General features: G+C 40.9%; 2 protein-coding genes and 1 long non-coding RNA gene across 5 annotated transcripts; 2 read left to right on the top strand and 1 right to left on the bottom strand.

The window, feature by feature from the left end:
* Positions 1–30154: 30154 nt before the first annotated feature.
* MME (membrane metalloendopeptidase) lies at positions 30155–111700 on the top strand. Of its 3 annotated transcripts, none has more exons than XM_020781934.3 (23): positions 30155–30280; positions 47676–47845; positions 51415–51450; positions 60067–60228; positions 61198–61278; positions 65450–65545; positions 65654–65772; positions 67677–67742; positions 70798–70932; positions 72996–73097; positions 77251–77387; positions 77504–77597; positions 80925–81053; positions 85749–85847; positions 87862–87942; positions 93108–93211; positions 94312–94370; positions 99941–100060; positions 101242–101375; positions 102468–102533; positions 105471–105566; positions 105977–106053; positions 109928–111700. In XM_020781934.3, exons 2-23 carry the CDS (start codon positions 47686–47688, stop codon positions 110025–110027), a joined length of 2253 nt encoding a protein of 750 aa, XP_020637593.3. In that variant the 5' UTR covers positions 30155–30280; positions 47676–47685; the 3' UTR covers positions 110028–111700. The 3 variants fall into 3 exon arrangements, with proteins under 3 accessions (XP_020637593.3, XP_020637594.3, XP_020637591.3); XM_020781935.3 differs by lacking the exon at positions 30155–30280 and adding an exon at positions 30466–30564; XM_020781932.3 differs by lacking the exon at positions 30155–30280 and adding an exon at positions 47354–47477.
* Positions 111701–120443: 8743 nt separating this feature from the next.
* On the bottom strand, positions 120444–134333 carry STRIT1 (small transmembrane regulator of ion transport 1). The gene is made up of 3 exons (XM_072993240.2): positions 133791–134333; positions 120665–120765; positions 120444–120569 (listed from the first exon to the last, which is right to left on the bottom strand). The coding sequence occupies exons 1-2, from the start codon at positions 133801–133803 to the stop codon at positions 120671–120673; spliced, it is 108 nt and encodes a 35-aa protein (XP_072849341.1). The 5' UTR covers positions 133804–134333; the 3' UTR covers positions 120444–120569; positions 120665–120670.
* LOC140705525 (uncharacterized) lies at positions 127699–136927 on the top strand. The gene is made up of 3 exons (XR_012084920.2): positions 127699–132902; positions 133174–133227; positions 134236–136927. It is a non-coding gene; the product is annotated as an uncharacterized LOC140705525 (long non-coding RNA).
* Positions 136928–144179: the final 7252 nt, after the last annotated feature.

Here is a 144179-nt window from a genome sequence, read left to right as displayed (position 1 = left end):
GGTGGGTCGCCATGGCAGCAGAACTGGAAGTTGCAGTGGTGGAACCAGAAGTTGTGGCAGAAGGGGGAATCCTGGGAACAGAGGTGCCTTGAGTCCCCACTCCAGATCCTGGCCTGCCCCCTGTTGAAGGGCCAGTACCACGGCTGCAGCCACATCCTGAGGTTTGGCTGCGGGGGGGGGAATAGTGATCTGGCAACTTATGGCTCACATGCCTGCAGAAAGGGCCCTGTGTGCCAGCTGTGGCCCACATGCCATAGGTTTGCCATCGCTGTCCTAGAGTATTCTCTACATTAAAAAAACTCTGAAAAGTGTTGCCATGTCAGAATTGACTTGACGGCACATCATGATGATGATGATGATGATGATGATGATGATGATGATGATGATGATGATGATGATCAAACTACAAGGAATAGTCAGTACCTCAGAAGAAAGAATCATGATTCAGCATAAATCTGACATAGGAAATACCTGGACCAAAACTAGCAAAACTTACAGCAGCAAAAAAAAAAAAAAGGTAAAGTACTATATTTAGGCAGGAAAATTCAGATACACACATTTAGGATTGGTGCAACTGGCTTGACAGTGGTTCATGTGAATTGGATCAGGTCTAGAAATGGGGACAATTTAAAAAAGATGGTGATTCATTTTGATCCGTTATTCATCAAAGTTAACAGATCAACAGATACAAACATACAAATACTCTTTGATGGATCGATGGATCAATCTGTCGATTCATCTGCATTTTAAATGGCTATAACAATGGCCCCCAATGACCTAGAGACAACAAATTTGCAGGAAAGCTTCCACAGATGATTTCCTACAACTTCTGACAGTTTGGTGAACATTGGATCATGGGCCCCAGAGTTATATAGTCACAAAGAGGACCCCACAGGAAAGCTCCCCCCAGGTACTTAGAGAATCCAGAACCACAATGGCACTTCCTATTTCTTTCCCCAACACGCCTGCCAACTTTGGTGAAGATTGGATATCAGAACTCCAAGTTATTCACCCACAAATGTGGTCCCTCCAGGAGAGTTTACCACAAGGCATAGAAGCCCATGGCATTGAGGGAGTTATATTTAGCCCCTGCAGAATGAGAGGTCCCTTTGGCAGAGGTATGCATGAGGCATCGAGTTTGTCTTCAGCTCAGCACAACATTACATTTACCAGTGAAGTAGAATTTGGCCTCAGGAGGAATGGAGGCAAGGAGGTATTTGGCAGCACAGCAGGTTTTGGGCGCCATCGGGCACTGAGGGAAAAGGCAGCTGGAAAACAGACTCTTTTGGCTGCATTGGCCACTGTGGTAGTTGGCAGCAGCAAAGTACCATCTCTTGCCCATCAGGGCACTGAGGCAAAAGGCAGCAGAACAGACTCTGGCCTTCTTCAGCAACATCAGATTTGCCCACAAAGGAAAGGTTTTTGCCCCCGGGAAGCAACTGAGGTTGCTTGCAACTTCCAACAGCACCAACAGATGAACAGGGTTGGTGCTACTAACAGCAGTTAATCCATGGGGCCGCAGGGTTGTCGGAAACAAATCAGTTCTGCCATCTGAAGCCAGGCAATGGGCCGACAAAGATGCTTGTTTAGAACTAGAAAGCTGAGGATTGCTTGCAGCTTGGCTGCTCAGACCACCTGGATATGATAAAGATAGCCCTCGGAGGTTCGGGGGGCTTAAACAGGCTGCCCCCCTTGGCACGGGTTGAAAACCAGACAAGCTCTGCCCTCTGAAGCCGGGTAAAGAGGCGATGGGGCCACGCCTGGGCAGACTTTCGGTGGGGCAGAGCAGACAGACCTTTTAATTGTAGCCCAAATGGAAGGAGCTGCAGGATTAGGAAATTGTTCAAATGACCAGCAATGTCATTGACTTTTTGCCCCATCAGGCACTGAGGAAGTTTGCAGCTGGAAAGCAGACTTTTTGCCCCCATCGGGGCACTGAGGCGAAAGGCAGCTGCAGGAGACTCTGGTCTTCTTCTTCTGCAACATCACATTTGCCTACAAAGTTATTTAAGTTTGTCCCCAGGAGGCATCTAAGGTTGTCAAAGCAGCAGCAACAGCAGGAGAATAGGGTCTGACTGCCAGGTGCTACTAATGGCGGTTAATCAGGGTGGCCACTGGGCTTCTCGAGAAGAAGATCAGCAGTTCAAATCCATGCAATGGGGTGACCTGAGCTCTTGTCCCTTGTTCCTGCTTCTGCCTACCTACTGAGTTAAACTGCTGCTGAGCCACTAGACTTGTTGATCGGAAGGCCTGCCAACCTACTCGGGCAGTAACTCAAGTGGACTTTGGACCATCGTGTTGGCATGAGACGGCCAGACAGGCATTGTGTGGGGCAAAGCCCAGCCCTCTTGGCATGGGGAAGCCTAGACAGGCTTGGGGGGGCAGAGAAAAGAAAGAGGAAGAGGCAAAAGAAAGGAAGCAGACTCTTGTCTTCTTCGGCACAAAGGCAGTTCAGTTTGCCTCCAGGAGGCAACTGAGGTTGCACAACTGCAACAACAATAACAGATGAATAGGGTCCAGGGTGCTACTAATGTAATGGCGGTTAATCCACAGGGCTGCTGGTGAGCTGAGCTCCTGTAGTTTTTTCCAAGTTCTGCCTACCTACCTACTAAGGCTGTAGAATAGCTAGGAAGCTGGAATGAACAATCTACCAGTTTTGGATGGACCTGAGACAGGACCTCTCTGGCACAGGGGACACCCGGACAGGCTTGGGGGGGGAGAGCTTAAGACAGGCCTGGTTGGTGCTTGGATGCCCAGACAGGCTTGAAAGCAGACTCTTGCCTTCTTTGGGAACATCACATTTGCCTGCATAAAGTTTGCCCCCAGGAGGCAACTGAGGTTGCACAACAACAGCAACAACAGATGAATAGGGTGGTGCTACCAACGTAACAGTGGTTAATCCATGGGGCTGCTGGGCTTCTCAAGCGGAAGATCAAATCCATGCAATGGGGTGACCTGAGCTCCCGTAGTTTGTTCCAGTTCTGCCTACCTGAGGCAGTAGGAAGCTGGAATGAACAACCAGGAATTAGGAATGAAGCCCAAGCCCTTTGAATAAGCAGGCAAGCAGACAAGAAAGAACTTAGCCTAATGAGTCAACTTCACCCAACAGTCAAGATTAGGAAGGCCCGTGGCCCGATTCTTGGCACAGAATCAGCAGCAGGCAAGCCCAAGGCAGCTGGAGAGGGATGCAGGATTTGGGGCCAACATGGTCCAAGGAGGCTGGAATTGATGCCCGGTGAGGTGGGGGGGACACCCGCTCAGGTTGCACATAGCAGCAACATAGACTGTGGCACTGCCGGTTAAACCGCTTAGCCACTGGGCTTGTCCATCAGAAGATCAGCACTGCAGTTTCAATCCATGTGACAGGGTGAGCTATGTCCCTTTGCTTTTCACCCAGCTTCTGCCAGCCTTCTGGGGCAGTAGAGAAGGCTAGGAGGCTGAAATGAACAGGCATGAATAATTGGAATGAAGCCTGAGGAGGCTGGAATCATGAAATATGCATAAATATGCATTTCTGAGATTTTTCAGCAGATACTGATCCTGGAGATAGGGAGGGACATGTGACACACAGCACATCTCAGGAGGAGGGAACACATTGGTCAGGCTTGGGTGGGGCTGAACCTGGCCCTCTTGGCACGGGGACGCCCGAGGAGGGTAGGACGCTGAAGTCAGCAAGCAGAATTTGAGAATCAAGCCTGAGGAATTTGGAATGAGCACGCAGGACTTTTGGAAGTGGAAGGAGCTGCAAGACTCAGAAAGTTGTCATGTGGCGAGCAACATAGACTTTTGGACCCATCGGACACTGAGGAAGTTGGAAGCAAGGTAGATAGTGATGCTGCGGGTTAAACTGCAGTGCTGAGCCGCTGAGCTGTTAGAGGTGCTGCTGCTGTTGTTGCCCATCTTGGTACGGGGGACACCCAGACAGGCTTGGGTGGGCAGAGCCCCATTCTCGGGGAATCAGTAGCACCAACAGGAGAAAAGGGTCCAAGCCTAAATGCTACTAACGGCAGTTAATCCACAGGGCTGTGGGACTGTCAGAATCAGATCAGCTCTGCAATTGGAAGCCATGTGATGGGGCGATCGGGTGATGCCCAGACAGGCTTTGGGTGGGTCTGAAACAGGCCTAGGAGACTCGCCTCTCACTCACCACCAACGTCTAGCTAGTCTTGCTGACAACCTTCAAACAAACAAAGATGCTCGTTTAGAACTAGAAAGCAACTTGGCTGTTGAGACTGCCCAGATATGATAAAGATAGCCCTCGGAGGTTTTGGCGGGCTGAGACAGTCTGGCCCTCTTGGCATGTTCGGGATGCCAGGACCGACTTTGGGTGTGCCAACTGCCAAGAGGCCTGGCTGGCCCTCTTGCCATGTTCGGGGATGGGGACAGGCTTTGCGTGTGCCAAGAGAGAGTTGTCTGACCCTCTTTTCACGTTCAGGGGTGCCGGGACAGGCTCTGGGTGTGTCAAGAGAGGCTTTAGGCTTAGATGCCAAGAGGGCCCACCCAAATGTTGTCTGCACATCACCCCATCACCATATCGCCTGGCTTCAGATTGCAGAGCTGATCTGGTTTAACCCATGCCAGGCAGGGAGGGAGGCTGAAGTGGAAGAAACTTGGCCCACCAGAACTACATAACCCAGCAGGTAGTCAGGGAGGCAGAAGGTGGAACAAACTTGGAAACAGGAGCAGGCAGTTCTACAAAAATTGGCCAGCTGGGCCAACATGACTCAGCAGGCAGCAGTTATCCTGGTGAAGCACCTGGAAAGAGCAGCAGGCAAGAGTTCTACAAAAATTGGCCCACTGGGCTGACATGATCTGGCAGGCAGGCAGGCAGTTGGAATTTGGCCTAAGGAGGCGACTCAAATCGGCAGCTGGACTTCTGACTGAGGGGCAGGTTTACAGGCAGGCAAGAAAGTAGGCAGGTCTTCTTTTTTTTCAGGAGGACCTGGAAGGTGGGCAGGTGGGCAGGCGGGTAGGCAGAGAGGTGGTCACAGGCAGGCAGGCAGTGTGTTAAAGGTGAGACTGTCATTGGAACCCTACCTCTTTGGGTTTGGTGAGGGAAAGCCCAACAAGCGTTTTGCCCCCAATGCCCTGCAGACCTCAGTGGAGAGCTCAGGGGGATGACTCCTCGAGGTCTGCAATGCGTGCTGCCAAGCCCCCCTTGATCTGAGGATCACACAGGCAGGCCATGCAGCAAGCTCTGTCGCTGTAGACAGGATGGAGTCGCTTCTGCATGCCTGCCTGCAACCTTTTCACCAAAGCCCTGGTCCATGGAAGGAGGGAGGATCCTGGTGCCACAGCAGTCTCAAGGGACTGAATCAGGGGGATGACCTGCCCCAGGCTTGTCATATAACCACACAAGATGTCCATGGTTTCCAGGAAAGGCTTAAGCACCTCCACCATCTGGGATAGGGCCAGCCAATCCATGGAACTGATGCCCACCTCTTTCTCCCCGGGCAGAATGGGCATGGAGGACATGATGTCCTCCAAAACAGCCTTCTGCTCCACCAGGCGGGACACCATGGTGTAGGTGGAGTGCCACCTGGTGGGCAGGTCTGTCAGGAGATCGTGGGTCTCCTGACCCAACTCCTCCTGCCTCTCACACAGCTAGCGGGCAGCATTCAGGCTGCAGGAGAAGTGGCCCACCAGTTAGCGGCATTGCTCCAGGAATGCCTGCATCTCCCGGGTACCTGCGTCCCACTTGGGCTTGACATGGCTGCCCAGACCAAGGGCATTGCACACCACAAGGTGTAATTTGTGCGCCGTGCATACAATACCATGTTCAATGCCACCAACATTTTCCACCCAGCATCTGTGACCATGTGGCCGCAGGTCGCCTCCCCCTCTGGCGTCCACTCCTGCAGCGCACTCATCGGTGTTGTTCCTCTCCATTGCCTGAGCTTCCATGTGCTGCGCCTGCAGCAGAACAGACCTGTAGCCTGGGGACAGGTCAAGGCCTTTCCCTGCGGCCCTGTCGCCGATGACCTGCCACCACTTGAGTCGTCTGGCTGCCACCAGTGGGCTGTGAGTGAGAGGTAGCTGTGCTGACCTCCACTACACAGCTCCACTGTGAAGTGCACCTTGTGCCCCTGTAGCTGTGAAAAATGGTCATGGACCACCTCTCTCACAGACTCATAGAGCAAGGGCAGCACTCTAGAACTGAGAGTTCTCCGTGAGGGGAAGTCGTACCAGGGGGCAAAAAAATGCAGTAACTGGCAGAAGGTTTGGGATTCCACAATGGACAGTGGAAGTCCGAGCAGGGCTATTGTCTCCGCAACGAGGTGAGTGGCCACTTGCTGGGCCTCACGGTGGACCCAACAGATGCCACTTTGTGGAGTGTGGCCTGCCTCATGCTCCTGGCCCCAGAAACCCCTGTGCCTGCCCTTTTGAAAGGAAACGCCTCCTCCTGCCTCTCTTCTGCCTCCCCTGGAGCTGCTCTTTTCCCTTTCCCAGATAGCGCAGACGAAGTGCCTTCCCTGGACAGAAGCTTTGGGTGGTGCCTCTCCAGATGTTGGTGGAGGACAGTGGAGGACAGATACCTGGGATCTGACCCCCTCCGGGCCACCCTAAGGCAGGTATTGCAATATGCCAGCAGTGGGTCATCACTGAGCGCCGTGAAATGACCCCACATGGCCCCTCTGCCATGTTTGCCCAAATGAGGATCCACTGCCTGCCCCTGACTGCTGGCCTGGGAAGAACTCTGCATCCCAGGGGTGCTGCTGGTCTGGGAGGAGGGAACAGATGACTCTGGGGACAGGGATGGGATGGGGGCTGTGAAGCCTGCCCTGCCCTTACTGGTTCCAAATCGGACTGGGGATCTTCGGAAACCAGTAACTCCTCAGATTCCTCTAGGAAGAGGATTGGCACCTCTGGAAGCTTTGGTTCCATGCCTTCCTGCAAGGCCACCAGAGGGGGGACTGTGGCACTGGTTATCATAGACGTGGTGGGTGCTGCTACCTAGCCTGCGTAGCTTCACAGCCTTTCTACTGCCTGCCTAACAAACCAACTAAACAAATAAAGCAATGGAGATTGAGGAAGGAAACTAATAGAGGGTCAATAGAGTGTGTATAAATTTTATTAGAATGATGGCGGTAAAATTCTTTTACGAAAATGTGACCTGCCTGCCTAAACAAAGCCGCCCCTCAGTATAATGTAATTAGGAAAATTCCCCCCCCCCCGACCCACTGTGGCAAAGAAGCCAAAAAAGTCCAAAAAGAAAAGCCCTGCCACCTAAGTCTCAGTCACACACACAAAGGAATGAAGGATCCAGCCACCCACCAAATTCCCTGAGAGACAGATGCACCTCCACACACACACACACACACACACACACACACACACACACACACACACACACACACACACACACACACACACAACCCCTTCCGGAGAAGTATCCTAAACTACATGAAATCCCTCCCCAAATTCCCAGTAAATTTGATGATGATTGATGATGAAAAAGAATAATAGTCTTTGTTTTGCTGCCACAAAAGCGAAACCACAAGAGCACCAGCAATCCAGCAAGCAGCAACTGTTCTCACTCCGGAGAGCATGAACAGAAGTGGGGAACATCTGGATGGGAAAAGCTTATATGAAGCATTTGTAAAAGCAGATACACCTTTCAGCAGCTCTATTGACTGCCAGACATGCCAATCCGGGATCTCTGTCCTGATTGGCCAGAGCATCAAATTGGCGCCAGCAAGCTCAGAGAGGCCCCCAAAAGGGATAAAGAATATAGACGAATATGAACAGATTGAGGAAATATTCATCAAGCCATATTCATCCTGATTTAAAATTTTACAAATACGAATCAACAAATATATGACGAATCAGCTATATTCATCAGAAAAACTGATCCATTTTTCTGTTTGTCCCCATCTCTAATCAGGTCTCACTAGACATAAACCATCTGTTTGATACTGCAGCAGAAAAAAAAATGAAAACCTAAAGCAATTCTAGGCTGCATTAATAAAAGCATAATGTCTAGATCAAGGGAAGTAATAATACCTCTCTATTCTGCTTTGGTCAGAACTCACCTGGAATGCTGTGCTGTATTTTGGGCATGATGGTTTAAGAAGTATACCAACAAGATGGAATGTATCCATAGAAGAGCAACAAGGATGATAAAGAGTCTACAAACCGAGTCCTACGGACAATAGTAGATAGAGTGTAGTATGTTTAGCCTGCAGCAAAGCCTGAGGGGTGAGATAATAGCAGTTTTCAGATACTTGAGGGGCATACTTCTTTTCTGCTATTCTGGATGGTAGGACCTAAACTAATAGATTCATATTATGAGGGGAAAGTTTTTGATTAAGCAATAGGAAAATCTTCCATATAGCAGCAGCTTTTCATCAGTGCAATAGATGTCTCAGAAGATGGTTGAATCTTCTTCACTGGATCTTTTTATGGCAGAGTCTAGACGTCTGTTAGTCAAGGATGCTTCAGCTGTCAATTTCCTGCTTGAAGACACTTGAGATTCTTTCTAGATCAACAATTCTATGATTCATGTCAATAACATGATTTTGGTACCCCATAGGGGAACACATAAGAAGCCTCCCTGAAGAGTTGAGGACTGCTAACACATTTGGGTGTTCCCTGTGCAGTGACAGCACCCTGTCACTAATCTTTTCACTCCACAAACACTCTTGTATTGCTTCTGACATGAACAAAGAAAAAGCAGATACACCATATTAAAATCCAAAACAAATGTTTCTTTGGCTGTTGGGGGCAAAAGAGGGGATAAAGTAATATAGAAGCCAAGTCAACCATGGCATAATAAAGAAGGGACAAGGTATTCTTCCCATGCCAAACATAATAAAATACTGGTATCAGGAACATCTGTAACTCTACATTGTCACAGAGCACGTAAGCACTGACAACTGGTTAATATAAAACTAGAGAGATCTGGGGAGACAAACCATACTTTCACGGCATCATAAAAGATAACATAACAAGAGAGAAAAAGATTGAATTCATTGCATGCAAACAAATGGCAGTAAAATGGAGTCCTCGCAAAATATGTGAGGTGAATTCAAACATAAGACAAAAAGAGAAACAAATACAGGGCATTGATGGAGGTTTATTGCATTTTTCTGAACATTTCAGCAATGTCGCTGTAATTCTATAATGTTGCAAAAGTAGAGGTTGCAAAAGTATGCCAACAAATCATGTAGTAGAAACAAAAATGACCAACAAATGTGAGCAGCTTCTCCAGTTGTGGGGCACAAGTCAACCAAAGCATTATTCTCATGCCAAATGCAGGTGCTTTCAGATATAAACCACTTATTGTGTTGAAAATAAAGCTGCTGACTAGTCTTCTGAAGAAGTGTATGGAAAAGTGGATTGTGATCCACAGAAGCTCACAAAATCTGTTAGTCTTTAAAGTGCCACATCATTTTGTCCTTATTTTCTTCCCCACTTTATTTTACCAACAAGCTGAGACAGATTAACAGAACCGCTTATTTGGTAATCTGTTTCCCTCAAACTGTGCACACAGCATTTCATCAGAAGACACTGATTCATTATGTGCACCACACCAGAAGTTCTTTTGGGAAAGCAGGACTCATTTAGTGTGGATTCATCCTTACCACAAATGCCACAGATATTTTTGGTTCTCCTGTCATAGGAACATGACTTGTAATGAGGTACCCCTGGCTGGTGGACTAATCATTGGTCTGACGCACTGATACAGACACAAGTCACAGGACATTAGAGATCTGTCAGCAGTTCTGGAAAAGGAGCACTGCTCCAACCTCTTGACAGAGTGCTCAGCTCTGAAACCACCAATAATCACTAATACGGGGAGACCCTGCATTTGAAGAACTGTTTGGTGTTGGGTATCAGTAGAACCAATGAGAGATAGGAATTGCTAAGTAGGACCCACATCCCTTCTCTGTGAGGAACAGCAGAATTCCTTTTCAGGGGAAAACGGATGGATTTGCTGCATTCATTGAGCTCCTACCAAGATGATTTGCCCTGAAGATTCATTGTATACTTGCCAGGACTCCACATCTGTCCCATATCTGCTCCAGAGTTAGATGTCTCTTTTGACAGACCAGGTTCCATGATGTACTGGTAAGTGAATGCACCATCATGCCTCTTTCTGAGATTGTTACAGCGAAGATATTAGGCTGTGTGCAAATTAGGCGGCATTTGTTACAGACACCCGAGGATAACAGATCACAAATCAAATACCACTTCTGACATTACGCATGTCAGGTATACATCTAAGGTTATTTAATTGTGTTTCTGAAAGTGTAACAAGTGAATGTAATCAATATAAAAGCACAAATCTGTGGCTTTATGACAATGTATTAAACCCCCCACACTGAATTTCAGGAATTCCAGTTATCTTAAAAGGTCTGCTTCTCTGATGGTCCTTTTCTCAAAGGTGGGAATAATTGTCCTGTCACAGTGATGGAGAAAGCTCTTGTAAGTTCTGTTGGTAATTCGTTTTCACAACCGGTACATAAGAATGTCCTTGAGTTTTCTTATTTCTCACTGGGAAGTGGCAACAGTTTCATTTACACTTGGATGGAGTAGGATGTCAAGAATGTTCCATTTCTTTCTGATGCATTTCAGACTTGCTAAAGAACTTCCCAAACAATGGAAATTGTTGCAATCTTTCGGGCAATGTAGCCACAACATCTGAGCATGTCACTCTTTCAGTTAAGCCCCAAGAGCTGTAATCAGTGTTTCCTAGGGCTTAAAACTACAGAGAAAATTGGCATTGCTGTTAGAATCAAGCCTGACGTCAAAAATGTTGTTGTCCAAAACAAAATGGATGTTTTTTCTTCTTCTCCATAACTCACTACAGACATACTGAACACAGGTCTCTCCCTTCCTTCATCCCAATTTCATTCTCCTCCTCCTCCTCCTCCTCCTCTCTCTCTCTCTGAAATATCTAAATTGCATGCCATTTCTCATATGTGCATCACATAATAAATCTTCTGCATGCAACTCAGAAATGTTTAGTTTCTCATGCTTTATTTTGAACCACATGGTCTAATGATATCATGAAAGCAGTAGATTGCAATTTAAAGATCTTTCTGTCCATGAATGCTGCAGGATCTGGGCAGCTCCTTAATGAACAGATGGCTGGCACCACCAGCAGCTACATTTCTGGAAGGCCTGAGCTTGGGGACAAAGGGAAAACAGGATCTTAGGAATCAGCCATATTAATCCAATAGGAGATTGTCAACATCTATGAATGGTATCAACCATCTATTATCAGCTGTAATTAAGAGTGTGTCTACTATGTAGAGTTACAGCAATTTAATAGCACTTTACTGTCAGTGCTCCATCCTCTGGAATAATCAAAACTGTAGCTTGGTGAGGACCTTGACATTCTCTGCCAGTGAGTTCAAGTGGAGTCTCCTGAATTAAAACACAAGTGTGTGCTGGTTCATATTGTGAAGCCCTTCACCAAACTCTACAATTACTCTATTTACATAGGGAGTGGTAGTCCAGAAGAGTTGATTTCCAAGCTCTTACTCTTGCATTTTATGGTCTTTTACTTGTCTCCCATTATACTACACACACACACACACACACACACACACACACACACACACACACACACACACACACACACACACACACAACACACACAAACACACACACACACACACATCACCAAAGAAAAACAATTAATTGTTTTTACTCAACTCCTGGTACAATTATGAATTTGTGAGTGTTTAAGGTGCCACTTGGCCTCTGAGTTCTTAATGCTACATTTGTGCAGCCCATAATTGTACTATGGTTGAAGTAAAGCTCTTGATGTCTTAACCTTTTCACTCTGCTGACATAATGAATGTCTGGACAGTTCATAATTTCTTGAGTTAATTAAGTGGACATCAGCTGTAAACCTAAAGATTATTTTTAGATTTGTTTGTTTAGTATTTGTATACTTATTGTTTTTAGCTTTAAATATTATTTTTTAATGATGTAAGTCACCTTGGATCCTTTTTGAGGAGAAATGTGGGGCATGTATGAATGAATGAATGAATGAATGAATGAATGAATGAATGAATGAATAAATAAATAAATAAATAAATAAATAAATAAATAAATAAATAAATAAATAAATAAATGGTTTCATATTAATAAAAATAAAAATTGCATGGATACATGAAAATATATGACAAGTTCTGACAACCTCCATACCTCACCATACTATGTGTCTCCTTGCTTATTTCTCTGGCCATATGAAATTCCGATTTAATTGAATGCAACAGAGCTGATTGAAATGCTCTTCTCTCCATGTTGGCTCTTCTAGCTTCCCAATGCATTGTGGCATGCCAGGAGGCAGAGGGAGATATTTCCCCTTAAACTGGATAAAGATACCTGCATGATGTGTAACTAATACTTAGTGGTTGCTTCATGAGCACTTTTCAGATATTAGAAAATTGCAAGCATACAGGAGGACAGAGATAGATCCCTGAAGCTCTGCTCCTACAACCACCTCATGATTATAAGCAATGTCTAAAGAGCAAACCTTTCTGTACAACTGGAAACCTGGCTATTCAGGGTTCATAATTTTGTGGGGCTCCCTGTATCTTATCAACTCAATAGAGTTACATTTCTGCTGAAGACAGACTTTCCTCACAATGAGAAGGAGCTCATGGAGGAAGAACAACAACATCTGTCTTCCTTTCTCTAGTTATTCATAATATGCCTATAGCTGAAAGGTCCCATGCTTTCTTTTCGAATATGGGGTCAGATCTACCATTAGACAAAGTGACGCAGTTGCCTCAGGAAGCAGATAACCAAGAGGCCAAAGAAAGTAGAGGAGGGAATTGTATACCATGTGGCCTATCCTGAACCCCATAAGCCAGCCTGTTGCCCTCAGAAATGGTGAAGGACATTGAACCTCATTAGTGTCAAAAATCATTCACTACCAAACCCAGTTGGCTTTTGTACATAGGGGAGGATGTAACATCTTGTTTATTACCTCAAGGGAGAAGCTGTCTTGGGCCAGCTGTGGCATGTATATATTTACATATAATTGGAAATTATTTTGATAGGTTTTGAAATAATTTGTGCACAATTAGCAGCCATTTTAAAAGAAGAAAAATAGGGGAAATTTCTTGTTCTCTGTCGTTCTTTAGGTGTTACTCTGTGACTCTCTAGGTCTTGCTCTGTGGCTCCCTGGGTCTTGAAATCTGTGCCAAGATTTCCCCTTCATTCAGTGGGATTTCCTGATGTTCCATGAAAACAAAATCTTGGTCATGGTTGCATTTTAATTCCTTTTTTCCCCTTTTTTTGGTAAGCCACCAAGAGCTGTGGTGTTTTACCAACTGTGGCCAAAAAAAAAAATCCACACCAGTGATGGGATACTAGAAGTAAGACCTTCACTCCATAGTAACAGAACAAGGGTAGAATAATAACAACCACGGACTAGCACAAATCGAATGGCAGTCATATACTTTGGAGAACTTTAACACACATTTAGGAAACAAGCAAACTTTGCCATATTTTCCAAATAGTAAGCTAGTTCGCTTTCATTTGCTTTCACCAAAAGTCATATTAATATCCAGACCTTTATGAATTCCAGGACTTGTCCAACTCTATTTTCCATTACTACAATATACAATTTAAAATTTGCTGCATTGTGAGCTATTATACATTATGAGACAGACAGACAGACAGACAGACAGACAGACAGACAGATAGATAGATAGATAGATAGATAGATAGATAGATATAGATAGATAAAACTTTATTATGATCAAAGACCAGCCACAAATAAAACATCAAAATCTATAAATATACAGTATACAAAAATATTGGGATCAAACGCAAATACTTGGTTCTGAGGTGAACAATAACAACATCAAAACCTCCCCTAAAGCAATTCCAGAATTTCTTGTGTATTTGTTGGTATTTTCTATCAGTACAATGGTACAATATACCATTATATTGCAGTGCAGCACTCAGAGGTGATTGTAAGCTTTGAACAAAATGTGATAGGGTAAAACGTAGAAGGGTTCACTTATTTGTACATTCACCTTTATCTAAATTAATCTTCATTTTTTAAAATTTTTAAAAAATCAGGCTATGATTAAATAAAATATTTCTGAGTTTCACATAAAATGTTTTGAATATTACTCACCATAAATGTATAAATAATCACAGCCCCATGATTCATCTTCTTCTTTGCACTCTTTGTGTCATCAATGTGAATTCACATTTGTGTAATTGCAATACACAACAGGATAAGTGCCTGCCCCAAGGGGCTAACTATCTAAAATGTGCTATAGGGAAACTGATAGAAGAAGGTACAAGGCATTTATCTTTAACCCTACTTTCAAGTCTGTTTCTAGACTTAATTCAAATATGTCTTTGACTTCTAAATTCTCTAAAGATTTTGGGAAGTTACCTGGAGAAATACCTCTTTCTACACATAACTATGAGATAATCATTGGACTCCCTAATTTGCTCCACATGAAGTCCAGTGGATAGCTGCTGGGGACAAGGTCATGTTGATGGTATCTCACTGGAAGCTGAATTCTCTCCTCAGAGACACCCATATTATTTGTAGCCTTTTTGGTGCTCACCGCTTCATCATAAACACAAGACGATGTCCTCCTGCAGCTGATTTTGAATTATTGCAAAGTCCCACAAAGATTTATAAGGATATTTGTAAGATCTGGTCCTATTTTGACAATTCAGGACTTCTAAAAAATGAGTCATCTCTAATAGGCTCAGCCATAAATTAGATCAAAACTATTTGCCAGATTATTCAGTCACATACATATATACGTATTCTGAAAATCCTTTGCTTACATTGTTGCAAGTGAACAAAATATTCTTCAGCAGCCCTTCCTTATCTGGCCGGGCTGCTGTTCATGGAACCTGTGCAAACAAATTCAGCTCAGTGGGCTTACCACGCCAATGCTATCCTTTGTATTGAACATATAACGGTCTACAGGACTTCCAGGTGAGGTGGGGATGGATCAGGACCTACTAACATCCCCATGTTGCCATCACCCTTTGAGTCCTATGTGCTTTCAGACTGAATCCCTGAATATTGCTTAAGTGTAGATATACACAGAATACACAGTTGCACCCCCATTGCAATTATCAAGTGACTATTGAACAGATGGGTCTTCTAAGATGACCACAGATGCTCATGCCCACTTGGGCCTCACTAATATGAATACTTGTACCTGGTCAATGGCATGGTGAGCTGGTTATATTCCAAGCTGACTTCACATAAAGAACAGGCAGTATCAACAAAATACTGTATATTTTGTATGACAGCCCTTGACCCCTGTAGGCTTCTAAATACCCCAGTATAGACAAAAATGGCACACTGACTTGGAGACAGCATCTATCTGTTTAGAGACAGAATGGAAGCAGAACACAAATACGTGAGTGCATGTGCACGTACGCACACACGCACGCATGCGCACACACACATACACACACACACACACATCATTTTTGTTACTTGTTAACAGTGTCTAATACATGACCTGAGAGAATGACACAATGAGAGAATGTTCTGTTACTTTGGAGTGTAATGGCACTTGATTATTCTGCTCTTTGCAGGTTACTTCCATGCAATGCATTCAGTATTAATAAAAATTATATAAATGAAGGTGAGGTATGAGAGGAAAGTTTGAGAGAATGGTCGGGTCATGGCCAGGTCAAAGGATCAGGTTTTCAGCACAGAGGTAGCAACTTGGCTTTGCCCTCCCAACCCCTAAATAAAGACACGAGACAAATAATATGGGTTAAATATGGGCCACACTTTATTGATTCAAATTCAAATTTGCCATCCTTTGGCAAAAGGGGCCTGCTGTAGTGCAGAAACAGGTCAATCGCAGAGGTATCCAAATACCCCTTGATGAACAAATGGGCGAGTCCATAGCCCTAGTTTCCAGCAGTCAGCCACTAATAAACACCCCCAGACCTCAAGCCATCTTCAGTTAATGACTGTTGGTCCAGAAGTGGCCCAGCACATCATCCCCCCCACAGGCAATGTAATCACACGATCTGCAGTGCCGGGAGGTCAGATGCACTGTTGGCTTACCTGATACTACATTGGGACACACTGGAAAATACCTGTTGTTTCCACACTACCCACCAGTGTGACTGAAATTTCCACCAAACATCCTTTTCCAGTGTGGGATAGGCAAAAAAAAATCCCCGTATCCAAGGGCCAATCAGGATGAACGTCAAAAATTCCTATCCAGCCCCATGAAATGCAACCAGAAAAACTCACACTAGAAATAGGGCAGGTGGATGGGTGCTCGAAAAAGAAGAGGGCAGTGTGCGGGGGGAAACCCCTTAAATAATCTGGTGTTCCCTCCCTCCTCCTTGTAGATCTCATGAGGCCAGCTAGTCTCACGTCATCCAGGATATCCAGTTAGTTGATTTAACTTGGCACAGCTAATTGTAGCTAATTAATGAGGTTCCACAATGCATTTTAGTTGTCCAATCAGGTGCATGCCTAGGCACACAACTGAGGCATTGCCCCAGCATATTATCAATTAGTTGTAGAAAGGTAAACACCAATCTGTATTTATGTTCTAATTGCATTTTCTTAAAAAAACTGAATAAATGATGAGTTTCTAAGTAGCACTGGGGTAGGGGAAGAAAACAGAGTATCAAAAAATCCAGACAAATTCTAGATATTTTTAAAAAGTGGAAAATTAAGACTTGTAGAATATATAGTGTCAAAGGAATGTGCTACCATTTAAAAACTAGCATTCCAGAAAGAGAACTTGTGGTGCAAATAGCTCTTTAAAAACGAGTGCTTCTTTGCTTCTGGAATTTCTCTGTAAATTTCAGTGGTTTAGAATCAAAAGGAAATGTGAAACTATTGGTAATTTTCCTGAAACATACAGTGGACCCTCGACTTACAGATGGCTCCACTTACAGACTTTTCGAGTTACAGACTTCTCTGGCCACAAAATTTACGTTCGACTTGCAGCCGGAGAATCGACCTACAGACTGGGGGGAAAAAACACAAAATGGAACAAAAACAGCAAGTTACAGATTAATCAGTTTTCAATGCATTGTAGGTCAATGGAGCCCTGATCTACAGTCTTTTCGACCTGCAGCCACTGTTCCACTATGGATTAATTCCGTAAGTTGAGGGTCCACTGTAATCTAGTTCAAAGTCCAACTAGAGGCTACATTATTTCTAGGTGTAGCCCTTGTGTATTTGGTTTTTTAAAAATTCAGTCTGTGTGCCCTCTTCCAGCTGGATCATGGAGGTTGCATGCGAAAACTTTGCCTCTGTTGTGGTCATCAGTGGGTTCCCTCTCAATGCTAACTATTTGCAATGATAGGGAAACTCCCATTTGAGTAGCAAGTGGTGAATGATGGCCAAAGTTCATTCAATGATGAACTTTGGCCATCCATATCTTTTATTTTCTCAATTTGTGTTCAGACAAAACAAGACTAAACCCGGTTAGTTATGCCATTTTGGGTGACCATGGGATGCAACAAAGACCCTCTGATCACCCTAGGGCGGATTAGCACAACTACGGATAATTCATTTTCCATCTGGCATTCACTGAGCTAAAAAAAAATGGTAAAAAAGAGTCAGCAATTGAAACTAATAAAAGAGGAAACGGAAACTATATACAGTATTATTAAACATAGTCACAGGCATCAAAGAAGGGAAGTAACAGCTGTGCCCACCAATAAGACCCAAGATCTTCCATGGAAAAACCAAACAATAAAGCACAAGACAGAACTTTGACTTAGGTCACTGTGTGATATTCACTGTGTATTGCTCAACCAGTATTTTACAGAGTTTTAATGGAGTTCTGCAACTGTGTAGACTGACCTTTGCATTCTGAAACATTCTTCCCCCCCCCTTTTGTTATCAGCTTCATCTCCCAAAGTTTACTTTCTATATTGTTAGAATTGAGTGTGTATGCAATTGTGAAGGGATGCTTGTTGTGTAGGCTTTGAGTGGATAAATCACAACACATAGGGGACAATATCTTCTCATATAAGCCTTTTCAACATTTAAAATAATCAGAGGAAGTCCTCCTATCGGTCGAGTGCAGGCATGGCAGTTGGGAACACAAGAAAGGTCCTTCTCTGTGGCTGCTCCCAGGTTATAAAATGCTCTCCCTCTGGAGATCAGGCCGGTCATCTCCCTTTTAGCCTTCTGTCTACAGCTGAAGACCCTTCTCTTCAGGCAGGCTTTTAACAGACATGATTGAATCTCTGAATGCTTTCTTAGAGGCAGATAGTTTTTAATGTGAATTTCGTTGTATGGGTATGCTGTGTATATACTTACAATGACAATAAATTATTATTATTATTATTATTATTATTATTATTATTATTATTATTATTATTATTATTATTATTATTATTATTATTATTATTATTATTATTATTATTATTATTAATGTTCACTTGCTTTTAATTATTCAAATATATTTTAATTAGCATATAGTTTATTTTAAAAAAAATGTTAACTAAATATGTTTTAAAATATTCCATTTTATATTGTGAGCTGCCTTGGGTCCCCTTTTTGGAAGAAAGGTGGCATATAAATAAAACAAATAAATATATAAAAACTTAGGGCATTAGGGTATGTCTCCCTCTCCAGTCAGTCTTTAGTCATCTTGTTTCTCAGTTGTTGCTGCAGGGACGACAATTAACTGCCACAGAGTCCACTGAAAGCCAAGCTTCTATATTGCAGACTCCTTTGGAGGTGACTGCATCCCTGTATCAAAGGCCATAGCCATCTGTGTTTCCCCATTTGCAGGAGAAAGTCTGTATCTTTGTGCATGGCTGGAGTTTTTTTAAATGGAGATCCTGTAATGCACAAATAATGATGCAGTCATAGATAAAGAGTAGGTTAAATCAGTGGTTCTTAACGTGGGCGATAATGCCCCCCAGGGGGCGATTTCATTTTCCAGGGGGGCAGTAGAAGGAAAAGGGGTGGCGTGGGGGCGCTGGAGCAGAAGGGGGCGGTAGGGGGCGCTGGAGCAAGCCAAACCTGTGAAGATGGCTGCAGCCTTTTTACAGTGTGCATGAATATATATTTTCCTCCAATCTTAATTTAGTTTCGGAGTTTTTCTCTTGAAATTTTTAGTTCCTGCATTGCGGTTTGTTTTTATGCCCTTTTTATACTGTATTTCTTTTTGCATCTTAAAATTCGCTTGCAACTAAATTATTAAATGTTACTTTTTGGAGGCATTTCATTTTCTTGGAATTGAATTTTGTTTTCAGGGGTCATTGGATTTAAGTGTCTTAAATAAATAAATAAATAAATAAATAAATAAATAAATAAATAAATAAATAAATAAATAAATAAATAAATAAATAAATAAATAAATAACATCACCATGGGGAGGGGGGCGATGATAACTTCCTCAATGGCTCAAGGGGGCGTTTCTTTCAAAAAGGTTAAGAACCACTGGGTTAAATGTCTGTTTAAGGCTACAGACTAGTCCAAAACTCAGTGGCCTTTATTGGAGCACTGATTGGGTCAGGGGACTTCTGCACATGCCTACACGAAACCAAAACACAGAACTGTGTAAAGCAATGCAAAAAATTAGAAAATCAGAAATTAGCCAATGATGAACAACACTATGAGCATCCGTTCTAAACCTTGAATCTGTCCAGCAGTATCTGCTTAATCATAGTCAACCAAGGGGGAGTGAATTGTGTAAATATCATATAAAGCTCAGGTCAAATGACTTGTTTTATCTAACGGGACAAGTCAGATAAATATTTGTTTCTCTAACTCAGTAGCTGTTTACCATTAAGCAGAGGGAGGCAATTGCCTTGAGTAGCAGATACTGGGTGAGGAGCAATCCTGAACATTTACTTCTCTTAAAGAAGACCTGAAGGAGACTATACAGCCTGTCCAGGTATGATGGAAGATACATTTTCAAAGTTTCTATTGCCAATCAGCTTCTGTACCTGAAATGAAAAGGGTACATATTCGATTTGTTTCAGACAGCAAACAATTTAGGACAGCTCTGCTGAGATTGATCAGCATTAGCTTTCTGGGACATTAGACAGGGCCCAATTCAGATGGTTGAGTTCGGTGCTGAGAAATTAAGCTTCACAGTTCCGATCTGCATGGTCTACCAGTGTTTTGATTATGTCTCTTTTTGTTGTGAGTGGTGGTTGGAGTTTTTGTGTAGGTACCAGTCTGTGTGGGTGGGTTCTCTGTAGACCTTGTGTCCCAGTAGGAGGTCAGTTTTGTGTATGACCATGACATCTAAGAAAGGGAGTTGGCCCTCTATTTCTTTTTCCATGGGTGAATTGTATATTTGGGTGGTTGCCCTACAGGCAAATTGTTATTCCAAGAATGAAATCAAAGGAGCCACCAAACCAAGAAAACAACACCAAACTGAAGAGGAAAAACAGCCACCCACAAATAAAATATTTCTGCCATAAATCAAAGGGGTCATGGACCGCATGGGGAAACTTTTGAAAAAACACAACCTACAAGCAGTATTCAGGCCCAACACAAAAATACAACAAATATTATGGTCAGCAAAAGACAAAATGGACCCCCTTACCACTGCATGAGTATACCAGATACCTTGCAGTTATGGCCAGGTATATATTGGAACCACAAAACGGAGCATTCACACCAGAATCAAAGAACATGAGAGATACTGCAGACTAAAACAACTGGAAAAATCAGCAGTAACTGAACATGCCCTAAAACAAGGAGGACATGAAATTCTATTTCAAAATACTGAACTACTGGACAACACTAGCAATCATTATGTTAGACTGCACAGAGAAGCCATTGAAATTCACAAACAACAGCAGAGATTCAACATAAAAGAAAAAAATTAAAATTCAACAAAGCATGGCACCCAGCACTGAAAAATACAGCCTACAAAAGGTCAACGAATTCTACCCAGCCACAAGGACCAGTGATCACTGCACCCAGCTAACAACACCCATCAATCACAGTGACAGATCATCTCTCCCCCTTATCACAACAATACACCCACAACAAGAACACACTGATCACCACAATCACCTAATCTCCTGAAAAGGACAAAAGCTGTTCCCACAACTATACATACTCAACTATCCAACAAATTGCAACAGAGCACAGAGTTCTGACTCCTGTCCTCCAAAGATCATGCCCACAGAGACTGATGAAACATTACAAAGAAAAACCTTAAGGACACGGCCAAACAGCCTGGAAAACCCACAACAACCAATGTCCTCAAAGTTCAATCATTTGCCATGCAGTTTCTTGATAAGGCAAAATATGACTGTGGCAGATGTTGCCCCATTAAATCTACTAATTTTTGCCATTTGAGTGCTTTTTACCCCACTCAATGTAATATGCTGAAACAAGCAAATGCACAAACATCCCATGCTGGTTTTGGTGAACATCATTCTCCAGGATGTCTGGCTCAAGGTCAGCAACCACACTATCCGGGTTGTCCGGGACATCCGGATCTTTCTGGTATAATTCCTCTGTGTATTCTTCCCACCTCTTCTTGATGTCTTCTGCTTTTGTTGGGTCCCTACCATTTTTGTCCTTTATGATGTCCATCTGTATTTCTAATAAGTGATTTTTATCTGTTCCTTATTTTTAAAAATGTAATCCATTTTTACCATATTTATTGTGTGATTTACCATACCGATAAAACAAACAAACAAAAAAATAACCAATGATGGATGATAAAATATAGAGAAGGGGATGAAATCCATTTAACAAACAATTAGCAATCCCCTTTTTTTTGGCAATGCCAAGAAATAAACCCATTCTGGATTAAAATATTGAAGTAAAAATCCTGTTACAAAATGCCATGCGCAAATGTACAGGGAATTGTCACATCTGTCTGTCAGCTGTACATATCAATTCTGCAAGCAAATCATGAGCAGGTATATGACAGTTGGCACAAGGTCTGCTACCAGTTGTATGATTGCTCTTGTGCAACCTGGTAGCATATTAGGATTCTGGTCCAAGAGTTTGAATGTTCTGTGAAAATGAAAAAAGGAGGGATTTGTGAACATTGCTTCAATTCAGTTGAAATAATTTGTCTTGCAAATCACAATTGATTTTCTGTGAGCAGAATTATAGCCCATCCAATTTGATTTTTATATGAATACAGTATTTCAAACCATTGTATATATGTATTTATATGTGTCTGAATAGTGAAAAGAAAAATGGCTTTGACCTAGGATGGATAGTGAAACTCTATTTTATCAATTACTGCCCAACCTCCAGTGTGCAGGCAAAACTTCCACCAGTTTTCTTCTTTCCCTCCCTGCATGTCAGGAGCTGGGCAATTTATTCAACAAAAATGTTTGTTGAAGGAGAAAGGTACACCAGGTAAGTAGCTTTGCTGCAGCAGTGAGTAGAGTACCTGATTCCTGCCTTTGTGTCACATTTGCTATTTTGTGTCACATTTACCATGCTTACCTGTGTCTGGAACACAGATGTGCATAGTAGGTAGGTAGGTAGGTAGGTAGGTAGGTAGGTAGGTAGGTAGGTAGGTAGGTAGGTAGGTAGGTAGGTAGGTAGGTAGGTAGGTAGGTAGGTAGGTAGGTAGGTAGGTAGGTAGGTAGGAAGGAAGGAAGGAAGGAAGGAAGGAAGGAAGGAAGGAAGGAAGGAAGGAAGGAAGGAAGGAAGGAAGGAAGGAAGGAAACTGATGCAAAAATAGAATCTAGCAGCATGCATTTTAAAAAAGAATAAAGAAGAAAACTAGGGAGACGGAGAGAACTTAAGCCCTTGTTGTAATGCTACTGTGACCTTATTCACTCGAACTGCACACTATGTCACAAATTTCACACATATAGACACTCCTATTGGATTGAGATTTGCACCTGCCTAAAAACAAACAATTATCCAATGCATATTCACAGTGAATTACAGCAATGCAAATGGCAATTTATCTGTACTCTCTCTAATGTGCTTCCCCTGCAAAATAGTTACCAGTCATATGGAGCCTCGTGTAGCAGTGGTTAAACTGCAGTACTTCAGCCAAAACTCTCACAACAACCAGGGTTGAATCCCAGATTGCTGGTTCAAAGTTCACTCAGCCTTCCATCTTTCTGAGATTGATACATTGAGTACTCATCTTGCGGAGCGGAGGAATGTGTAGCCTGCATAATTAAATTGTAAAACACCCAGAGTACTTTAAGTGCTGTGGGGCAGTATATATGCAGCATGCTTTGCTTTTTTAAAAATGGGAAATTTTCTCCCAGGGGTTCCATGACAGAGGCTTCCAGGAGAGCTTGGGCTTTTCATTAGTACTTGAACTTTCAGTCTTCTTTTTAAAATATGCCAAAGCATTATTTGGTACTTCAGAGAGCTCTGGTTCAATTTGAGTTTCTCCTTTGAATCCATGCTTTTCTTGGGTCAATGCAGAAACATACAAATATCTCCTTTTCATTTCAATTCCAAATAATTTCTGAATCTGAAGCACATCCATAGGGAAAGGGGGAAAATCCTGTGTCTACAAATAGTATAGAACAGTCTTTTGATCATTCTGTACAGGGACAGCATTCCATGGCTAGAGGATTATACACTGAACACAGTCTTCCCACTTACAAACCTCATTTTCTCCAAAATATGATTTCTATTTTTAGAGATTATGGCACATTAAACAACTAGACTGAAGTAGGATATATGAGAGAATGGTATGGCGGTTCTCCACCTTTAGCCCTTCAAATGTTCTGAACCAACTGCCAGAGTCCTTTAACATTTGCCATAGTAGTTGGGCCTTCTGGAAACTGAAGTCCTAAACACTTTATAGGCTGACGACTGAGAACTGCTGATGTCACAGACATACGCCATGGCAAAGCATTAGACAAAATGAAGCAGCTGCCTCAGAGGATATAGTATGTCAATGGGGCACAGGGCAGCGGCAAGTGCTGGAGGACAGAGCTATGTATGCCACACAGTGTGCCTTACAATGTGCAAGATACCATGTTGGCTTCAGGTGTGTTGCCCTCATCACTGAAATAAGATACAGCTGCCAACCCACTCTGTATTTGAATGGGAAGGGTGCACCATCATGTCAGTCTGCAGATGACCTTAAATATGTACACACATGAACTGGTCAAATACAACAAAATAGAGAATAGAATGACATTTTAACTGTATGTTTGTTTGTGTATGTATTGAGAAGGAGTTGAGAGCTAGCACATTAGGAAGCAAGTTGAACACAACCTTTCTCCCTGATGTCTTTGTTTTCTGCTTGCACAGAATTTTTACATGCATCCAGTAACAACATCTCTTACCTGCGCTTTGGTGCAGAGCTGACTTTTGCTGCAAAGCTTACATCTCTTACCTGCCGTACTATCACAATATTCTAACCTCTTGTTCTGCTGCAAATGTAGAGTAAGTCTGATTTAAATGATACAAGGTGCAAGAAAGAGATTTGTAACAATCCAAGTTGTATCTTGCAACAGCAGCTTCAGTTTTCCTTAAATGAAAGAATCCTCCTTGCGACAGAAAAAAAAAGGTCAACAAAAACCCTCTGGGCCAAATGTTGGTGCCTGTAGATTACATCCTATATGTATAGTTTTCAACCAAGAAGAGAGGAGTGGTGTGAAGGATGTGATGTTAATGGTACAATAATATCCCATAGACAGTTCAGGTATGAGACTTCAGAGTTGAGGTTGTTCCTTTTTTTCTGGCAAATGGAAAGGATGAAAGTGCACCTTTTCCACTTATGAATTTGGGTATCATTACAAATACAAGAATCCTGAAAATGCAAGTGGGGGAAGCTTCCTGCACCTGTACCTCTGTGCTATTAGCTTCAGACATACATCATCTCCCTGTATTTAAGTTCTATTTTAAAGCAGGATCCTTTATAAATGGAAAACTTTCATGCCCTTGTAAAGACCAAAATGGCCTGCTTTCTGCCCATTAGAGTTTTGTGACGTAGTATAATTACGAAAGCTGAGTGTAATAATGGGGGAAAGCGCTGATGATTTTAAAGTAGCATTAGAAAGGATATTATAATGAGCTTGTTAAACAGATGGGTTGCTCTAATCATTGAAGTGGCAGAATTTGCAAGAACCATGTAGGGAAAAAAAGGTGGAACCTAGAACTCCTAGGACTTGATTAACTTTGTCACTTCTTTATTTTTGAGGCACTATCATTGTTATGGGACTTTGTGTAAAGTTTGATTGGTAAAAAATGAAATATATGTGTTCATTTTCTTAATGAAAAATGTTTTCATCTTTCTTTGTTGCTGCCCACCACATGAAAACATTTTGTCACTTTTTACTCTGGCTGTTGTAAGCAACTTTGTGTCAATGTTTTTTCACCTAATCACCATCTCTCCATCTTCATTCCGCTTATATCTGTTCTCGATTATTTTCTCATCGTAGCAGACAGGGCCACCTCAAGATATTTTACTGCCTGGTTCACATCTTAGACGAAAAGCATGGTACGCAGCATAAGAAGCTTTTGTGTGCAAAGCTAACAATGTGCAGTGGTCCTTTGACTGAGTATGGAGGTCAATCAGGTGCTTTGGAATGGGTCCTAATTTGAGGCAGGGCAATGAATGCCCCATCTGATTGGATTTTCTCTCCAGATCAGGATTGGTTTGTAAATTTGCTTTGCTTTGCTCTGAAATGGAACTTGGCAATTCCACTTCAAACTGGACCTCATTCAAATATTGACTTATTTATTTTTGTTTCTTCAAAATACTTTTACCTCAACTTTCTGCTTTTTTTAAAAAAAAGACCTAAGGTGTCTTATTTCATTAAAAACACAATATTAAAAGCTAAAAACAGTAAATTCTCCAAATACTAAAGAAGAATTAATAACATTACACTAAAATTTTAAGTAAAAACATTACAAAAACAAATTTAGAAGCACCAAAGTATAAACTATCCTGTTTATTGTCTCCTAGTCAGTCAGTCACTAAGGAAAAGCCTGCCTGAAGAGAAAGGTCTTCGCCTGAATCAGGCTGATTCAGTTAGTAATTCAGTCTTGGGCCAAATCCGGTGCACAGCCCTACACGAAGCCAGCCAACATATTTTGGCATATAACACAGAGAAATTCACAAACATTTCTTCTCCTTCCTGACAATAAGAGAATAATGGCAAAATACCAAAAGCCTAACAATTCGCTACCCTTTCCTGACACCCCAGATGCTATGCCTGCGAGCATCTGATGCCTCAGGGGATCATTCTGCTCAATTGTATAGTTGGGTGTAGTGATAGGAATGTCCCCTGGGATGACACTTTTAAGGAAACAAATATTTGCATTTTCTACATAAATTAGCATTACCTTTCATTGTATGCATTTCCATCTTGCACCAATGCTGGGCTCATATTTTATTCCATTGCAGTTATGCATATGCTGTCTCTCTCTCTCTCTCTCTCTCACACACACACACACAGAGAGAGAGAGAGAGAGAGAGAGAGAGAGCAGCATAATAACCTATACATTAGGTTCAAAATTACTGCAATTCTATGCACTGCTATCTGGAGGTCAGCTCCATCAATCTCAATGGTGCCGATTTTTTTTACTGCATGGGTCCACTGATAAAATGCAAGACACTTTAACAAAAATGTTCAGCCATCTAAAATATAACCTAAAATATAACCTTTAGCTTTAAATTAGAAATACAATCAATCAATCAATCAATACCAATGAACAAACTCTGTTCAAATGGCTAGTTCAAGGAGGGTCCCTTATCCTGGCTCCTGGTGAAATGACACCACACTCCTGCTCTGAGCTGTGTTCCCCCATGTTCCCTCTTCCCAACGCTACTACACTTTCATCAGAACATCAGAACATTTTTTTACTATAGCTCTTGGAACCAACATTTTGGATGTTGATCTCCAACCATGCTAACGGGGGATTCCAAGAGTCAGCATCATCATCTACTTTAAATCCTACAGCACAATCCTGAAACATTTTGTAAAGAGAAGGAGATTAATGTGATGCCCCACAGGAAAAGGTTTGAGATCAGGAGGTTACATTTCCAGAGAGATCTGTGGATGTGTGGTTCTTTCCACTAACCCTGATACATCCACATGGGACCACTCAGGATGGGTGTGCATTGTCTGTTCTGTGCCATTGCTTTTAAATGCCACAATTTAAAAGCAAGAAGGTGCTTTTAGTGGGTCCTCTCTCTGAGTAGATTCATCAGGGTTTTTTTTTTCCAATTGCGGGCACCACTCTTGCTTAGAGTGGACACACACATTACTGAAAAAAAGGAAATGGGTTATCGGAAAAGAGAACAGAAAATGTGTGTGTGCTAATTCACAGGTAAGCAAAGTGAGCAATAATGGCTTGATTTAAATACCAATATAATGCATCTGTCCATCATAACTGAGAGGCAATTGTGTGCTCGCTAAGCCTCTAATCCAAGATGTGCCATATGTACTGTGTATCTCAGAAGACAGGTAGGTGTAAACAAAATAAACAATGGATACAACTGTAGCATCATCTTCTAGTTAAACTGCTGGATAGCTCAGTGGCTTAGGTCTCTGGCTGCGAAGTCAGAATTTGGAAGTTCAATTCCCCACAGTGCCTCCTTGACAAGGGCTGAGCTCAGTGATCCACCGGGTCCCTTCCAACTCTGCAATTCTAAGATTATTTTTATTATTACTATCCCTGAGCAAAGAATAACCCTGGCCAGTTTCAGCAGACACTTTGTTTATCTCTGTATGTTAACACAATTAAAGGGAGAAAAGGGGAGGGGAAATCAAAAGAAAAAAATATCATAGCATGTTAAAGACTAACAGATTTGTTTCCTTCTGAACTTTTATAGATCAAACCCCCCCTCCTTGCTCAGCCCCCAGTGTATACCTTTGTGTACCTCTACCTGTGTAACTCTCTCTCAAACAAGATGTAAAAAGGTCATTTTGTACCTGAATGAGCAGTGGATTTATTATGGCAAAAGATTTCATGAACAGAACTCTGTGTCTTTTAAGGTCACAAACTACAAGAAGCCTGGACTGTAGAATGATAGATCTAGACCAACGGTTCCTAACCTTGGGTATTCCCAACCCATCTTCGCCACCAGCTGTGTTGGCAGGGATTCTGGGAGTTGCAGTCCAAGAACACCTAGGTAACCCAAGGTTGGGAATCAGTGGTCTAGACTAATGTAGAATCAGATCTAGAATGAACGTTCAACTATGTTGGAAAATATTTTCTGATTTGCTCCAGAAATGGCATCAGTGAATTTGAAGCAGTTTTCAATGATCACATGATGTAAAGTTAACTGCAAATCAGCTCGCCCTTTTTTGTCTTTTAATCCAGACTTTTCCCCCTGTCACTGGGGTCTTCTAATTTTTTTTCCTCAGCTTAAATATTCAAACAATGTTTTACTTGTGTGATTGTTCCTATAGAAGGATGAAGGGGGATGACTTAGGGTGGTTTTTCTGACGATGTTGTAAGTTGGGGCATGATGTTTTAGGACAGTGGAAACACCCACCCCTGCAATCTTTCTCCCTGGTCACATAGTCTAGTACTAGATCACAACTCCAACAGATTACAATATTTTGTACAAACATACTATGCAAGCATACAATGTATGTATGTTTCTATGTATATGAAGAACTTTGGAAAACCTTTTCCCTATCACTATGCAACCCCCCGAGGCTTGACAGCAGACCATAAAAGGAAAGTTGGGGATCAGCAAGAGGATGATATCAAAGGAAGAAAAGCTGTGGGTGCAGGTTTAATTGCACTGGATTGAAGGGCCAGTGGACACTGGCAATGAAACAACCCAGGGTCTTTGTGTTGTCACCTAAACCGAATGCAGACACAAAGGAGACTGTGAATCAAGCAGATACAAAGCCAAATTGCTCTCGCTCTCCCCTGTGTTATCCACATGGTGTGGATGTCATGTGGATGCAAGGATCACACCAAAGGGCGTACCAGACCTCTATGTGACCTTAAGTGACCCTTTTTATCCCGATTCAACCTGCTCTAGTTTAGCAGTCACACCAAAACATCTGTCTCTGCCTGACCTACCTGAGGGGGTTTGTTGGGAGGATAAAGTCAGAACAAGAAAAGCCATAGGTGCCAGTTAAAAGTTCTCTAACTAGACTGACCTTGTGTGAAATATCTTTGGTGCGGTTTACCCAACCCAGCAAAAATCCTTCTCTCTCTCCCTTTCTCACCTGTTTGAGTTAAAATACCTGCCCACAACTCTTTCAAAGAAAATGAGTACATTGAGTAAGCTCAATAATTCAGCTCTTCTTTTGCAGATGCTGTTCCACACAGTTAGTATCGTTGGGTGGCTGGAAGTAGTTCGGCAGAGGATGTCTGCACTTGAGTCGTTTCACGAAGGCAAAAGCGACATGAACTACCACCACCCCCCTTCACAATGAGACCTCTGAGATGAAGGTAGCTCTCCGCCAGCGGGTTTGCCTGCGAGAGCTCCTCTCGGTTCTGAAACCCAAAGCGTCCTGTGTGAGGGCGTTCAGACCAACCGATGTTATCACATAGTCTGGGCTTCCGTGGATACACAGCCCCACCTTTTCAAAATACAGCTCCTGAGAGGCCCAGTGTCCCAGTCTCCTCAGTGTCCCCCCCCCCCCCCCGTATACCAGTTCGGGATTCTAGGACACGAGACGAAGCTGAAGAGATTTCACCTCCATAGCAAGATCTAAGAGGGAGCGTCACTTTTCCCGCGTCTTCACCGGGGACTGGCTGCCTAACCTCTGGAGCGGAGGAGAGGGGGCCTGCCAAACCCGCCCCCTCCCCATTGGGTTCCCAGTTGTGTGTGTGTGTGCGTGTGTGTGTAGGGGGGGTGGAGAGAGATGAGGAGGAGTTCATCTTCTCTTCCCCCCCCCCCGCGCCGCCCTCATATCTATCCAAGCGCCTTTTCGAAGCCAGCCAGGACAGAAAGGGAGAGACCTTAGAAGTCCCCGGGAGGAGCGGAGAAGTAGCCCCTCCACGCGTGGCGGCGGGAACCCTGGATCGCCACCAAGGAGGCCCCCCGCGTCGCGGCTCTCGGAAGGGAAGCCCCTTCCCCTTTTCTGCCTCCTGATCGGTGGCCGCCACAGGAAGCGAGCGCCCTGCTAGGCTCGGATGCCAGGGCGATGATGCCTCGGCTTTTGGCAAGAGCCGCCGCCTAAGCCCAGGAGGGAACCCGCCAGCCCGTCAGCCCAGAGATCCCTGCCGTCCGTTCCCTCCCTCCCTCCCTCCCCCTCTCCCTCTTTCGCCCCTCTTTGCCATCCTCTCTCCTCGACCTGAGCGCCGCCCGCCCGGTGACTTCTCCGCTCCCGGGACTCCCAAGGCAGCCTTCCCCCCCCCCCGCCGCCGCCTTCTTTCATTGGCTGGTGATGTTTCTATTTACATCTGCGCCGCACTTCTCCCAGGAACAGCTTGGTAAGTCGCGAGTCGGAGTGGGTGTCTCTGGGTGTCGAGGTGGCCGGAGCGCAGAAGCCGGATCCGGACTTGGGAAGGAGAGCAAGAAAGGAAGAAGGAGAAGGATCGGGGCGAGGGGGAGGGGAGGGGGGGCGCCGATGTGAATAGCAGGACGACCCGAAGGAGGAGAGGGAGGGAGGGCAAGAGAAGATCTGGACTGGGATCCCTTCGAGCCAAACTTGGTTGCCTTAATCATCCCTTTGCAATGCCAAGAATGGACGAGAGCACCTCTGAGCACCTATAAAGTGCGTCTTGATTTCTCTTTTTCCCCCGTCTGCTCATAGGCACCCTCTATACACTGGATCGTTGCCATCAGTTGGCCCTCCCTCCTTTGCGATTTGTGGGATCATCCTTTCAAAGTGAAAAATCGGTACCTTTGCATCTGTCTTGGGGAGGAAGGGCGAACTAGGGAAAAAAAGCGAAGAAAAAGCTTTGCTGCCTTAAACTCCTGTAACATCTCAAAGCGCCCTGCTTCTGCTGTGTTTTCTAACTCTTTAGTAGGTGCCCGCGTATAGGTCTGCCTGTGTGTCTACACGCCTTGAGGCTACAACTTTTGTCAGTGGTGCTCATAGGCTGATGTTAGGCGGTTGAAGCACACCTTCTGTTGTAAAGTTTGTTTCATGTGGTCTGCAATGTATAGAGTTTTTAAGTTCCAATGGGAAACTGAAAGCAGAAGCTTTCTTATTTTAGAAAAAGCTGAAAGTTCATTGGTACTTTTCTCATTTTTCTTAACTAGACCTTTAAGAAATTAATCACAGGGTGCATGTATTAAACTTAGACCCGTGTGTTAGGAATCTCAGATGGAGTACTCAGATGGATCACAAAGATCATCACTTTACATATCATTTTACTTCTGCACACATCAAGTTCTGGTGGTTCATTGTTCTATAGCTGTAAATCAGGGAAGAATTCTGGAAGACGACAATTACTCTGTGAGTCCCAAAGAGGATGGATAAGTTGTGGAGCACTTTTTTCCCATGCAGTAACTAGTCTGAAAGCAGATATGCAAGATCACTTGTTCCAGCTCTTTAAAGCAGGCTTTTGTGCTTATATTCAGTTTGATTACAGAATGATAAAAGGTTAGAACATAGCCATATACAGGGATGCACTATTTAATCAAAGCCTATGTGTATGTGGAACGTCTAATATGTGTTTCTGTTAAACAGAGCAGAAAGAAGGGCTGGGAATTTTTTGATTAGAAATCAAAATGCCTTATGTGCCTGACATAAGTAAATCTCTGAATGATTGGCTTCTAAAATTATTTATCATATAAGCACTTCTTCAATAAGCAACAGAGACTTTTTCTTACTATTTATTCTAAACATTAAGTTTAACTATGATTGTGGGATGTTTAATAGCAAATTTGTATAAAGAATGGAAACATTAATATTTTTTAAAAAATCCTACATGAATCTGACACTACTTGGGGTTTTTTGTTTGTTTGTTTGTTTGTTTGTTTCACATCTTTTCCCAATGGCCTTGAGGTATAATAGCTTAGTGTACTTTTTCAGCTCTTTTAGAACTAAATACCTACCATTTTGCACCCCATTGCTTGGTGCAAAGGCTTGTTGCATGTCTTTCACAGCAAAAATTCTTCCTGTTCATTAGGATTAAGAAGCACTTAAACCAATTAAGCTGTAACCAATTACTATGGTTCAAGCAAATGTGTAATTTATTTAACTACACAGCAGTTTACCAAAGGAAAATTGGAATAGGCTACTGGAGCTCTTGCAGTATCCAATAAACCATTTTGTCCATTTGATAGTGTGTGTTGAGAATATTTTCCTATCTGTATTACACTTAGAGATGCTTTCAGGCAAGGCTTTTATGATGCAGCCACTCTGCCACATTCGTGGAATATTACTGTGGCAGTGTCCAGATAATATCTTATTCCCTTTACAGCCTTCAGTGTTTTCTTATTGCTTCTTCCATTGCTTTTTGTCCAAATGCAGACAGGTAAAATTGCTGCACAATCTCTTGGTTGGAACGTCTCAGTGCTGTTTCTCTAAAAGCATCTCTAAATGGTTAGGTTTTGCCCTGATAAGACACCCACCATGTTTCAAATGGCCACAATAGACTTGCACTGTGGAAACCATGAAGACATATGTCTACCCCATTTCCTCCTAAATCTTGAAATTTTCAAGACGTTTCATGTTAGATAAAATGTATGAATTACATGGATATGAAAAAGGGATGACTTCAACTTAAACAGTAATGACTGTCTATTAGAAGTCTAAGGTCTTTACACCAGCTCTAGAGAGTCAGGAGAAAAAAAAATTGCAGCCCAGACATAGGGAGACCTGCAGTGAACCCATCATCTGCTTTCATTAATAACATATTCAGGTTTGTTCTGTAGGGAAATCCATGGAGTTGTAGGCATATGAAATTGCTTTTGTTTCTTTGCAAGGTTTGCCCCATGACTTTATATGAAAGGAGGGTAGCTCTTTAGCTAGAACATCACTGATCTGTCAAATAAATCAGTTTTATTTAGGAATTACACAGACTAAGAAGCTGAACAAAAATGACCTCTTTTTTGATCTTAAAAGAGAAAGCAAAATATGTCTTCCATGAATATACTACAGACTAGCCCCCTCTGCTAAGGTGTCATAGTTCACAGGCCTCATCTTAGAGCTTGTTATTTTTCAGACAGTGTTTGCACCTTAGACACAAGAAGTGCTTTGATGAATTTAAACTGGAAAGTGAGAACTCACCCTTGGATGCTATAACTTCCTCTTTGTCAAATCAATTAACAGACACAAATGGGAATCCGCATTTGCTACAGTTTCAGCTCTTCCCCATAGCCATACTCTTTCTCCAGTTGTTAAAGTCAACTATTAAAATGTAAGACAGTACCTTACAATTACACTTTTGGTGAAATGGGCTTGCATGTCAATCTTTTGTCAATTTCACCATGGAGTCACTCTTTCCCTGCCAAAGCCTTATCTCTGTAATGAAACTGACATGCCGAACCACTCAAGATGACACTGTGGGATACTTCTTATGTCTTTCAGTGTATGCCAAAGAGCAGCTGGAAGTGTGTTTGCATTTACAAAGTGAAAAATGTCTAAGTGCACATCTCAGATACACTTTAGTTCAAAAAGCTATTCAGGCAGATGGGATGTTCGTAGAACAATGTACCATAGTTTAAATTTACAAAGGTGAACTATCTTATTTAATTTTGGTTGCAGTTTCCTTTGCTCTTTTCACATACCATGGCCTTAAAAGGATCATCTACAAGGTCTAACTTAAAGCTATCCTAGACAGTATCTCAGAGAATTTCCCAATCAACATGGTTCCATTAGTTGGGAAATACTGGGAGCTTTCGTCCAAAAGAGTATTTCCATGTTCTGGAAGATTCTGTTCCTTTCATTAACATAGGCAAATTGCACACTAAATAAGATGTTTATTTCTGTCAACCAGACATGATTCTCGGACATGATGGATTTGAGCAGTGATTCCCAACCTGGGGTACATGTACCCCCAGGTGCACAAACTAGGCCATTTAAGGGTACACCCTCCAAATAATAATGGGGAAAGGCACATGCTTCAACACTGTAAGATAAGACACAAGTCAAAAGTTGTGAAATTAATTGTATGTTATGATGAGTGGTGCAGAGGGTTTTCTTTATTACAGTGGAGTCTCTACTTAAGAACTTAATCCGTATTGGAAGGTGGTTCTCAAGTTGAAAAGTTCTTATGTTGAATCTGCATTTCCCATAGGAATGCATTGAAAACCATTTAATCCGTATCTGCTCTTTAATCCGTATCTACAGTGGAACCTCTACTTAAGAACTTAATCCGTTTTGGAATGGTGTTCTTAAGTTGAAACGTTCTTAAGTTGAAGCAAAATTTCCCATAGGAATGGACTGAAAACTAATTAATCCGTTCTGGCTGTTTTTTTGTTTTGTTTTGTTTTGTTTTGTTATGTAGAGGTGCGTTCGTACATTGAAGCATTCGTTCCCATAGGAACTAATGCAAAGCTGGTTAATACGTACTCTACCACTAGGGGGAGAATTTTTTTTTAACCTAAGATGACCTTAAAAAAGAGCAGGAAAGGTTTTTTTTTCCTGTTCTTATCTTGGATTTCTGTTCTCAAGTAGAAGCAAAATTTAGCAAATGAAGCTGTTCTTAACTTGGATTGTTCTTAAGTAGAGACGTTCTTAAGTAGAGCCCCCCACTGTATTTAACCTTAAGGAAAGCACATTCCCTCACTTTTGTTATTTTGGCAAACACTCCACTACAGCGCGCATGGTCGGCAGTTTGCCCCTCACAAGCTCAGCATTCACTCTCCTCTGCCTCACAAAAATTCAAGTGCTTTTGTACCAGTACCAGTGTATATATAGCAGGCACCTCAGTCAGTCCTGGAAGTTGTGTTCCATGAGTGACTTCTTCCAAGTCTTTTCCTACGTCTCTTCTCCTTGTCGTTGATTTAAGCTGAAGCAATGTTTAATTTATATGCTATTTATTTACAGCTGCAACATAAGCCTTTGAAATAACAGCAATCGTATTAATTACAAACATTTTGCTAACACGAAAGATACAATATATGGAAAAGAGGCTGCCAAGTGAAAAAAAAAAGGCTGGAAACCTCTAGATTAGATCATGAAAATGAGATGAGAATGGCCACATTGCCAATCTGAGATCTATGGCCCCAAAAAGTAATTTTTCCTCACATTTGATACTATCAGAGCTTTCAAAAAGAACATTTAGTATATATTTCACCTAGCATAAATCAGATTTCAACACCAAGGAATGAAAACCCCCAAGTAAATGTGTTTATTCCTATTGCCGTGATCAGGGTTCATTATAAGTCAAACTAATTACATTTCTCTGTTTTGTCTGTGCTTCATGGGGGCAGCTGGGGGAGGAACACAGAAGCATTAGGAGAAGTAAAATGGAACCTGAGCTTGTACATTCTTTAATTGTTCCAAAGCCATTATGGCATTTGCAATTAACACCTCAAGGGAGCTTGATAATAAAGGCTTCATTGGTTTTGTTAAAAACCTATAGGTAAGAGATATCAGTGGGGTGCCTTTAAATATTAGAAATATAGTAGCAGCATAAATACCAGGACTGACTCTCCTAGAGAGGGAGAGGGAACTGTACTGAGGAAACTGTACTGGTTTCACAAAGCACATTTGCATGTCAAAGCAACTAACAAGTGGTGTGACAATAGATTGCAATGGAGGAAGCATTAATGTACTTAATGAATTAAGATACTGAACCATTTGCTAATTTTGACTTTATGTATTTACAGAGTTGGGGGTTGTTTAATCTATTTGAGCCAACTTTTTGTTTGCCTGCTGGTTTTCTTGAATGGGCATTTTTACAGTACCTTACCAGGTGTACTCAGAATTAAGTACAGCTAGGTTCAGGGAGGGCTTACTCCTAAATATAAGCATGCACAACACTGTAGCTCCTAAGCATGTGCATGGTTTATGTCTGCATGCTCAAGTGTAGGATTGTACTGTAAATGTACTGCAACTTTTAGCCATATACCAATATCCTTTTAACTGGTGGATAAATCAAGCAAAGTTGCATGTTTTGTGCACAAGAGTGGATTTTTAAGTGAGGGAAATTCTGCTTCATTGGTTACAGATGGAAGAGCTCTATTATCTACCTTTTAGTCTCCATGGTTTGTTCTAATGGAGAAAAAGAATATGGAGAAAATGAAAATGACACCATTTTCATTTAGCAATGAGTGGGAGCTAGTCATTCTTGGTTTAACTGCAGTTGCAAATTTATTTGAGGTTGATTCATTAGGAAAAAAAAATCTTAAAATGCCTGGAATTTAGGGAGGGCTTTTTCGGTGTTTAACATAGCCTTGCAGTGGTTGCATCCCATGAACACAAAGTTTCTATCCTATAGATCTGCCCAATTGTGAGCTCATCTTCAGAGGCCCACCTGATGGTACCATCTGTTGCATATGTACAGCTGCTGACAACCAGGACAACAAGCCTATTCTGTGATGGTATCAACCCTCTGGAATATCTCCTGCTGCCCTTAGATAAAGCATACACTGGCTGAAATCTAGTAGAAAGTTGTAGTAGGCACATCACAATTCACTTTATTCATCTCAGTTTTTGCTGACATGTGACATCTGCCATTCATTCACTCATTTGTTTGTTTGTTCACTTGTTTGTTGGTTTGTTTCTTCGTTCATTCATTCGTTCATTCATATGTTTGTTTGTTTACTATCTTCCCATTTTCCCAATATAGGGACCCAAAGCAGTTTACAAAATATTGAAATATTGAAAGAACGGATGTGTTTAAAAACCACATGGCCAAAATCCTGTCAATTGCATCCATCAGTATAAACCTCACCAGGAAATTAAAGCTACATAAGAAGTCAGCGTAAGCATTTGCTGTTGCACATCAAGTGTGTGACTTGGTGTATGACATCAAGTGCATACACCAGCCTCTGGACTTTAGGCAGTTCACTATTGGAGAAGACTGGATGATTTGGGGAAGAGATCAGGACTTAGATAAGATAATTTTTTGAACCAAAAGTCCCATAATCTCCCATTCCGGTGGGGGATTATGCTGGTGGGGATATTCTGGATGTTGTCATCCAAAAACTTAACTTCTCTAAGCTTTGGTCCCAAAAATGTTATGTTACTGTCATTTAAATGTCTGTGTTTGGATTTGTCTGTATTGATAAATGGGTGTGAAGTCCCAATGCAATGAAACGTTTCCTGAAAACATGATTCTAAATCACCTTATATTTATGTCTCAGAAGATACCAGTCACACTTTGAGGAATGCAGCCTTAATTTAGGGAGTCATAGGAACAATTTTGACACAAACTTATTATTAGGACTCTGTCTGATGTTAGAGTTGGAAGGCAGTGGAAGTCTGTTAGACTTTGCTCTTTTCTCATCAGGTTGAGGGGAAAAGCTAAGGCCAGAGTGCATCAGAGGTGAAGGCACATCTTCATAAGGAGGAGCAGCACTTGTTTAAGCCCATAAACAAGTCAGACATGGAATCTTGATTGGGGACAAGCAGAAATATATAATTCATTCTCTATTGTTGCTGTGAAAATGTTTGCTTGCTACACTTGTTAACTTCCCTATTGTTCTCTCTCCAGTATGTGCAGTCAAGCATGGTCATAAGTGGTTGGAGAAGGTGATGCTCGACTATGGCTCAGAGCCAGAGATTTCGGGAGTAGGAGCGGCCTGGCTGGAAACTTCTAGATACCGTATTTATGGAAAGTTCTTTCCCTATATATGTGTATTAGTTCTCCAGATCTTGAAACATTTGCTTGGGGATCAAGGCAATCAGAAGCAGCATTAGAGTAGAACTAGCAACATTTTGATACCCAGTGGTACAAGTGAGGTCAATAGACAGGTCTCAGATACTCTACCATCATGCTTTCAGGGGAATGACTGCATGGTTCAGATTAGATTTGATTTTTCTCTTCTTTCTTTTTAATGAATTTATTTTAAACTAATTTATTTTTATTAAATTATTTTATTTTATTTGACTACCTTCATGTACTGGAAGTGATTTCACACGCTTTGGCAGTTCCTGTATATATTTATGTATTAATTATTTAGAATAATAGAATAATGAAGTTGGAGGTAGCTTATAAATCCATCAAGTCCAACCCCCTATTCAATGAAGGAATCCAAATCAAAAGATATCTGTCAGGCGGTTGTCTAAATTTCTCTTGAATGCCTCCGGTGTTGGAGCACTTATTTATTTATTTGTTTGTTTGTTTATTTATGTAATATCCCGCCTATCTGGTCGGATTGGGATCACTCTAGGCGGCACTCTCCACCTCTTGAGGTAATTGACATTATTGTCGTACTGCTCTAACAGTTAGGAAGTTTTTCCTGATATTCTGACAAAATCTGGCTTCCTGTAATTTGACCCCATCTTATATAGTGCATTTTCTCTAAAGAACATGAGGCAGCATACCTGGATCTCTTTTTCCTCCCCTTATCTTCAGAACAACTCCTCTTGGAGATAGGTCAGGCTCTGAGAGAGTGACTGGTTCAGGGTCATTCACTGCCTTTTATGGATCCAATGGAGACTAATGTAGACCTCCCAAGTCCTGTTTCCAGCACACTAAATGCTACACCACAATGACATGGATATAGAGATATGAAGTGTGTGTATTTGGGTCTATGTGTATAGGTTCTATGCAAAAGTTCTCATAACACAGGGAAGCTAAGGGATGTGAGGTGTTTCTCCAATTACCCAATACTAACAGCTAAACAGGGTGTTCTACTTTGTTTATATGTATTTGAAGCAGCCCTTAAGTTGACACAGTTTATCAACCAAAACCTGAGTTTAGAAAAACAATATTCCATGAAGCTGAAATGCCATAGGAATCGATTTATTTATTTATTTATTTATTTTATATCCCACCTATCTGGTTGGCTGAGGACCACTCTAGGCGGCTAGAGTGTATCAGAAATTTGCTGTTTTTTAGTAGTCAGGAACTGGAAATGATACTGTTACAGAATTTGAATCCAAATTATGAGCCTTAATTAAAGAGTCCAAAGGCCATTAAGGAGGCCAAATGTTTTCACACATATGTTCATTAAAAACCAGTGTACAGTATTGGAACAAAACTCCAAGTCTTAATATTGTCACAGATTGTTATAGTTAATCAGTGCATATGCAATCATCATCATCTTAGAACTGCAGAGCTGGAGAGGTCCCTATGGATCATCAAGTCCAGCCCCTGTTAAGGAGGCACTGTGGGGAATTGAACTCCCAGCCGTACCTAAACCACTGAGCTATCCAGCAGTTCATATGTAAAGTGAAAACAAACTAAAATGTTACAATTCAGTCTAAGGTGGACTTTTGTATAAAATGAATGAAGGTGTTTTGAGAAACTTTAGGCAGGGCCAGATTTAGAAGAGGGCAAGTTGGACACTCACCCTGGGTCTCTCAATGAAAGCACTACCAAGCATAAGTTAATAACTCAGTGTAATAAATCTAATCTTCTCCTCACATTCCTTATGGAAATGTATCTAACTAGGAGCAAGCAGGCATCATTTTGTATGCAAGGTGAGTTTCTGTTTGTCCAGTGGGTTAATTGGTCCAATTTAGGAGTAAGAGAAATTTCTTCCAATGCAGATGGAGGGCAAACAGTGCAATTGACATTGAAGATGTGAAGCCATAACCACAACTCTAATCGTTGTCCTCATTCTCAATGTATTAACATTCTCCTTAGTTTCAAAAAGTACTGTACAATGAACAGAATGGAAGATTGTTGTTTTAATTCTAGTGTATGAGGGTTTAAAAAGCCACAATCTGATTCATTGATTGAGGGTGGGAAGCTGCATTGAAGGCACTCCTAACTGAAGGCATAATCAGTTCTACTGTGTTCAGTAAAGAGTGGATCATTGTATGGGGCTCGGAATACTTCTTTTCTATCACTTCCAGGTGACATTGATTTGATTCAGTAAAGTGACGTGGTCAAGCAATAACAATGAACTCACATGTGCTGAACTTTTTGTTTTTATCACTTGTGGGTGCCTCTACAGAAGTGCAGGAGAATCAGAGCTGACATCTGATAGACCTGGATAGACACATACACACAACAACAACATTATTCAGTTAGGAAGCTGGCTTCTAACCCGTCAGACAGCTAAACCTAACAAGCAGGGTCAAATTACAAGAAAAGAAATTTTTGACTGAGCATTGAGGGGACATTCGTAAATATATACATTACTTGGTAGTAAGGCAACCTGTATTGTAAGGTGGTCAATACTCCTTCTTAGAGGGCCTTTTTTGAAAAGCAGAGGGATGCTGGAGAAGTGGATTTTCTATCCTGGACCAGATTACTTTCAACTGTGCAATTCTAGGACTGCATGAATGGCAGAAGTTCACCACTCATTCACACAGAAGCCTTTGCCAGTGCTAAATGGAGATGGCTGGGGTTGAAATTGGGGCATTTGGCAGTCAAAGTGTGTGCTGTCACTGTCCATGGACTGAATACATAGAAGGCCTGGGTAATGCAGAGGAGGAATGCATGTAGAATGGGTTACACCCATCACCGCCCAGAGAGAGACCAGGGTGAGCAACCTTGGTGGCACTAGGTCACAGTTGAGAGCCCTCTGACCCTCTTCTTTCATTCTCCTTTCCTTTTCTGGTAAGAGCAAACTTTTGAAACTTTTTTCCCTCTCAGTTCTTGGACTCTCTTCCTTTTTTATCCTCTTCTATTCACTCTAAATCCATCATTAGCTCTGTGATTTCTTACATTATACTGCCTTAAAAAAAAAAGCCTCTCTTTCCTCCTCCTGATCATGGGTCTGGTAAGGGAAGAGGGACAACCTGCAAAGCCAAAGAAATTGAAAACATTAGAACTTGCCCTGCTTGCCGTTTAGTGCCTAAGTATCTGCAATTACACCTGGGTTGGTGCCATTAAAAAGAGGTCTTCAGAAAGAGCCTGTGCACCTGATCACCCAATATCTACAAGCAAGACTTGGTTAGTGCCATCAATGGAACAAGCATCTTTTTAGCCTGGTATTACTAGAAAGTTTCATTGCTTTGGTCCCAGTATATTATTCTAGCACCCTGAATCAAACTAACCGGTTTTGCAAATAATTCAGTTTGTTCATTAACTGTACAAACTAAGTGATAGGTTGGTCTTTTTCCATTCCAAACCAATCCCCTGTAGTCCAACTTAGTAGCAAAACCAAAACAAAGAAACAAAAAACAAACAAACAAAACATGGAGCTTTCCATGCAAGCTGTCTCATGTGATTTGTGTCTGATTGCTTAAGGCAGGAATGGGCAACTGGGCCGTCTATATGTTTTAGGACTAACTTCCATCAGCCCCAGTCAGCAAGTTCAATGTTTTATGGAAATTGTAGTCTAAAAATATTTGGATGATTCTGATCATGTGATTGTAAAGTTTGAAATGGAGCCACTGTGGTGGATTAGTGTGGGGCTATGCAAGAATAGTGAAGGCACAGTAGATGCAATGCATACACTAGTTCTACAGTATATATGAATGAAATAAATGAAGAGGATACAATATTTTCCCTTAAAAGTTTTTAGAAGCTGGTTAGTATAGGAAGCAGAAAATCTTGTGGCCGTCACATTGCTGCTTCTGCTCACAGAGAACAAAAGCAAAACTGATTAACAGAAATGTTTCCTAACTGGTCAATGTATTCTGCATTGTTTCCTAATTGGAAACAGAATGTGCACATATAAATAATAAGCCATTTTATTTCCAGACACGGGTTCACCTTAGAGACACCAGTGTTTTCTCCCGAATGGATCTTAGAGCTGTTATAAGAAAAAGGAAATAGAAAGAAATAAATTTGAGCATAACAACTTCTGAGCTATAGGTATATATGTATCTATATAGGGTGGGGATAGGACTAGGACCAAGTGTGCAGGTGGAGCTAAGTAGAATCTTTGCTGCCCAACCACATATACATATTAATATACTAGATTTCTCTGTTGTTTTCCATGGACTCTTCCAACTGGAGCACAGGAAAGACATTTGAGCAGTAGTGGTGGAACAGTAGCATCAACATGAATCAGGAAATTCCATTTCCAGTCATTTGAATTATGACTTCACTCTTTCCCTATCTCTGTGAATATCACAACTTCTTAACATAGTTACAGTTCAAGGATACAACCGGCAGGGGTGGAGTGTGTCATTTGTCCTATATTTCCGAGGGCATAAGAGTATAAGGAGAGCTGTGCTGGATCAATCCACAAGCCAGTCTAGTCCTAACCAGATGCCCTAGGAAGCCCACAAGCAAGACATTAGCACAATAGTACTCCCTATTGCTGTTGTTCCCAGTGACTTATATTCAACACTATAGTAATACAGAATATACTATGTAGGTATGGCTGTAAATGTCATAGTACCTATTATGACTATTAGTCAATAGATAGGTTCCCCCCCCCATGAGTTTGTTCACTCTCTCTGTAAAGCTATCTAAACGAATGGCTATAAACTAGGGACAATGTATGGGGCACTTCTTATCCAATAGTGGCTCTTGGCTCAATGAGAGAATATCTCATTGTGAAATTTTGGGGTAAGCTCCTCTTTGACTTGAATCATAAGTCACTCCTGCTATTACCACTTCTTGTGGTAGCCTATTCTGCAGTTTGCTGTGTTATGTGAACATGTGAGAGGTAGTGCGACATAGTGGATAGAGTGTCAGATTAGGATTCCAGAGAGTTGGGTCCTTGAATACCTTTTGTACCCCAGAAATGATTAGAATGATCGTAAGTCAGAAGCAGTTTGACAGTGCATGGAAAATCATGGAAGTGTGTTTGTTCTTAACCTGATTCTCCTACCATTTAGCATCATGGCATGATCACATGTTCTGATATTATCTGCCTATCTGCTTTTAACACACACCATGCAGAATTTGATGCACTCAGCCCTCATGATGGCATGTACTCCCCTTTTTCCTAAATCAAAATGTCTGAATATTATAGTCTTTACTCTTATAGAAACTGCCTCAGCACCCAGTCCATTTGGTTGCCCCTTTCTGCACTCTCCAGATCTATAGCTGCCTTTCTGAAGTGACCAGGACGCTACACAATATTCCAGTTATGGTTGCATCATGGATTTGTATATCGTTGTTATCCTTAGCAGCGGCTCCTGGCCCCCAAGAAAGCAGCATTCACTTACTTGGATCCAGGTCGAGGTGTGTTCAACTGGGTTGAGAAAAACAGATTTATTTGCCCTTCCTTTCCCATAGCTGCCCCTTGAAGCCCTCTGAATAGCTGCACAGCAGGTCACAAAACCCCACCGTATGGTGCAAGCAGTAGGGCTTGAGAGGAGAATGAAGATGGGAAATGTCTGAAAAATTGGGAAGTCACCTAGGAGGAGATCAGACAATTAATGGCCCCAAAAAGTCCCACCCCTTTGGAGCAAGAGATCAGGTGCCATCAAGTCAGTTCTGATTTACAGCAACCCTTTCCATGGTTTTCCAGGTAGAGAATACTCAGAAGTGGTTTCCCATTCCCTTTTTCTTGGGGGTGCCCTGGGACTACGCAGCTTGCCTGAGGTTGCACAGGCTGGCTCCACTCGAAGGAGGCTCAGGGGAGTATGGAACTCCCAACCTCTGGTTTTGCAACCTAAACCAATGAGCTGTCCAGCCAGCTATTCAGCCCCGTTACAGATGGAGGAGCCAATAAAGAGATGGAGACACAAAAATGTATTTTAATTAGGACCACGGTTATTTAAACAGGACTGTGGGGGGAAGAATATGCAGGAGTTTAGCATCTAACTTTGGAATGTCAGCCGGCATTAAATCTCGCAGCCCTCCTGATCTGGTTCCATTATAACCTTATATCTGGCCATCACCAATGTGTATGGGAGCCCTTTCTCTCACTTCTACCCATTGTCTCACAGCTCTGAGTAGATGATAAAGATAGGTTCTATCCTGCCCCTGGGTCTAAGGGCTGTAAACTGCAAGACTCAGAAGCCGCCATTCCCCATAAAGTTGCCTATGGCTGCTTACCAACCCTCTCTCTTGACAGAATGCCAGTCCAGACTTGCCGATGGAGGCCAAATGTGTCCCAATTAACCTCAACCCAAAGTTAAAAACATCAGATGGTTAACCCAAATGCCCAAATTTACCAAGGAAATACAAACTGAGTTGCAGACTAACCAAGTATAACTAAAATTGACCTCAACTGTTAAACAGGAAAGCACAACCTATTCATTCCACCTAATTCAATGCGAAGTAGGCAAAAACCCAAACAAAAATCCATGCTATACAGTGAAAGGAAGGGGGGGCTCATCCTTGACATAGGAGTGACCAGCTAAGCCCATATTAAATGCAGAAGTGTGGGCCAGAGTTCCAAAAAAAGACAGAGGTAAGGCATGGAGGACCCACCTTTATCTTCTAGTATGCAAACTACACAGCATTGACAACTCATCTTGTCCTCTGCATTTTTTATCTTGGCTCTGGTGCAGAAGTCTGGAGCAAAACCATCCTTCTAGTCCCACCCTTTTGGAGCAAGAGATCTACTGCCTTTAAAGATCTATTGCCATGCAAAACAAGGGCCTATTCACATCTTTACCTTTGTTGTTCCTCTTAACAGAGATGCCCAGAAGTGGACACAATACTCCACATCACTTTCCTATATTGTTACCACATCTGCAGATGATCATCTTGAGTAGAGGATTACCCAGAGGGGACCTTTTAAGGAAGAATGTGTTCTGCCCAGAGTCCATGTGTTCATCATCCCCTGAGCGACTCTTTCTCTGAGAGGAAAAAAAAATATGGATGTCCCCCAATGTTGCAGGAGGAGAGTGATTTTATTTTGACAGTTATACTTCTCTCTCACCTCTTGTCTCATGAGCTTATCCTCACAACAATTCTGTGAGGTAGGATGAGCTCATGAGACAGTGGCTGCCCTAAAATCTCACAGTGAACTTCGTGGTTCATTGGGAATTTGAATCTGGATCTTGCAAGTCTGAATCCAACACTGTCAATGCTATATTAAAAGGTAAAGGTTCCCCTTGACAATTTTTGTCCAGTCGTGTTCGACTCTAGGGGGCGGTGCTCATCCCCGTTTCCAAGCCATAGAGCCAGCATTTTGTCCGAAGACGATCTTCCGTGGTCAAATGGCCAGTGCAACTTAGACACGGAACGCTGTTACCTTCCCACCGAGGTGCTCCCTATTTATCTACTTGCATTTGCATGCTTTCGAACTGCTAGGTTGGCGGGAGCTGGGACAAAGCGACGGGATTCGATCTTATGACTGCTGGTCTTCTGACTCTGCAGCACAGGTTTCTGCGGTTTAGCCCGCAGCGCCACCACGTCCCTCCAATGCTATATTATAATGGAGCAAATACACAACAATCCTATTCTTCACCACAGAGGAGGGGAAAGTTACTTTTTGATACTACAGCTCACAGGCCCCCATGGTCAGTGCTCAGTCAGAGGATGTCCAGAGATTTTTTTTAAAAAAATTGTTTCCACCACTATCTTTTTCACTCACTAATTAGTTCACCAGACAAAAGACGTCAGCCTTTTCATTACAGGATAATGAATATCCAACTAAGTGCAGAGTGACTGCAGAGGCATTTGTCTTGCTGTTTGTTCACTGTGGGGATGCAAATACTGGCATGAACCTCCCCACCTCCAGAGCATTCTTACCCATACCTTTCTGGGTCCCTGTCAGGAGCAACTGCTTTTCAGGTGCATGTAGAATAGCTCTGTTTTAGTTTATTTCCAGCACATGCCATTGCTGGGATTGAACCAAAGCAGAGCTTGAGGCTTTCAATTTCCCGATATCATTAAGTGGATTGAGAAGACAGCTTAGCCACGTCACAATATTGGCAAATGAAAAGCTTCCTCTGCTTCTCCATGGATGGACAGAGCAAGGAAGCAAATAGGGATGTTTGAGTTGTATATGCCATGTGGATGCAAAGATTATACTTAATGGCACTGCCAACCTCTACACAACCTTAACTGACCCTATTTAGATCAATTCAGCCCAGTCTAATTGAGCCGTCTAGACAAGCCCTGAGATGAGCACAAGCTGGAATATTTGCTTTTTCTGTTCTTCCAAGGTTGGGTAGCTGTCCAACATGGATTTCCACCTGAAGTAGATCGAGCTGAGAGAGTGATCGGCCCAAAGTTACTCAGTCAATTTCATGCCTCAGTGGCACTACAACCTAGATTGCCCAAGTCCCAGTCTAATATTATAATCAATATCCCACACTTTGTTTTAAAATGTTATTCCTGTGCCATCAATTCAGCTCCAACTCATGTCACCTCCATGAACAGGTGCTCTCCAAAATGTGCTGCCCTCAGCCACCCTGCTCAGCTTTTGTAGACTCGAGCCCATGGTTTCTTTTAAGGAGTTAATCCATTTCATATTTGTTCTTCCTCTTTTCCTGCTGCCTTCTATTTTTCCCAACATTATTGTCTTCTACTGTCTTCTCATGATGTATCAGAGGTAGGACAGTCTCAGTTTCAACATTTTTGCCTCCAGAGAAAGTTCAGATTTTATTTGTTCTAGGAGCCACTTGTCTGTTTTGTGGAGTTTGTTTTGGCAGTTCAAGGTACTGTATCCACAAAGCACTCCTCCAGCGCCACATTTCAAACAAATCTTTTTTTTTTCCTGTCAGCTTTCTTAGCTGTCTAGCTTTCTCACCCATACACGTTGATTGGGGAAAATACAAGATTGTTAATAGAGGTGAAAGGATTCATCTGTCTCATATCTTCCACACTTTCCTTGTAACCCACTGTCCACTGAAGACTGCAGCTTCATTTCTTAAAAGTAAAACTTGGAGAGAAATAAAATGCACAGCTATACAGAGAGGAGTGTTGGAGAGGGGCTATTCTTTCTCAAGAAAAATATAGTTAATTGTTGTTTTTATGTGCTGTCAAGTTGCCCTTGATTTACGACAACCCCATGAATGAGCAATCTCCAAACAGCCGTGCCAAGCTCTTGCAAAGTCAAGCCTGTGGCTTCCTTAAGGGAATCAATCCATCTCATATTTGGTCTTCCTCTTTTCCCTCTGCCTTCAAACTTTCCCAGCATTATTGCTTCAACAAAATTAATATACAAACTAAATAAAGCTAATTTCAATGTTTTTGACATAGTGTTTGTTGAGGTGAGGTCTCCCTTTTTTATATATCTATACTTTTTTCACAGGGGTTTTAAGCTGTTCCATTATAGAGTAATTGATACACTTCTGAGCAGCTCTGCAGTTAGTAAAATACTGTATGAATAGCAGCATTTCACCCCCTCCTACCCAGAGTCAGATCGATGATCCGTGTAGGTTAATAATCTATTGTCTTCATCAATTTCTAACAGTACCTTGGTTTGTAACTCTTAGCCCAGTAATCAGCAAAATTTAGGTTTTTGGGATTTATTGGAGATTTCAGCTATCTTACATACGTACTACTGTAATCTTAAACTGAAGGCTCTAATCATTAGTTGCTGGAGTGGTGTGAAAAATGCCAAACAGGCAGAAATAAAACATAATAATAATAAAACTTTTGACCGTTGGAAAAGGATCAAAGACTGAAAGGTTAAGTTAATTTTTATTCAAACAGTTTGGGCCACATTTCACTTGCTCGCAAACCCTTGTACCACAGGAGTGCTATTAAAATAGATATGTTAGCAATAAAAGCAAGTTGTTGGTATGTTTTCCTTCCCTTTTCAGCTGCACTGGGCCTAAAGAACAACACTGTGCTGCAGAGTGTAAGTGACAAAATAGTATGTGGATTTACTATCACGACCAACAGTTTTATGCATTTAAAAAAAAAAATAACATCAAAACCACCAATATTTCCTCTTCCTCATTCTGGGGGGTGAGGGAACTAGCTAGGTAGGAGGAACTTAAGAATTTCCATTCTTTTAGAATTTCAACAGCTGTGCTTTGTTTCTTATTCTTTCCAGACTCTAGGTTATGGGCAAGTCAGAAAGTCAGATGGATATAACTGAGATGAACTCTCCAAAACAAAAGAAAAAACTGCGATGGAGTGCGCTGGAAATTGGGCTTACTGTTGTCGTCATTCTACTTGCCATTGTGGCCATCACCATGATCACTCTATACGCAACCTACGATGGTAAGCTGGAGATTGAAAACTCCCCTTTTGATCTCAAAAGTGTTTTTTTTTGTAATTTTTATTTTTTATAAGGGATAACAGAAAGGAGAAGGGAATTGGGATTGATGAGGAAGAGGGGAGACAATAACATACTTTCATCCATTCTGTACCTATTGCCATATCAAGATTTTAAATTATTCTATTTACTCTTTTCTGCCTTCTAGATTCAGTTCTCCTTTCAATATGTACTGTTCACAAGCTGCCTGTTGATTCTGTCCACTTGTTAAATAGATCCCATCTTTCTGTTGCCTTTTGCAAGGGATAGTCCTTCATAACTTCTGATAAAATGTCCATTTCGGCTATTTCCCGTATCTTTTCAATAAGATCTTCTTGTTTCGGTACCGTTGATCTTTTCCAATTTTTAGCATCTCAAAAGTTATTTTAGAAACTCGATGGCCAAGGGAAGGGGAAAAACAGGATTGCATGAAATATAATCCCGGAGAACGGGAGTTGATTACAATAGTGTGGGAAAATCTTTTAGAATTTGAACCAGGACTTGGGGGGGGGGAGTTACTTTTTAGATACCAACATGGCTTTTTTTTTTCAATGCTGCTTGGGGGCATTCTGGGAACTGTAGTCTAAAGAAGTAACTTCTCCAGATGTTGAACTTCTCAGTTGGATCATTGCTGAAATATTAGTCACGAAATCAATGTGTGTCTCTTTTGCTGTAGTCAAACTTTAATTCAATAGAAAAAGCCATGCCAGGTTTCTCTGCTTGCTGATTGATAAGAGTTCTGTTTGGGAATGGCTTCTCTAAAATTAGATGATTAGGTTTCCATGATCCGGTAAAAACTTGAAAACAAACAAGCCAGAGAATTTTACTGACTTCTAACAATGTTCCATTTTCGAGGATGCAGCCCTTATCTGCGTTTTGGTACCCTCCTTATGAGATACTGTAATACTTTAATGTATTCATTCAGGAACGGAGCAGGTTGAACATAAATTGAGCTGGTTACCTACAAAAGCAAACTGGACTGTCCCTCATCAAAACTTTAGGAAGAGCCATCTGTGCTCTGAATGGTACATTCCAGAGGTTGCTTTCCTCTTTGCCTCTCACTCCTTACTATCTCCCTCAGTGACTTTTTACATGCTTTTGCTGTTTTCCACTGACACCTAATCCCCCTTCCCTCTCCCCCGCTGAAGAAGGGAAATAATTATCTTCTCCAATTATCCCTCTGCTCTTTGTGGCCACTTTTTTTTTACAGTTCCCCTTTACACTAGATATGTCTGGCAACATTACTATTGACTATTAAGGAAAATCTGCAGTCATTCTCTCTTCCTTTAACCCTTCCTTGTCCGAAATTCCCCAGGCTAACAGCTCCCCCCTCCCCCCAAAAATTTGCTTTCCACTCTATCTTCCCCTTGCTTTTAAAGAGCAACAGTTTCTCCTCTGAAAATTGTCTCTTAAATTAACAGGTTAAAATGATAGTAAGACTTGCATAATTAGTAAAAAAAAAAAAATCAAAGCACTGTCATCTGGTCATTTCCCCTTCCTATCTCACAACTATACACACAAATTTCTTTCTCCAATGTCTATTCACTTCTTACTTCCTAAGAAATAAGGCAAAATTACATTAGCATCAGAATTCTTTCACATTTCCTTCTACCTGCCTAAGTGCTGACAGACATTAGATGGCTCTGCCATCATAAAAATCTATAATTTCCCTTACTTTTGTAAATTCCTAATAGTATGAATTACACTGACATAGTTAAGGGGAAGGAAGTTGCTAGGAGATGTTCACCTAAAACATTTTCAGATCCCTTTTCCCATAAATTCCTTCTGCTGTTACAGAGTAGCAATTAAATGTTTCCCTTTGTGATCCCAAAACAGCCACCCACAAAATCTTAACAGCTACAGACTCTTGCCAAAAGACATTTTCCTACTTTTTCTAAACATCCTTGACCCACTTCTGTATTTTTGGAACAAATCTCCCAAATGAGTAAACAAATCAGAAAAAATTAAGAAACATTTCCAAGAGCACACACACACACACACACACACACACACACACGCACACACACACACACACACACACACACAACCACAACCACAACCACAACCACAGGCATGGAATGTCTACACACAACAAAATAATAAGCATTTCCCACTGAGTTTCTCCTTATTTTAAAATACGTGATAAACCATATCTGGGATCACGTCTTCTGCTACACACAAGATCTCCAGTTAAAATTCCCCAAACACCAAGTGAACCTTGATCCCAACTGTCAATAGAAAATTATAGAAGGATTTTCTTCTGCTTTTCTGGAATGGTTTCCTCACCAAACCCAGTTTATTCCCTGATCTGAACTGCATATCTATGCTCAGCCACTACTCTTTATCTTGGGATAGAATTCTTCAGCTCTAGCTGGACTTCGCCTACTCATATTGGCAGCAAGAAATCCAGTTCTTTGTTCGTGTTCCTAGTTATGTAAATAATATGTGGCCCAATCTATGGCAGATAATAGTCATAGTATCTTATGGCAGGCATAGCTCATAGGTTTATGCCTTACTGCCACTGACTGGCTTTACCTCTGGGGTGAATCAGTTTCAAGGAAATGAGTCCCCCCCCCCCACTAAGGCAGCATTGGGAAACTTCCAGAGATCTGGGACTGCACATGCTGTCCCTGAACCTTACAGGAACAGTCTTAGAACCATCACATCCCAAAACATTGCTTACAAGAATGGATATGGGGCTACTATGAACAGCCCTTTGAGTACCTTAATAGCCAGTGTAAATATATATATAAAGGATATGCTCTTCCAAGCACACAAATATATATAAAGGATATGCTCTTCCAAGCACACAAAAAGGACTGTTTTTGAGCCACTCAAATTTTTTTTTGAATTTTTGGGTATGTGTGTGGCAAATGTAAACCCTAGGGATTCCAAGAGTCTACATTTGGGCCCTGGAGGGCTACTGCATATTGCTAATCCCTGCACTAAGACCTTCGTGGGGCAGCCATGAGACAATTATGGAATATGCCAGCTGGGGGTTCTGGAAGCTAGAGTCCAGACAAGTAATGTCTCCAATAGCAACCTCTGATGAGGTTTAAGCTCCATAATTGCCTTCCATTCCTTTCCCCCATTAACTAGTATACAGAGGCATATAGCCTCTTACGATGGAGGTAATAGCAAGAAACCATGACTAGTATCTGTTGCTAACCTTATCCTCCATGAATTTGCCTCATCTTGTTTTAAAGCCACTGAAGGTTAGAAGCCACCAGTGCTGCTTAGGGTAGCAAAATTCACAGTTTGACTAGATACTGTTTAGTCAAACACTTCCTTCTCTGTGTCTTGAACATTTCCTACAATTGAGCTTCATTGGATGATTAATTTTCTTTACCACTCTCTCCATTTTATGCACAATTGTTACCTTTAGTGTCAGTGAGGCTGAGATTTTTAAGCATGAAGATAGAAATCTAATTATCTAAAAAATAATTAACAATATAAATATGTTACACAATTCCTTTCTTTTTGTTCTCTCTTTCTCTCATTCACTCGCTCTCTTTTTCTTCCCCCACACTTTTAGATGGCGTTTGTAAGTCTTCCGATTGTATAACATCAGGTAAGATTTTCACTGCTTTCCAGTTTACTTTAATTTATTAATGTCTGTTTCTCAGTGTAATATGTCTCAAATACACACAGACATCCACAAAGAGGCTTTTGTGCTTAAGTTATTTGGATAGCATTCCTTCCCATCTCCCAATTTCCTTCCATCCAGCCACACTATAACAGCTAACTGGTAAGAAATTGGAGACAACCAGTTATGGGCAATTCAGGGGCAAGCTTATAAATCAGGAACTGGGATATTTCCAACCAAGACAAAATTCTGTAGGGATATTCTTTTAGTAAATCTTAAAAAACCAATGGAGATCAATCTCTCATTTGTTTAGTTCATCATCTTAGAAGGGGACAGATTATTGGATGGCGCACAACCTTAAGGTTGTTCTCTGCACATACAGAGTCCTGAAATGGAATATGAATAGGCTCCTTAGAAACAGCCTGGCTCTATCCATACAGGATCTCTATAAAATATTGGTTGTTTACAGGAAGTGGTACTGAGGCCAATATAGGCATTAGAAATACAGTGAAAAATAAACCTTCCATTCCATTCCAGATTTGTAGTAATGGAATGGACCATTATACTTTTCCTAACATAGTTTTCATATAATATTTGGTTTAATTGTTACAGTGGGCCTGGATAGCTATGATACTCCAGATGTTTCTGGTCTACAATTAGAGTTTCCAGGTGTCAGGTTTTGGACCTGAGACTCTTGTTTTTGTGGTTCATTCTCAGGGTCTCTTGTTTTAGCCCAGAAATCTCAAGGAATGGGATGTCACTGACCTGGCAACCAGAACTAGTGTGCAAGTCCATGCTGATACACTGTAGGCCGGGTAGAAATATGCCGGTAGCCTCCAGTCTGTAAATATTTCCTAAATAGACTTTAGGAGGCAGATCACTGGTAACACTGATTAATTGTTCTTTAAGCTCTAGATGTTCTCTCTGTCACACACCATTTTGCTATTGATGTTGATATGTCTCCTCCATGACATCATAAGGGCATTCCTCTATGACATCACAAGAGTCTAAATCTTCTCAGGAAACATGATGTTGATGACAGATTCCCAGTCACATGGACAGCCTCTGTGCACAGCAGAGCTTCTTCTCATCAGAATGTCACTCTATGCAATGAATGATAATGGAGAACTAGCATACCCACTTCCTAAGCTGTTGATTTTCCACTGCCTTTCTAACACCTGGGGTGAAACAGCCACAGTGACCAAAATCCTACTGTCATTAGGCTGGCAAAAGGGAAATGGGGTAATCTGCTTGGATTCCACATTGCAAGCTAGTTGAAGGCTTGGTGCACAATCGGAAATCCAAGCAGGGACTTGTTAATTAGCAGCAATTTGCCACCATGAGTTATGCCACTTCCTTTTCTCTGGCATAACTAAGCAGCAGGATTTTGGACAATCATTCTGCATTGTGCCAGAACATCCTGACTACACCAAGCAAGATGACAGTACTATATAAAATTAACATTTGAGCATCTGGCTTCAATGTTCTTTTGTCGTCCTGAAATAGAGGTGAACTAATATTGTTTCCAGATAGGTTTCAGTTAGGGTGGCACATACAAGAATGTGCCCCTGATATAATCATCTATTTATGTAATTCATTAACATGCTTAGGAAAACCAGTTTCAAAACTTCTTCTCTCATTCCTACCACCATGTTTATTATTATTTAAAACAATTGTTATCAATTTGATTTATATCCTGCACTTCCTTTGAGGCATCCAGGGAAATTATGAATATAATATAATTTGTCTTCTATCTTTTTCTGGTAAACTTTCCCCAAAAAAGGTAAAGGTAAAGGTTCCCCTAGACAATTTTTGTCCAGTCGTGTTCGACTCTAGGGGGCGGTGCTCATCCCAGTTTTCAAGCCATAGAGCCAGCGTTTTTGTCCGAAGACAATCTTCCGTGGTCACATGGCCAGTGCGACTTAGACACGGAACGCTGTTACCTTCCCACCGAGGTGGTCCCTATTTATCTACTTGCATTTGCATGCTTTCGAACCGCTAGGTTGGCGGGAGCTGGGACAAGCGACAGGAGCTCACTCTGTCACGTGGATTCGATCTTACGACTGCTTGGTCTTCTGACCCCGCAGCACAGGCTTCTGCGGTTTAGCCCACAGCACCACCACGTCCCTGTTAAACTTTCCCAAACCAGGGCACAAAATGTAAAATCACAAACTCAATAAATCAGTAGTAAGAGTAATCATAAAAACAGTCCAGTTGTAAATCAGGACAATCATTAGCTCTGTATGGATGGTCTGGTTTACAACTGGATTGTGACTGCACTTATTATTGATTTATTGAATGCACGCACACTTTTGAATAAGACCCGTGAAACACCGTGGGATTTTTTAGAGTAGACATGAATGGCCTGGATTATAGAGGAAACAGGTTGAATGAGAATAACAGTGTGGCTTAGAACAACTGGAGCAGGAGAAGGTTGAGACATGAATTATAAGGTGCCTTTTGAAAGGAGGATGAAAAATGGCAACCCAAAGAAGAGACAGAATTGGTCCCCTTGATTCCATGAAATTTTACTTTATGTAATACAAAGGGGGAAGGATTGAATTGGATGACATGTACAACAAGATCAGGGTTTTTGTTGGTTTTTTAGCCAAAAAACCTTCCCAAACCTATTATTTGCACAATAAAGATATGTTTCAAGAGGAACGAAAGAGGAGAAATACACACTTCCCCCTTCAAGCTCTCCAGAACTGCACCCTGCTGGCAGATCTCTGGCCTTACATATTCATAGCACAGCAAGAGAAGACTGGGAATGCTGAGAAGAGAAGAACATCTGTATATTTTCTCATTTTCCCCAATCCTAAAACTCATCCCATAAAAGAAGATTCCTCTTCCTGACTGCTTGGAATCCTAAACAAATGTATATATTTTTGAGGAGAAGGGATAAACTATAGAGCTGTATTGTAGATCCCATTTGTTGGCTTCCTAAAGCTAAAAGCTAATTTAGGGTGGTTGTCCTAAAAATGCTTGCCAGGAAATAACAGTGAAAGCCAGAATGTGGCCCAGGGTTAGACTCTACCATTAAGCAGAATGCAGCAGTTGCCACAGTGTCTGGTTGTGGGAGGCGGCAGCGAGGTGTTGAAGAAAGAGCAAAATGTGGAAAAGTTGCTTTGGGGAGACAACAGCTCCCAGAATTCCTCAGCTAGCTTGGCCACTAGAGTTGACGTTCAAAAAAACCAACATCTTTTTTCCATAACAGTTTATGGAAACTTCCACCTGAGATCTACAAGGCTTTCCTCTTTCATCTTGATCAGTTTCTCATTTTTTGACAAGGCCAGAAAGATTGCCCTATAATTCCCATCCTTTCTAAGCTGCTTGGAATGGATTTGATTTGGATGGGATCCATGCTGGTCATAGAAGCCAAAAAGAAAAGGGGAAATAATTTCTTCCACCCTTGGCAATGTCCTCAGTGTCATAGTTGCAGATCCACAAGACAGTGTCTTAGCGACGTCAGCAGTCATACTCCTCCTAAGCCATCTATCTGCAGCTACCTCATCTATGTGACACTGTCACTGGGCTTGTGCTCAAGATAGAGGAGCCCTTTGTAAATGAAATGAAACAGAGGAACTTGTCTATCACATGCGAGTGCTAGATAAGGCCTGAAGATTGAAATGGCTTCACCCACTATTTAAACTTCTAAATATATGGTTTGTAAAAGTTGTTTTCCCATGACTCATCTTCTGCATTGTCTTCTGTTGAGACATTTGCTTTATGTTCAGTGATAAAGAAAGAGAGCTGCTTAGATATAACTGGTTCTCATCTTGTCTCCTTGTGCACAGATTTTGTTATAGCTTTTTTAAAATCTTGTTTCCATGTTTAAAGAGATCTTTGGCCTTGAGGTTTTTTTGCTCTCCCCTCAAAAGTTTTCATAGTTTTCACTTAAAAGGATATTTTGGATCAGAATTTTTATTCCCCATTTGTCTTATAAAGCTACTATTCTCTTGCTTCTAAACACTCAAAGTTGGAGAGAGAGAGAGAGAGAGAGAGCGAACACACATTATTTTTGACCGCTAATGTTTATGCTATAGGAGTTATTCTTGACTAAACTCATTCTCTTGAAAGTGGTCTACTGTGCTCCCTGAATTAAAAACTCTACATATTACCATACCAATCAACCCTCAGTATTCTCCCTGTCATGTACACTATAGGAATGTTCTCTACAAGTAAATGATGAACTTAAAAGGTGAGATCAAGGCTTACGTCAAAGCTGTTTAAAAAGGATTGATACCAAAATGTGTACAAAATACCTATTTCCCCCCTATTCTATTGTGTATTCTCTTCTCTTGTTCTTAATCAATTTTTAAAATTATTTTTCATTATTTGAGCTTTATTTTCTCCCCCTTATTTAAATTTTATGAAAAGAAAAAAAATAATGTGACCCTTAAACTCACTGGGTAAAATGTTAATGCTTATATCAGTACATATGGTAGTTTGTTGTTTCCACTTCGATGTTGGAAGAAGCCTTTTTGTTGGAATTGGGTCACAACTGTACTAAATGTATTCCATTTGTTTCCAACTCCAATTTATGACTCGTGGAACATACTTCTTTTCAGCTATCCATTATTGACAGGCACAGTATCTCTCTTTATGAACAAATGCAGGTCTTGTTTTATAGTTTTCCATTTAAGAGCCACATTATTTTTTATTTTCATAAAACCAGTGGTTGCTCTTGATATATTCCAAGGAGTAAAAAAATACATTTCTGAAATATAAAAGCTTCCCAAAATTCAGTTTTTGGAAGGGAGAGAAAAGCCTAAAACACTTTTTCAAATAAACAGCATATGAGCCAGATGTACCTATCCATTCATCAAATTAAAAACATCACCACAGCAATTACCTTTCAGTGCTAAAAGGGTTCTTGCTTAGATTTCCAAGGCCACAAATGCATACAGCAATTCTGGGGGGGGGGGGGGAGTGACTCTACAGATGTTATTAGGCTTCTGAATCCCAACAGCCTAATTTCAGTGCAGCTAGTGGTGCAGACCAACATCTGGAGAGGCACACATTACCCATTCCTGGTGTACACAGACCAGGAACTCTGTGGACCCCATAATTTTACCAAACTCTATCAAACAGTAGGTACTTAACTGTACCTTAACTGAAACAGAACTCAAAAAACAAGTGGGCTAAAATAACATGAAAAAATTTAGAATGCAGTTTGGCATATAAAGAGCAATGCGGAAGGCTCAGATCTTCCTGTGTATCCAGCTCTTCATACTGTACAGCCTCTCCCACTTATATTATGAATGCTCAACTTGGTGGTATCTCCAACAGAGAGAGGGGGGGAGGAAGGAAGGAAGGAAGGAAGGAAGGAAGGAAGGAAGAAAAAAGGAAGAAAGGAAGGAAGGAAGGAAGGAAGGAAGGAAGGAAGGAAGGAAAGAAGGAAGGAAGGAAGGAAGAAAGAAAGAAAGAAAGAAAGAAAGAAAGAAAGAAAGAAAGAAAGAAAGAAAGAAAGAAAGAAAGAAAGAAAGAAAGAAAGAAAGAAAGAAAAAGCTTTGTTGTGCCATGTCTTTGATCAGACGTAGAATGACAATCTCCAGACATCTGAAGAATTCATCAAAGAGAAGGGGAGGGGCTATATATCTGTTAATGTGCATGGAAAATGCTAGGAATAAATAATCACATATGCATATGACTCACTACCATTGTGTAGCAAGTCTCCATACTTCTGCCAAATGTCCCTTGCAGCTAGCTGGGTTTGGAAGTCTCCTTTCATGGTGGCAACGGTCCAGATTGTAATTCCTGTGAGTTACAGCCAAGGCTTACAATGGTTGTCAAAGGAAGGTGGTCTTGGGTAATCTTACTGTGATACATGTAATGCACACCATTCCCTTTCCCATTGGGACCTGAGGCTCAGAAACAGCAGTTTGGCAAGATTCCCCTTCATCCATTTCTTAGAAACTATTGGAGTCAGTGGCTCAGGAATATCACAGTCTACGCTCTGATTTTGTTCATATCTGGGAGAACTGAACATAGCTGTAATACTTTCCAGCTGTTCCTCATGGGACACAAAGCAGTGAGAGAGATGGAAGGTCCTGGTCTGGTCTTTTTAACCTAATATATAGTCTGAAATCAAAAGTGTGGCTTTCCAGATATTGTTGGACTGTGGCTCTTAGTGTTCCTCACTATTGCTTATGTTGGCTTGAGCTGAATGGGTCTTGTAGTCCAAAAACATCAGGAGGGATGCACATTGCCCATTACTGATCTAGCCATTCTGTGTGTCCTCTGTGAGTGGAAGTCCAGCATTCAAGGTGCCCTCTTCCCAAATTTGGGATTTGAACCGAACTTTTAAGCCAATTCCAGCTCTAAGCTTAGACACTGAGATGTTGTCTCTCTGTGTCAACATTGTTCTTCCAACACAAATTCAGGCGAGATGAAATGTCCGAGGGGAATGCCCATCAGATATATCTGAATTCTGTTGCTTTCCAGCTCCACAGATGGACAATCGATATACGCCAAGCCACATTTATGTTCTCTTTCTATGTATTTCTGAAATACCTTCTCATCTTCAAGGAGAAAATTGCCATATAATTTCTGCAAAGAGAAAAATGAATATAAGTCCATTTTTATTCATTATCATACTGAAGGAATATAGTCCCTAAGAGTGATGCCATTCAAAAGGAAGATCCTCATCTTGACCATTTGAATGTGGGGAATGGGATTAAATAAATTGCCTGCCATTAAGAAACACTGTGCGGCAATCCAGCCATATACGTATTAGAGGCACTTTTCCAGGCTGCATACTAGTAGTTTCTTAGTATTAACTGACAAATGAATTATAAGCTACTTCCAGGATAGCTGACAAATCAGCAGAGATAAGTAATTCTTCTACTGTGTATAATTGTGAAATGGATGATGAAAAATGTAGAATCCTGTGGAGGAAAAAATGATGGTGACTTTTTAAGATGTGCAAGTTCATTGCAGCTGGATAAAACACTCAGCAAGGATCCAACTGTGTCTTCCATATGGTAGGAATGGATTCCATTCATGGAACTGAGAGGGCAACTATTTCCCCTTCCGCTGCAACCTCAATATCTTCCTTGGAGAGTTGGGAAACCCTCTTTCTTCAGCAGTTTTTGGGGGGCACTGCAGAAGAGTACACAAAGCAGAGGAAGCCCTTCTGTGCTACAGGGAATCTTCCAGCACCGGGCTGGATTTCAGCACACAAGATCTCCCATTGGTTTAAAAAAATTCTGAACAAATAAGAGATCCTGTTGAAAAGATGTAAAATTTGCCTGCTGTCTGCTAATAAAGAGGAAGCGGCAAAGAAAAGGTGCCATAATACTTGAGTTTGGAAAAGATATTCTTTCAAAATATTAATTTTCAAAGCCGTAGCCGTGTGAGTCTGTACTCTGTTGCATTAAACACAATAAAGAGCTATGGCGCTGTAAAGACAAACAAGTTATAATTCACATAAACTGGACTTTAACCTCCTTCTTCAGAAGTGGTCCCTAGTGTAGTATCATCAGTTGCTATGCAGCAGGTCCATTGGTTGCCGATCCATTTCTGGGCATAGTACAAACTATAAGTCTCTAAACGACTTGGGTCCAAGTTATCTCAAGGATCACATCTCCCTATACACCGCATGCCCAGGTGTTACGATCATCAGGGGAGGCCTTTCTCTTGTTCCCATTGTCTTCATAGGTGTGTTTGGTGGGGACACAGGAGAGGGCTTTCTCTGTTGATGATCCTAGACCTGGAACTCCCTCCTACTGGAGGCCAGTCTGGCCCCATCTTTATTGTCCTTCCACAAGCAGATGAAGGACCTTTCTCTTCAGGCAGGCTTCCCCTTAGTGACTTTCTGAGAGTGGTTTTTAAATGGTAGCCGGGTATGTGGGACTAGTCAGCCATGGAAGGCAGCCCATCTAGGAGAAGGAAAACTCCGATTTCAAACCTCCACTGCCTTGCGGCTATATCCACTCATGGAAAAGGCTTCGGGAGTTAGCCTTGAGGCAAAATCCAGAGCTGGAGTCCCGAAGGCAGTTCGTGTCGTTCTGCCAACTCCTGCGACATTGCTGGAACCAGTTGTATTAGTTCTTGCCTTTCCATTGGACCATTTCAGCAACATGGAGAGGGGGGATCTGCTGCTTGGGTAACAGCCTATCCTCCATATTACTTTACCCAGGCTTCATGCTCTGGAGAGGACACTCCTCGATTCAGAGCATGTTACCATAGTCTCTCGAGACTGAAGGATGCCTATGCAAAAAGGTGTATCTTGATGCTTTGAATGTATTTATGGTGTTGATTTTGTTCACCATTTTAGTGCAGCATTTGTCTGATTTTTTAAAAATATTTTAAATAAAATGAATTAATTAAATAAATGTATGTGAAGAATTCTGGGAGTTACGGCTGAAAATCATATATTTTCCAAGCTCTAGTCGGTGCTCACCAAAGTCAACTACTGAAGGCATCCAGGGGCTTCTGAAGAGGTTCCTAGTTATAGAACACTTCCTGTGAGAAAGCGACTTCCTGTGTGAATTGCTTCTCATCATCAGCTGCTTTCCGATTCAAAACTGAATTTCTGGGTTGCCCCATCTTTTCTGCTACAGTCAGTTGTTTTCTTTTTTCTCTCTGTCATGACAGCTGCCCGTATCATTGAGAACATGGATACCACAGCAGAACCTTGCACTAACTTCTATCAGTATGCCTGTGGAGGATGGTTGAAGAAGAACATCATTCCTGAGACAAGTTCCCGTTATAGTAACTTTGACATTTTAAGAGATGAATTAGAAGTTGTCTTGAAAGGTCAGTTGGAATATAGATATGTGAACTAAATGTCTGGATCATTTCAATCTTCCCTTTGTTTTTCCATTCTTTCTATTTTGCATCAGAAGAACAAAAATTATTATGTTCTGTACTGTATATATTGGTACAGTATTTTCCTCTGCTTCTGCCCCAAAGCAACTCAGAATGTTTGCTTGGTTATATGAATGCAGTTGTGAGTTCTTCTGTTGTGTCAGGTGAAAAATCAAAAAGAGACAGTCTTCTGACTTGGGTGGATATGACCCCACTCTGAGGAATGAACTTGGCACTGGATTCTGACTTTTTCAACAGCTGAAACTGGGCCCTCATAACCCTGCAAAGGGAGGCAGCTGCCCTACTGGGAGAAAAACCTGGTTTCCCTTCAGCCCAGTTCAACTGGGAATGCTGTTGAAAACACTGACAGCCAATGCTGGCCAACCTTATATCCTGTGTCCTGTATTTAGATACAGCCAAGTAATCCATTTCTAAAGATAGGCATCTCCTAGGCATACCAAGATATGTTTAGTTCGTAAACATCAGAAGAAGTTGCTGCCAAACACTGAAGGGTATAAAATGCTGCAGGGATATCCTTCAGATTTCCTGTGGTGACATCCAGAGACATGCACAAGAAAAGATAAATGAAATTATTACATAAGCTTTAGAAAATTTCCTGAGGGTATAGCAACGCTACTCTTGCAGGGTGAGGCTGGATCTGTAGCAGAGGATGGTATCTCTCCTGGAGATCACGATTTTGCCCCCTAATTGCTTTTAAAGTGAGCTGTCATAGTCATATATGTTGAGATTGCAACAGATAATATGAGCATCCTTGTCCGTGGTATCCTTTATGTCTGTAAACTAAATTAGTTTAGCCAGACCTATAAAACAAAACCATGTAAGGTCAAACCTGTAAAACATAACAAGTATCCATTACTCCCTGAAACATTTCACTGTGTATATCTCCTTTGTTTTCAGATGTCCTCGAAAAGGAAAACAGTGGTGATATAGAAGCTGTTAAGAAAGCAAAAACACTCTACAGATCTTGTATAAATGAAAGTAAGTGTTCATGTAGATAAATTGCTACAAGTAAAAGAAAGAACAAGTTGCTCACTTCTAGCTTTCCTCAACATGACATCTTGCAGATGGATCAGATTATAACTTTCACTATCCTAGTCAGAAAGGGATGACCACATTGGGTACCCAGCTGAGGACATTGCTTTTTTTTTTTCTGCTCTTCTGGACCTCCCATTTTAATAGTCCAAACTTCTATCCATCCATCCATCCATCCATCCATCCATCCATCCATCCATCCATCCATCCATCCATCCATCCATCCATCCATCCATCCATCCATCCATCCATCCATCCATCCATCCATCCATCCATTTCTAGTTTCATCGGGATATTGAATTTTTGGCCATCTGTGCAATGTCTGGAAGGTCTTGGGGGCAGAAAATTACTCCAGAGCCCCCAAGGTTGCCTACCCCAGCAGAGGAATTGTTTTAGTGGGTTGTATAAGACCTACAGTCATTCATATTCATAAACACAAGTGTATACAGTGCAGTCAATACAGAGAAACTGTGTTAAAGCAATCTCCATATTTCATAAACAGTTCCACTGATCTTATTCTCTCCATATTTATTTTTCAGTGCTGATAAAAATTTTAAGGTTGCCAATTCAGGGTTAAATCCTGTTATAGTCCCAACTAGAATTAAGGCTTAGTGCAATTTTCATCTCAAACACTGAAACCAATGAGACTTAACATTACTGGTAACTCACAAGTTTCTTTCATTTTAGTAGGTCTTTTTGAGCCTGAATGAAGTGTGGATTTAACCTTTTAATCTATCCCACAGAGGTTATTAGGTGACTGTAGGAAAAGAATGAAAGAAATGCAAATAGTTGTTCCAAATTCTGGTATGTGTATATACGATGAGTAGCAAAATGGCAAAATGACAGGGGAAAAATTAGAGTGGTCATTTGATTTCCACAATCAAAGCTACATAAATTTGTTAATTCTAAAGTGTTACTCTCTGGACTGATGTGACCACCAGAATATCCCAAGTGGTTGTAGACCTACCCTGCTTCTTTTCTTGAATCACTCACCTTGGGTCTCTAATCTCAATTCTTTTTGTGAGTAATATATATCTGTAGAATCTTCATTGCCCCCCTACCCCAGAATAAAGATGCAAGACCAGAATTGTGGATTCAACACTTTATTGAAATCCATCAAAGTTGCCAATACTTTGGCAAAGGGGGGGGGGTCCTGCCATAGTGCGGACTCAGGTTTGAACACATGGGTCTGAACGGACCCTTTAACAAACAACTGGGTGAGTCCCTGGCCCAAATTTTTGCAGCCGTGAAGACCACAATAAACCCGGCCAGCCAAAATTGGACAACCCCCGAACCACAAGCCATCCTCTGCCTGTTGACTGTTGGTCCAGGTGCAGCCCCAGTGTATCTTCGCCCCCCCCCAGCACAGTAATTGCACAATCTGCGGTGCTGAGAGTTCAGATGAGCTATAATTACCTGATATTACTATGGGACTCACCAAAATCCAGGAAGACATCCAAACCTCATTTGGATAGATGTATGCCATCTGACCAAAAAAAAAAAAAAAAAAAACCCAAAAACCTCTGGCCTATCCATACGGATCCTATGGTGACCAATTACCGATTCTATGCCGCTGAAAACAGCTCTGCAGGCTTCCCTGTTAACACTCCTTCGAGCAGTGTTTACGGGCAAAAAATTTCTCGCATCCCTCCATACCAGCCGAGGGATGATGGTTGACCAAACAATACACATAGCCAGGTATGTGGCCCTCAACCAGGTGAGATCACAAATAACATCAATGATCAGGGCCTTTCCACTGTGCCTGGTCAAATCATTACCACCCAGGTGTATTACCAACACCTCTGGGGGATGATGATCGAAGGCGGCTGCATGGCAAATCTGGTTCCATAGCAAACCTCGGTGCCCTCTCCACTCAATAAGGGCCCTTGCTTCGAGTCGAAAATAACCCCCCCATGGGGACATGGCAGCATACTGCGCTGCCCAAAAAACATACGATCATGATGTGTCTTGTACCTGTAAGACATAAACAAAAACCAGGCCCCTGCCTAGATGTTAGGAAGTGCCCTAACATACCTGTGATAAGAGGATGAAGTCCACCATCCTATTTGTTTGATATCCTCTGGGCGGTAACCAAGGACCACTGCCATACACGCCACACCAGTTCTACAGGAGTGTGTCCCAAATCTCAGTCCTTGAACTCCTAACTTATGTAGAGCTAAATCGGTTAACTTCCAGAACTGGTACCTCATCAGAGGGGAACCATCCTCATGTATAAAGAAATATCCTGGGCTTGATCCTCTAAGGATCAAGTATGCGTCAATAGCCTTCACTGGGCAGATTGGTTCAGTGTGACAACGTGACAGGGTGATACCTGCTCCTTTGCCCCACTGATCGGCCTTGGATCATTGGATGCAAATCTGCACCGTCCCATCCACTACCCTGACATCCTGTCATTGTAAAGCTACCTTGGTCTTGTCCCCTTCCCTGAGGCGACTACCTCGCTAATCCTGAGGGCTCCAAAGAATGTTAATAAGGACGCTGCCCTGAATAAAGCAGCTTCGTAATTGTCCCTACAGAGAACCTCCCACTGCTCACAAATGCCTTCTAACAGCTCAGGTGATATGGGGGCTCTAGTGTCCTTTACTCTGCCCCTTTCCTTAGACCAGCCTTTGATCATTTTTCTAAGGTGGTAGTCTGATGAATAGTCCTGGTACCCATTGATTTTCGCATAGAAGGCTATGGCCAATAACCTACCCCGTTTAGTTCCTGGTGCCAAATCTTTCCTATTTAGATACACTATAAACAGTTGATGATGTTCAACTGTGGCAGGCCACATTGGGTCCAAGCCCACCAGGCTTCTAAATTTGTGAAAGTCCATACTCATAGCAGAGTACCGCTTTTGCATCCTCGGTGCCAGGGCCAGGCCTATTGCCCTTTCCGCATCATCATGCCAATTTGCCAGACCTCTGGGGGAAGAGTCTCTGGGAACCTGTTGGCTCCTAGAACTAACTCTCTGAATTGCTCGATCTGCTGGCATGATAATGCATCCGCTAAGCTATTCTCTACACCCGGAACATGCCTGGGCTGTACCAGAATATTAAATGTTAGGTCGCACAGTGTGAAAGATGTTTTAAAGTAGAGGTATAATTGATCCCTATTATTCAACTGAAAACACCAGAGCACAACAGATTAATTAAGGTCTAAAATATCTTTATATATATTTATTTATTTTTATTTCCTTTTTTTTTACTGCTTGCGCCATTGCGTGGCTCATGCAAGCCGCGTGGTTACTCCCCGCCCCTTGGTGCTGCTCTAAATTAAATCAAATCAATATAAATACAGTAATTTCAAAAAAACAAGAAATAGTAAAACAAAATACAGCAACGATAATCAAATTGGGGGAGGGAGCTGATCCAGACGCTGAGCTGTGCGGGCCTCGAAACCAACTACGTAGTTGTATAGAGAGCCGAACAGCTGAACTCCATCCTTGACCTTGCCATCAAAGGAAGAGGAAGAGGAGAGGGGGAATGGTCCTTAAATAACCTACCGTTCCCCCCTCTCCCTCGAGTTACTCATGCAAGAGTGTGAGGTCTCACTTCATCTGGGGAAGAAGGCAAGCCGTGCCGCCGAAGTGTGGCTCTGCAGCAGCCTCATCATCTGCCAATGTCTTCCCTTTCTACATTCACTTCCATTGGTTAGTTGGCTGGCTGGCTGGTTTTAACAGGATGAGGTCCATCCCAAATTTCACTCCTTTCTCCAAATGCACATATCTTTGTGTACACATGTTAAATTGTATACATTTCTACAAAACATGCTCCTTGTGGACTAAAGAGTATAAAGCAATGATTTGTGTGCATTATTCATGCCTATTTTTTTTTTCATTCCAACTTGAGTAGACCAATTGAAATAAAGGAAAGTTGTGATGCTTTTGTCAGGAAGTTGATTGCACACTCAGGACAACTCCTTTGGTTGTTACTCTTTTTCACTTTTTTTAAAAATATACTATTCCTTTCAAAGAGTTTGAGTCGGGGGGAGGGTGTTGTGAGATGATGGATGACCATGGAGCAGAAACGTGAGAATGTTGAGGATCATTCATCTTGTGGCTGGATACTTTTAAGGAACTTATAACTTATGTAACTATGTTTGTCTTCACTAGCTGCCATTGATAGCAGAGGAGGTAAACCACTCATTGACATATTACCAACTTTTTCGGATTGGCCAGTAGCATCAGACAACTGGGACCTTGATTATGGTAGGACAATTTTGGTTATTTCTCCATTCCTATTTGCAAATGAAATATGAGGGGAGTCATTTTCATCAACACACTGAGTATGACTTCTTTTCTTTTTCACCGTTTCAGGCACCACGTGGGCAGCTGAAAAATCTATTGCGGAGCTAACCTCTCAGTATGGGAAAAGGGTCGTCATTAACTTTTTTGTTGGTACAGATGATAAAAACTCCACACAGCATATCATTCATGTAAGTGCATCCCTTTTCAAAAGGCCCTATGTATATTTCAAGAAAGGATAAGCAAAATTGGATTAAATAAAACAAAGTTCCAGTGTCAGATGCTTGCTACTCTTTAAAAGCACCAGAGGGTTTTGTTCTTTCTGCAACAAAGGTAACAAAATGGATCACTCTTTAAAACTGTACCTACCCAGCTGTTTGGGGTGGAACAAAGCCAAGCTTCATGTTCCATGGAAGCTGCTGGTTTTGCTCTTTCAACATACTTTTGAACATGATTTTTTTAACATCATTTTAAAAAAAATGGCCATGGGAGACTGAAGCCAGTATTTTTCCCCTCATTCCATGCCTGTCCTGTCAAAATAGTGATAGGTACAATAGGAATGGGTCACTGTGACCTTAATAACCATGCAAAAGAAGAGTGGGAGGGAAACACAAGGATCTCAACAAAGCTTCTTTGTTGTTGTTATTGCGTCAAGTCACTCCTGACTTATGGCAAACCCATGCATAAGCAATCTCCAAAATGTTCTGCCCTCAGCAGTCCTGCTCAGCTTATGTAAACTCAAATATGTGACTTCTTTACGGAACTAATCCATCTTGTACAGTATTTGGTCTTCCTCTTCTCATGCTTCCTCCTGCCTTTCCCAGCATTATTATCTTTTCCAGAGAACATTGCCTTCTCCTTCTGTGCTAGAAGTAAGACAGTCTCAATTTCAACATTTTTGCCTCCAAAAATATTTCTTAAAGAAGCACAATCAGAAGTGGTCAAGTGACAATTGCCTCTTTATACAACGGCCATTCCCAACCTTCGGGTTTCCGGTGTTTCTTGAACTACAGTTCTCAAAAATCCTCTTATAGGTTTTGTTAAGGTTTCTACAAATACATTTATAGGGGCAAGGTTTGGGTCATGTAGTACAAAGCTAACATTCAAAGGAAAGTGTAGATGGCTTTTCCTTTGAGGAGAGGGAGTGTGCAGAGTCATGTGCCCCCTTCAAACAACACCCTGCATCAAATATTTGTAACACATAAAACCCTTTTAATGTTTGTTTGATTTTATTTTTCAAAAGTTAGATTTATTGAAGTGTGTGTGTGGGGGGGGGTTCTTCCCATCAACCCCAAAAGGAACAGATCTATTGTTAATGTATTAAATCTGATGCATTACGTCCAGGCTCAGGTTTGGGAAAGAGATTCAGCCACAGCTGCATAGTGCTGCCTCCCACACACACACATAAACCATATGTTGGGCTGTGTTTGTCCCATTCAGCAAAGGCATATGGATGCTATTTCCCCTTGGTCCCCACTAAACTACTCCCCACTCCTACTAATTACCATTGTATTTTGATTCCTTTGTGTCTGTCTCTAAGTCCAGGATCCTTTCATTTGTTTTTCCCTCCCTGGTTTGTTTTGTTTTCTTTCTTTCTGTCTGTCTGTCTTTCTTTCTGTCTGTCTGTCTGCTTTCCTTCTCGTTCTTTCCTTCTCGTTCTTTCTTTCTTTCTTTCTTTCTTTCTTTCTTTCTTTCTTTCTTTCTTTCTTTCTTTCTTTCTCTCTCTCTCTCTCTCTCTCTTTCTCTCTCTCTCTCTTTCTTTCTTCCTTTCTTTCTTTCTTTCTTCCTTCCTTCCTTTCTTTCTTTCTTTCTTTCTTTCTTTCTTTCTTTCTTTCTTTCTTTCTTTCTTTCTTTCTTTCTTTCTTTCTTTCTTTCTTTCTTTCTTTCTTTCTTTCAGTACTGCCATTCTCCACATCTTCCGTCTCCACTGATGGGTTCTAGCATTTATAGTTTAGGATTCATTGCCGTCTTTCATAGTCATTCTAAAAGAAATGGTTGTTCAGAAAAAGTAGGTGTCATTATTTGGAATCATACATTTGCCTGTGGATTGCCGTTGTATCTCTAGCCTAAGTATCTTTTCAACTTGATTTTTTAGATTGATCAGCCTTCACTTGGACTCCCTTCCCGTGACTACTATGAATGCACTGGAGTATACAAAGAGGTATAAACTGGCTCCTAGATCAGCAAGGACTCCTTGAAATTCTTCTGTGTTTTGTTAATTTTAAATAACAAGGATAGGCTTCCAAACACCTTTATTTCCAACTGATACTGAAGTCTCACTAAGGAAAGAATGTCTATGGTGGACATCAGAAGGATGATGAAGAGCAAAGACTCCTTACCATTCTCAAAGTCAATTCTCTGGGGGGAGGCGAAATAGTTTGCCTATTCCCTAGGTAGTTTAGAAGCTTGAGGAAAATATGCCTGTAAGTGGCTATCAGAATATAGTGAAAAAAAAATGGTGGTATTTTCAGACCACTATATAGGAACAAGTTATAAGGGTTTTGAATGTACATGTCCTGCATTCTTTATACTTCAGTTCCCTTCAGTAAGACAGAAAAGTGCTTCTCCATTCCATATGAAATTATTCAGCACATTTTTATAGTTTTGTACCTATTTTGTGCCTATTTTGTATTGTACCTATTTTGTGCTCATCTTTACATGAAGACCCATGTCATTTTAGAAAACGATGTCCATGCAGACACTGTTAGCTGTACTCGCATGGGTTCAGTTTCATCATCTTAGATAATCATCTTAGAACTGCAGAGCTGGAAGTTCATGGATTATCAACTCCAATCCCTGTCAAGGAGGCACAGTGGAGAATCGAACCCCCAATCTCTTGCTCTGCAGCCAAAAATAATAATAGTCTTAGGACTGCAAAGCTGGAAAGCACCCTATAGATCATCAAATCCAGCCCTTGTCAAGGTGGCACAGTGGAGAACTGAACTCACAACCCCTGGCTTCACTGCCAGATACCTACACCATTGAGCTATCCATAGCTATCATTGCACAAGATATGTTCCCAGGAACAATATTATGTCCTTTATCTCCCCACCTGCATAGTTAAAAATCTGCTGCTTGGTGGGACTCTATATGACTAGCGTTAGTATGTCTCCAATCACATGAAGAATTTACATACAGTTTTGCTTCACTGTGCACAAATATAGGAAGGAACTGTAATTGGCTGGACCACCTTAACAAGTATACACTCATTTCCTACAAGATAGTCAAAATTCATTTAGGATACTGTCACTTGTGAAGTGGATCTGAAAATTGATAGCAATATCTAACTGCCAGAATATGAAGACAAGTCTTTGAGAAGGAGCAAACAAGCACACACACACACAAATCACACATACACAAACCAAAAGAGAAGTTAGGAAAACGGAATCATTGCTCCTCTCAGGAGAGTCTCAACCTAGCTCATCTGTTTAATACCTCCGTCAGGAAATATAGGAAACTACATTTTCAGAAACTGTAATTAAGTAAGCCCTGTAGGAAATCCGTAATTCAAGTGTTAGCTTTTAAATACACATTAGTAAGTACATGATTGCACTCATAATAAATGCCTGGAGCTGTATTTTGGTGGTCTGTGATTAGAGAACTATAACGATTTGCTCAAGAGAACATTGCAGATTAATTTGGGGTTTGTTACTGTTGTTAACTTGATTTCAGCATGCATCATTGTGCATTATTTACAGCTGGTGACAACCATGTATTAATGTTCCTCGTCAGTAGTAGTAATACATAAAAGTGCATGGGTTTAATAATACTTATAATACATAAGGTCTGGAAGAACCCATGGAGTTCACAGTTCTCTGGATGTTGCTGGTCTGCATCTCCCCCTAAGTCCTAGCCAGAAATGCCAGTAGTAAGGGGTCAACAGGAAGATGTTGTTTCACAATATTGAGAGGACCACATCGATCCTTCCTGCTACAGTATACTGTATTAAAAGAAATGGCTTAGACGGAGAGAAAATAAAAAGCAGAATATGAACTGAGAGCTGGGTGGCCCTGTATAACAACATTACCTTGTAATCTTCCCTCCATCTCCCTATCATTCAGATCCTGGAAGTGATGAGTTACAGGCAATGCAATTACCTTTAGCTCACCACTTTTTCTTATTTTCTCCTCTTTCTTTCTTCTTTCTTTCTTTCTTTTCAGCAGTAGGGATATAATGAAGTTACATTTCAGAATGTAAGAGTGGGAATGCCATCACTCTTTTGGTGATAGTATTTTCCAGTTTTTAGGCTACGTTTTGAAGACTTTTGGGGGGGGGACGTGGTGGCGCTGTGGGCTAAACCGCAGAAGCCTTTGTTTGCTGCAGGGTCAGAAGACCAGCAGTCGTAAGATCGAATCCATGCGATGGAGTGAGCTCCCATCACTTTGTCCCAGCTCCTCGCCAACCTAACAGTTCGAAAGCATGTAAATGCGAGTAGATAAATAGGTACCCTTTCGGTGGGAAGGTAAACAGCGTTCCGTGTATAGCTGTGCTGGCCACGTGACAGCAGAAACTGTCTTCGGACAAACGCTGGCTCTATGGCTTGGAAATGGGGATGAGCACCGCCCCCTAGAGTCAAACACGACTGACTAAAATGTCAAGGGGAACCTTTTCCTTTACCTTATGAAGACTTTTTTAAGTGCTATGCCTTTTTCTTATCAAATCATATTTTTTTAGAGTAGCAAAAAGGGAAAAGTAACATACAAGTAAAGTAATCCAATATAACATTACTTTTGCAAGTACAGTAATACTAAAATAATTTTTATGAAGAACAAAAGTAAAAAATAAAGGATTACCATTGGCTTGTAATGGGCTAAAGTAATTAGTACCACATAAAAATTACTTTAAAAATAAACTTTGATCTCATGTTACACATTCTCCTGCTGCATACAGTTGGCTGCCAAGAACAAATATATCTTTATAAAACAGGCAGTTTTCAAGGCCAAAATAAAACAGAAAAATAAAACTGGCAGATAAAATCAAAACACATGTAAATCCAATGGGACAAATTTGTCTTAACTATATGACTGGAAGAACATCATGAAACCTTGGAAAATGATTGTGATTGATGAGCATAATTTATGAGTGGTGGTCCTTCAAATCAACTTATGCTGAAGAACAGGAAGAATGAAGTGTGTGCATCAATCAAATATCTACTGGCTGTTCAGCACAATGTCCAAAGTGGATCTACCAAACCTATACATTTTTTTTTCTTACAGGCATGCTCAGCCTATGTTGATTTTATGATTTCAGTAGCAAAACTGGTCCGCCGGGAAAGAAATCTTACTATCGATGAGAGCCTAATTTCTACAGAAATGAGGAGAATAATGGATCTGGAGACAGAGATTGCAAATGTAAGTCCATTTTAAAAAAGAATCTACAGAACTGCATGTACTGTATGTGTGTGAATCTTTTCCTGACATTCAGGCTAAAATGCTGAGTATGAGGATCTTGGGCAAAGGTAGATAACAGTGAAACACATTTGATGCTATATACAATACGATGTTTTATTACGGTCATTGAGCAGCAAAAGTAAGCAACATTATTTAAATTAGGAAATATAAAATCAATCTAAAAGCACTAAGAACATCTATATACATATATATATAACTACATTCATACATTTTATTAGATATCTCCTGCCTCTCTATCATAGGCCTTGTCTGTGGGCTATTGTAGCTTGCATAGAATGATAGAGTTGTTACTTAGAAGCTCATAGAGCCCGTATGATCATTAAGGCCTCTATGTGTATACACCAATTTACAGATACTATAGCTACACTTCGGGTGGAACCTTTCCTTCACCAATTTTCATTGCAGCAGCACAGAATTTAGCTACTTTTGTCAACATATCTGAATTTTGTTAGAGCCCAACAGCAAGAACAGTTTGTAATGTGCCTCTGATCATCCAGGAAATGCCCTTAACAAGGTTAACAAGGACTTCTCAAATGCCAGAATAAAAAGCACAATGAAGTAACACATGGGAGATGGTTTTGATCTCACCAGAGTTACAGGGGAACATATACACTGAGTGCAAGGGGTGCATTTGGTGCTATATGAATCTGATATAGTACAGCTGGCATGAGATGACATGAGCACACTCATTTCTAGGTTTATCCATCATAATTACAGTCCTATGTACCTGTGCCGTTGAATTCAGTAGGACCTGCTTCTGCCTGGAACCACAGGAATAAGCTAACACAAGCTAAAGGAGAAGAAGAGAGATGTTCCAGAATGCAAAAAGGTTATTTGCATCACAACACCTCTTTCACTTTACCCTACAGTTTCCATGGAATGGCAGGCAGAGTGGCTGCAAAGAGTGATATATAGCAGGTGGCGACCTCAGCCTGAGGCCTCCTTAGTGCCTTAGTGGTTGGAGGATCCAGGGGGAAATCCTTTATTTGAAAGTTAACCTGTCAATCAGCTTTCTCCTTTGATGCCACTAGCTTAGCTTACTATACTACTTTTGTTTTCCCCTTTCCTTTACTCAAATAGCTGACCTTTTTTTTTTAACCCTATGTGTATGAAATGAAATATGAAATATCCATTGTGGTGTTGCTTCACCCCAATATAGAGTCCTTGCTCTGTCCTGTAGTTGCTCTGAAATCACATAAATAGTGCTAATTTGATCCATTTTTAGACATTTGCACAAAATAGTGCACATGCCAAGTACAGTACATGCTTTATTCTCTCTCGGAACTCGTGATCATCCTATACTCTTGGTCCAATAATATAACTTACAAGTATCAAGGAGAAAGCAGGTAGAAATTTCTTTAGGAGATTTAGGTGATGAGCATAACAGATTTTGCTTACATGATCATTAATGCAGCACATTATAAATCTTTATATTACAATTTTTTAACTAAGCACTATTTGTTATATACGTAGATGTTGATAGATGTCTGATATAGCAAATACAGTAATAGAACAGAAAACAAGACTGATTATTGAGGTACTTGTCATTTACTGGTGATAATATTGAGGTACTTGTCATTTGCACAAATTCTGCCCAGGTCTCAATATATATATTGGTTGTTGTGGGTTTTTCGGGCTCTTTGGCCGTGTTCTAATGGTCGTTCTTCCTAACATTTCACCAGTCTCTGTGGCTGGCATCTGAAGTGCTGTCCTCTGAAGATGCCGGCCACAGAGACTGGCAAAACATTAGGAAGAACAACCTTCAGAACACAGCCAAAGAGCCTGAAAAACCCACAACAACCATTAGATCCCGGCCGTGAAAGTCTTCGCAAATACTTCTCAATATATATACTTCTTATCTGACAGCCCTGTCTGATTTAAATTGTTTTGCATCTAAATCTTGAATAGGCATACTTAAATGAGTAGAATTTTTCTGCATCTCTCTTTTCTCTGCTATTTCTGATAAAGGAGATCCTTTGTTTATTGTACATGTATTTTTCTAGGCTACAACCAAAGCTGATGACAGAAATGACCCACTTCTGCTGTACAACAAAATGACACTCAGTGATGTCCAAAAAAATTTCTCCTTGGAAATCAATAAAAAGGTAAATGATCACTAATATGTTGTTTTCTGTTTCTGACTGACTGGACAATGCAGTAGTGTAACATGTTTTGCTTTGCTTTTTATCTTAATCCTGAAGATAAAGGGAAACTTTTCAATTGCAAATGCTGGATTTATCAGCCTGTTGGATACAGCAGGCAGGAAAAATAAAGCAAGGGCCCTAATGGGAATTGTGCTAAACTGTGAACAAATGGGAGTGGGGCTATATGAGAACTGGCAGTGCAGTCCTATAAATGTCTACTCAGAATAAGTCCCCTTGAACTCAATATGAATTGCTCTCAGGGAGGAATTTATAGGATAGCAATAAAAAAATACTGCCTGTTTTCTCCTTCCCAAACAGCTGATCAGAGGTATCACTGATTTTTCAAACAGGGTTGATAGTCTTGGAAGCTAGATTAGGGAAGCTACCACCCAAATGGAAGGAAGCTACACATGGATTCTAACCAAGCATATATGTACCAAAGTTGACTTCTGCATTTCATGTGTAGCCTATTTCTACTGAGATAAAGAAAATATATCACTGTCCATGGTTGCAAGCCAAACACTGGGCAACTGGGCAAAAGTTGCATTACAGACACCTGGAATCCAGCGTATGTACTTTTATCACCAACCTATTATTATTTGATAAACACTAAGGAAAAATCATCAATGTGACACATGAACAGACCTTGGTCCAAAGGCTGAGTACTTTGACACCTATTAAGTAATTTACTTGTGCTGCTCTTAACTGAGGAAAGGATTGGTTTTTTGTTGACCTACCTTTTAACCTATTAATGATGTGATTATATTTCAGTCTGGTTTGCGTATTTACAACTCAGCCACATAGGATCTATTTAGAGACTTGAAGGAAGGGTCAGGGAAACCAAAGTCAAAGGAATTGTCGTTCCTAACCATATTTCTCCAGATTCAGAAACAGCAGGCAAAGGAATGCAGCTGCTCAGAAGCCAGAGCAGAAGGGGTCTATTGACTTCATGACTTGCTGATGGGCTTCCTAGAATAATCTAATTGAGGAAAACAGGGCAGTGGAATCAGATCTGGGGTAGGCACCATCTTGCCTGCAAGCTACATGTAGCCTCATCAGTGACCCAAATATACTTCCCAGAATCCCTGGGACCCCCTCTTCATCCCCATTTGTTTAAAGAATGCTATTTCATACCTGTGCCCTATAGCAATATTTCATAGCTGTGCCCTTGGAGCAATTTTGCCGTGTTTTGAGGGAAGACCGCCATCCCTGCCCTCGCAACCCAAAATTATTGTGTTTTGAAATGGTCCCTACTAGGTACAAGTGGTTTTCTTTTTCAGCTTTGAAAAGATACCAGATTTTGTAAGAAAAACTAGGGAAGTGTGGAAACGGCTGCAGCCCTCTAAGGCCCAGGGGCAGGTGTTTGTTGCCTCTGGGCTTTTATATGTGTCCCACTCTGATTTAGATGGAGCTCCGGTCTGTTCCCAAAAGTTCGTCTTTTCTTTGTATTTTTGCTTTTCATTAAATTAATGTTAGAGCATGCAAAGAATTCAGAAAAACTGATTTTGGAGAATCCCCCAGAATCCCCTAGGCCAGCAAAGCCACGAAAAAACATACTGTACTTCCTAATCTGCAGTCCTACTGATTTAATGCCATAATGATGCCACATGAATGGTGTTTCCCCTGTAGCCATAGGGTATGAACCTCTGAGTGAGCACAATTTGCAAGGCCCACCTGGTGCAAGTCCAAGGCCAGAGAAAGTATAACTAAGTTCAAGTCTCCATTTTGATGCTGATAGATTTAGAGCCCCAAACTCTATTTAGCAACAGTGCAGCAGTACTACACATAAGGGCAGTAGCAGAGAGACTTCCACATCTCAGAGTGTTGTCCAACTAGGATATTCACATGGATCCTTACGCTGAATGTTCAGCACCAGCATTTGCCTTCAGTGGCTCAGCAGCAGTCAATGTTTGACAGCAGCAATTAGCAATCCACTTTTAACAGGCAACTTGTGGCAGGACATCATAAACTGCACTCATTTTTTCATTGGGACAACTGGGAAGCATCCTTTGAATGGGTAGGAACGTCCATTGAGTTAAATGTTAAATTTGCATGTTAAGTTTCATACACCAAAGTGTGATATCAGATTTCAAAGACTCAATCCAAAAAGCAAGATTTTTTTTAAAAAGGCATCTAATTTTTATTATTTTTTTGCAAAATGTGGTTCTGGTCTGAACTGGATGCCATTTTCTTCCTGAACATGGCTGGGCCAGTCCTTCAGTTTGTCTAAATCTCAATGGTTGTGTCTAACATAAAAAAGATAATTTAAGAATTATACCAATGTAAGGGAGTTAGACTTGTGCTCTTTTATTGTTTTACAGCTCATTAACCTGAAATTAAAGCTAATTCACCTTAGTTTATTGTCTTTTGGCCAAGACTCATGTTGAATTGCTTCACAGATGGTTATTCTTATCTACCAATTGAATATTTTTCCCCTAGCTACTTGCAAAGGATTCTTTTTACAGTAACTATCCAGTGAAAAACACAAGATCAAATGGTACAGAATACTTTCTGAATGCCGAGTGGAAATTTCCAACCCCATATTACCAGGTTGAATCATTAAATAACACTACCACAGCCTGTCTGTAACTAGCTTTAAACTCAACATTTACCATGAATTTCTGGGACAATTATTTATAATTTTTCTGCACTACAAGCTATTGGTGTATGCATGATGAAAGGATTGTGTTAACACTTGAAAGCTTGCATTAATTGTTTTATTTTTGGTGGTCTAATAAAGGTGCCACATTCTTCTACATTTGCATTATTGTATAATAATCAGACTGCTTCCTTAGTATTTTTTAAAATTATTCTTTCTATAACTGTTGTAAACACCATAATATCTTAAGTAAATTATACAACCACAGAAACTGTGCAAGTTTTTGAGATCCCGGTACCAACTATAATCCTCAGCTGGTGATATCATTACCTATCTGGAGCTATAAGTTATACAACAAGGTTTCAGTGTCTGCTTATTGCAGACACTAATGGATTTTGATGGGTGGGTAGATGGATAGACAAGCAAACACTCAGATAAAATAAAATATATTTTGCATTTTGTCCTGAAATAACTTATATTCATACAACTTAAATACTGATTCCCTCACTCACTGCCCTGGAAGTCAGGGGATTTAGTGTTAATGGATGAGAGAGTAAACATCTCTATGCTTTACCTGTTTCTTGTACAAAGTACTGTAACATGTGATGTAAAGGATTTGCATAATTTTCCTCCCTTCTTCATTTTAACCATAAAGGTTTGTAGGAAACAGGGCTTTCCTCACAGATGATATAATATCCATTTGCCCAGTATCAAAAGTATATGTATGGCTTAATCTGATGATTGCACTGAACCTGATTTAATTTCTAAATTGAGAGATGCCAATGCTCAAAGGTATCTGGAAGTTTGGATTCTCTTGTAATCTAGGTGTGTGAAAACTGTTGACAGTGAGAATCATGCATTTGGCACATCACACAAATTTCTTCTGTTATTACTTGACACGGTTTCACTGCTTGTGTTGGAAACACCTGCCTCCTGAAAAATAACTGGCATATGATATGCTCTATTTCAATGATGTAACAGTACTGCTGGATCTCTTGGAATGCTTGATGTTTCAAAACAATTTCAATTTTAAACAATATACACCTGTTTAAAAGTATGGAGTGTTAAAAGATTCTTAACCACTATGCTCTGCATTTGCTTTGGCCTCTCTGATTTGCAGTGGCCCACTCTGGAGATCATCCACTGCAACAGAGGGGTTCTCTGCTTGCATTAGTGCTTATTGGATTCCCTCTGGGCAAGAAGCATTTTAAAAAGGAACCACTCACAGTAAGGCAATTGGCCACAGTTTCTATTTTGACTGCCTCTGGAGATCTGTTATTTGAGAATGCTGCATCACTTTTGGATTATTTTTGCTTCTTTTGCTGTGAGCCTTTCGAAAGTTGGCAGGCTAAAAATGTAATATAGGTCCTCATGCAAGAGGCAATCAGAGCATAAATCTTTCTGTGAGATAGAAGGCACTCTTGGATCATAGAGGGTGAGGTTTCTTAGAACTTTTGATCTATTAACATGATATGTTGGGCATGTCTATAATGCAAATATCCTTTCCCTCCACAGCAATTCAACTGGGCGACCTTCATAAATAACATAATGTCATCAGTAGGAATTAACATTCAAGATACAGAAAATGTGATTGTTTATGCTCCAGAATATCTAACCAAATTGAAATCTGTCATTAGTAAATACACTGCTAGGTAGGTATGCTAAATAGATCTTTTATTTTTTATTTTTTTTAAAGTGGCTAATATGTTCTGTAGTTGCAATTGTAGAAACATGATCAGCTTCTCCTTCTTTCTATTTTCCAATGCAGAGAAATTCAGAACTACATGAGCTGGCGATACATAATGGATATGGTAAACAGTCTAAGCCGCGATTATAAGGACACAAGGAGTAATTTCCGTAAGGTGCAGGAATCTGCTGTTTTGCTTGATATTTAAATCTTAAGATTCCCAATTTTCAGGCATTAAAACAGTCACCTGCTGCCAGTTCTGTGGCTACCAAGACTTCTTCAGGATGAAAAGGATCTCTAAGGACCCCTGGAACATACATAGAATAAGAAACGTTTAATTCTCTCCAAACAGCTATGGTTGGTGATGTCATCCATGTTGCACAGCAGAAAATTGTGCAACAGGATTCCAGTTACCAAGTGTACCTATATCACAAAGCTACAGAGTTTTATAGTGCTTCAACTGTTTTATGGAATCCTGGGGATTGTTGTGGTGAGACAGTTAACATTCTGTACTAGAGGATATTGGTGGAGTACCCTGCCCCACGTTAGAGCTCTCTGGCAGATCATGTTAAGTACCTCATGAATCTATGAATCCCAGGATTCCATAGAATGCACACGTGGCAATGAGAGTGGCATAAAAATGTGCAGTGTTCGTACACCCGTTGTATGCAGCAGGATTGTCCACCCTGGAGAAAACAGGTCTGTAAGTTTTGAACAGAAATATGTATTCAAACAGTTGCTCGCATGTTTCTGCTGTGGCCTGTGTTTTGTGGGGCCACAGATAAACTTCCAACAGAATATCAATGTTGTTTATGTTATTCATATCATTTTTTTTCTTTCACTTTAAAAAGAAAAAAGAATAGAAAACTGCCCAAGTCAACTAACATTACATAAAAATGCTGGAATTTGTAATTCAACATCTCAAATCCAATATCACTGTTGTCTATTATGTTACAAATGCAGGGTGCTATCCAGTGACTGCTAAGTGCTACTTAAATCCCAGATATTTGAAGTGTGGAGTTAGAGCTTAATATTTTGATGGATGAAAAGAAGTTCATCATGTCCTGGCTGAGGACATGATTATGACTGTATTTCCGAGTATGAAAAAAACATATAGAAGTCAAAGGTTGGACTTGTTCCATTCAGATACTCCTTTGCAGCACTAAATCACAGAGGAGGGAAGCAACAACAGCAAAAACAAATACTGGAACAATGCAGTCTTCAGAGGAGTTAGCTTAGCAGCAAGCTGTTCTTTTCCAGCTTTGCTGATAATACTTATCCAAAGAGTTTTCCTCTCTTCCTCATTCTTTATAGACTTATCAGGGTCAAAATACAACCTGTTCCTTTTCTGTGCCTTTCATTTTGTCCAAAGGATGGAATTTCATAAATGATTACTTACAGGACTTTAGACACAAGGTTAAGAGAACTGACAAGTGTGAGGAAAGAAAGATGTAGTAAACTTTCAAGAAAGTTTCAGAGAAAGAGGACATAATTTCTCTGGCCTTGATAACAGTGCCCTCAGCCACCATTATCCTGTGGTGGGAATACTAAGTTATAGAAGACATGGATACATGCAGCATATCTGCGGCTCAATAATCATGAAGCAGATACAGCATCTTATCTTCATTCCACAGTGAAAGTCTGTGTAGGACAAGAATTCTCCAGATTTGCCACAGGCCATATTGGTGCATATTAGAGAAGCACCAGAAATAAGGAATCTACATATTTGATGTCTACTGCCATCTTGCCATGCACCCAATACACCTTGTGCTTACTCTATTCAACCTCAGTCAGCATAACCATATCAGCCAGAGATTTTGAAAGTTCAACATCTGGACACCACCAAGTTGCAGAAAGTTAGATTGAAAGAGATGGCCCCTGATATCTATGATTTGGCCTGCATTGGCTTCGTCTCCTTCAGATCAGAGGCTTTGCATACATGATGCAGAAGGAAACAATAAACTAAGGTAGGGACATTCCAGATCATTTCCTATATTGCCATCCTCTGAGAGATCAAATCTTTCTTGGAACAAACTATATCACCTCTCTAGTGATATATTTTTCAAGATGTAAATCACAAAAGGCCCAGAATGGGTTGTGTAACCTGAGGAGGATGCTTGTCAGTGGAAGGGAATTATATTGTCAAGAGTACTGCATTATTTTTCTCTATTACTGCCTAGTGCAAATCTAGGCTTCTCCTCACCTCGTTCAGCAAAGCTAATGAAGACAGACTCTGAATTGCCTTGTTTTAGTTCTCTCCCATTCCCTGCTAGGAGAAACAATACTGAGTTGGACCAAGGATTTATCCAATTGTAAAGGTTTACATGCAGATGTGTGAAATTGACTCTGAGCTCTTTCTGTAGGGAAGAGACATCAGTATGACACCTCTTCTCTGCAAGTCAGTTCTTTTATAAATTTCATGGCTTGTCAGAGCTAATTTCTGCAGTTTTCAGTGTAACAATGAGTGCTGCTTCTTCCATATCCTGAAAGTGACTATAAAAGAATCTGGGAAAACAAGGGAGATCTCCTAAATCAAAGCGGATGAGAGTTTTGTTCCAACTTCTTCTTCTTTTTAGGATTTATTAAATATTCAGATTCCTTCCTAGTTTCAGTGGGCAGAATTTGAGATTTGAAATACTTGTGTATGGGATAAACTGAAATGGATAGTTTTTTTCCCAATCAAAACTTAACTTGTTTCTGATGTCAAGGTTTTCATCCCTGGCTATGCACCCTTGAGATTACTGAAAGTCAGCTTTTCTTCCCCCCCCCCCTTTTTTTTTCTGGTATCCTCTTCATTGGCATCTATATGGCAGACAGGCATAACATGGTCTTCTCCATTGTTGGGACAGCTCTACCTATTGAATTTGGCTGGAGGACAATTTTGTTTCAGGGTTCACCATAATTTGCAAATGAAAATTAGAGAATGAAAGATCCTGAGATATAAAAATTCTGAAGGAAAACTAACTGATTTCCCCACATATTATTATGAAAGAGTAAGCAGCAGATTCAGCTCTGGAGTAAAGAAAGATCCAAGGCAACATCTGTTGCTTCCTTAAGTCAAGTCCTTGATCCTTTTTATCTGTTGGGGGGTCCAGCCATTTCATCCCTCCCAAGAGACCCTGTAGACTAGGATGGGTAGAATACAGCTTTGAGTGAATTACTATCTCAGACTGCATCTTCTATGTTCTTTGAAAACTGTGCATAGATAATAAAAGTACAACTGCATATTTCAATCCTGCTGTGTGGATACAGTGTACTTCCCACTTTCAAATTGTTCCGATAGGAAGAGCATTTCAGATAGGAAAGAGGAACAGGAGAGAGATTTATATATGCTTCAGTAACCTATGATCATCTTTAAATATCACTTCATTTCCATTTGCATCAATCTATTAGCAGTAATTAAGAAGGATTCAGTGTGGGTGTGGAGTTTCTCCCCTGCTTGCATGAGCTTGTTTATATTGCTAAATATGTAATTAATGCCTGTAATGTTTACACTGAACAGGTGCTGTACGGCACAACCTCAGACACTGCTATTTGGCGCCGCTGTGCAAATTACGTCAATGGCAACATGGAGAATGCTGTAGGGAGGCTGTATGTTGCAGAAGCATTTGCTGGAGAGAGTAAACACATGGTAAGTTTAAATGTTCCATATGTGGGGTATTTCAATAGACTAAGAGTGTGCAACTTCCAAAGATCTTGGGACCACCCCAATTATGGCACCTCTAATTTTGGGGTTAAAAGGAGTTGTACCAATTCAGAGGTATGAAGGGGCAACCCCCTCCCTCTTTCAGGACTGTGGGTCCTTTTTTTCAAACTCAAAGTGACTTAAAGTCTTTGGAAGAACTGAAAGGAAGGCTCATGGGGTGCACAAAGCCCAAGGGCTACAGTTTATCCAGTCCTGCAACAGACCTTCAGATTACTGTTGAGCGTTATCAAATTACTGCTTTGAAATCAAAGCGCAGACATACCATCTCCTTGGAAGCATTCCACATTGCTGCTTTCTCCAGTAGAGCTTGAAATGGGACATAGGGAAGTGACACACTGGGATCAGAATAACACCAACCCAGAGGAACTCCATTGTTTCTGTCTTCTGTAGATTGAAGTTGCTCCCATCTCCAGTGCAAAATAGACTAATAACAGGCAACAGCAATAGCCATGCATCTGAGTATGCCATCATACCTTAATTCTAGACCAGATTCTACCTTTGAATACTGTCAGCAGAGGAGATGCCTCAAAGGTCTGCCTTGGAATTAACAGATTTAGGGTAAGGAGTGAGGTGCTAAAGGACCAGAAAAGTTCCCTTTCCAGACCAGAAAATTGTTCATATAACAATAGATGCAATCCAGATTGTTCTTTGACATGAATTATCACAGAAGGAAAGCAGATTGTTTGACTAATTTTAACCCCCTGCCATAACCTTATATTGTTACATTCCTTTTGCAGATGTTCCAATCCTGATCTTATAGAAATGCTTAGCAAAAAAGACCAGATAGTAGCTTCATGCAACACCACTCTGCAAGAGAGAGGTTACCATTTTAGATTACAGTTCCCAAAAAAAGCTTTGCCAGCACAACCACATTATAATCTGAAAAAAGCAACTTTTCCAAAGCCTGGTTGTTACAAAAAAAATCACCTTTTAAAAACTAATGTAGTGGTTGTGGTTGTTGTTATTGCTGCTGTTGTTGTGTGTTGTCAAGTCACCCTGGATTTATGGCAATCCATAAATGACCAGTCTCCAAACTAGTCCTTAGCCTGTTCTAGTTAGCTACAAGGAATGAAGCTTTATCAATCTGGCAGTCATTAGCGAAGGCAACATGTTTGCCAGCAAAAGGGGAACAAACCTTTTCATTTTACACAACAGTTTTGAAAATTAGGTTAAGGAATCTGGAAGAATGTAATATCTTTTTGCAGTCAGACTAATGATAGGATTATGTAGCTCATCCAGGACAGCAAGCCAAGTTATTAGCTAATGATGAAGATTAAGTCACTGCATGTTTTAGAAAGAAGGTGCTAAAAGACAGGAGATTACAGGAATGGGAACACAATTTGATTTAACATTGGTAAAAGGAAAAGGGGGACTACGGACATGTAGCTCAACATAAGCATAGTTAATTTATTCCTTTTATCATCTTCAGACCAATTTGAAAGTGTGTTTTCAAATGCTGCATCATAATTGTTTTCGCTGATGTTATGGAGCAAACCATTGCAGTTCACATTTATACATAAATTTATTTCAATAAGGAAGGTCAAAATAAGAATAGTAGATCTCCATATATCTGTAAGTCTATGGTGAATCACAATGATTCTCAATCCATAGGTTCATGGAAGAAGAGGCACTGTTTACCCAGTTTATAATCCTGTCTTCTTCCTGATTAACAGATGGCCAGTGGGAGGTGGGAAGTTTACTTACACAAACATGCGAAGGACCTCCATAAACAGAGCAGTAGGTAATGTCCATTTGGGGACTGAGAGCTCCACACATAAGCCGATGGTTAGAAGGGATTATAACTCAACTACTCGAAGGAAGAGATTTCTCTTCCACCTGGCATATGGTGCATCCTTTAGAGATTACATGCTTTCAGGATGCTCCTTGTTAGAGCTTAGAAAATTTAACATTTTGGTTTGCAACTCACAGCAACTCTGGCTAGCTTGGTGACTGGTGATTCTGAGAGTTTTAGTACAAGGATTTAACACTTTCAAGTCCTGTTCCTTGTTTTTCTGGGGGATAAATGCATATGTTCCACCTATTATATAACCCAAAATCATCCAAGTGGTGAGAATGCCAACATTTTCCCAGGGCCAATCCAAGACAAATTTGTCTCCAGAGACAGAAGTTAAGATGGTTGCTCCTTTATACCAATTCTTTCTGTAAAAGCTGATTAGATTAGCAGTTGTTAGCACTGACAATGGGATATCATCCTCCACCATAGCTGACGGTTGCAGGCCAAGTTAATGGTAACTCTAAGATAATGGAAGGGCAGAGGGGCTTAGGAGGAACAGCTAGAATAGATGTCCTCTTTCTCTGATGGTAGGCCCAACCCTGAGTTTTCTTCAGTCTGAACTTCTGTAGTTTGAACTTGGTTTTGGGCTTCGTTTCTTTAGAACAGGAGTCATCATTATGTGCTGTCGAGTCAATTCTGACTTATGGCAACCCTTTCCAGGGTTTTACAAGTAGATAATACACAGAAGTTGTTTACCATTCCCTTTTCCCTGGGGCATCCTAGGACTGTGCAGCTTGCCCAAGGCTACACAGGCTGACTTTTCTCCTGGACAGTAGTGAATCGAACTCATCAGTCAGATACCTAAACCACTGAGCTATCCAGACAGCTTTAGAACAGGATTGTTTGAGGTTTATGGTATTTTTCCGATGTGTTTTATCTCTCTCTCTCTCTCTCTCTCTCTCTCTCTCTCTCTCTCTCTCTCTCTCTCTCTCTCTCTCTCTCTCTCTGTGTGTGTGTGTGTGTGTGTGTGTGTGTATATACATTGTGTGTGTCTTTCTGTCTGTCAACATGTCTGTCTGCAGATCATACGTGAGAGCTATCAGTTAATCATTTCAATGAATGTCCCAAAGTTTATTCCTTCTCCATTGATTTTCAAGGGAGATATTGTTCAAATATTATCTATCAATGTGGAGAACTTTCCCTCAGTCTTACCTAGCTATAATAAATTCAAGCCACTGCTTTTATGCAAACCATGTTGTTGTTGTTATATGCCCTGAAGTCAACCCCAGCACGGCAATCCTATGAATGAGTGACCTTCTATCATTAGTTCTTGCAAACCCAAGGCCTGAATTCCTTGATTGAGTCAATCTATCTCATAATAGCTCTTCCCCTTTTCTTGTTACCCTCAAGTTTTCCTAGCATTACCAAATGTTCCATTGATTCTTGTCTTCTCATGATGTGCTCAAAGTATAATAGTCTCACTTTCATCATTTGTGCTTCTAGAGAGAGTACAGTGGGGTCTCGACTTACGAACGTCTCGACATACGAATGTTTTGACTTGCGAACCGCTCTCATAGGAATATATGGACTCGACTTACGAACTTAGATTCGAGTTACGAACTCTTTTTTTCCCTTTTTTTTAAAGCTAAGTTAGGTTAAAAAATATCCCCCTCTAGTGGCAGAAGGCAAAATAGCAGCTTCCCATTAGTTTCTATGGACGAAAAGAGCAGATACGGATTAAATGGTTTTCAATGCATTCCTATGGGAAATGCAGATTCAACTTACGAACTTTTCGACCTGAGAACTGCCTTCCAATACGGATTAAGTTCGTAAGTCGAGACCCCACTGTACTGGGTTGATTTGATCTAGCACCCAGTTGTTTGTCTTTCTGCCAGTCCATGGTATCCCTAAACTGTACACAGACCAAACCAGCACATTCCTTTGGGAGTGAGAAGAGAAATGATAATTTCTGTCCAAATCCTTCCCCTGAAGAGTCCATCCTTTGTGAATTTTCTACAGAACAAAGGAAGATACTACTCTACTAAGAATTACCTCTCTCTGTCTTATGGGTCCCTTCCCTGACTAAACTTGTCTTAATACCCAAATAATGAAACCTGTAAAGGCATCCTAATTCAGATAAACTTCAAATATTGTTACACAATATTGCTGACCAAGCAGCAGTCATTTGGTCAGTTAAACAAAGAACCAAAGAGTAAAATCTCTATGTCACCACATAGGCAACTAGCAAAAAGAAGCCACAAGGGGCATGCACTCCCTTAGCAGCTCATACTATTTTATACTCACATGCACTCAGCAACCAGAAAAATGGCAGTGTTTGATGGTTTGGGGTTAACCACAAACCGCCATGAATCTCCCAGAAAACAAACTGGTTCGTTGTTTGTGGTGGTTTAAGCCCATCTCTGCCTCCCCCTTGCCTGGCCTACCTGCCACTGCTGCCCTTACCAATACTATCAAGTGCCATCAAGTGGTGGTGGTGAAGAAGCCAACCAGAGGAGCTGGCTGCCTCTGCGCATGTGCCCACTAACCAGCTAGTTGCCATGGAAACAGAAGTTGCGGGTGCATGTGCAGAGGCTGGGACCCAGCTCCTCTGACTGGCCATTCCACTGCCACCATTGCCTCCACAGACCACCTGGAGAGGCAGCGGTGGCAGCAGGGAAGTCAGCCAGAGGAGCTGGGTTGCAGCCTCTGTGCATGCGCCCATGAACCAGCCCAGATTATCAGTTTTTCTGGGTTGCAGTTTGGTTTGTGCCCATCTCTACTGATTATCAGGATAATGTCCAGAAGTACATTCCATCAGGGCTTACTGCCACTGAAGTGGGTATATGACTGCAGCCTTAATTTTACTGCATTGTCTACATTCCCAGGTACAAGAGATGATTGCACAAATCCGTGAGGTATTTATACACACACTGGAAGAACTCACTTGGATGGATGCTGAAACCAAAAAGAAAGCAGAAGAAAAGGTAAGTATGCTTTGGGAGAAATGTTGTAATTATTTTCTTTACATAAAATCTGGATAGAAGAGCAGACCAGTCAAAGTTATTCACGGCAATGGATCATTTGTGAGAACAGCGGACACAGTCTTCTCCACAGCACAATTCATGATAGTTAAGGGTTTTTTTTTTACCTCATAGAAACTGGTAGACACATGAACAATTCCCTGCAACAATTACTTTTGCATACCTGCCATTCCTTGAGTATATGTAAAATAGAAAAGATAGCCTGGAAGAGTGGTTTTTAAGTAAATGCATCAGCTGACTAAATGAAAGAGATCGAGGCAGAGCCTGAAAAGTCACTTTAAATAAGAATGGAGACAGTGACCTCCCAAAGCCTTCCATCATTGAGAAGAAGCAGGATGATGGGTCCATATCTCAGAGGCAGAGTATATGCTTTGCATTTATGATTTCCTGAATTCAAGCCTACATCTAAGAGGGTTGTATCAGTTTTATACCAGTTGAACTGCCGTAGCTCTGTCCCGCTGTATGCTGAGATGTGTAATCTGTTTAATTCCTAAGAATTATTTTCCAGAGCAGCCATTCTCAATCTCTTTTTTTCACCATGGTCATAAAACACAACATGAAATAACTATAGGTAGAATCAAGATTGTATTATGTCACATGACAAACCTTATAAGGTGGTGTGTGAAGAATTGTTTCTAGTCTGTGCCTTCTTCAAATGTGCCAGGGGGACCCAGAGAGCCATATGTCCCCCCCCATTAAAAACAGCTGTTCTAGAGAGCACTAGTGCACCGCTCTGAACTACAGGGGGGAATTCTAACTACCACACACACCTATAGATATCCAGGACCTTAGAACAGTTACTCTCATCCAGCCTACTCACCACACTAGAGTCACCATAAGCCCAAAGCAGCACATAAGGTAAATATCTCACATGACTTGAAAACTGGACATGGTTAAATTACCACTGATTTTGGAAGCTGGTGACATAACTGGACAATTATTGATTGATTCAAGCTCCATCTCACCTTTCTGCCTAAACATGGCACTTGTGGCTGCTAACAATAAAATTCAGACATAAATAGGAATACAATTAAAACATTAAAACAAATTTAAAGCAAAATTACAGGATATCTAAAAGGGAAAATAACGGCATCAAATCATAGGAACATTGGATGCTGATAGTAATCAGCTTTAATATCATTTTAATCACTTAAAGCATCTCCAGCAGCAGGTCTGCTGAAATAAAAATGAGCAAGCACAGAGAATGCAAGAATGCCATGTTTGGAATGCACATACATACTGACTGAAATCCCCCAGGCCAAAGGTATGGAACCTGTTTCATTCCAAGGGCTGCATTCAATAGTGGACAGCATTCTAGCAGTGACTGGGGCAAAAGGCAAAGCTATAAGGCCAAAATAACAGCATGTTTTAACTTTAAGTTCTTTCATTTAAATATGGACTATATGTGCAAACTTGAGACACATGCTTTCTTACAATTTCTGTATTGGTGACTGTAATTAACAGCTCTCTGGAAGGTGTCTTAGATCATCCAGGACTGCAGAAGTAAAGATGAGGGCCCAGCCAAAGCCAAGACTTTCCAGTTCTCTGAATTTTAGTGAGAAATATTTGAACACATCCTCAACCATTCCAATTCACTGAAATCAGTTACACTTAAGCGCTTTAGTTTGCCTGGGTTGGGTTAATGTGTTAGTGAGGAATGAACTGGCAGTGCTGATATATTTGTGGTGGCATTTATATATTGGACATGTCAAAAAGGATTCTCAAGCAGCTCCTCAGCTTTTGATTGCTTCTAATGAAAACACTGAAACTGCCATTGAGTAAGAAATGTTCAGCTGCTGGGTGGCCTGGTTTACTGCATGGCTCTGTTTTGTGAAACTTAGAATAACAGATTGAAGAGCCTCATAAGTGTGTCAGACTTTCCTGGCCAACTGGAGGATGTCTGAAGGTCCAGTTTGATTCCCATTCATTTGAGACCACTGTCGTTATTGTTTTTAAGGCAACAGCAATTAAAGAAAGAATCGGCTACCCTGATGAGATCATGACAGACACTGCAAAGCTGAATGCAGAATACAAAGATGTAAGTACACAAGGAAAGACATTGCAAGAAACAGCAACAAATGTGACATCTAAATCCAACTTCCCCAACCTGCTGCTCTCCAGTTGTGTCTGTTTACAGTCTGCATCACCACAAGCAAAACACAGCAATGGGCATGTTGGATAACCATCCATCAAGGATGCTTTTGCTTATGGATTCCTGTGTGGATGAATAGCCTTTGAGATGCCTTCCAACTCTACAGTTCTGTGCTTCTGACTAAGGGTGCAGTCCCACTTGGAATTTGAATTGATTCCAGTTCTGACTTTTATATCGTCTCATCGTCGTCTAGTCTTTTAGTCGTGTCCGACTCTTCGTGACCCCATGGACCAGAGCACGCCAGGCCTCCTATCTTCCACTGCCTCCCATAGTTGTGTCAAATTCATGTTGGTTGCTTCGATGACACTGTCCAACCATCTCATCCTCTGTCGTCCCCTTCTCCTCTTGCCTTCACACTTTCCCAACATCAAAGTCTTTTCCAAGGAGTCTTCTCTTCTCATGAGATGGCCAAAGTACTGGAGCCTCAGCTTCAGGATCTGTCCTTCCAGTGAGCACTCTGGTTTGATTTCCTTTAGAATTGATAGGTTTGTTCTCCTTACAGTCCAGGGGACTCTCAAGAGCCTCCTCCAGCACCACAATTCAAAGGCATCAATTCTTCGGCAGTCAGCTTTCTTTATGGTCCAGCTCTCACTTCCATACATGACTACAGGAAAAACCATAGCTTTGACTATTCGGACTTTTGTTGGCGAGGTGATGTCTCTGCTTTTTAAGATGCTGTCAAGGTTTGTCATCGCTTTCCTCCCAAGAAGTAGGTGTCTTTAATTTCGTGGCTGCTATCTCCATCTGCAGTGATCATAGAGCCCAAGAAAGTAAAATCTGTCACTGCCTCCATATCTTCCCCTTCTATTTCCCAGGAGGTGATGGGACCAGTGGCCATGATCTTAGTTTTTTTGATGTTGAGTTTCAGACCATTTCCTCTTTCACCCTCATTACAAGGTTCTTTAATTCCTCCTTACTTTCTGCCATCAGAGTGGTATCGGAGGTTGTTGATATTTCTTCCGGCAATCTTAATTCCGGCTTGGGGTTGCTCCAGTCCAGCCTTCTGCATGATGTATTCTGCATATAAGTTAAATAAGCAGGGAGACAATATACAGCCTTGTCGTACTCCTTTCCCAATTTCTGAACCAATCAGTTGTTCCATATCCAGTTCTAACTGTTGCTTCCTGTCCCACATATAGGTTTCTCAGGAGATAGATAAGGTGGTCAGGCACTCCCATTTCTTTAAGGACTTGCCATAGTTTGCTGTGGTCCACACAGTCAAAGGCTTTTGCATAGTCAATGAAGCAGAAGTAGATATTTTTCTGGAACTCTCTGGCTTTCTCCATAATCCAGCGCACGTTAGCAATTTGGTCTCTAGTTCCTCTGCCCCTTCGGAATCCAGCTTGTACTTCTGGGAGTTCTCGGTCCACATACTGCTGAAGCCTACCTTGTAGGATTTTGAGCATAACCTTGCTAGCGTGTGAAATGAGTGCAATTGTACAGTAGTTGGAGCATTCTTTGGCACTGCCCTTCTGTAGGATTGGGATGTAGACTGATCTTTTCCAGTCCTCTAGCCACTGTTGAGTTTTCCAATCTTGCTGGCATATTGAATGTAGCACCTTAACAGCATCATCTTTTAAGATTTTAAATAGTTCAACTGGAATGCCATCGCCTCCACTGGCCTTGTTGTTAGCCAGGCTTTCTAAGGCCCACTTGACTTCACTCTCCAGGATGTCTGGCTCAAGGTCAGCAACTACATTGTCTGGGTTGTCTGGGATATCCAAATCTTTCTGATATAATTCCTCTGTGTATTCTTGCCACCTCTTCTTGATGTCTTCTGCTTCTGTTAGGTCCCTCCCATTTTTGTCCTTTATCATGTCCATCTTTGCACAAAATGTTCCTCTAATATCTCCAATTTTCCTGAACAGATCTCTGGTTTTTCCTTTTCTGTTATTTTCCTCTATTTTTTGCATTGTTCATTTAAGAAGGCCCTCTTGTCTCTCCTTGCTATTCTTTGGAAGTCTGCATTCAATTTTCTGTAACTTTCCCTATCTCCCTTGCATTTTGTTTCCCTTCTCCTCTCTGCTATTTCTAAGGCCTCGTTGGACAGCCACTTTTCTTTCTTGCATTTCCTTTTCTTTGGGGTGGTTTTTGTTGCTGCCTCCTGTACAATCCTGCCTCCTATATATCTATATATCAGGCTCAAGTTACATGGTATATAAATTGGTACCCATGTTCACTTTGACAGAAATTCAATTTAATTTCTGGAATTTAAAACCGGTTTTGGTGGTTACACTGGTGAATCAATTCATTTCCTTTCTGTTTTGGGGGCATGCTTTTTGTAAGCTGTTTGACTTTTTAAAAAAGTGATACTTCAAAAAATTGATGGATTAATTCATCTTTTTCAATTTTTCACAGTGACAACGCACTAAGTAATGCATCGCTAAACATTTCTGTAGGAATTTTTTTTAAAGAAGAAAAACCACAGTGTCAATGCTGCTGAAATTCATTAGGGGCATCAAGTAAATCAACAGCAATGTCCACAGCCACAAAACTGAAATGAATTCGATCCAATTTAGAAGCGAGGTATTTTTAAAAGTCCCTACAGCCAGTTGAAAAAAAAAATTCTTTGCAGCCCAAATAATTCTATTTCACCTCTGTATTGTTTAAACCAGATTTTATAAATCAATTGAAATAATGCTTAAATTGATTTATCTGTTGTTCTTACTGACAATGGAGCTACATCCTCAGTATTGATTGGTAATGGTGGAAGTTGTAGTCAAACTGGATGGCAGCAGGGTGGGAAATAATAATTTCAGTGGCAGCAGGTACACTGTGTCTCCACCCAACTTGGTGGATTTATCCATTCCCCACATATCATAGTGCACCCCATTTTTTCATGATCCACCAATCTTTGTGTAACATTTGGAAGGACTGCTATGGGTGGGGAAGGAAATCTGCCCTGTGCCAGTTCCATGCTCCAAAGTTTGAATTAGACCAGTAGATTTTATTTTTCACTGGCATTTTAAATCTTCTACATGGGGAAGAAAAAATTATTTTCCAATTCCAGGTTCTCTTGTACAAAGCAATTGAGTCTAGATGCTACTAGATCTGACAAGGGTGATGTAGAAAATGAAATTTTCTGTTCTCATGGCTAAATAATTTACATTCCCCCTTACACGATGGCATTCCTGGGTTGTTCAAGATCATCATAGGATTTCCCAGCAGTAATTACATCTAAATTAAGAAACAGCAAACAAGAATTGTAGAGTGTGAACTGTACCATGGCACAGCCACTTTTCATGGCAGGTCTAGACAGAGATTGGAAATAGCACACTAAATCTAACGTGTTACCTTCAAAACTTGTCATTTTCAATAACAGGGATAAGCCAACTGATGCATCTTAAGGATAACATTTTGAAAGTAACGTGTTTAATCTTTTACTCTTACTTTCAAAATATTGCTCTTAAATGATTATATGCATTCCTCTCCTTTAACAGAAAGCTGACAATTTTAATGTTGACATGTTAAATCTAACAGTGTTTCCAAACTCTGAGTCTAGAAGTAAAATGAGATACCAGTGCTATGAGAAAAGAGCCTGAAATTATTTATTCCCCTAAAAAGTCAAAAAGTATACATTGAATGAAAAAGAAATGTTATGGAATATCCAGGTAAACAACTGTGCTAGTTACATACCATATCATTCTGCCAAGTTTATCATTAATATGCTCTTGAGTTCAATGGCTGCCATTCCATATTAATTGGACAATGTTTGTCCCACTTTGTCCCTCATATTGGTGACTTGTTTAACAGGCTTACAAGACATTCTATTGAACAGGCAGACTTTTTGGATTATCCAGTGAATTACACTTAGATGGAAGTAAATATTAGAATGTTGGAAATTCTCAACCCTATTGAAGAATGTGAAAGTCTAGAAAAGACTAGCCATATACATGCAGAGAAAAGTCCTAAGACTGGAGGGACAGTTTAAATATTAATTCTTTCTGATAGCTAGCCTGAATATTCTGAAAATGGGATTCTGCCCACTGTTATGTTTGCAGAGAATAAAGAAGAGATAGATTAGTAAGTGCTTTGCAAACAAAGCCATACTTACAGTTGTCTTCAGCGAACACTACATTGTACTATTATGGCCATTACCATATTTTTCCATGTATAAGATGCCCCCATGTATAAGACACTCACAGCCCCGCTTTTCTAATCCAAAATTAAGAAATCTAAGTGGGGCTTAGCAAGTGTGGGGGAAAGGGATCAAAGCGCTGTAGGATAGCTTTGATCCCTGTTTTTCCCTCCACTTGTTTTTGTTCTCTCCTCAGCTTACTTCCATGTATAAGACGATCCTCAATTTTTAGTCTAAAGATTTTAGACAAAAGTATAGTCTTATGCACAGAAAAATATGGTAATATGGGTCCCCCTTCCCAGGCATCTTTCTAGGGCAAGTTCAACACTCAAGATAGTCCTGAGGATAGTCCTCAGTCTGATAGGCTGTTAGAGAACAATGCTATATTTGAAAGGTTGTTTAGTCTGAGTTCCGTTTAAAGACAAAGACCCCTCAGAAGTAAGAGCATCAGGAATCTTGAATTCCCACCAACATGCACATCAACAATGAGCATCTGGACAGTAAATTAAATAGGTACACAGGATCACCGAGTCATAGTCTACCCCACTATGGTAAGATTTATTGAACACCTATTTTAGTTACAGTGATTCCCAGTGTGGTGTTGTGGACAAACCAATAGACTAGGACTCTGGAGACCAGGATTCAAATCCCCACTTAGCCATGGAAGCTCACTGGGGTTGTGGAACTGGTAAAGTCACTCCTTAAATATCTCACTTACTTTGAAAGCCCTGTTAGGGTTTCAATTAAGCCAGTTCCAATTTGACAGCACACAACCACCAACGTTTTAGTTGTAGCACTCATTTCTACATTTGCACTAAATCACCATGTGCATTTTTAATGCAAAAAGTGTCCTCTTTGTTTTGTGTGATGTGGAAGTACCCACTGTCAACACTTAGCAACTGCACAGGTCTGATTTATTCTCTTTCTTTCTCTCTCTTAATTGCCATTTCTCTTTTTTTTTCTTTTTAAAAAGTTGAACTACAATGAAGAAGAATACTTTGAGAACATGATTGAGAACTTAAAATTCACCCAGAAGGAAAGGCTGAAAAAGCTGAGAGAAAAAGTAGACAAGGAAGAGTATGTATTTTAACTATTAAAGTACAACCACTTTGCTGTTTTGAAAACAGCTACTGCATGTTTTCTGCTAAAGTTGTGTGTATCGGAAAGGCTGCAGCAGTCTCATGAGGTTTGGCTCTTTTTTAGAGTATCGTATCCCATTGGAGAAAAGACTACTGTCATTTTGATGTTGTCAAGTGGAGCCTCCCTTCATCTATTATCCACTGCCACATAATGTGCCTTTTTTCCTGGTGGAAGGGAGGGAAGCAGCAAACCAAGCAGGAAAAGTAAAACTAGAAGCAAAGTCCTGCTTGAGTTGGGCTACATAGCAGGATTTTGCTAGACAAACTCTGAACAAGTGTGCTTGCTTTAAGGTTAGACTAGACAACTCATTTATTACATATGTTGCAGAGGTGCTCCTTCAAAGGGAGATATGTCTGTCATAGCATGTGACTTGTCTCATGTACATATTTTGCATTGAGTATGTTCGGTGTTGTGACTGGGCACTGGAAATTGCATATGATGATCTTAATTTGCACGTGTGATAAGATACTTATAACTGAGGAAATTCCACTGAGGGAAGGAAAATAGCATAATTACAGGGCATATGAATTTCCACTAACATTTGGTTTTGCCCTGAACTAGGCAACCTCTGCATCAAACATTCATTCTCATTCATTTTGATCCTGTTGAACTGCTCAGGACCTGGACTCCTCCTGGTCTTTTAAGGGTACACAACAAACTCAGAACTGCATTCCTTTGCCTTCCCTTTCTTCTCCATGAGACACCCATGCATTGTGCTCTTCAAAATGTGTGTATTTCTATTTAAAACTAGGTTTATTGTTTCAGCTAGTGCCACTGTTTTATTGTATTTTTATTGTATTTATTACATTGTGTTCTTATTGTATATATTTATTGTATATTGTGAACTGCACAGACAAGAGCACTAACACTAATGGATGACATAGAAGTGGAAATAATAAATAAGTAAATAAATGATTCAAAGCACTGGGGTTATTTTTGCTAACCAGTTTCTGAGTGGTTTAATGTGATTATTATTATTTTTTCCTGCCAGTGCAGTCATCATTAACACCTCCATTTGTCTCTTTAACTTTCTGTAGGTGGATAAGTGGAGCTGCTGTCGTCAATGCCTTTTATTCAGCAAACAGGAATCAAATTGGTACGTTGGGCTTCATTGTCTAGTCATTTCAGGAAAAAGAGGTTGTTTCTTGGCCCTGACACTACTCAGATTTTGACTAAGTCCAGAACCAGAACTTTAATTCTCCTTTGCTCATCTATCTGATAAGCATTTTCTTGTCACAGCATTATACCATATAAAAACGCTCCTGATGGATCTGCTTGTTTGATATTGGATCCCTTTGATCTATAAAAGTTAATTCTTCACAATATCTCCAGTTTATGAATGTGAGATGTTGTTCTTCTCTATCCATGATTCAAAACTTCAGGTAATGGCTTGATATTGCTGTGCAATATCGTGCCCGTATTGTCAGCAGGAAAAAGGATGCCAAGCTTTACATAGTGAAGGGCAGCCTGAATGTTGATGACACCCATGTCAGAAGTCAAGATAGTCTGCAGGATACCCTCTTGTGCTCACTACCATTCACAAAGAGATAACAAACAAGGGTATCCCAGAACCTGGCTCCATTTTTCACCAGTTAACCACTTCTCACCCAAGCAAAGCAATTGACAGGGCTGTTTTGGGGGCACAGAGCGAGAGCAGATTGCCTGCTATAAATGTAGCAAATTTGCTGTCAGTTTGAAGCCTAGTTAGTTAGTTAGTTAGTTAGTTAGTTAGTTAGTTAGTTAGTTAGTTAGTTAGTTAGTTCGTTCGTTCGTTCGTTCGTTCGTTCGTTCGTTCGTTCGTTCGTTCGTTCATTTGTTTCAGCTGTCCCCATGTTTCGAATCTTCTTATAAAATGTTGATTTGCTCCACTTTACAATATCAGAGGCATAACTCTAGTGCACCTTCAACAACACCTTGCTATCTGCAATGCTCACCTTGTTGCAGTGCTTCAAAAGCTTGTTTATTTTGTGGTTTCCCTGGTTTATGTTCTTTTGATATTGCTCTGGAGTAGAGATGGGGGTATTTGATGAATATCACCATACAGGTTACATTAATGAAGGTCCAGCCCCATGGGGCCGGAAGGTCCACTCACCGATCCACCGCAGACGCGGACTGCACAATTCTACCAATCGTTCCGCAGTGCGCTATCCGCTTGCCTCTCTTCGACCTTGCAGTGAGGCTTGTCCTCCTGCCAGGAGTGGTGAGCGGATAATGCTCTGCAGATCGATTGGTAGAATCACGCGATCCATATCCATGGCAGATCAGTGAGTGGGCCATCAGGCCTCATGGGGCTGGATCCTCATTAACGCCACTTGTGAGGAGATATTCATATACAAATACCCCCATCTCTACACTGGGGCTATCTGTGTTTGAAAAGAAACATCTATTGCTTTCTTTCTAAATACGTGAAATATATCAAACTCAGCCTTTGCTCTAGGAAAGGAATAATTGTGTAACGATTATACCAGGAATGGGTAACCTTTGACTCTTCAAATGTTTGGACTACAATTCCCATAATCCCTTAGCCTTGGCCATTCTAGTTGGGGCTTTTCAGCATTTTAGGCCAAACGTCTGTCAAATGAAATGTCTCCACATTCTTGGCTTACAAACTGAAGCATGAAATGGAAAATTAAGGAAGTGACAGAGCTGGAATTGAATTCTAAATGTTCAGTTGATCTCTTCTTGCAGTGTTCTGCTTAGTTTTACACTAAGCATGAAGCCAGGATACAGAACAATTTGCAGTTGTTTGTTCTTAACGGTCTTAGAGATGGTTTTCGAAAAAAGGTGATGTGGAAGTAACTTCTGCACTAGGTTCTGAAATGGAAGGGGCAGTTTACGACCGCTCTGGGATTATAGTTTCACACTTTACTTACACAGCAATGCTGAGAAGCCTAGCAGGGAAACCATCTTAAAACAGGGGAGGGAGGGATTGCTGTCCAGTGCTCTATTTTCACACTTAATTAACACAGCAGAAAGTGCAGTTCACTCTGAGCAAACACATTTCTCTTCTGCAGAGGAGGTGGTTTCTTGGTTTCTTTCCTTGTGATCAGTTTACTTTTTAGCCTTTCTGCTGAAAAGCTGTGCAAAGACGTTCTGTGGCTCAAGGTGTAAACTGCAGCAACAAGAGCTGACTAGATAGCTCGGTGGTTTGTGTATCTGGCTGTGGAGCCAGCGATGTGGAGTTCAGTTCCCCATTGTGCATGCCAGAAGAATCAGCCAGTGTAGCCTTGGGCAAGCTGCACAGTCCCAGGTTGTCTCTAGATGCAGAAGTAGGTAAACCATTTCTGAGTATTCTCTACCTGGCTAACCCTGAAAAGAGTCAACATAAGTCAGAATTAACTTGACAGCACGTGATTATTATTTATTATTGAATACATTGCCTGATGGTTGGTATATATATATTGTGGCTTTCCTAAAAGAATCATGGGAATTGTGGTTGAGCAGGAATGCTGAAAGCAGGAAGTCATAGCTTTGGTCTTTGCTTCAGACCTCCACTTCCTGGTTTCTCCAGAAAGGCTAATAAGTACAGTGGTGCCTCGCTTGACGGCATGAATTCGTTCCAGCGAAATCGCTGTAGAGCAAAAATGTCGTCAAACAAAATTTTAAAAACCCATTGAAATGGGTTACAGAAGTCTGGGATGGAGTATTGCTGTTTTTCTTTAAAATCACAGTAGTTTGATAATTCAAAATAAATTGTGTAATAGCAGGAAAGTCTCGGCAGCTCAAGCTGCACATGCTCTGTCCATTCTAATGAAATGAATATTCCTCCCAGAAGGACTGTTGGAAATATGCAGCTTTGAGCCAAAGGGTATCAGGATTAAGTGTGATCTCAAATTGCTCATGTGGCAATAAATAATGCTAACCACAATGGATCAAGACCAAGAGGTCAAACCAAAGCAGAAGAAGGGATCAGCCAAATATAATGAATGGTTCCCTGCATGCTCATCCATCAACGCAGTTAGGGAAGCCAAGCATAATCTGTTTCTTACATCATGGCTAATGAAAGGCAAGCTCAACCCAAATGTGGTAAATTTACCTTGGCTACAGTCTCTGTGAGAAAAGGTCTGGGACTAGATCGTACTGTTTGTCCCAGCTAGGGTAGACCTGTTGAGTCAATGGCACTTAGGTAAGTGTTAAGTTAACAAGTTCCATTCATTCATTAGTTTGGGACTTAGCCCTTGGGATGGAGAACAGCCTTGGTTCGTCAATGGTAAAACAAAATGCAAAGATGGGCTTTTCTGAGGACTACTTCGATATGGAAAGATGGGGTGAGCTTTTAAGTTGTTGCTAACTCTGCCGTTCCCTCTTAACCCCTCAAGCAATATTTTTAGTGCAAAGACAAGATAAACATTTAATAACAAATATTTACTTAAAATTGTACAACAGAAACTGCTAATTACCAATCCAGGCCAGAAAACTATCTAGTCTCATGAAAACCGGCAGCAACAAAGCAAAATTTTCTGCTATGCAAAAGCAAGGCTAAATGAAGATCATCATCACCATCATTCTCTTAGAACAGCAGACTGGAAAGGGACCCTAATGGATCATTGAGTCCAGCCCTAGTCAAGGAGGTTCAGTGGGGAATTGAACTCTAAACGTCCGGCTCTGCCTTAACCATTGAGCTATCCAGACACCCTTTAACAGGGATGTTTATTCATCTGGAAACTTTTTAAAAGACTGATCTATTTTGTTCCTATTCAGTGCATAAAAAATATTGGGACAAAAGTCTTTGTGGTCATGTTAGTAATGAAAGCATTCAGGAAATTTGGATTCTTTTTCTGGCACCTTTTGAATGAGCTGTCAGGGAAAGAACTGTGGTTCCTTTGGCAGAACTGCATTTCTTTGTTGATACGGACCAATGTTTTGCTAGTTAGGAAGGCCCTCCTAGGAATAATTTTATTCTTGGGGATTACTTGAGATTGCTCAATTTTTCTCAAAAGTCATTAGCAAGCATTGGCTTGGTGCAAAGTAGCTCAGAATGACCATCTCATCTATTAAGAATAGCATTTCTTTAACACGGTTTTGATGCTTAGTGCCATGATACAAAAGGAAGCCATTCATCAAATTGCAGAGTGGTGGCAACCAATATACACGTGGATTAATACATTTAATTTTTTTTTTATTTATACTGCTGTTCCCCAAAACCATGTGTAGGGAAGGTTATATGCGATTTAAACTCAAGTTATTACAATTTTATTGTTTCCTGAAGCAACGGGTTTCCCTTGCTTTTCTGAGCTGTTACAGGGTGGGTGTGGCAATTACAGAATATGTTTTCTTGAAAATGTGGAAATATAATAGTCAATGTGGAGGAATATGAGAAGATGGTTTGTGTATGCATATATGACCCAACCTTCTCTGAAAAAAACAGACGGGACAATGCTCACATTTGGGGGAAGCTGCAAGATTGCAAATAATTAATCTGACATGAATAAAGGTTTGGAAAAGCTGGTGGTTGCCTGCAACATCAGAATCTGTTCCTCTCAGTGACACTATAGTGGGAAAATGTAATTAATCTAGCATGTGAGAGCCTGAAATGGCAGCCTGATGATTCAGGGGAAAGCTTTGGACCTATGGAACAGAAGAAATTCCAGGAAGCATAATAAAAAGCGGGAAAAAAAGATTAGCCAGTGGGTTAAAATGGGGCAGGGAAGAGGATTCATAAAGCTCAAATTAAATGACACATGATTATCATGAGTTTTACAGAAATGCTCTCCCCAGTGACGAAAAACAGCAGTTTGTCATAGCATGTTATTTGCATCTAATGTATTTTGTGTTGAGTTAGTCACTGAAAAGTAGACATAATTTGCAAGTCTGATTGCTGGGACACGTATCTCTGGAAAAAATGGCATTGTGGGAAGGAAAGCAGATGAATCAGAGGAAACACACCAGTATGATCCTGGGAAGCAGAGGAAGTTGCAAAGAAGTCAAGGGAGGAAAGAGAAATGGAAATTTGCAGAAGAAAGGCCAAGCAGCAAAGGAAAACATATGAGCCCTTGGCATTTAAGAGAAAATTAGAGAACTATCTGTCAGATCTGCTTTGATTTGGATCCCTGCATTGAGCAGGGGGTTGGACTCAATGGCCTTATAGGTCCCTTCCAACTCAATTATTATCTGATGATTATTATTATTCTACTCAGGCCAGAAAAATCCCAGACAAATGAAATTTGAAGGCTAAACTGCTATGTATTTGCAAACCCAAAAGGTGGGTGCTTGATTCACCATGATAAAATCCAACGCTACAAAACCATGTATGTTGATAATATAACTGGATTATGGAGACCTTTTCCCACAGAAGTGGTAACCTTGGCAGTGATGCCAAGGACTTATTCAGTTGGCCTGCCCACAAAGTGACAGTATTCACCTATCAGCTTTCAACTGCATTGTATTAAAGAGGTTCTCATGGTTGTAGTATGCCCACCAAAGACACCTGGCAAATTGATCTAGAATTTATCAGGTGTCCTTTGCAGGCACATTGTAAGAATGGGAACTTTTGGATTATAATGTAATTAGAAAGAGAGTGGATTGGAATGGGAAGAGTGTGTGGGTACTTACCATGCTGACAAATCTAAAAGCTTTCTGGAATGGTTGTTTTTGTTTGTACATTTTAGTTTTGCAAATGAGCACAATTGAAAACCGTCATCTATGGTGTCATCTCTCTTGGTGCAGTCTTTCCTGCAGGCATTTTGCAACCACCCTTCTTCAGTGCATCCCAGCCGCAGTCCTTGAATTACGGTGGCATTGGCATGGTCATTGGTCATGAAATCACACACGGCTTTGATGACAATGGTGAGATAAATGGGTGACATTTCACCGTAAGAAGTATTGTGACTAAGCTGTATGACACCTGCTAGCAGTAGGGTCAGGACACCCATGGGGCGGCATGAAGGCCTCAGTCAGGACTCCTGTAGGTTGGGTGCCCTGTTGTGAACAGGACATCTGGTTGAAATCTCAGGCACACCATAGTGCCAATTGCGTTCCTCTTTCCTCATCTCCATGCATCTTTCCAAGAGGGTTGGTCTGCTGACAGACTGTACTTTGGTCCTGATCCTAAAGAAATTGAGAAGCTCTAATGGCAACCACCACAGCTGAGGTGGGAATCAGACCTCACAGCTATTTTTACAGCTCCCATACACCCACACCCAAATTATTATATCTGTACAATAATATATTCACAAAAATTAGAAAATTGTCTCTGTAAGTATGTTCCTCCACACATAGGATCATGTGGAGAAACATACTATCTGGAAAACCTTTTTGCCATTTTTTAAAAAATACTAGAAGTATGTTTTGTTTCTTTTACCTTCTGACATCCAGTGTGGCATAATGGTTAGAGTGATGGACTAAGACTCAGGAAGCTTAGCTTCAAATTCCCACCTGGCCATTGAAACTCACTGAGGGTATGGAACTGATAAAACCACTCCTTAAATATCTAACTTACCTTGAAAGACCTATTAGGGTCTCAATAAGTCAGTTCTGACTTGATAGCACATAACATAACCTTCTCTGACTTCTTGTTCCATTTTCATTCCCAAGGATCTTAGAGCCATAAAAAGGACCCCCAGACTTCTGTAATTTTCTTGTTCATCCAGAAAAGCTATATACTTAATACTTTTGAGTCTGGAGAGCATGCTTGTGGGTGTAGTGGACATGATATGATTTAATGCTTGTAAAGTGAAAAACCTGGTTGGTTTTGACACTGTTTCACAAGAGCCTGTGAGGCCACCACTACCACACACTTCCAAGGTGCCGAGTCCACCACCATGAACAGGTTCAGTATTTTGGATAGCCCTTTGATCATTCAGCCCAAAATGCAGAGGAGATTCGCTGCCTCACAAAATTAGAGTCACCAACTTCCACTGGCTTCCACTCAAATTAGGCAATGCTAAGATGTATGGTCTGCTACAGTCTAAAGCAAATGTTGTATTTTCACTGTCTTCTTGGCCATCACTGCATATTCTTTATTTCAGGTAGAAATTTTAATGAGAATGGAGACCTTGTAGACTGGTGGAGTCAAGAATCTGCGAAAAATTTCAAGACACAATCTGAGTGCATGGTATACCAGTATGGAAACTTCTCATGGGATCTGGCTGGTGGGCAACATGTATGTCCTTTCTTTCTTGATGATGTGATCATATAGAGATAGAGATACATGGATACCCAGTAGAGAGTGTGATGAACTAGGACATAGGAGACTGGGTTCGAATCCCTGCTCAGCCATTTAAACTCACTGGGAGGTTGAGCCAGTAAAACCACTCCTTAAATATCTCACTTACCTTGAAAGCTCTGTTAGGTTAGCAATAAGTCTGTTCTGAACTGATGGCATGTAAATAAATATAGATTCATATATAATTTCATTATGCAACAAAACATCTGTGTTTTGTTACACTGGAGAACCAAGTATAATCTTTTACAGTATCTACATTTGTGTACACATATTTGCTGGAAATGAGATTTGCTTCCCACCTCACAGAGCTTATGTTTAGATCCCTGGTGGGCAAGTCACAGTCCCCAAGGTCCCATTGGATTGCAGCTCCCCTCAGACCTAGCCACCACAGAATATGAGAACTGTCATTAACACTCAGCTGACAGCTTGCAATTTCTGGTGACATGTAATATGGGTTCCAAATTCCTTCACAGAGGTTGCAGAGCAAATGGCTTTTATTATTGCTGTTTCTTTTGACAGAACTCACCCAACATTCAAAGCGTGTTGTCATTTTCATGGTCAAAGGCTAGCTGTATGCAATATCACTAAGTTCAAATAAATCATTGCTCAGCCATGGAAACTGATGGGGAAGTGGAACTGATAAAACCATTCCTTAAATATCTCACTTACCTTGAAAGCCCTATTAGGCTCACTTTAAGTCAGTTCTGATTTGACAGCACAGAACGCATATACTGTAGGTACCATGGTCTGTGTATACAATACATAATGTCCCATGAATTAAATTCTGACTTAAAACTTTTCCACCCCCATGTGTTTTCAGCAATTCAGCTCTCTCCACTAATCCTCATAATGAACTCATTCCCTCCTGTATTTTGTTTCATACTTTTAATGTTCTCCATTGCATGTCTGGATTGTTTAAATCCTTCATTTTGACCTTCAGCCCAGGAACCATTGTGCTTCTTGGAACAGACCATTTTGTTCAACAGGAATGTCAAGCAACATTTTCATCTCTTCCTTGTTTGTTTGCAGCTCAGTGGAATCAATACCCTTGGTGAAAACATTGCTGATAATGGTGGCATTAGACAAGCATATAGGGTGAGAAATGTCTATGTGTCTTCAAAGTTCACTGCTAGAATGGAAAGAGTTGAGGAAAAAGCCATTTAGATTTTAAAAAATTGTTTGTCAGAAACACGTGTTGATATAGCTTTTAAGAATACAGGAAACTACATTAAACCACTGGCCCATCTAGCCAAGGGGTTCCCAAGCTTGGATCCCCAAATGTTCTTGGACTAAAACTCCCAGAAGCCTTCACCACTAACCCTGCTGGCCAGGATTTCTGGGAGTTGCAGTCCAAGAACATTGTGGACACAAGGTTGAGAACCACTGATCTAGCCCAATATTGTCTGTTCTTAGTGGCAGTGATTCCACAGGGATTCAGGCATGATTATTTTCTACCAGGAGATCTCTTTTATTTCCTGGTGGACTCCTATCCAAGCACTAACCAGGCATGATTCTGCATTGCTTCTGAAGCCAAATGAGACCAGTATATTCACCTTGTGTTCTTTTTAAGGAGAAAGGTGAGATAGATAGATAGATAGATAGATAGATAGATAGATAGATAGATAGATAGATAGATAGATAGATAGATAGATAGATAGATAGATAGATAGATAGATAGATAGATAGATAGATAGATAGATAGATAGATAGATAGATAGATAGATAGATAGATAGATAGATAGATAGATAGATAGAGGGATAGAGGGATAGAGGGATAGAGGGATAGAGGGATAGAGGGATAGATAGAGGGATATATATATATATATATATATATATAGAGAGAGAGAGAGAGAGAGAGAGAGAGAGAGAGAGAGAGAGAGATGGATGGATGGATGGATGGATGGATGGATGGATGGATGGATGGATGGATGGATGGATGGATGGATGGATGGATAGATAGATAGATAGATAGATAGATAGATAGATAGATAGATAGATAGATAGATAGATAGATAGATAGATAGATAGATAGATAGATAGATAGATAGATAGATAGATAGATAGATTTGATAGCTAATTTATCAAAGCTTCAAAATTTAGTTATATACTTTCTAGCATTTGCTAGGGCCCTCTACATTATTATATATTCAATGCACCCTTGGACATCAAACTGTACCAAAAATTGTACTGCCCCCACCCCATGCAGACAGACATGTTTGTCCTGACACCTGATTTGTCTTTCTTTCCTGTGACAACATTTATATAAACAAACATAATTCACAAAGAACAAATATCTGTATCTCTGGACAATCATTTTGTGATGAGATGTGATGGTTAATGGGGCATTTTCACAAAATGTTTGCTTCTGACTTCTCATGGGGCGTTAGGGAAGAATGGTCCAGCATGCTGGCAAGGTAGATAATGAGGCAAGTAATATAATTCTGATGAAAGGTTAAGTGATGTAGAACTTTCTTTCATGTGATTATGGGGAGAAGCTCCCTGCTCTATATTTTCATTATCTTAGTTAAAAGAGTACAGAACACACAGTCAAATTAGCTGACTGTCCAGGACAAAGGACATTCTGGTCAAGACTGCCCTGTCTTTGCCTCTCTATACAAACATCACAGCTCTTTAACTTTCACTTAAATTTATCAAGGTTATCAACAGTTTAACCAGAGTAAATAAAAACAAATGACAGCCTCCTTCCAGTACCTTATTGTGATCTTCTTGCTAGCATAAGATGATCTAAGTGGATGTGGCAAATAGCTTCTACAAAGAATCCCAAAGCATTCCAAGCTAGGCAAACTTTTCCATGAGAGCAAACCTGCTTTTACATTTTGCATGTTATTGTCCTGGAGGAAACTGTATGCCATCTATAACTGGCATCTATAATGTTATATAGCACATTTCTGTTGTCATTTCTATTATTGTGATCCATGACTGGCTGGATCCTGGAGTTGCGGTGAGGGGACGGCAACTAAGCCTTGAAGTTTCACACAAATATTAGTTTACAGAAGCTGTTGATAGTTAATGGAAAAATATGTAAGGTACAAAGTTAGTCAAGTCTAAGCCCATTACAGAAACCATGACTGAAAGCTACTTCATAATTTTGTGGCACTGTGATATGCCAGGGCTTGACTTGTGTTTGCAAAACACATCAAGCATAAGGGAAAACACATCTTTATTAAGTCATATATAATCTGGATGCATGGTGTTGATTGTGTGTTTCCAAGTGCTTAGTGCTTCAGTATGCCATCAGGCGAAGCTGGAGGCTTCCCTCCTCCCTTGGGGGTTGGCGAGGAGAAATCAAGTTCAGTTATTTCTAAAGCAATCATTAATTATAGCCCTAAAAGTGGTTTAATAGCCATGTTTTTGCATGAGAGGTCTGCCCACATTATAGATGCCCAAATTGAAGATTGATAGAATTCCATGGCTGTGATGTCATACCAATAGACATAAGCATCACTGAACTGTTTTGTGTGTATATGCATATAGCTAGATGGTTTAACTCACAGAAACAATGGGATATTATGGCAAGATTTTTCAGCTTCTGCCTTCTTCAGCTGCATTTTAGAACAAGACAACTGTTCTAAAAGGAGGCTGTTCTAAAACAGAGAGAGCAGAATATACCAAAGTGGATGGATGCTGCCAGATATTGTCCTCTTAGGTTCAAGCCACACGGTGCTACAGGATCTTGATATGTCCATCCACTTTGGAACGCCCTGTGTTCTATATGGCTCACCTTGATATACCACATTTTTATTCAGAACAACAGAAGAAGGAAGAAGCCCAAAAACCTTGTGATGATATTTATGTATTTCTCTTTTATTGGTCACTTTAATAAATGTATGTTTTGAGTACGGTAATTAATTAAATTCTCCTGTGATCCAGAACAGACTTGTTTGAAGTGATGCTTGATGTTTTAAAATCTTTCTTTCTCCTCTTTCTGTTTCTCTCTGTTGCATTACTAGGAAATGATAACCTCTCTCCCTCTCTTTGTCTGTTTGTTTTTTTGTGGGGTGGGGGGCACAGGCCTATCGAAACCATATCAAAAAGAGTGGAGAAGAGAAACTGCTTCCTGGAATAGACTTCAACCATAAGCAGTTGTTCTTTCTGAACTTTGCACAGGTATTATACGTTCCTTGACTGAAAGCTCTGAAAATTATTTTGAGTTACAATTTCACAGTTAAGTTGGAAACAGCAGGCTGGCTTTTCTCCTTTTAATATGAACTGGCAGAATTGCTAAGTCAAACAGCCTTCGTAGCAGCTGCGCCAAGAGGAAAGTGACCTGTCAGGTTCCGTTAATCACAGCTTAGTGCATGAATGCATTCAGAAGGTGAGTCTGTGGAGCCTGGTTGTGTGTGGACGTAGAGTATTGTTGTTTTTAAGGACTTGGCAGCAGGCAGCACTTTAAACATCTTCTTTCACTGTCTCAGTTTTGAATGTCATGTAATAGCCTCAAATAGACCTGAGCAAAACTAAAGTAACACTGCTCTTATACAACCCATTCTTTCAATCTTTTGTTGTTGTTTTCCAAGATATGGTGCGGAACCTACAGGCCAGAATATGCTGTCAACTCTATTAAAACAGATGTGCACAGCCCAGGCAAATTCAGGTCAGTGTTGTAAAGCATCCATTTACAAAATAGTTATTTATTTACACCGAGATCCTTGTCTACAAAAGATCATACCACCATAAATATGTTGGCTTGGGAAGGTGCTGCATGATTTTGTTCTTTCTGTCTTATTCACTATTCAGTTGAGAGTACTGAGAAATTGTGCTCTCCCATAATCGGGTGTCTTCCTGATGTACTTACTTGCTTGGGATTAATGGCTACTGTGTGTGCCCCAAGAAAAATGAAAACTGGTAAAACAACACTGCCTCCACCACATCAACCCCACCTCAATATTTTGTTGTTGCCTGTTAAGCCAACTTCAGTGCACAGAAATCTGGACTTGACTGTTAACTAGAGATGGTCATGAACCACCACTTTTATAGTTTGTGCCAGTTCAGTAGATGGCCAAACCGGTGTTCTATGGTCCGGCACCCTGCCCCCCTCTGGCAGGCACCCACTCAAAGACAATGCCCAGCGGAGGCACAGCGGGGAACCCAGGATGCTGCTTCTGAGTGGGCAGCCACCAAAGGGGTGGGGACAAAACCATGGAATACTATGCCTATCCCTTCTGTTAACCTGTGTGCAATTCTCTTAAAAGACGACGGTAAAATAGGCATTTGAAGACAAGCAGCAAGATACTAGAAAGTTTGTTTTGTAATTCTCTTATAATGGAGATCAATGTAGAAACTGGGCCTTATAAATCTGTTCAACAACTAACACTCTTGACAGGTTGATAAAGAGTGTTTTCAAACTGTACACTCAATGCTTATAAAGGATAATGTGCACATATGTCTGCAGTCTGTTCTAATTTGCAGAATGCTAGCAATAGATAATATTTGAGAAACGATGGTCAGAATCCTGTCCGTGTTCGCATACATAACTTGCCAGGCCTAATTGACAAGTTTTCAGGGTACATCTTGATCAACTGTGTGTCATGCACCTGACCTCACAACTGAGATTCTCCAGGCAACTCATCCATTAGCCACAATTAGCAGCAGCTGACAGTGCAAACTTGTTGTTGTTGTTGTTTAGTCATCTAGTCATGTGTCTGACTCTTCGTGACCCCATGGACCAGAGCACGATAGTGGAGAGTTCCAACTAAACACAATTCACCTGGAGTAGAAATTGGCAAGCCACTCCAGTACCTTTGCCAAGAATACCCCATGAACAGAAACAAAAGGCTAAAAGTGCAAACGTACACAAACACAAATAGGACACAAGCTGCTGTGTTTTCTCCTTTAATTAAATCACAATGGACTAATAAAGGGAAAATACTAAATATTGTTCTAGATTTCTAAGTACTAGTGCTGCCTGCCAAATTTGGTGGACTTGTCTATGAAAGCTCACATTGAAATAAAGCAGTCTTTAAGGGACCACCACATTTTTCTCTTTTCATTTGTTATTTTATTTTTATTATTTTCATTTGTTCTTACTTATAATTTATTTATTTATTTATTCTATTTATATCCCGCCTATCTGGTCTTGCGACCACTCTAGGCAGCTACTCTAGGTCTACCAATTTTCAGTGTGCGGTATAATCCCACGTGGTCAAATTCACATCAGTTTTGAAAGAGAACATTTTCTATCAAATTCTCACTTTATATTGTGGGAACCTAACTCTTGCTTGTACATTTCATTTTAAGTGAAAGCAGCAACTGTTCCTGAAGTTGGCAGAAAAATGGTATTTTCATGTGGGTGTATTCTTGCAGATTTTTTTCCCTAGGAGATCTGTGCCTTTTTCACTAAGGCAATTATTTTCAAAATCCTGCATTCAGCCTAATTTCTGCTATAGTGTTTGCTCTGATCAGCTGCAGTTTCCAGGACTGTTGCTGAATGTATATTTTATTCATTTGCACTGTGCGTTCATTGTTTGGGTTCATTGTTTCCACTTGGATATGTAGTTTGAATTTTTCTAAAAAGCCCTGCGTTGTACTTTACCCAAGTACTTGTATATAGATTATAGGCCCATTCTGGGCAACTCATAATAATATGCTTTGTTGTGCTGTTGTTGGCCAGAGGGAAAGTGAAATGGCAACTCTGGCTACTATTGGGATGCCAGATAAGGGAATACTAATAGGATGTATAGGTTTCCTGAGGTGTCATAATAACTTTTGAACCACTGGTACTCATTATGCCCATCCGCTTGATCAAGTATCCAAGGAGAATCCTAAAATGGAAGCAGCTGCATCTGTCCCAACAAATGAAACGCTCCAAGTAGTTTTCATCTTCATTGGCAGCAGGCCTTTTATAAATCTAATGGGATTTATTTGCTCATTCAAAACCAGTCCCTCCTAAAATATTACTTGAAGACTGCAGATAAGGTCAGGGTGAACATGAAAACTTGAGAGAGATGACAGATGACACCACTGTCCCTGTTAATCAAAACATCCCAGAATAATGACCCTGAAAACACGGGCTGTGTTTTACGACTGCTGGTGGGCCTTTAAGCTGTATATACCCAAAATCCTGTTTCCTGATGACAATTTAGGATGGAGATAGGACTCTGTGCAGGATTTTTCAGAATTTTTGATTGTATGCACAGAGACTTTTCTCTTCAGATTTAGCACTCTACATGTGAGTCCTGAAACAAGGCAAGGCTAGGCTAGCCTGCCCCAGGGATAAGATGAACCCATTTATTGAACATCCACATGGACTATTGTTTATCCATGGTTTATTGCCACAGACACCCTCCTTAGTGCAGAGGGCAAACCAATCGGGGAAGTGTTGCTGTGCAAAGATAACATGCGATTAACAGCTACAGTGTCAATATAGCATAAAACTGGATCTTACCTACAGGCCACCTATAAAAAATGCTTGTCTGAATCCAGCAAGGGGGATTCATGGAGCCTGTAATCAGATTCATATGAATGAATTGGCTTTCACAGTTAAGCCAGGGAAGGAAATTGTCGCACATGAAAAGCAGTGGATCCAAAATTCTTCCACTTTAACCAAAAGACATGCTTCTTCCTTGGATTTTCACTTGGGCAAAAAAGAGGCAAAAGAGTACGTCTGAGTCTTTCACTGTTTAGATCACAAGCCCTCTTCAGCATTGGAAACTTTACTTTCGGGGGGCTATCTGACCCAGAATCCTCCAGCCAAGAGTAACATTTTAAAGCTTTGGCCCTCTTTTCTCCTAGCCGTAATGCCAATTAGCTATACCACTGCTGGGATTGACATTTTTAGTTCCGCAGTTATCAACTTCGGGTAATCCAAATCTTCTTGGACTACAACTCCCAGAAGCCTTCATGACTAGCTATGCTTGCCAGGGTTTCTGGGAGATGCAGTCCAAGAACACCTGGGTTATCCAATACAGTATTGGGAACCACTGTTCTAGTTGAACTAGGATTATTATTTTATAATTTATAAAACACATGCTTTGGGAGTGGTTGACAGAAGTATAATTTCTGTCTTGTGACTGGGCCTTAGATTGCCATTCATACAAAATGAAAACTATAATAATAACAGAAGTGCAAAATACTCTGTTTCCCCGAAAATAAGACCTAATCTGAAAATAAGCCCTAGTATGATTTTTCAGGATGCTCGTAATATAAGCCCTACCCCCCAAAATAAGCCCCAGTGAAGAGAAACCCCGCCCTCCACCATTGTGCAGCAAGCAAAAGAAGTTGACATGACCGTATTTGAATAAATGTAGATTGTTTTACATGAAAAAAAAATATCCCCTGAATATAAGCCCTAATGCACTTTTGGAACAAAAATTAATATAAGACCTTGTCTCATTTTTTGGGAAATACGGTAGCTTTTGTGGAAACCATGGACTAAAAGGGGGAAAGTGAGATTAACCTTCTTCTTTGTTCAGTGTTTACTTGTGGAGTAGACCCAGTGATACTAAAATGTTATTTTGTCTTACTTAAAGGGTCTTGGGAACACTACAGAACACCCAAGAGTTTTCTGAAGCCTTTAAATGTACCAATACACAATACATGGATCCTATGAAGAAGTGCCGAGTTTGGTGACAGAACTACAGGCAGCGACACCCAAGAAAAACAAGCTTTCCAGGAACCTGGTATACTTTTTGGGTGGCAGCGGGAATGAAGTGGCTGCAAAAGGAACAATTAAGAAAAACCCGTAAAGTGCATTAACACAACACCTTCTCCAGGAAAGAAAAAGGAAGACATTCAGCAACTGCTAACAGCTCCCCATGCTAAACTCGGGAAATGCTACATGGTTGCATACATATGGCTTCTTTATTTCTCAGTATCATGTAGCTTTAATTATGATTTCTAGTCAGTCTGCAGATTTTGTTTCAGCCAGTCCATCAAGATTGCCTTGAAAACACGTTCCCTGTATGCAAGCATGCTCAGCCTTAACAGATTATCCTGATGTGCATAACCAGAGAAAATAAGAAAATGTCAAGGAACACCAATCGCTTGGACACGGGAAGCAACAAACCGAGCATTTGCAGCAGGAGTGTGAGATTCTGCATCAACTCTAATTATGGCTCATGTTTCATCAAGTGCTTGTTTTTCACAGATGGCATTCAGAACTGTAAGGCCCAGATGAAAGAGAAGCCTGTAAAGGACCTACGCTCCTAGCTGTAGTGGCAAGCAGCCAATCACATATAAGAACTGATGGCTCGAAATGGAATGGTTCTCCCCGTTCACAATCCAAAGATGTACAGGATCAGCAGAGTACTAATAAGTATTGCCATACAGTTTGGGACGTGCAATCAGATGCAATCCCATGTCTTGCAGGACCAGTGTCATGTGACTGGCATTGGCCCACTGCTGGATGAAGACAATGCCACTGAGAAGGCCTTCTTTGCGTCTTGCTGCTTCTGCTTTTGTTATCTTAATGGGAGACAGCTAGCACAGCTAGCTGTTTCTCCTTCTGATTCCATCACGTGCCACGTATGAGATTCCAATTTCTGCCAGCTGTATGTCCTATGTCCTCAGACTCCCTCTTGAGGCTTTGCCTGCTTCTTTTTTTCAATCCGAACCTCTTTTTATGAGAACAATCCAAAGACAAATTATAATCTATTTAAGGGATTAACACTTAACCAAATGTATTGTTTACTGCTTTCCAGCCAAAATGACACTGTAAATAATTTATTAATGTTTTTAGCATATATTGTAATCAGGGCTGTTGTAATCAAAAACCTCTCTGTGTGTTTTCTAAGATTCTTCTGCAGTTCTAAGATTATTATCTCAAATTGAGGGGGGTGGGGAATGTGGCTTTTTTGAATGAAAACAAAAGTGTTTGCAATAATATATAAGATCATACTTTTTATATTTAATTCTGAACTATACCAGACATGAATTGTTAACTATTACTCCAACAGCTGCCTATCTTTGGAGAGTCAGAATCACTCAAAAGGCAGTTCTCAGTACAGAGATCTATACAAACTAAGAGATTGATTTTGGAAAGAAACTCGTAAAGGCCAGTTCTACCAATCCTGGGATCTAGACACCTAATGCAAATGCTGTTTATAATTTGAATCAGCAAGACTCTTTGCTTCAGAAATAATGTTATAATTGTAGTCATTTGCATATCTGGACTCTTGCTAGGAGAAAAAAACTTTTAATTCTGAATTCTTTTTAATTCAAATACTTTTGACATGCCCCCCCGTAAGTGGTGACAGAGGTACTGAATCACAAAATTTCCAAACAAATAAATACCAGATACCTCAGATGATTTGAATGGGTCTGTTTCTGAAGACTCTATGTGCATTTTACTTCAAGGCTATCAAGTGGGTTCAGGGCTGAGATGAAATATGAAACACCATACACCCTGTAAGAACCTCTGTTCACAAATTTCAGGCCAAAGTCTCCTAATTAATTATATTTCTAGTCAATTGTCTGAAGACTGAGGCTGGAATCCAATGGGTTGTCATTAGAGTGGGCTCACTGAATCAGCATAAGTAAGCACCTTCGTCGTCGTTTAGTCATTTAGTCGTGTCCGACTCTTCGTGACCCCATGGACCAGAGCACGCCAGGCCCTCCTATCTTCCACTGCCTCCCGGAGTTTGGTCAGATTCATGCTGGTTGCTTTGGTGACACTGTCCAACCATCTCATCCTCTGTCGTCCCCTTAAATAGTGTCTAATTCCAGGTCAAATCCTTGTCTCAGGATTGAAGAACCTGGAGACATTCAGTTCATATCTGCACCTGCCATCCAAATCAGTGGTGGGAGTGATGGGAGTTGTAGTTAATCAACTTCTGGAGGGTCACAGATTCCCTGGACCTGGTTGCTAATTAAGGCAAGTTTGTGGAACCTGTGGTTTTCCAGGTTTACCAGGAACTACAGCAGGTTTTAGTAAACAAACGACTAAAGTGTGCTATGGCTTGGTGATGCTTTGGAATGCTGAACATCTGTCAATCCCCATTTTCCCTAGACACACTCAGGATTTTGTTTCACCGCTGAAAGAATCTGAGGGTCATCACTAGAGTACATTTAGTTAAGAGATTTGTTACCTTGCTGGAATCATTTAGAATACAAGCAACTGAAGTAATCAAAACAGTTAGTTACATTTGTTACCCCCATTTTCTAAGCACCATATGAATAAGTGTTCTATAAAACATGTAAATTTTTGAAGCCTAGGTTAGGCTTTCTTTATTTCCTCACTATGTTTTTATCTTTTATGAAAACTAAGGAATTATAGGCCTCTTCCTTGCTCCCCTCAACCTGTTGTCTAAAGAAAACAGTCTTATAGTGTAACCTAGCTGCTCTTTGGTAGCACTAGATTTTCAGGGAGAGTTTTGTGTATCCACATTTTTGTAAGATTATAGCCTAAGGGAGTGGTTACACTACTGAAATAAATTGGGAGCTGGATCAGGGTTTTTGAAGTGAGTTCATTTTTGCAGTTTTTGTCCTGTGCTCACCTGTCTGACCATCCTCACACTGGCTGCATCTCACAGCAAACTCACTGTTGCTGCCAATGCCAATGCTGCCAATCCTCACGCTGAGGTGACATGGGTGACAGGGACGGAAGCCATGTTGTTCTGCTGTAGTGTGATTTTTAATCTTTTTTTTCAAACTGAAATAGTGCTCAATCGGTGTCACAGATATTAAAAATAACAGATCAGACTTCAAGGTTCTTCTGCTCCCACCTTCCTAGGCCAGAAGCCAACTGCCTCTGGAGGAAGAAAGAAACAGCAGGCAGGCCAGAATGGGTTAACATGATTTTTTGGGGTCCCTTGTCATATCTTAATTTTTTTAAAAAAAAAATCCAAAGTGGAATAGTGCTAGATCAGTGTGATAGACCAAATAAAATATAACATGTTGATCTGTAAGGTTACCCATGATCCTGGCATACAGTACAATATTTGATAAACCTCACAGGCACAATTTACTCTGACACAGGTAATCATACATGCAAAAATAGTGTTAACAGTAGAGTTAAAATAAGGAAGCTCCTAGCAAGTATTTTTTAAAAACTCAATTTCTGGTGGTGGGGGGACCATGCTTCCTGACAAAAAAAGTGCACTTAGCTGTATATTTTACAGTAAAAATTTACCTCCATTATCCATCATTACAGTACTTCTTAAAAGTATTACCAACATTGGTAATGTTGATACTAAAAAAATGCAATGTTGCAAGTAATATAACTTGTAATATGTTACTTCCGTCACTTAAAGAAGTGGTGGTGGTGGTGATATCAGATCTATTTGAGGTGTATGTATGACTTTTTTTCTAGGTTGCAGCTAACAGAAAATACCCTCCATGATGAGAGGGTTGGGCTAGATGACCTCAGAGTCACCTTCCAATTCTTTCATTTTGTGAAATGGAAACCACATTAGATCACTCTATGCAGTAGCTCTTCTGGTAGGACTTCACTTTCAAAAACATCCAACAAGAAAGGATCCCAGGGGCTCATCTCTGGTAGCTCTCATTATATTAAACTATTTAAAACAACTTGCACATGATGGGCCATGCATATAAATTTACCCTTAGCCACAAGATGCAACAGACAGAGGATCCTAAAGGATCAAAAAGGGAAACATCTATGCTTTAAATATTCTTTGGAAATGAGCCATACAACTCAACAGAATCTAAAAATAGAGAGCAAGCTAACATCTCATCATCCCTGCCAAGCATACACATTAGCCACTTCAGCATAGTTTGGAGATCACTCTTCCTTAATCCTGAACTTCACAGTGTGGTGAGGTCAATCTTATTTTACTCTTTACCCCACCCAACCCTACATCTTCCCCTTATGTAGGCTGAGAAAATGACATCAAGCTGTTGTTCGGTCCCCTCCACCATGGAGGAACCATTGCTGCAAAAGAACATTTCAGAGCTCTTTGCAGCAATGATTTTACTGTGGCAATAATATAACACAATAAATCATTTTGAGAGCAGATTTATTATTATTCACCACCACAAGTTTAAAAAGTAATTTATTTAACACTTATGTTAAGCAGCTCTAATATTTGTGTTAAGCAATTCTGGTCAACTCCATTTTTTTAAAAAAAAATAAGATTTTGTTCTTGAAGATCATCTTAATTAAAATGTATGAGAAAGAAATGTTAAAGGAAGTTGTACCTTTATGGACAAATCCTAAGTATTAATTACACTTTACGGTGGGTGTGTTGATCGTGCTGTTGTGAAATCTTCTCAGGCTATGATATTTCAGAGTTTCGAAATGGTGCTTTTGATGATGATAAGTCGTAGAATACCCCACCCAACACAGTGACTGGCCCACAGGAAAGGTCTATATAGTCAAATATTCATTGTTCCTACTTTGAGCGGACAACCAGTTACCTATGGGACCACACACTCTGACAGGACATGAGTACAGGTCTACCACCAGGTCATCGTTTCCTCTGCCAGATATACTGAGGCATCCTGGCTCTGGTGCTCGAAAAAAAAAAACAGATCTCTGACATGGGTGATGGGCATTGCCAGCCTCATCCCTCCCTGAATCTGTCTAAAGTTGCCAAGGCTGCCAACCTGTTTAACTATGTGCTATGTGTGTAGCTCCATGACTGTGATGAGTATGGCTACTTAAAGCACCAGACTATGACTGCTGAAAGTCAGGTCCCAATCCACATTCATATAGGGTTACCAGGTCAACAGCAACTCATCCTCTGGGATTTCAGGGCCAACGCCTGGAATGGGATGGCACAAGAGTGGGTACCAGCGATGTCACAGAGGCAGATCAGGCAAGGTTTGGCTGTGGGGCGGGAACTGCTTCTGAGCCATGTTTTTTGATGGGCAACTGTCAAATGGTGCCCAAACGATTCCACCATTCCTGCTCAGTGGAATTGTTTGGGCACCATTTGACAGTTGCCCTGCTGTCAAAAAAACATGGCTCAGTAGCAGTTGAGATTCTCACATGGGCCCACATGGTTTTATTGGGAGCACATCTGTATTTATAGTTTATAATGCAGTTTCTCCACATATTCTTTTACCTGGGGATGGTTGTGAGAAAGAAGACAACAAGGAGAGACTAAAATACACCTTGTAGGCACAAACTAATCTCAACAAGCCAGAAACATGGGCCTGCTTGCATGGATATTTGTCCAGTTCCGCACAGAAAGGTCAGATCTGAAAGATGTCTTAGCTATTTTTATAACTGAGGATTAGATCACATGTTAAAGGTAATATGCATTTCCTAGTATTTATACTGTTGTTCCTAAAGGCATGCAAATATTTCAGTACTACATATTTCAGATTTCATACATGTAAACAAAGCCATGCTATCCCCCAGTTGGCCAATTGCAAAACAAAAGCTAATAATTTGCCAGATGTGGACTGAGGCAAGTTCATGTTAAAATAAACAGAAGGTGTCTTTGCCCCCTTCTTAAGATCATGCTCCTCCTAATGAAATTAATTAATTGTATTGTTTAGTTTGGCTCTCACTGAGTGCAATGAAAGGCTGTTTGCCAAGTGCTTAATCAAAGATAGAATGAAACTCTGCTTCTGGGAAACCAGCAAGAATAATTTCATTTGATATTTAATGCCACTGAATCAATATGGATCTGAACAGCAATATAACATGGACTTTGGTGGTGGGAGTTAAGCAGGCAAGGCAACCAAGGGGCTGGAGAGGGAATACAAATAAGGAGATAGAGGCTGAAAGCTCACTCCAAAGAAGGGAGGGTCAGAGATCATAAAGAAGCATTAGATCTGGTCCAGCCTGCCACAACATACAGAACTGCAGGACCCAGGCATTGTTTCATTGTGATTGGAGTCATGTGCTGTTGTGAGAATGGAGTTGGCGTCACAAAGACTGGCTCTGGAAAAGTTGCTCAGTTGTCAGTGACAGAAAGGACATGTTTCACAGAGTGATCTTCCGACAGCCATACCGACACATGGGCTGCTTTTCACTGGAAGAGGTCATCAATCTTGCCTCTGATTAGCATTTCCAAACAGAGCTCAGAAAAGTCAGTCTTTGGATTACAACTCCCGCATTTCCCCAGTGACCACACCATCTGGGGTATTCTGGGAACGGATATTCAGAAAAGTAATATCTCTCAGCATCTGAAAGGGAGTGAAAAATAAGGTGGAGCCCATTGACATACAAGTTCTATAGCCGGCAAGTGACGATGGGCAGCTAGTTGGTAAAAATGAGGGTATGGCTACACAGTGAAATACTCTGCTTTTTGCATCGCTGTTACCCTATTTGAGGTTGATGCATTTCCTATGAGTACACAATGTATTCTGTAGCATGTTCTTTTTCAGGCGTCAGTCAATTTATTTTGATCAGGCAACGGGTGTTTTTTTAAAAAATCAATTTAACATGTGTACTTTCTCTCCTTTTCTCATGTGTGAACACCTCATTTGGGACGTGTCCCACAGCAATGTATTCATGGGAGCCACTGCAGGACATTCCCCCCTCATGAGCATGGCTGATGCTGACTACTTCAAGAAAATATATATAATTATTTCCAAATTAGGGCTGCATCACATGCATTAATTCCTCCTGAAATGACTCCAGGCAAAGTAGCTGGGGGTTAAGATATAGGAAATCTTAAAGTGTGGAAATGCCCATGGGGAAATTTCTGGTGCTATTGTAATGGTAGCACTATGTTTTTCTTTATTTTGGATTTTGAGTTCATTTCAGAATTTCTTTGTATTTTTATGGGCAGTTAACAGAGCCTTGGGCAACATGGAAGAATTTCAAATCCACAAAATATTTCGTCCCAGCACTCACATATAAGTTTCAGCTTTCCTAATTTTAATTATATCCCCCCCAGCTTCCATAAACATAAAGAAATGAAATGCCTCATTGCATTCAGTAATTGTTGCTGTGAAGACAGCAGCTGTATAAGCACAGAGGCAGCGCCATTCACTGGCTGCGCATGAAGAGTGCAGCTCGAAACAGACGTTTGAGAATCACATAGCCCCACCATGTGGCAGATGGTTACCAATGTAATCTTTAGCAAGAAAATACACAAAATAGGCTGTTATGAAGCTTCATTTGTTTCCTTTTTTCTGTTGAGCACAATATAAAAATGGCTGAAGTTGGACTCAAAACTTATTTTCTGCTTCATACGTACATTGTATATATTCTATGAGACTGAACTCATAACACATTGCTGTGGAAACCGATGCTACAGAATATGTAGATAATAAAAGAAACATGCTATCCCCTTTAATAATAGCCAAACCTGTGACAGCACCCCATTTGCATAAAAAGGCATCCCTTCTCAGAAAGTAGAGACTCCTTTCTCCCCCAAAGGGCCTTTTTCTCATGCATACACATCCACACTAACTTTAATACCTCGCTCTGAAAGATCAAGGGAGAAATTATTTAACAAGGGCTAAATATAAGGTGACCTGCAATGCCCCAGAAAACATGTTGGGACCCCCTTGAGGGTAATAAATAAATAAAATAAATGACCTCTAGGCTGGGAAACATTGATCCAGATGCAGCTTCTAGAAGGGCCTTATAGTACAGTGGTGCCTCGCTAGATGATGATAATCCATTCCACTGAAATCGCTGTTTAGCGAAATCATTGTCTAGCGAAAAGCATTTCCCCATTGGAATGCATTGAAACCTGTTTAATGTGTTCCAATGGGGAAGAATCATCGTTGTCTAGCGAAGATCGGCCATAGAAAAGCCACTTTGCGAACCGCCGATCAGCTGTTTAAATCGCTGTCTTGAGAAGCTTAGGTCCCCAAAACACCTGTTTTGCGAGCGCAGAAGGAGCTGTCAAAATCGTCGTCTAGTGAAAATTGGTTTGCGAAGCAGGGACCAAACATTGTCCAGCAAAATTCCCCCATAGGAATCACTGTTTTGCGAATCACTATAGCAATCGCAAAAAGTCAATGTCTGGCAAAAAAACTGTCATGTGGAGTAACTGTCTAGTGAGGCACCACTGTACATAGCTTCTGAGAGAGAGGGAGCCAATGAGGCCACTCTTCAGTTATAATAGAACACTTGATGGTCCCACATTGCATTCTAGCTACCACCAATAAAATGGTCTCACCACTTCTGAAAAATAACTCTCTGTAGGGTAGACACCACCCTCGGTGCATCTCCAAGTCACACCAAAACTGTAGGCAGCCACACATGTCTATTGGAAATATGGAGAAATGAAATTATCGCAATATGTCTATACCAGTAGAAGTGTAACAAAGTAGTGAAAGCTTCTTGAATTCTCCAAAACTCTTAAGCAAAACAAAACAAAAAAAAGATATTGGAAAGAAAAAACTGGGAGTGGAGGGGGGGGAAGCTTTTTAAAAAATCTATAGTTTGTAGCACTCTTAAGGTAGACTGCAGGAGGTGTCATTCAGACTAAAAATGCATTCCTAGATGTTTCTGCTCAGAAACAGGATGTGTGAATGAGCAGAATGTGACTTTGCTGCAGTTCTTTAATTTCCATCTTCAATTTCATTCCAACTTGTATGCACAGATTCTGAATTTTTTCTTCCCTTCACATGAAAATACATGCATACTTCTGGGGTCCCATTCCTTTAAATGTACACAATTTTCATGCATTTTTTTAAAAGCTATGTATTTTCTTCTATTGGTTACAGTATATTTGTGTGTATTCTAAATGTACTCAATTGCTATACATTGAATATACACATCAAATACATTTGTGGGGGTGTCTGTAAATAAGATTGTAGGTTCATAAATGTACAGATTTCCTTTTGCATATTGCATTTATAACCAAAACATGCTAACAGGATGAATTCTGATCTGAACTAAAATGAACATCTTGTCCGTCTGTATTCAGAAGTAAGATAAACTGAATTCAATGCAACTTGCTCCCAAGTGATTATGTACCAATTCGTGGTTTGATCTGTTTGATCGGTGTGCCTAATACATAATAGATTTCAGGTTTCACTACTGGGGGGGGGGAGGAACAGAAAAGAATAAAAGGGCTAATAACACTATCGTTTGGAATAGATTCCCTCTGCATTCACTGCACAACAGCAGGTAAACATTCTGCAGACACATCAACGTTTGGGAGGCACTGTGTTTCCCCAACCAGAAGAAATTGGGGTGGAACTTTAGTCGCATGATCCAGTTCAGAAAGAGATGGTAAAGATATCCTGATAACTTTGTCAGACGTTAGATAACACCCTGAACACATTGGTGTCACCTGATTTTGGAAGCTAAACAGGGACAGTTACTACATTGATAGGAAACAACGAGATGATACCAGGGATTTCCAAGGAACAAATCCAACCTGAATCCCTGAGAAGCCATTGTTGCCTGTTAAATTTGACAATACCGGTCTGCATATTCTTACTAATAATAGATGTACTTGTTATTAATGTGATTTTCCCACCTCCTCAGCTATTACATGATCGTAGCTGTGTTCTTGGATTTCCTAGTGCCTATCCTAAGCTTGGCTAAGTAGCTCACTGGTTAGGTATCTGGCTGCAGAGATGGAGGTTGGGAGTTTGATTCCCTCCAGGGAGAAAAGCCAGCCTGTATATTAATGGACAAGTTGCACAGTCCCACAGCGCCCCCAGAAGAAGGGCATGGTAAATGTGTAGTCTCTACCTAGAAAACCCTAGAAAGGGTCACCATTAAGTCAGAATTGACTTGATGGCATGCAGTTTATTATTATTATTATTATTATTATTATTATTATTATTATTATTATTATTATTATTATTATTATTATTATTATTATTATTATTATTATTATTATAAAACTCAACATTAGGAATAATTCAATTTAAAAAGTAGTTCTTGGACACAATCTGAAAACAAGAGTGGGTGGTACTTTTAGTTAGTTATGTGCCAGCAAGTTGGAATTCACTTACAGTTACCCTAATAGGGCTTTCAAGATAAGAGAGATATTTAAGAAATGATTTTACCAGTTCAATTTTCCCCACTGATTTTCCATGGCTTCAAAAGCAAGGTTACCTAAGTCCTAGTCCAACACTCAGTCCGCGACACTACATGTGGTATCCAGTGATTTGAATTTACAAAACAGCTTTGGATATTTGTTCACCATTCCCGTCTTTTACAAATGTGTGTCTCAAGACTTTATTTTATTAATATGGAAGTATTGTTTCCACTGCATATTTTTAAAATGAGAGATGGACATCTTCATCAAGTTTACAAGCTCCTTTGCAAAGGCTTCTTTCCTGAATAACAGAAATAAGAGTTAATAAATTGTACTAACAACATCTGTGGTGCATAATTCACTCTACGTGCTACAGACAAGATAGGAATCACTTACCCTCCTTTAAGAGAAGACAAAGTAAACCATGAGTACACAACCCACAATCCAGCCAATCAGTAGAAGGATGGGGACAATATAATTGGTGTATGGTATTGCCTCTGAGGAGAGAAAATATTGTATTTACATGATGGGAGGAGAGTGGTCGCAAGACCAGATAGGCGGGATATAAATAAAATAAATAAATAAATAAATATAAATAGCATCAAGTTTAACCATAGGCATAGTATGCAAATCTTTGAAAAGTTTGGTTAAAGAGAGGCAAACAATCTAAGGGTGTGACCACACAGAGGTTTGTCCCAGTTTAATTTAATTGTCTCCATAGTGCACCTTGGCATTTAAAATGGCTGCCATCGTCCACACAGAAATGTTTAATTATTCAAGGAAGGTGTCTTTCAAGGACGCACATATCCACCTTCTTCCTAACTCTTCTCTGCCATTATCACTACTCTTTTACCCACTCGTTTTGCCAGGATTCAAATCCCTTCTCTTTTTTTAATGTTTAGCAAGTGAAATCACACTGAATTTGAAACAACAATGGCAAACATTTGAATTGGTGCATTATTTGAGGGTAGAGTGGGAGTATAATATAGGAAAATAGTGTTCAACTAGAAGAACAAAATATATTTTAAAATGCAGTTTGCAAATTGCATTACAGTTGTAATGCTTACCAGTGCATGCAGACGGTAGGCAACATAGTAGGGTTCACCTTTCCACATACCATGCCTCTCTGTACATCATGAGTGATATCACCTGGACACACTCAACAATGGCTCTAAAGCAGGGGTCTCAAACATGTGGCCCGGGGGCCATTTGTGGCCCACCGGATGATGGTTTGCGGCCCCCACCTTGCCTGCCCCCTTGAAGCAGCCACACATCCTCTGTTGTCAAGAGTAAAAAAAAAGCCTGGCCTCGCTCACCAGCTCTCTCCAAAGACAGCGCCTCTTGCACCCTCCATCCGGAACTGCAGCCTGACAGCCAGCCTGCCTGTCTGCCAGGCTGCAGTTCCGGATGGAGGGTGCAAGAGGCGCTGTCTTGGGGGATTGCTGCCGAGCAAGGTGTGCTGCTGGGCCTTTTCCTCGAGTGCCTGAGCCGCCGAGCAATGCCTGAGAGCGGAGCTCGCTCCCAGCCTGTCCTCGAAGAGCACCTCCAACAACGCCACCAACAGCAGCTGCTGCTGCTGCCACCTCTTCCAGGGAAGCGGCTCTCTGGCTTTATTTCTCTCACAACACCCCCAGCACCATCCTGGCCAGTGCCACCTCAGCACCCAGCAGTACCTCCTCCTCCTCTTCCTCCTGCTTCAGCTGCCTTGGCTCTGGAGGCTGCCTGGGCTTGCCTAGCAAAGTTTGCTCCTCTGTCATGGTGGGGGTTGGTGCTGCTGCTGAGTGCACCTTTTTTTGAGGGGGGCCCTCAGAGGAAGGTTGCCAGACCTCCGTGTGTGTGTGTTTGTGCATGCATGCACCTGTGGAGGGGCGCCCCATTCTGTTTAATTTCGCGCATACCGATGGGGGCTTTTCTCCTTTGGCAAGGGGATTCTGTGAGGGTTTTTAAAAATGTTATGTCGTGCCCTCCTCCCCCCCCGTCTCGGCGGTCGCCAGTGCTCCCTCCTTTCTCTGCTTCTTCGTGCTGCTGCTGTTGCTGCTGGTGGTGGGAGTGAAGAAGGAGCCGGAGGGGGTCGTGGCTGGCGTTGAGGGCTCACACACCCCTCCTCCTCCTCCTTGGTGGCTTCCTTGGGCTCTTGCTCCACTTGGCGGAAAATCTGATGCGGCCCAGCCTCACACAGACTCTGCCTCCAGTGGCCCCCAGGTAAATTGAGTTTGAGACCCCTGCTCTAAAGGATTGCTGTAGGCAATCAAACAAGCCAAAAGCAGGACAAAATAATGTGGAAATACTACACACACACACACACACACACACACACACACACACACACACACACACACACAAACACACACACACACACACACACACACACACACACACACACACACACACACACACACACACACACACACACACACACACAGAGTCAGCTGAACAAAATGTACTGTACACTTATGCCAAACAATCAGATATGCCCATAAATAGTGCTCATGTTGTGTAGTCAGTGGGAAAATATCAAGAGGAACAGAAAGAAAAATGGCACAAACAGTGAGACAAACACTATCTAATCACACTCTAAGGAACAGGGTGGACAACTTGTGGCTATTCAAATATTGTCAGTCCTAGCCAGCATAGCCAGTGAAGACATCTGAAGGGCTACAATCAGTCTAACTTCAGTTTAAAAAATAGCCCTCCTCCCTGCCATCACTCTACATTCCCAAAGCAATCACCTCTAACCTCATCACTCACTATTAACTAAAATAGCTTCGTCTCCTTCACGTTGCCAACCTGGCCAGAACTTGGAAGTTGCTAGTTACCACAGTGAAGAAAGCTGACACGAAGAAAACGTATTCATTTGAAATATGATGCTGGAGGAGAATTTTGCAGATTGCCAGAAAGACGGACAAGTGGGTCCTAGAGGGTCCTAGATCAAATCAAGCCTAAACTTTCTCTGGAAACAAAAATGATGAGTGGAAAAAAAAATGATATCCTATTTTGGGTACATCATGAGAAGGCAGGATTTGGGGGGAAGGACCCAATAATGCTGAGAAAGATGGAAAGCAGCAGGAGAAGAGGAAGACCAACTATACAATGAACTGACTCCCTCAGGAAACCACAGCCTTATGTTTACAAGAGCTGAGCAAGGCTGTTGAGGATAGGACATTTTGGGAACCACTCATTCATAAGTGGGAGGAGACTGGACAGCATGTAACAACAACATGTCTTCTGAACAGCTAGAAAATACCTGAAAGAGAATGTGCCCCACTCTCCACTTCTACCCGAGGATGGCATGAGACAACTCTCTCTATAAAAAGAGGCAAATGGGCAACAGAAAGAAAGAGAAACTGGTCTGAAGGGGCTTTTGAGCTAAGAGCATTTAGAGGGCCTGCCTGGTTATCTCCCTCTGGGAATGTGGTATACGGCAGGGCAGTCTCTTTGGCTGTCTGATTAGATGGTATGTCTTTATTTTTCCATAACTGCTTCCTTAAGTGATTAAAGGCATCTGTTTGTCACAGCATATGATTCTTTCAATGTAGCTTGTTTTTGTGCTTTGTTTTGTGATTGGACACAGGCAGGCAAACATTGGTTTAGTTTGTGAGTTTAATAGCTGCAGCATGTGTCTTTGAGGACTTTTTTTAACGGGAGGGAGATACTTTTATCATAGAGAGTATAGATCCCCTAACAATGGTTCCCACCCTTGTGTCCCCAAGTGGTTCTTGGACTAATACTCCCAGAATACCTCATCACTAGCTGTGCTGGTCAGGGTTTTTGCGAGTTGTAGTCCAAGAACACCTGATTTACCCAAGGTTGGGAGCCAATGACCTATAAGGTCTGATTTCATTGTGTCAAGAGTGTTTGAACACAGTGCCTCCACCAAGGCTGGAGCTCAGCCTATATATTTTATTGATGAACATAAATATCTTTTTACATAAATAAACTTCCACATAGTAAAGATGGGAACCTGCAAAGATAGCTGTGCTCTTTGCTCTCCTTTGCTTGAGCCTACTGAGAATACTCTGTCCTCTCACTTCGCTGCATCAAGAAATTTCAACTCATGTTTGAAAGTGCCATCTGAGACTTTTCCCACTCCTGGATCCACAGAAGCTGCTGTCTGCAACTCCTGGAATCTCATGCGCCATGTTTCCTGTAGCTTCCAGGAGCGGAAGTTTCTAAGGATGAAATCCAGTGACATCTGGTGGGATGTCGTATCTTCCTTAAAGCAGAGGTTCCCAAACTTTTTTGGGCCATGGCTCCCTGGACTCCATTCCGGAGCCTCCCTGGAGCAAAATGGCACCGCAGCTGCCACAGCCTTTTCTCCCTCTGTGCATCAAAGGCATCCTTCAGTCTCGAGAGACTATGGTATCGTGCTCTGTATGGAGGACTTGGAACAGTGTCTAGTGTGGCTGAGAAGGCCAATTCGAGAGTGACAATCTCTTCCACACTGAGGACAAATACAATCTGTACCCCGTCTAGCTCCCTGATTTTGCTGCTTTCGTGACTGCCTCTTTGCCTCAGCCTGCTAGGCGAGGGTCTCTTCAAATTGGGAGAGGCTGTGATGTACCGCATGCCTCCAGGCTGAGCGCTCAGATGTCAGGGTTTCCCATCTGTTGAGATCCATTTCCAAGGCCTGCAGATCCCGCGTGCAGATATCCTTGTATCGCAGCTGTGGTCTCCCTCTTGGGCGATTTCCCTGCACTAATTCTCCATACATACAGGAGATCCTTTGGAATCCGACCATCAGCCATTCTTACAACATGCCCGAGCCAACGTAGGCATCACTGTTTCAGTAATGTATGCATGCTAAAAATTCCAGCTCAGTCTAGGACTACTCTATTTGGAACTTTGTTCTGCCAGGTGATACCAAAAATGCATCGGAGGCAACACATATGGAACATGTTCAGCTTCCTCTCCTGCCGTGCATGAAGGGTCCAGGACTCACTGCAGTACAGGAGTGTGCTCAGGACACAGGCTTTATAGACCTGGATCTTGGTATGTGTCGTCAGCTTCTTATTAAGCCATTCTCTCTTTGTGAGTCTTGAGAACATGGTAGCTGCTTTGCCAATGCGTTTATCCAGCTCGACATCTAGGGAAAGAGTGTCAGAGATCGTTGAGCCACCATGTGTCCGGGGACAAGGACACAGCTCACCCCAAGGTCTGTACTTGGGCACAGCTCACCAGTGGGCTTTGGGCACAATTCTGGCTAGCACGCAGGGAAGCCCACTGGCCAAGGAGAAGCAGAGGGAGGCATTGGCAAAGGATGAGAGAATTCCGTGGCACCCCTTGCTGGGTTTGGCGGCACCCCAGGGTGCAGTAGCACATACTTTGGGAACCACTGGCTTAAAGATACCACTGCATGCCAGGCACACACACACACACACACACACACATATGCACAAACACACAAACACAAATTCAGGCCTTAAGCACACAATCTGCCTGTCACTTGGCAATCATACATAACAAACAATGCAATCATGATATATGTAATTATTTAGTAGAACGGAGAAGAATTCTGAAAGAAGAAATGTGCTCTGTAAGTGAGATCAAATTTAGCTGAAGTAAGATAATGGAAACTGAAGGGTCTGACATACTGCAGTGCCCACCATATGTCATGCTGCCATGAGCAGCTGGTTGGGAGTGATATTGTTTCAAGGGACTTATTGAAAGCATACAGGCAAGTGACTGGCACACAGACAAATATGGTAGATATGGAGGGTTGCTTGCCAGGATAGCTATCCCAAGAAGCCACACTCTCTTCAAGTGAAATGGGTTTCTAGTTTACTCCACAGATGATATTTTGCCCACTCTCTGACCTAGAAATCAGAACAAACTTTGAGCAAACTTTTCTTCATTACAAAACTGGCAAAATGAAACCAATGCTATAAAACAACCAGTTTGTAGTGCAAGGTTGTGGTGTTTACTCCCCTTAAATGGGGAGAGATGCATTTGAAACTTTCATCTGGATTGCTGAAGAAAAAATGATTCTGCCTTCAGTCTGAACGATAACAGTAAAATAAAAAGTTTGGTGGGCCTCTTTAAGAATAGTTTCACAGAGATGCAACAAAGAAAGTCTCTCGTGCTCCTAAAGTTTCTTCTTCATCAGCAGCATCATAGGCCATCAAGTCAATTCTGACTTAGGGTGACTCTTTTCAGGGTTTTCCCACTAGAGAGTAATCAGAACTGGTTTCCCCTTCCCTTCTTCTGGGGGGCATCCTGGGACTGGGTTGCTTGTCCAAGGGTGCAGGTGCTAGGCCTACTTGCAGGAGGCACTGTGGGGAATCAGACTCCCAGCCAGATACCTAAACCACTGACCTGTCGAGCCAGCCAGAGTTTTATAGAGTAATATAGTAATAATTAAAGCCGACCCACCCCACCCCCAACCCTCAAAGCAAATATTTTTGTTTTGCATGTTCCAGACAAAATAATTGCATTATCTTTACTGGAATCTGAGAACAAAAGATTCTAAGGATATGGCTTAGTAACCATTAAGATTTTTCATCTTATATATGAAAAACAAACAAACAAACAAACCCAACGCAGTAGAAACTGCAAAGCAGCTAAGCCCATTTACAACTGAAACACACTGGCCAACATCTGTCTGCTAGTTCAACCAGAAGGTGCTTGTGGAATGGTCCTGTGCAGTCTATTGCCAAGTGGTCACATGACATGTGGAGAAATGCAGTCCGGACCAACCCTGATTTATGCCAAGACTGGACCTTTTTTTGCTCCAGCTATAGGGCTTCTACTTTTGGGGGCTGAGCTGAAAGCAGTTCCCAGACAAATGGAAAGATCACTTTAAGGGAGATTTATCCCATGAAAAGTGATATTTTCCTATGAGATCAGGTGTGCACCTTTGTAGCTGTCTGATCACAACTTCAACAATATAAAACAAAACTATTATTATTATTATTATTATTATTATTATTATTATTATTATTATTATTATTATTATTATTATTATTATTATTATTATTATTATTATTATTATCAGCATCAGCATCAGCATCAGCATCAGCATCAGCATCAGCATCAGCAGCAACAACAACAACAACAACAACAATAACAATAACAATAACAATAATAATAATAATAATAATAATAATAATAATAATAATAATAATAATAATAATAATAATAATAATAATAATAATAATAATAATAATAATAATAATAATAAAAATTCACACTATAAGCAGTTGCAGATCTCAGAAATCACAATACCGTGAGAGCTGCAAAAAGATGACAATATTAGGAGCAGCATACATCCTGTGCCGATATTTAACAAACACATAGGTTTTTGGTTAAAACGTGTATCTGTTATATAATACCAGTCAATGTTTTTATAATTTTGACTGTACCTGGAGTTTTTATAATAATCATAATAATCATAATAATTATAATAATATTTCTGTATCGCCCATCTGGCAACCCAGGCCACTCTGGGCGGTTTACACAGTACAATAAAACAAAAATATAAAGGCAAAACAATACAATAACAGACAATAATATAAAGTAGTCAATACACTACAGAGAAATGAAAACATCAATAAGACATTAAAATAAAATAATGAAAGCATGGTGGAGGGTCGAACATTAGTAAATATCTAGTTCTTTAACTGCTATTGTATCAGGGTATGATAGAGTCCAGGAAGGGCTGTCTAAATAATTGTGTTTTTAGTAATCAATTAAAAATTTCCAAGGAAAGCACCAGGTGAATTTCGGGGGGTGGGGTGGAGACCATTCCACAATTGCCAGGCTACTGCTGAAAAGGCCTGGTTACTGGTCACTGTTTTCCGAGCCTCTCATGGGGTCAGGACTCTCCACCACCTGGCCTGTGAGGATCTTACAGAATGGGCAGATCTGATTGGAAGGAGGCATTATGTCAGATACCAAGATCCTAAACCTTTTAGGTCCCTGTAGGTCAACACCATCACCTTTATGCTGGTATGGAAGTGAACAAGTAACCAGTGCAAGGCAGACAGTGTGGGGGAAATATGTGTGTATCTCCTAACCCCACTCAACAATCTGGCCGCCGGGTTCTGGACCCGTTGAAATCTTCATAATGTAAAGAGCATTGCAGTAGTCTAATCTTGAGACTACCAGTGCATGGATCAGCATGGTGATGGAGCCGGTGTCAAGGTAGGGACACAACTGGGCAATCCGCTTTAAATGGAAATAAGTGGTGTGGAGCACAGATACTATCTGAGATTCCATTGTTAGCACTGGGTCCAAGAGTGTGCCCAAACTGTGTACCTCATCCTTTGCGGAAAGAGTGATCCCCCGCCCCAAAAGAAAAGAAAGCACCCAGACCACAGACACTAGGGGCCTCCACCCACAGGATTTCCATCTTGTCCGGGTTCAGCCTCAGTCTATTATCCCTCATCCACCCCAGCAATGGTGTCTAAGCAGCACTCAAGGGACGGAACAGCATCCACTTCAGAGGGATGGAAGGCGAGATAGAGCTGGGTGCCATCTGCATATTGGTGACATGAAGCTTCAAAACTCCTGATGACCTCACCCAGCGGCCTCACGTAGATATTAAATAGCATTGGAGAGATTATTGAACCCTGCAGGACTCCACAATTGAGAGTCCACGGAGCGGACGGCAACTCCCCAAGCTTCACTTTCTTAGGAAGGTCCTCCAGGAAGGACCGGATCCAGGCCAAAGCCAAACCTCTGATCCCCAACCCAGAGAGCCTTCCCAGAAGGATACCATGGTTGATTGTATCAAAGGCCATTGATAGTTTGAGGAGGACCAACAAGGACATTTTGCCCTTGTCAGCCTCCCTCAAAAGGTCATCTTGCAAGGCAACCAATGCCGTCTCCATGGCATGAGGTGGCCTGAACCCAGACTCGAATGGATAGAGGGCATTGATCTCCTCCAGGAAGCCATTTCAGATTTCACCTCTGTTGATGTTGATTAGCGTGTCTCTTCCAATCCTGATAGACAAAGAGGTTAAAGTCCTTCATCATACCCCTTCCCCTACATTGCCCTATACTGAAGCACAAGGTTCTTTTTGGTATATAAAAAAGGACTGGCAGTTCTTTGTCTAAGAGGACTGAGAGACATCCCAATCAACACCAGCAGAAGTGAAATCTGAAATGACACTTCTGAATTCAGTTTCCAGTCGTTATTTTAAACATTATTTCAAACAATGGAATCTGGCCATGAGGTTTTGAAATTCTCTGTGTGTTCTTTCCTGCACCTCTGGTTTGCAGCTGAAGGAATTTAACCAACAATTCAAAACTCCGCAGCAGCTAAACATAGGCACATGGCATCTAGATGTATACAACCTAATAAATATGCAATATGGCTGCAAAAAAGGCAAATGCTATTTTAGGATGAATTAACAGAAGTAGAATCTCAAAATCCCCTGAGGTACTAATTCCCCTCTATTCGGCACTGATTAGGCCTCATCCAGCTTACTGTGTCCATATCTGGACACCACATTTTGAAAAGGATGTTGATGAATTGGAACAAGTTCAGAGGAGAGCAACAAAGATGATCAGTGGACTGGAAACCAAGCTCTAGGAGGAAAAACTGAAATAACTCCCCTCAGAAAAGAAGACTGAGGGAAGATAGCACTTTCCAAGTATTTAAAAGGTAGTTGTACACAGCTGGGGCATGATCTATTCTTGATCATCCCGGAGTGCAGGATACATATGGGCTCAAACGACAGGAAGCCAGATTTAAGCTGAATATCAGGAATAACTTCTTAACTGTAAGAACAATATGACAATGGAACCAATTACCTCAGGAGATAGTGAGCACTCCAATGCTGGAGGCATTCAAGAGAAATTTGGACAACTGTCTGTCAGATCTGCTTTGATTTGGAATCCTGCATTGAGTAGGGGGTTGGACTTGATGGTCTTATAGGCCCCTTCTAACTCTGTGATTCTATATAGACAAAAATTATATGCTTAATTTCCAGCTTCTCTCTGGAGAATCCATAATCATGTGATATAGACCTACAAACACAGGCTCACATGTAATATTCCTGGACAGACTATTAAGGCAGGCTAGCATGCTGGCTCCACATATTAGAACCCAGCAGAACTTCTGCAGCTTCATTCTGATAAGACCAGCATGAAGATCTTTTTAGAAAGAGAGAGCACAATTTATCCATCTTCCTCCTCTCAAAAATGTTCTATAATTCCTTCTGGCTGTTTTTGGCCAAGGGGGAAAAATTGTTGAGGGAACACAGTGAAAATGCTTCCTCGCTATTTTCAGTGCCAAGAAACAGTTTCCTTCAGGCTGGCCAGGTGTCAAGAACAAGGTCAAGGCAGTTTAATTCTTGTAGGAATTGGACGAAGAATTTTTGGGGAGGGAATTAAATCCAAAGTGGAATCAGGTCAAGGAGGAAGACAGCAGGCACTCGCTCCAGGAATGGAGTTTAGTGTGAGATCATCCAAAATGGATTGTAGAGTGACCTCTTCCAATATCCCATAGCAGGAAAGAGCAAAAGCCCAAGCTGACACAGCCATTAGCCTTCTTCAGCTGATCCATTGGATACACTGAATTAATAAAGTGTTGGTGACAGAGTTTGGATGAGGTATTTTGGGGGGTTACAATTCTCAGAATCCCCAGGCAGCACGGTTACTGGCTACTCTTGCTGCAGGATTCTTGGAGCTGTATTCCAAAACAGTAACTGTTCTTGTGGGAGGAGAGCAGGAATGTTATATCAGCCTTAGCCTCCATTTTCCATGTCCTACAGATTGGCATCTGCCACTCTGTCACTGCGTTTCCAGGCTAACACTGGTCCTGTCCCTTTCCTAAAGCTCATCTCACTTTGCCCTGACTCTTAGGTCTGCTTTGAGAAAGACCTGGAGATGCATTTCTAGCTGAACACGCTGGTCTTTGTGCTTGATCTTGAGCAGGATGGCAAAGTGAGCCAATCCTCTGACTTGTTGAAATTAATAATGGACTGTTTTTTACATGTACAAATCTCTTTTTCCAATGCAAAATATCACTAAAAAGGAAATTAATTAATGTCATCTTGGTTAACATTGTACTACTTCCTCTCTGGCTAAATCAAGCTGTGAAACTGACGTTCCCGGCAACTCTTATTAGCAAAGTGGTGAGCCCGAACTACTTAGCTAATAATAATACAGTATAATTGAAGTCATATTGAATTCTGTGGCCGTGGTTCAAAACATTGCACATTGCAACCACGATTATATCATGGAAGAACTGTAAAGTTTTATGCTTTAAGGAGTCACAAAGGAAATCCTCATATATGGAGTTTTCTGAAAATGACACTGAAGAAGTCATTTTCCAAACTCAGGCAAACATCCAAGCTTGCCTTCAGGGATGGCCTGAGATATTTGTCAGCCAGAAGCAGGCAAGATCTGCTCCCCTGCTTCTCTCCTACTAGGAGAGTAGATATGGCAGCTAAATCTGGTTTTAACATAAATACGACATCTCTCCACCACCAGTAGATTAGTTTGGGAGATGTAGGGTAAACATAAAGCTTTTTTCTCTAACGTCTCAGTTCTTCTTCCAGTTTACCTCAGCTTGTACTGCCATGGTCACCTGCCTCATTCTGCCTAAAGGTAAGGCCAGCCCTTTGATGGCTCCCAAGCAGTGTGAGGAGGAAGAACAATAGGAAAAGTAAAATATCACTGTATGTTTATGTCTACTGTTTGGCAGGGATTTGTACTGGAGGGAGATGTATATACAAAAAAAAATTCATCTTTCAGAATAGATAAATCTGAATTAGCATTAATCTGAAATGACAAAAACATTGTTCACTTCTTCACAGAAGCTTGTACTGACACAAATTTATCGAAGTTGCATTTTGTTGGTGGTGGTTGGGATTCTGAAGCAGATGGAAAACTATATTAATCTGATTTAAGTAACCCAGAATGAACTTTTTCTTTCTTTCAGGTTTCGCTGTCATATAATATATGCATTCAGATTTCTTGGATGTAACTTTTTAACAATTTACCATCATTTTCAACTGTCAGTTTAACAGCAGGGAAAAGATGCTCAAGTCTTACAGGCATACATTAAGAGTATGAAAAACACTCCTCGGTGCTGTAAGTCACTGGGTAAAAAGAGGAGCCAGCGGGCAGGGTGCTGATCAAGATGCAAAGAAGGAGAAAGTGTAATTAAATGCCTCATGACATATTAATTGGGGGGGGGATATTGAAGGAAACTATTTTTATCAAATAAAAAGATCACATTTTGATAATGTATCCCTGCTGTTTGGTCATTAAAAAGATAAGTAAGGTACTTATAAAAACATTTTACAAGTACTGTACCTTGCTTATCTTTATAGTTGAAATACCAGATGTAGTGCCTACAAGGTCCTGCCTGGAACCATTCACTGTTGTTGAAAAAAAAAAAAAGACTAAAAATAAATGTCATTATAAACTTTGCTGTCTTTGTTACTATGGACGGGTCTATCACCGGATTAATTAAAATTTCCTCCCATAGTCATCTGATGTTTACAGAAAAGAACGTTTCTGTTCCTTCATAATTGGGAACATGTTCCTACGGCTTTAAAGCTCTCTCTAGTTTTAGGAAGGAAATTTCACAAAGGGAGAGGCAAGGAAGAGTTGGACTTCTTTAAACTGGGAGACCGAGGGAACTGGGAGGCAGCAAAGAAACTGATTTACAATATTGTACAAGGTAAAGCATTTTGGAAATCTAATAAAGGGATAGTAGTTGCCTGCATGTAATACATCTACCTGGTTCACTATGATCCAGTTTTATGTTTGTAATAAAATATTGTGAAAGCACCATAATTCTCCAGCATGCTTCCATACATAAGAAAGCTTATCCCTCACATTACTCTTAAGCTTATATCCACTTGAGCAGGTAAGGTATACATAATAGTATACCATATGGCAATGCATTTGATTGCATTTTAATTTTGTTGCCTTCTCTTCTTTTGCTTCAGGTGGTTTTAGATTGTTTTCATTTGGTTCCTTGCACTGAGATCTTCAGATACAAGGTAGGATGTAGATATTTTAATAAAGAAAGAAAATAGGCACATAGATGAAACATGGTAGCTTTCAGCCTTGTTTGCGGTTGGAACCAGGAAGGAAATCTACCTGCAGTTTTAAATGCTGTCATGGACAGGAAATCAGAACTGACATAAGTCAGCAGGAAGTTACATTCATTTTCTTCACTTTAAATGCATACACAGCAAGTTACATACTTTTAAATCAAAGTGCAATTTGAGAAAACATTCATTAGGTTCCTATTAGTGATGGTAACTTTTAATTTGATTAGTTAATTTCTGTTCCAGTTTAAAGGAAGCTTTCTTGGAAGAAAAACAGCTCTCACCGCTGCAGAGGATACTTCTAAAATTAAAAAACCTGAGTCAAGAAAAAAAATTTAATAATCCAAAGGAAAGCATATTGTATTTCTAATAGATGGAATTACTGCACGGTAAACATAAAAGACACAAAAGACAAAGTTAAACCAGAGCATTGGCAGCACCCCCAGGCTAAACATTAATTCCACTCACGGATAAATCACATTTCTAAAACATTTGGCTTTTTATCATCATACCTGTTTTTGCCATTCCTCTCTTGTGTGTCTAAATAGAACTGATTTAATATTTGAGCCTGCTGCTGCATGGCTGGGCTTTCTGATGCTTTAAATAGAGCAATATTTGGAATGCACTGCACCTGCTTCTCCTGTGGGTGCCAATTCTAAGTTATCTGCATTCATCAGTTGGAAAAGTCAGAAACTGGAGAAAAGGAAGGGAAAAAATCTTCCAGTTTTACTTCCTTCCAACTTCAGAATTATTTATTTATTTATTCTCAACAACTCAAGTTTTTTTTTCCTGTACCAAATGTGAAGAAATTGGCTCATTTGGGGAATTCTTATCATACAGGAACTAAAATGAAGTTTTCACCTACTTATGGGGTCTCACACTTTTTTCGCTCACACAGTCTACCATGTCTTTTTTACATGCTAGTGTCTCTTTTCACAGCCTTTGTTTTCTTTGCAGCAAATGTTTGTCATTCCGTTGTTTGTTCCAGCAAGTTGACTCAGCCATTAAAGAAGATTGCTTCTTCTCTGATGCACTCAGAGGGCCATGGCTAGTTGCACTCCCATCCATCTTTGCTTTCTTCACATGCTCAACAAGGAGTTTGAAGAGACCTCGTTTTCAGCCAAGCTTCCCTTCAGTGACGGCCCACATAACTGGCTGGCCACATGGCCGGCTACACGAACAACTTTTAGGTGGATTGTTATGCATGGCTGCTCTGACTGGGTCTTTAGTCCTATTTGTGTTTACCATCTCTCAGAGTAGCATTTGTTTGTTCCTTTTTAGTATTTGCATACTTTTTGTTTTTGCTTTAATATTGTTTGTTAATGGTGTAAGCTGCCTCTTTATGCTCACTGTTCTTAGCTTTAAATATTGTCTTTCAGCCACCTTGGGTCCTTTTTAAGGAGAAAGGCAGGATAAAAATGTTTTAAATGAAATAAATAAATAAATAAATTTTTAATTACATGTAGGCTTCACTTGTGAGGAAGAACACATATTTTCCAGAGTTCTGTCTTGTGTGCAGAGACTACAAGTAACTACGAACCTCTCCTCTTCAGCCACACTTATTTATTTGCTTATTTGTTTATTTAATTTTTATATTGCCCATCTAACAAATTGCTACCCTGGGGTGGTGTACAACAAAATACAAAGAATGTTATTGGATACAGAGATGCCTCACTTTACGATTGCCCCACATTACGAAGAATTTGCTTTACGACTATCTTTTTGCGACGGTCTTCATCATTTTGGGGACTGAAAAGCCCTGGGTACTATGAACAGGCTCCATTGGACATAGCAAACTGGATTGCTGTTAGCTACGTGATCACAGCCATGCAAGGGCAGTGTCCTGAGCTGCAGTGACCCTCTGCAATGCTTAACGTGCATCTGCTATTGGCGTCAGCCAGTAATTCTTTCACAAGAATACAACTGAAGCTAAAATAAATTTTTTTTCTTCTGAGAAAGAGAGGCACAGAGACAACTCTAAACACATTCCGGAAGTTTATAAACCATGCCTGGATGCTCATTGTTTTCTCGTGCTAAACATAATACCAATACCAACTAGTGTGTTATTATGGCCTGTCAAGAGACAAAGATAAGGCAGATTAAATTTGACACTGGAGATAACAGATGCTTGAGGAACAGGATTTGGGGCATTGTTGAAAGAGACATGGTTGTATTCCCTGTATAGCAGAGAAATGTCTCATTCAAAATGCACTGTGCCAAATTAATCCTATCTGTTGTGCTTCTGCTAATTATATACCACACACACCTGATCAAGTGGAAATAATTTCTACCACGAACAGTGTATTTCTAAGAAGACAAGTTGACCTTTCCAGATTGGTTCCTTTCCAGTCCTTGTTGTTTTTGAGCAAGGACACAACATCAACATTCTCTGCAGCAGTTTGTACAAGGAAGTTCATTTAGATGAAAGCCCAAAAAAGACTGATCAGCAAAACCAGACCTGGAATGTGCAAAGGTTAGGGACATAATAAAAGTCATTTTAGGAAAGTTATGAAAGTCAGGCAGAGAAGGCTTGCAGCTGCTACTATAGGCTGCCATCTGGGATGTGATAGGAGTATACGGGTAAAATAATAAAGACAGGACCTGTTCACACAACCATTTCAGTGTGCAATTTTCCAGAGGGTACCCACATTAGTCTTTGCTGCAAAAACAGCAACATGGAGGGATGTATCTCAGAAGATTGGGGCTGAGGGAATTTCATCATGTCAGAGGGTAGGGTGTTTAACTTAGTTATCTTTCTAAGGTAAACAAGGGATATTATTTTTCTTACATTGTGCAGTCTAAAGAAAATTTGTCTTGCAGGCAACTTGAAACTAGGGTGGCCACATGAAAAAGAGGATAGGTTTCATATGCCTTTAATAGTTAAGCAGAAGAGGGAACTTCAGCAGGTGTAATACATGTGAAGTGACCTCAGCTGCAATTCTCCCTTCCGGACAAATATAGAAGTGTCAGGATCCATGTACTATTTTCTTGTGGTCACCCTACTTGTCACTATACAAGCCTATGCACAGTATTCCAATCCAGCTATAGAATGCTCAAGAGAAAGATTGTACAGAAAATAATTGATTTTTCCCACAGAAATAGCACACTTAACCAACACAGACAGTAGAATTATCCCAAATTGGCTCAAACACTGACCATTACAAGAGAGTCCGTAAAGTGTGCACTCTGTACTTCAAGAAGGCATTAACCAAGTTCTCACAACTTTAATTCTTACTAAATTTCAGTGTACCCAAGCAGAGTCAGCAATTTTTAGAAAGCAGATTCTTCATCCTGCACATAACCCAAACTGACAGGCTGACACTGAAATGTACAGCAGTGAGCAAAAGATTTCAAAAACATTTTTCTGATATTAATTTTTCTTACCATAAGCATGTTGGGAGCATATATGTTTTCTTGAAAGTTAAGTGGCATAGCACTAAAAGTATCAGACTTGGACTTCTTGTAGAAGAGGTAGCCATGTCTGATGAAGTGGACTTGTCCACAAAAGCTCAGATGAAAACATATAAAAGTTAGTCTTTAAAGTGCCACCACATGTTTGTCTTTTTTACTTTTTATTTTGTTTTCACCTACAAGGTTTGAACTCAGGTTCAAATCCCTACTTCAAATTCATAGAAGAGCAGCAATGGTAAAACCCTTACATACCTAAAAAAAAAAAAAACCTATAAGGGTTGCCGTAGGCCAGAACCAACTTGACTTGTTGAATTTGTTCTTTTTTCATTACGTAATAATTTTATATCTATCTGTGTATTTTATATGTATTTTATTTATGTTGTAAGCCGCCTAGAGTGGTCATAACTGACCAGATAGGTGGGATATAAATAAATAAATAAATAAATAAATAAATAAATAAATAAATAAATAAATAAATAAATAAATAAATAAATAAATAAATAAATAAATAAATAAATAAATAAATAAATAAATAAATAAAAAACAATAAAACAATGGCACAAGCACACACATATATAAAAATTTAATCCTACCAATATTGGCAAATGGACATGGGATGGAAGCTTCAGGGAAACAAAAATGATATAAACATCATGTTTACCTTGTTTGGAAGAAGAAAGAAGTCAAAGAAAACAAAGCTTATGCATGGATGATGATCCTTGTTAGGTAGCAGAGGCAGTTACACAACTGATCATTTGGGGCCTACCTGCCACGGATGCAACATGAACCTTGCTATATTCTCCAACTCTCCTGAGCATCTTGGTTCCTCACCCATAGGCAGATCCTTGGTCTCTCCAGTAAGGCAGATGTCTAAACCACCCAGAAGAGGTTACCCTGCTGAGTATCTCACTCCTTGGCAAGGAGCCAGAGCCTGAATGAGGTTGACAGGCCTCTAGACTGTTTAGACGAGGAGTGATCAACTCAGGCACTCCACATGTTGTTGAATTTCAGTTCCCAATACTCATAATGGACTATATGACAGTTAAGATCTGATATAGACTTCTACGGAGTCATAGTTTACCATCCATGGTTTAAAGTGTACTCTGTTCTTTGCCTTCATCTCTGACTAAGGAACTGAAAAAAACTGACCTCTCCAATTTCTCCAAACCCTGTTCTTTGGCTCCAGGTGCTACCTTGACCAGGAGCTATCCTGGGAGATCAGAAAATCTAGATTAACGGGGAGCTGTCCAACAAAATGAAGCAGGTACACACTTCTCTGTATAACATTACGCTGGCCAACAGCAGTGCGATTATGGCCAGTATCAGTTATCAGGCTATTTTACAAATTAGTCAAGGCAGAGCTCTTTAAAAAGCCTTTAGTAATATTCTTCCCCTGTGGTAGTTTTTCTGTTGACCCTCATTTATATTATCTGCTTCAGTTGTCGCCATACGACTGCATTGCTACTGTCTTTATTTTTGTTGTCAGTATCCATGTTTAATTTTATTGTTTGCTGATTGGAATGGGATTGGGATTTCAGTTCTGCTGTAAACTACTTGGGGCAGTGCCTTTTCCCTGAATGGATGCTATAAAAATTAAATAAGTAAGTAAATAAAAGAATAAATAAAACATTTTTATAGCATTCATAATTTATTACGGATAGGAAATGTGGCCATATGTCTAGCGGGCAAATATACTGGCCCAAATTCAATTTCTCAGTCTGACAGACTGCCTATTATAAAGGTGTCAAAATGTTGTTGTCTTTCACACAAAAAAACTTCCTCAAAAAAGCAAAAGAAAAACCACAAAAAAACAGGCAATTACCATTTGAGCTTGACATGTGGAGTGAAATTTGACTTCCATGACACCTGCAAAATGAGATGTGACAAAATCTCATTTACTTAACAATTTTGGTCTAGTCTGAAGACAGTTTTAGTAAAGTGGTGCCAACAATACTAGCTAAATCCGCTGCTGAAGACATGCATCCATTACAGCAATAACGTATAGTGGTGCTTGCAGAAATAGGCAATTACAAATATAAATTGAATCCAGCTAATTATTATTACTTTTCCGAATGCCTGATAAAGCATTTGCTGTTTCTCTGCATTCCCTCTCCTCCAGTGCTGCTAAATGTTTCATTTAGCATACCTGTTCTTGGATTGGCCCAGTCACAACTCACTTGCATAACCTTCTTGACAGGTAATTCACAAACAGCCACATCATGCTCGGGTTCTTGGTAATAGGATTCAGCTCACTAGAAGGCAAGTGGCTGTAAATTAATAGGGTGTTAGGAAATACAGTTATTGGAAGTGGGCACTTTATTTCTTATAGCCTCCGCTAGTAATAATAATCCTAGAACTGCAGAGCTGGAAGGGACCCTATGGATCATTGAGTCCAGCTCCTGTCAGGGAGGTTTGGTGGGGAATCAAACTCCCAACCACCTAAACCAGTGAGCTATCCAGTATTCCATCATCATGCTCCAGTTCTGTGCAACAAATAGTAAGAAACATCAAGCAAGAAGTGATCTAATAGTCAGACAACTAACCAATTGCTTTTTTCAAAAGCTACTTTCTCACATTTATCTACATGTGCTCAATCGGGAATCCATTTTAATGCTAGGAATTTGTCACTACCAAATAAGTAAATTTTTTAAAGTAGATTTGTGCCTTTTGAGTTTTTTGGACTTCAGCTCCCAAAATTCTCTGTTCTGGGAGTTCCACCTAACAGACCCACATCTCTAGACAACAATATGTGTCTATCAGCAAAAAGGAGAGCAGCTTCCTTTTTTAACAGGAAACTAGGCCACAAAGCTAGGTTATGATGTCTTCCAGATAGACCTTTCTCCAGGTCAGCCACATATAAGTGTCTGGAGATGTGGGCCTGTCACGGGAGCTCTCAGAATGGTGTATTATAGGAGTCAAGGTCCAAAAAAAAATCTAAATAACATATCCCCAGAAAACAGTATAACTGAGTATATGAAAAGTGCATTTCTCCATCTCTTGAGCAATTACAACCAGGAGCTTTCCCAGAATGATCCTTTGTTCCTCTTAATTTACCATGTTTTCCGTGTATAAGATGACCCAATGTATAAGACAATCACCACTTTTCCATCCCCAAATAAGAATATTTTATCGCTGCTTTATCCCTCCATTCAGGGATTAGGAAATGGAGGGGTAAAGCAGCCATGAAAGAGCTGCATGATCAAAGGGCTGTGATTGTGCAGCCCTTTCATTACTGCTTTACCCCTCCATTTCCCCAAACAGATGCGTAATGCAGCGATGAAAGGGCTGCAGGATCAAAGGGCTGCGATCCTGCAGCACCTTGATCCCTTCCCCCCTTACGTCCTTGTATAAGATGACCCTCAATTTTTTATCTAAAGATTTTGGCTAAAAGTATCATCTTATACATGGAAAAATATGGTATATCATTCAGCACTGATCTTCCTGGTATTGTTCTCACCCTCTGCATGACATGCCTATTGTTTCCCTTAGTATGGTGATATTTTCCGTGACTTCCCATACACTTCCCTCTCTCCTGAAAAGTATTGTTTTGTTCTGAGGGCAAAGATCAAGATGATGTCCAATGAGAGGCATCTGCTTAGAGCCTTTCAATTAATGATTAGAAAAACACAAATTTTTAAAAAGCCCCAGAAGAGAAGCAGCAGTAAAGAAGTTGAGTTCTTAAATATTTTCAAAAGATTTCTTGAGGGTGTCCTAAATAAAAGTGGTTTTCTTCAAAAAGGAAGTCAAGACATAAATCCTGGTAAGCTCTACACTTCTTAATGACTAAGTAACAGAAAGAAGGGAAGTCCTTTTGCTCCATCTGAAAAAGCTCAGATCTGTAAATATTTCAGTTTAGAGGAAAGTAGTTCTATGCTTCTGGGCTAACTGAATTCCAGGTTCTCTCACTATACAGGATTAAAGCATAAATAACAGTACTTACTGTTAGACAAGACATTAGCAACCCATTACAATACATAGCACAGATTTCACTATTAAATATCTGTTAAAATAATTATTGATTGTTATTAATCTCAAGGAAACAAATCAACATATCCGTATTTAATAAATTCAATGAAAGCATTTTCCCCAAAAAGCATCACCAACAATTTAGTGCCAACATTGCACTAGAAATTCTTAAAGAGCTTGAGCTTGGTAAGGTTACTTTTCTTTACTTAGAATGATCCATCCTTTCCCTTTAAGAGCTGCCACACAACTTTCTGGCCCAGTGGTGGGGCATGCAATCTTTTTGGCACACTTATTTAGTTGGGAGATTGCAGCCTCAGCTTCTAACTGCCATTGTGGCTGCAGAAAACAAGGGAAGGGAAGCAGGGAGGCAGGGAGGGAGAAAACAGCACTGACAGAGGGAGAGAGGAGCAGTGTAAAATATATATATAATTTCACTTCCCCTAACCCTCTGCAGATGATAAGGGGAAGCACTTAATTGACAATTTATCAGGCCACAAGGGGTTGTTTGCTGTTTGGATACAATGAGCATGCCAAACGGTGCATCACTCCTCTTCCCAACCTCAACAGACTTTTTGTAGCCTGATCCACCCCACACCCAAATCAGCCAGCCTGAACAGGCCCTGAAGCTCTATAATCTAATTCAGAGAAGAGGGTTAAAGTCATAATCCTTGGTTTAAGAAACAGCTGGTTCCAGGTATTGGAAGGCCTTTGAGCAAGCTGCCCTCAGTGGATTTTGATAGGGCACCTCTTCCTTGTTGCTCTCACTGCTGCTGATTTAGAAATGAGAAGACTCGTGCTTGTCATTGTTCATTCACCTAGACAACAAAGATGAACTGGAAGTGACAAGCAGGAAGGATTAACAAGGCCAGGGAGATCCAGGGAGTGGCAATGCATTGGCCTTGCCAGGTGCCCGTGATGGCTACTCCCCAATGTTTGTCCAGGTGTGAGAAGATTGTTGCCATGCTCTTGTTTTCATCTGTGGGATGTCCACAGCTATGGAGATAAAAGGCAGCTTTGTTCAAAAGACGAAGAAAGATGCAGAAAACATTAACCCAGGTCGCAGTCTTTAATCTTAGTGCCAGATCATATGTTAAAGCCACATTCACTGAGAAAACTAGAACGTATACAGTAAGGGAATATATATATAGGTATCAACAGGGTTAACAGTTCTCGCACCCGCCATTTGTCTATTTCAGTGTCATTCTTTCTCCACCCCTACAGCTCAGGCATATGCTCAGTTTTTAATCCATTGAGTGTGAGAGAACCAACAGTTTAAAATTTCCTGGAAATCAATGAGACTAAAATTGGCAGTGGGAAAAGGTTTCTGCCAAGAATCTGCAATCTTTTTTTTATGTGGAAGCCAAATTTCACTTTGAAAAGTATCTTGGAAGGCCGTGTTCAGCAGCAGTGGGACTAAGTGTGCAAGGCAGGGAGGGGTGTATTTAATACCAGGTGGAACATTTTCCTACCACACATGTAAAGCACAACTCAATTCTTTGCATACCTGTTCAAGGATAAGCCCTGGTGCAACTGTTTTCCTACTTGAAAAGTATTATGAAGTTCCACTCTATAAAATTCAGGAGATCAACACCAGGGACACAAATCTTTGGTTATTTTATATTCACAGCTGGAAATGAACAATTGCAAAATATTTCCCTTCCCCTGGGCATAACAATAGGGGGGACTGCACCTTTTCCGCTTTGTTGCATCTTAGAATTATTTTGCAAAAAAAAAAAAAAAGATCACATAAGGGGTTGCATAAATCAGCTTGTATTTTGCATCAAACCTTGTACTTTTTATGTACATTGTTTCCCCCAAGGGTGGTTTGTTTTTTGTTTTTTTTTGCACCTGTTGTTTTTCTGCAAAATACAAGGTATTTTTTACACACTTCTTTGGTGCAAAATATACAGTTGTCACACAAAATCCCAGGATTTTCATGCTAATATACTGCCAAGGGGGGAAAACTCTGTTCTTTGTTCTCAGTGTCCCACCGTGGATCAGCTGTTCGGCCAGGAAACAAACTGTGCCAAACTGCCAAACCAGCAGTTCATGCCTTTCTCTAGTTTTACCAAAGAGAACTGGAGATCAGAGGTATCTAAAGGCTAAAAAGCTGTTGCATGGAAATGAGCTCTGCTTTGCATTCCTGAAAGCATTTGGGCTGAGTTTACTCCTGAGTAGACATCCATAGACTTGAACTGTGGCTTACAGACTTGGTGGGTAGCTGTTCAAGCTTGTCCCAACTGCATTGTTTTGGCCCTGACCTGTGGTCTTAGTCTATCCATTGTTTGGATGTACGGAAGTGAGAGCTGGACCATAAAGAAAGCTGACTGCCGAAGAATTGATGCCTTTGAATTGTGGTGCTGGAGGAGGCACTTGAGAGTCCCCTGGACTACAAGGAGAACAAACCTGTCAGTTCTAAAGGAAATCAAACTTGAGTGCTCACTCAAAGGACATATCCTGGAGCTGAGGCACCAATACTTTGGCCATCTCATGAGAAGAGAAGACTCCCTGGAAAAGACCCTGATGTTGGGAAAGTGTGAAGGCAGGAGGAGAAGGGACGACAGAGGATAAGATCATTGGGCAGTGTTATCGAAGCAACCAACATGAATTTGACCCAACTCTGGGAGGCAGTGGAAGATAGGAGGGCCTGGCGTGCTCTGGTCCATGGGGTCAAGAAGAGTCGGACACGACTAAACAACTAAACGATGACGACCAAGTCCAGAAATTGGAAATTAACCTCCCAAGCCAAAAACCTTTCCCCAACCCTGTTTTAAAGTGACCAGTAAGAATATTCCTCTGTTCCCTGTACACACATGATTGCACCCCACTGTATAACACCAATGCAATTATTAAATTTGCGGATGATACGACAGTGGTGGGGCTCATAAATAAGAACAATGAGTCTGCTTATAGAAAGGAAGTACAAAGGGTGATACTTTGGTGTAAAGAAAATCATCTCACACTTAACATCAAAAAAACTAAAGAACTCATAATTGATTTTAGGAGGAAGAGAAATGTACATTTACCACTGTACATAAATGGTGAGGAAGTGGAGTTGGTAGTTTTAAATTTCTGGGTACTTACATCTCAGAGGACTTCTCATGGACTATAAATGCCAACATGCTAATGAAGAAGGCACAGAAGAGGCTGTATTCCCGAGAATGCTTGGCAAGTTAAATTTATCTCAGCATTTACTTCTGTCATACTATCGTAGCACCATTGAGAGTGTCCTAACCTATGGCATTCTGGCATGGTTTGGAGTAGCTCTGTAGTGGACAAAAAAGCTCTAAAGAGAACCATTAAAATTGCCCAGAATATCATCGGGCTCCAGCTACCAACCCTGGATGACATCTTCACATCCCGCTGTCTAAGGAAATTACATAGCATCCTGAGAGACTCTTTCCATCCTGCTTATAACTTTTTTGAACTGTTACCATCTGGCAGAAGATATAGAACAATTAAGACTCGGACCACACGTTTTCTCAATAGTTTTTATCCCAAAGCTATAATTCCAATTAATAATG

This window comes from Pogona vitticeps, chromosome 3 (genome assembly GCF_051106095.1).
Source record: "Pogona vitticeps strain Pit_001003342236 chromosome 3, PviZW2.1, whole genome shotgun sequence".
NCBI classification, from domain to species: Eukaryota; Metazoa; Chordata; class Lepidosauria; order Squamata; family Agamidae; genus Pogona; species Pogona vitticeps.
The sequence above is the reverse complement of the archived record's forward strand: the minus strand, read 5'-3'. Positions and strand labels throughout refer to the sequence as shown.

Excerpts from the sequence above, each read along its gene's own strand:
- MME (XM_020781934.3), top strand. The coding sequence starts at position 47,686 with ATGGGCAAGTCAGAAAGTCAGATGGATATAACTGAGATGAACTCTCCA. Across the intron at positions 94,371-99,940 it reads AGCAAACAGGAATCAAATTG|TCTTTCCTGCAGGCATTTTG; the intron begins GTACGTTGGGCT and ends CTCTTGGTGCAG. Across the intron at positions 106,054-109,927 it reads CACAGCCCAGGCAAATTCAG|GGTCTTGGGAACACTACAGA; the intron begins GTCAGTGTTGTA and ends TCTTACTTAAAG.